At 46.8% G+C, this 118,427-nt stretch overlaps 2 protein-coding genes across 2 annotated transcripts; one reads left to right on the top strand and one right to left on the bottom strand.

Annotated features, from left to right (window-relative positions):
- Positions 1 to 31,048: 31,048 nt before the first annotated feature.
- Positions 31,049 to 70,942, bottom strand: Srd5a1 (steroid 5 alpha-reductase 1). The gene is made up of 5 exons (XM_075975722.1): positions 70,305 to 70,942; positions 51,955 to 52,121; positions 45,319 to 45,420; positions 37,275 to 37,425; positions 31,049 to 31,580 (listed from the first exon to the last, which is right to left on the bottom strand). The coding sequence occupies exons 1-5, from the start codon at positions 70,583 to 70,585 to the stop codon at positions 31,514 to 31,516; spliced, it is 768 nt and encodes a 255-aa protein (XP_075831837.1). The 5' UTR covers positions 70,586 to 70,942; the 3' UTR covers positions 31,049 to 31,513.
- A 347-nt stretch (positions 70,943 to 71,289) lies between these two features.
- Nsun2 (NOP2/Sun RNA methyltransferase 2) lies at positions 71,290 to 94,298 on the top strand. The gene is made up of 19 exons (XM_075975721.1): positions 71,290 to 71,469; positions 71,577 to 71,734; positions 73,324 to 73,428; positions 77,136 to 77,241; positions 77,997 to 78,068; positions 78,731 to 78,815; positions 79,954 to 80,146; positions 81,776 to 81,850; positions 83,155 to 83,285; positions 86,528 to 86,601; positions 87,133 to 87,263; positions 87,629 to 87,725; positions 89,680 to 89,840; positions 90,072 to 90,164; positions 90,650 to 90,785; positions 91,239 to 91,319; positions 91,635 to 91,773; positions 93,160 to 93,199; positions 93,485 to 94,298. Exons 1-19 carry the CDS (start codon positions 71,380 to 71,382, stop codon positions 93,765 to 93,767), a joined length of 2,250 nt encoding a protein of 749 aa, XP_075831836.1. The 5' UTR covers positions 71,290 to 71,379; the 3' UTR covers positions 93,768 to 94,298.
- Positions 94,299 to 118,427: the final 24,129 nt, after the last annotated feature.

Genomic DNA, 118,427 nt, shown 5'->3' with positions numbered 1-118,427 from the left:
ACTCCAGGGCAAGAATTGTCAGCAGGACTAACTGTGTCTCCACAAGAGGGCACTTTGTTGTAACTGAAAGGTCCCTGCAGTTGTTCAGTACAGACACACGACCTGCACAGGCTCTGTGTGAGCGAGAGCCCAGAGATTCTCAGTGGAGAAAGTGGAGATGCGACCTGAATTCACAGAGGAGGGTGGTGGGCAGAAGGGGGAGTCAAGAAGAGCTTCCGGACCAGTAACAGGGCAGATGCCTTCCAGGCGGAGGTCTGGGGAAGGGCAATGACCCAAATGCTGAAGCCCGCACATGCTAACAGGCCTGGGACGGCGAGGTGTCGTGCTCTGACCCTGAGGAGGCCCCTTTAAAGGTTTATTCCTAGGACAATGCAGTCTGACCATGTTAGAAGAGCTCACTCTGTCTGACTGGCTGAGGTGACAGCAGGAAATCAGTGACAGGCACAGTTTTTAGTGTGGAGATCATTCAGAAGGACAGAGTGAGGGTCAGCAACCATGGCCACTATAGGAAGCAATCTCAAGCTGGAGGGAATAATGTGTTGAGAGCTTGTTTCTTTTCTTATTTTTTTTCCCAAGGCAGGGTTTCTCTGTGTATCTTTGACTATCCTGGAACTCACTCTGTAGACCAGGCTGTCTTTGAACTCACAGAGATCTGCCTCCTGAGTGCTGGAATTAATGACGTGTGCCCAGCGAGAGCTTGTTTCTGACACAACCCTGTCAGCGTGGGCCCAAGGTGGACAGGGAGTATAGGCAGGAGGACTCAGCCCCTCCCAGCCTTCCGGGGTTTGGATATCCAGAGATGTGGGTGACAGAGAAGGGACTTCAACTCTACCTTCTTATCTGGGGATCAAGGGTGTGGGAAGGGAGGGGGTTCAGCTCTACCCAGTCAGATAAGTTTTTGAGGGCCGTGTCCAGGGCTCAGCTGAAACAGAACAGGTGGGCTCTCTCTGGGCACTGGGCGGGGCTAAGCATTGGTAAAGCCTGTTAGTGCTAATAGCGAGTCCTTTAAGTTTGTAAGCCTTCCTTCTAGTGGGCATTTTCTGTAAATAAGCCAAGACACCAGGATGGGCAACTCGACTACCTAATTAGATACAGGACTCTCTCTTGTTACCCTAGCTTCCTTGAGCAAAAGACCTGTCGCTGGCAGGATAATGCTTGTGCCGGCATCAGCCATTCTGAATACACCGTGGACACTTAGAGATAACTGTGAAACACTGCAGATGGTTGCCCTGGCTCTCGGAGGCACAGACCCAGAAAGGGCTTGTCAATCTGTACCAGGATTGCAATCACAAGCCTCCTCGAACCATTCCTACCTGGGAGAGAGGAAACACGTTCCCTACTAGAGGGAAGGCTATGATTTGTCGCAAGACCATGATTGGTTGAAAGAACAATTTTTAATAACCATAATTGGTCCAAAAGAAATGGCTGGGATTGGTCCAAACGGCCCCCTTTCAGGCTGTGTAGGGAGACCTCCTCCTACTTCCTGTTTGGTGTAGTGAAGCCTTGTCTTGACTAGTCTGTCCTGCCTCCGGCAGTACGTGCTGAGCTGCAGACAGAATCAGCAGAGGATAGAACCGGTGTGACAGTGGCCACTGAGGCCACCTGGGGGTTCCACTGACCCACTGGGATGCCACCTCTTACAGGAGGTGACTGATCCCAACTGCACCCGATGCCCAATTCCTGTCTGGCCTTCTTGGTGCCACAGCTGCTGTGGCTGCATCCCCGCTTTGTGCTTTCCAGCAGAGATGGTCACTGAAGCTGGGTCCTGAATGCAGTCACTGACACCTGAGGGCTGAACAGCTCGAGGACAGTCAGGACAGGAGGACAGCGGGAAATGGAAAGACAGTGACAGAGTGGGTCACAAACAGCCCCGGCCACCAAAAGACCTCCACACAACCATCAAGTCTTCCAAGTCCAAGGGGCTCAGACCCAAGACTGACAGCTCTAACACCAAACTTGCCCAGGGCCCAAGGGTCCCAGTACCCAAGTCTTGTGTGGAAATGGTATTGCCAGAGGGTGCTACTTGCTTCCTGCCTCTTGCTCCAATTCGCTGCTGTCAAATACCAAAGGAAACTCACATTTGGAAAGCTTCTTTCCTATCTATGGCCCCATCCAGGTGGAATAAAAGACCTCTCAGCTGGCAATAGGGAACTGAGCGTGAGGTGGGGGCTCAGCGCCATCCACTCCCTCAGATTCAGGCGTCTTCCCATCCCCTTGACCCTGAGAGTCCTCTACTTCCTGGTGGAGGGCAAACGGGGCGGGGGAAGGGAGAACTAGGAAGAGGATCCTGAAGGAGGTCGAGTGGCCAAGCCTGGGGTGATCAGTACATCTCTTGCATCCAGAACTCAGATATGTATCCCCAAGAAAGTCTGAAACCAGCAGGTGTGTGGTGCTAACTCTGCTATGAACAGGTGGGTCCCAGGATCCATGACTGGTTTGGTGTGGGAGGCAGGAGAGAGGTATGTTAAGAGCTGTGGGGTTCTGCGGAAGGGACTGTGGCAGGAGGGCTCGGGTGTGAACATGGCAGCCACCGCTGGCACAAGTCAGCATGAGTGATGGCGAAATCTCCATGGAGCCCTTGACTCAAACACTGGTGTCTTCGGCTTGTGTTCGGCTTATAGGATGTTTCTTTTATTTTTTGGAACCGACTAAAATCTATAGTGCAGAAGACAAGTTACTTAAAAGTAAGGCAGGAGCATCCGTGTTTTCCCATTTCTCTTCCACATCCCCTCGCTGTCCTGGTTCTAGTCTGAAAGAACAAGAAGTGATTGCTGAGGGCCGTGTTCACACTGCAGGCCACCCTCGGACACTTCCTGCAGCTGAATCAGCCAAGCTGGCTGTGTTTCCTGGCTGAGGTCACGTCTCAGGACAGCCGGTGCCACACCTCACCACCTCGGGTGCCAGCAGTCAGTAAGTAGAGGCTCCACCCAGGTAGGAAGCCTAGGTAAGTAAACCCAGCTTTTCCACCCCAGGGGAAATGTGCAGAACTCCTATGGGAACCGAGACTGTAATCGGGTCAAACAGGCTCTCATGTTTCCCCGAATACCAGGGCCTGTGGGTCCAGTTTCTCAACTTGGACAATCTGGTAAACCTCTAACCTCGCAAGCCGCATCTTCAGAAAGGGATGGATGATCCTGGCCACTTACACTTAGGATTATGTGAAAACTAATTACGGCTGGATTTCAAGAGTGACCATTCACAGACCCTACAACCGGGCAACTCTTACTGCTCTGAGACTCTGCAAGAAGCTGGGGTTTCCTCTGAGCCTCTGAGGTAGAAAGGCAGTGCACACCCTGCCTCCCACTCGGGCTGGCTCTCTCCCACCAGCTGTAGGGGCTGCTCTCCATCTCTGTTCCTCAGATTGTTCTGTATTCTCTGCCCACCCTTTTGGCTGGCCTGGAATTCACTCTTCAGCCCAAGCTGGCCTCAAACTTGGGGCAGTCTCCTACTTCCGGTTCCTAAGTGTGTTTACAGGTGCGAGCCATCACATCCAGCTTGTATGGTGTTTACCAAGGGGCGACAGGAGTAGCTGGGGAAGCCTCCAGAGGGAATCCGCCGTGAGAGCTTTTGTCGGACGAGGGCTTTCTTACTTGTGCACAGTACCAGAATAGGCCTGGAGAATTCTGAGTCATGCAGCTAGATTGAATCTCTGGGGCCTTCTCTAGAGGGTCATCCAGTGTACTCCATGGACAGGAGCAGGCTGGGGACCATGCCAAGCCCAGGGAAGAACTCTGCAGAGTGGCAGTGGAGACAAATAGCCACAGGTAGAATACATCCTGAAAAAAGCCACCAGAAGAGTTGGGCAGAGAGTGTGGTTCACCTTCTGACGGCCATGGACTCCAGTCCTCTCAGGCAGCTACTTTGTTACCTTTCCTACACAGCAGGTGGTGGCACGGGCCTTTAATCCCAGCATCAGGGGACCAACCATCCACAAAGTGAGTTCCCAGACTGCTAGGGCTACACAGAGAATTAATCCCAGCATCAGGGGACCAACCATCCACAAAGTGAGTTCCCAGACTGCTAGGGCTACACAGAGAAACCCAATCTCAAAAGAAAAAAAAATGTAGAGGCCACCATCTACTACCTCTATTGCTGTACCTAAGCCAGGATCTCCTTATCCAGCCCAGTCCAGTCAAGATTCTCCTGCCCCAGCCTCTTTCATGCTGGGGTTACAGTCTCTGTTATCCAGACTGTCCTGAAATCCATGGCAATCCTTCTGCCTCAGCTTCCCAACAGTTGGAATTAGAGGCATGAGCTACTGTGTCCAGCCACTTGTGTTTAGACACACTCACAGAGCTGGAGAGGTGGTTCAGCAGTAAAGAGCACTCACTGGATGCTCTCTCAGAGGACCTGGGTTCGATTCCAAGCACCCACAGGATGGCTCACAGCTGTAGCCACTCTAACTCCAGTGTCAGGGGATATGACACCTCACAGGCATACATGTAGGTAAAACACCAATATACATAAAATAAAAATAATAAGTTATTTTTAAAGTGTCAAAAAAAAGAGTTGGACAGAGTGTAGTTTCTGGGACACAGATTTAGAATGGCTGGAGGTCCTGGTTTCCTGATTTAGGGCACAACAGAGGGAGCGAGAAATGCCCCCCGTGTGAGAGGCACCTTGAGCTAGTTGACATGGTGGCTGGCACTGAGCATAGCCGCCTGGCCAGGCCTAACCAGGAGCTTGTGCAGAAAGGCTCACAGTTCGTGGTGGCACGGGTGAGCAGCACGCTGAAGTGGGTGTGGACTCGGGGAGCAAGCAGAGAGAACCAAGGGGGCTGGGAGCTTGCCCTTGGTCTTCACGAGTAAACCACGTGGCATTTCAGCCCCCTGAAGTTTCTCGGTAGGGTGGGGGCACGCGCTAGAACATTTCAAGGTCCTATTCAGTAAAATATGTGGGTCTACTACACTGAAGAACTGGCTCAGCCCCACAAAGGCCTAAAAATAGCCAGTTTACAGACCTGCAGATTCTTTCCTCATGACAGCAAGGCCTGGCGGGCCTGCTGGCTGCCCGGGAGGCCCCCCCCCCCCAGCTCCAGACACAGACAGACCAAGGCTGGGCTCAAAGCCTTGCCTGCGGGCGTTCCAGGGGACAACGCCTACCGCAAAAGCTTGGCCATAACCAGCTCTCTCTCTGGTCCAGGCATGGGCCGCCTGTTGCCAGCAGGGCTCCTTCCTTCTGGATTGTTCTTGGGAATGTAACCCACTTTTTTAACCCCAGTCATTGGAACAATGGTGAACAGAGCCCATGCTCCGCCAAGGACGGCAGGTGAGAGGGTGGGGAGCAGACAGACTGAACACGCATGGTGCCCCATCCCACAGGATCCAAGTTTTCAGGAGGAGTCAGTTCTGTTCATTTTTGTCGTCTTTCTCCCAGCAGAGAAATGACAAAGGGATGGTGCCTAAGCAAACATCTGAGAGAGGACATGGGATCTGCTGCTGCCACTCTGAAGCTTTGAACTGTCAGCACTCACTCTGAGAGGTGTCAGCACGCTTAGGAGTGTGGCGACCCCACAGAGGAGCTCTGGGCCTCACCGGGTGTGGGCGCTGCTCTGCAGTAGTATTCTAATCTCTCGGTAATCCAGGTGGGTGGCCAGGAAGGTGAAGCCTCCAAAAAAGGGTGGGAGTGGTTGTAGCTACCAGGGACTCTCTAAAGCTACATGCACACGCGCGTGCACACACAGAGAGAGAGAGAGAGGGAGACAGACAGACACACACACGTGCACGCGCGCGCACACATACAATATGGGCTGGGGTCTGAGGGAGCATCTGTCGTAGGAGTTTGCTCTTTTCCTCTCTGGAGGGTGGTCAGAAGTCCGATGGGGCACAACCGGCTCAAGAAATGAGACGAAATCCCTGTTCTGTGTAACCACGGTTCTCTAAGTGACTTTTGCTCATTTCTTCTATCAAGAGCAACAGCCCCCAGGTGTTGATGGCTGGTCAGAACACCATGACACAGAATGCTGGGTCTTCCCTCTGGTTCCACTCCACACCCTTCCATTCAGGATCAGAGGCTGGATTAGCATCCTTCCTCAGTCCCATGGCTACGGCGGTCAGGTAAAGACCCTGCCGAAGCCACAGGGATGTGGATCGGTCACCTCAAATCACATCTCATGGGTGGCAACAACCTCAGGGAAGCACAGTGAACTTCATGATGTGGGGTGGGGTGCGCGATTCTCTGGCAGAGATTAAGGGGGAGTGGCAGGACACTCTCTCCCTGATATAAAAAAGTTCTGTGTCCCTGTAGCTGTCTGTCTGTCCACTGACCTAATCCACAAATAGTGCTCCAAGTTGGCGCTTGTCTGATTTTTCTTGCCTCAATCTGAGTAACTTTAAAAATAGCCATTAACAAGTCTGTGACTTCTTATCATAAAAGCATTTAAAATTAATGGATGTTCTGCCTCCAAGTTGTTTGGAAACAGGGGAGGGGAAGAATAAGACTCAAAATCTCAGCTTTTGTGTGTTATTATCTGATCTTAGATAAATTCATCCACCCATGACTTGCTAATCAGGCAACAAATCCACATGTTGTTTCTGCCCTGTGGTAAGTAATGGGTGTCCAGCAAGGAAGGGCAGGAATCCATGCCCATGGCACTTTCCATCAGAAGGTCAGATGAGGACTCAAGCCTGATACCCCTCTTCCGTGGTCTTTAACACCGAGCCCACGTCTGAGCTCACACACCCTCCTCCGTGGTCTCTAACACCGAGCCTGTATCTATGATACCTGATACCCTTCCCCCGTGGTCTCTAACACCGAGCCCACATCTCTGAGCTCACACAAGGTAAATCCTTCAGGCTGCAGGTGTTCAAGGCTGTACTGAGTTCCCGTGCTGCCTACAGTGTGGGCAGTGAAGAGGCTGTGAGCCAGCTCAGGTTCTTATTAAATTCTCTGTCACAAGAGTTTCTAAAGACTAGAAGCAGGGAAGTCCCCTGATGGCCCAGATTGTCACCAGCACCATGGAAGGACACTGCATTCTTTCGAAGTGGGTAGAGCTTGCACAGCCCCCTCCTCACTGTCCATGGCCCAGCATCTGACTGCAGCCCTTTGTAGAATGTCTTTGTTCAGAATCCACCCTCTGTTCTCTGATGGACCCCTCTCCAGCGTGTGGACTTGCTGTCACCTCCCTGGTACACTGCCGTGCTCACCTGAACACCTTCAGCCCTGTGGCTGCATCCTCCTTCCACTCTGCCGGGCGTGAGTGCTGTCCTCCCTGACTGTGAGCTACCCCTCTCCTTTGGTTCCACTCGGACTAATATCTGGCCTAGCTATCCATTGGGAAGCCATCTTTCCTGTCCTTGTTGCTGACCCATGGCTATTTCTCTTTGAGGTTACTCACTTCCATTCCTACATCTGAGGATTCTGCTGTCCCAAACCTGTACCTGGGTTCAGCAGCAAGAACACTGCCAACACCGTCCCTGCATATTCAAACAAGAGCCTGGAGGAGGCTACCCAAGCGTCGCTGTTGGCTATGAAGTTCCCTGAGAAAGCCTAGGATCAATCCTGCAGACTGATTCACTGATTAGAACATCCCAGTTATGGGAAGACGGAGGATTACGGTCAAGATTAGTTCCCTTCTTAGCCACCTAGGCATGTTTTACCTTGGCAGATCACGCCCTTCCACCAACTCAAATCAAATAAGAATGAACATCACAAGATAACATCTGAATTGCATGAGTGAAATGTCCTGAGATTGCTGCAGTCTGCAGTCTTGAATGTGCTAATTACGGTTTTCTCTTGTTCTATGATGACAGACGTTCACGTAAACTCTCCCACGAAATGACATGCCATTCAGAGCAACCAGAAGCCACCTTCCTAGGCTGGGGTTTTTCATGTTTGACCCAGAACAGCCTCCTTTGGAGCAGGAGCTATGTTCTGTGTCACCTGAATGAATGAACTACCATCTGAGATCTCCCCTACCTGGCTCATAAGCTCCAGACCAACTCGTTAGAGCCATCAGATGCTCATGACTGGTCCACCATGCAGGCTATGAATGCCCCTTCCCCTATGTTTTTGCCCTCCTCAGTACAACCCAAGCCTTCTGGACCCAGGTCCATCTGCAAAACCTTCATAAGGAGCTCCCAGTCACACACCCCTAAAGCAATGGAGACAGAGATCTGTGGTCACCATGACAGCGACTAACAGATACGAAAATGGGAGCTAGAACTCTAGTTGCTGCCTTAATTAGCTTATTCTTTTATTGCCTAAAACAAATGGCTAAATTATACATGAGATATTTAACATCTCATTTTCTTCCTGAGTATCTCACATGCACTACCAGGCTTTGTCACAGCAAGAGCCTTGCCTCTGGGGTCTGACCCCTTCCTCAGCCCACCTCTGCGGCCTGCACTCAATTGACACATGTTCCTGGGATTTGGATTTGCTCACCTGCTTCTCTGTCTTTGTCATTCATGTGGAGACAGGAGGAGTCCTCCACCCAGCCCCGGACTGTAACCCGCCTTCCAAGGAGCTGTCCCACAGAGGAAAGTTCCCTAGCAGTGATTAGGTTCTAGGAGAAAGCCGTAAAGTAGAGCAAGAAGCAACATTCATTTAAAGAGACGGAGACTGCAGGACCAGAAAACACTCCAAAGCCTTAGCTATTGAATGCATACCCACTGGAGGCAACGCTGGCAGACCCTGAGACAATCCACCATGAGATGGAGGCCAGCCTGGAAGAGGAGCGGGCATTTGCACACATCTGAAATGCCGATCAGTAGGCAGAAACCGTTTGCTTACAAAGAAACCAAATCTGTGTGTTTCAAAAGATGTGTTTCGTTTATGTTGTTTCAGGCTCCATCTGCAAAACCATTTAAAAGTCTCTTACTTCTTTCACAGTGGGCCGTGGGCATTGCAACGGCCCACGACGACACCTTTGTTGATTGGCTGTTCCTAACATCAAGTTAGAGAGTAACTTTGTCTGAGTTGTTTTTCTTCTTTTTGTCTCCATAGAAGCTATTTCTTTTCAGGAAATGCTCTTAGCATATTTCCGAGCTGCAGGCCCTGGCGCATGCCTTCCAGCAGGCACAGGCTGTGGCAGAGAACAGAGAGCCACCCTGGCCGCCTGCCCTAATTTCTAAAGCGGAGCTTGTGAGTCTGGAGAGCTGGAGCAATGTATGCACAAATGTGACAAGCTAGCAGCTAATGAAGGCGTGATGAGTGACAGTCTAAACAATGAAGGGCACATCCCGGGTGGCTCCCAGATTATCTCAGAAGAGAGAGAAAGCCCGTTCTGAAAGCATGGGCTCTACCAAGCCCCCAGAGGACTCAGCAGGCTGCCCTGGAGAAGGGCTTCCAGAGTGCGAGATTTGAAAATAACTTCACATGAGTGTTGCCCACTGGTTAAGATTTTTACAAGCCACAAAGGATTAAATTTGAGTTGCAACGGCTTAGGAGCTAAACTCTTCTGATGTCTAAAATCCAGCATAATTCCATGGGAGAAAAAGGAAACATATGATCAACTTGAGCCTATTTCTGGGGGGAAATAATCTTTTAACTTTCTATGGTCATCTTTTGTTTGATGGTTTTGCTTGGCTTTGCTAGAGAATTTGGGTCGGAAACATAAAGGTTTCATGGATTAAGATTGTCAAATCAGATGCTAGGAAAGACACATGCTCCAAAGGAAAGTTTGGTCTGTTGGTGAGGTCTGCGTCAGTATGACTAGGCTTCCTGAGTGACTTGTATATTCAGAAGTCAAGTCAAGAGGAAGCTTTTTGAGGAAAGAAATGAGAATTCTACAAGACACTGACGCTGAAACAGTCCTCAATTGCAAGGATCAGTCACAAAGGAAGTACAGCTCCAAGGAGGAGCAGCCAGTTTGTGGGTGGACATCTGCCCAGAAGTGTTTTCTGGGTAAGGCGCAGGGTGTCTGCAAGGCTCTGCTTGTGACTGGGTGGTGGAGCTGTCAGTCACCCAAGAGAGCCGGTCTCTCACTAGCGTGCAGCTCTGTTTGTTTTCTGTGCAGATCGACACAGTAACACTCCAGCATGGTGATTGTTTTGGAAACTGACAAGCTGCTTCTAAAATGTACGTGGAAATGCAGAAACGCCAGCCTGATGAAGAGAACCTTAGGCGATGAAAACAAAATCCGGAAGCTTCGATCTCTTACATCGTTAGCCTCCTAGCGTCAGCTTTCGGGGTTATTTACCTTGTAGGTGGCAGGCGTGGCTTTGTGCACCACGGGGGTCACACCTCTTAAAACCCCACTTAATACAGTGATGCTTACTTAAATTCTGCTCCTTGAATTTTCCTCTGTTCTTTCCTCTTCCTCTATCATTTCTCTTCTTGCTGGCACAGTAAAAACATCTTAAGTCCTCTGTCCTTTGGAAGTTAGTGACTTGGATTTTGATTCAAGAAATGATTGTAGTGGTATTTTAATTGATTAATAATGAGCTTATTTGTGGTTATGAATACTGCATGCAGTACCTGATGAGACCAGAAGAGGGCAGAAGATCCTTTGTAGTGGGTGCTGGGTATGGAAATCCAGTCCTCTGGAAGACCAAGATGTACTCTTAACCCATGACCATCTCTTCAGTCACTATATTGATATTTTGTTACAAGCTTAGGAGCTTGACTTGTCAAGGTTGTTGGCTTCTTTTGGTATCACCAATGGCCCATCTCACCCAGCCTTGACAATGATATGTACCCACTGATTTGAATCAATCCCCTCTCTCTCTGCTCATGTCTCCGTGTTTCTGGTTCACATGGCATCTCAGACATTCCAACTTAAGTTTACTGGGTCTTAATCACAGAGCTGAGGATCGCTAATTTTTGTAAGTTACATATCTTTTCCAGAATAAATCAATCCTTTGTGTTTTGTGAGCATGTGCCTCTGTGGTTTGTGTATAGATGTGGGCGTGGGTGCGAAACGGTTCTCAGAGAGGCCACTGGTGTTTTTCTCCATCACTCCACGCCTTATTGTGTACCAACCAACTCCCAAGTCACGACACAGACACTTGTGCGTTTGGAATGGTCGGCCTTAGCTTGGGTTTTTTCTAGCTAGCTATTTTAACTTAATTAACCTGTTTCTCTGTATCTACCTCTTGCCTTGGGGCTTTACCACCTGTCTTACCCCTGTGTATCTTACTTTATCACCTGTCATACCCCTGTGTATCTTACTTTATCACCTGTCGTACCCTTGTGTGTCTTACTTTATCACCTGTCTTACCCCTGTGTGTCTTACTTTATCACCTGTTGTACCCCTGTGTATCTTACTTTACCACCTGTCTTACCCCAGTGTGTCTTACTTTACCACCTGTCTTACCCCTGTGTGTCTTACTTTATCAGCTGTCTTACCCCTGTGTGTCTTACTTTATCACCTGTCTTACCCCTGTGTATCTTACTTTATCACCTGTCGTACCCCTGTGTATCTTACTTTACCACCTGTCTTACCCCTGTGTGTCTTACTTTATCAGCTGTCTTACCCCTGTGTATCTTACTTTATCACCTGTCTTACCCCTGTGTATCTTACTTTATCACCTGTCGTACCCCTGTGTATCTTACTTTATCACCTGTCTTACCCCTGTGTATCTTACTTTATCACCTGTCGTACCCCTGTGTATCTTACTTTACCACCTGTCTTACCCCTGTGTGTCTTACTTTATCAGCTGTCTTACCCCTGTGTATCTTACTTTATCACCTGTCTTACCCCTGTGTATCTTACTTTATCACCTGTCGTACCCCTGTGTATCTTACTTTATCACCTGTCTTACCCCTGTGTATCTTATTTTATCACCTGTCGTACCCCTGTGTATCTTACTTTATCAGCTGTCTTACCCCTGTGTGTCTTACTTTATCACCTGTCTTACCCCTGTGTGTCTTACTTTATCACCTGTCGTACCCTTGTGTGTCTTACTTTATCACCTGTCTTACCCCTGTGTGTCTTACTTTATCACCTGTCTTACCCCTGTGTGTCTTACTTTCACTGCTCCTCTGTATCTATCTGGCTGGCGTCCTTGCTTCCTGCTCTAGGTGTGCCCATCATTTTTGCCTTCTCTAAAGCCTATATTTCGCCTCCTATTTATTCTCTCTGCCTGGGAGTCCTGCCTATCCTGTCTCCTACCTAACTACTGGCTGTGCAGCTCTTTATTAGGCCAGACCAGTCAGGTGCCTTAGGTAGGCAAGGCGAAACAGATGCAACACATCTTTACATAATTAAACACACACCCTTACAAACATAAGCAAACGTAACACGCCTTACAAGGTTGAAGTCATATTCTGCAGCATAAACAGATGTAACACATCTTAAAATCACATTCGCAACATCATTTCTTTAAGACAAAGTCTCTCGCTTAAGCGGGAAATAGGCTGGCGGCCACTCCTGTCTGTGTTCCCATGGCGCTGGGATCACAAACATGCATAGCCGTGGCTGGCTTTTTACAGGGGTGCTGAGGATTTGAACTCTGGTCCTCAGGCTTGCTCGGGAAGTTATTTCCCCACCCCTATCCTTGGGTTTTCAATGCTCTTCTGCCCACTACTCTTGTTTATGACTTTAGCATTCACGTGCAACAGCTCTTGATTTCTGTCGGTGCTGTTCAGAGCCCATCTCTACCCCATTCATGCCAGTGTTTTAAATTTAAAAACCCTGAGTATTTACTACACATGGACAAAGTGGGTGATGACCAGTCTGGCCACTTCGGTGGGCTGAAAGTTAAATAACGTAATGGAACAAACGTGTAATGACAGAGCAAATAGTAAACCAAGCGAAATAGAAAGTGCTATGGAACCTTTTGGAATAAAACCACATATATGTTGAATCAAAAGGATGAGAATCATGACCTTTCTCAGCGGGGAAATGACAGAGGACAAAGCTCCCTGTGTTTGTAATCACAGGGAAGGGCTCACCCGTTCTGGAATGAGAAGGGGTGGCAGCTGCCAGTCTTCAGTCCACCCTGCAGAAACTGCACACTGCTGATGTCATAGAGGGATGGCATCCCTTCCGCTAGTGAAAGGCCCCATCACTGGTTGCAGCTCCATCAGCAGTTGAGAGCTGCCAGGAGTGATGGGTCTTTGGGGCTATGGCCCCTGCTAGGCTACCCAGGACCCGAGGATGACCCCACACCCATTTACATGCAGGCAGCACCAATTCAACTCAGTGGGTTATTAAAACTAATTAAAGAGATTATGGAGCTGAGAGGGGAAACTTAAGAGGACTTGGGGTGCATTCTAATGGGGAGCAAAAGGTGGATATTATCAAAATATATTGTACACATGTATGAAATTTTCCAAGAATAAATGAAAATATTTTTAAGTGTTGTTATGCTAGGGATTGATTCTAACAATTTCCAAACAGCACAAAACCACCAACTCTTCATGATTCCATTTGGCCAAAGAAAAAAAACCACACACACAGGCATGTACATCTGCTGTAAGACAATGGTCATTTTGATTTACTGTGGCAGCCACTAGAAGCTGCCACGAATTTAGTAATTTGAAATCTTGTGAATTTGACAGTTCTGGAGGACAGAAGTTCAAAATCACTTTCATTGGCTCATGTATAGAGGTCTGTGGGGGCTCTGGAGAGAAACCCATTCCTTGTTCCTCAGCTTCTAGTGGGTGACCATCCCAAGCAAGTGTTCTTGGCTCATGCCTGCTCCTCTTCAGGGCATCCCTTCATCATCTGCTGCCTCATGTCAGCATCTCAGATGCTGTTCCCACTGCCTCTACTTTGAAAAGGTCTCTGCGATGTCATTGAGTCACCTAAATGCATCAGGATAATAGGCCTTGCTATGATCCTTGCTCATGTGTGCTGAGTCCCTTTTGCCATGTAAGGAACTCATATGATTTCCAGGTCTTAGGACAAGGACATTATTCACTTGAGCACAGTTGGGAAAACACAGTGTTGTGGCTGCAGGCACAAAGCTGTCCCCTGGGCTCTCCCAGCATCAACACAGACAGTTCTCATTGGCTTCTCAAAAGCAGGAGAATGAAGACGAGGAATTGAATTCACTGAGTCCATGGTGAGTGTGAGTGAATACTTGTGCAGCTCTCTGTGTGTATGTACCTGTGGGAAGCAGTGTGCAGACATGGGGAATGCTTGAATATGAGTATATGACCATGGAAGCACAGGTATGTGTTTGCATGTGTGTTGGACATTGGAGTCAGAAACAGCCGGGGTTTTGAAAATCTAAACAGGAAGTAATGATGGAAACATTCTTGGACAGGTAGTCTTAACATAACCAGTGTTCTGCTGAGACCCCCCCCCTTCCAGTTCATGTCCCTCATCCTTGACTCTGGACAGAAGCACCCCATTCACAGGTACCCAGAGTGAGGACCAGGGCTTGAGGACTCTCCCCATGACAGTCTGCAAAGCCAGTCTCTTACCCCTTGGCAGCCCTGGCTCTGTGCTGGTTGTCTGCCGTTTCTCAGCTCTGGGTCCAGCCTTGTCCCTGCTACAAAAGCCATCCCCAGGGTTGGCTATGCAGCTGGATAGTGTTCAGATGCATTTCCCTCTAAGGTGATGGCCATTTAAATTTTAACAGAAACGTGCGTAGCCCATCTCTGATTTCAGGCATTGGGTTTTACAATCTACTTTAACACAAACTCACACCCAGTATCAATTCTCTTGAACTGAATTCACTGAGTCCATGGTATGTATGAGTAACAGGCTTACTAATATTCTTGGTGGAATTGGGAGCGCTGTTGTATTGTTCTTTTAAACTTTCTATTTTTGAGATTACAATATAGTTACAACATTTCTCGCTTCCCTCGCCTCACTCCGAACTGTCCCAAATACCCCTCCTGCTCGCCTTCAAATTCATGGCCTTTTTTACACGCTAATTGTTATATTGCATGTATATTTGTATACACACACATTCCTAAATATAGCCATTCCAGTTCCTATAATATTACTTACTCATATGTATGTTTTCGGGGCCACTTTGCTCAGCTGCCTGCAGCTCTTGGCATTTGTCCTTTGACCCAGCTCTGATGGTGCTGTCCAAGGTGTTGAAACCCTTCTCACAGACTGGAGAAAGCCCTGCTTTTCTGAATGACTCTGGGCAACAAACTGAATGGGATAATTTATAGCTTTTAATATGGATTCTTAAAAAGGAAGAGGAGGAGGAGGGGAAGAAGAGAAGGAGAGGGAGGAGAAATGGGAGAGGGTCGGCAGCTACTGTTTTAGAAGGAATATGAATCTCTGCTAGCACAAGGGCTTTGGCTGATCTTAACTCATCTTTTTAGGTGCCCAAGAGCCTGACCAGGGCTATCAGGACTGGGACATCCTGGGAAGGTTGGGTATTCCCGGCTCTATACAGAAAGGTTTTAGTGCCTAAACAGGGTGGTTTGGCTGCTTTTTTTCAAGTTGTCATCACTATCTTCTTTCACATTCAAACTGAGGCTGCCCTGTTGCTTTGCATACTGATATGTAAAACTCAGCGTCTGCTCTACCCTCTATGGTATGCAAGCTGGGAACTAGGCTGGAGACTTAAAAACTTACACACAGAGACAGAGACACGGGGACACGGGTCATCCTTGATACAAGAATGCCAACTTTATTGTGTTCAGGTGCAGCTTATATAGGGCTCTGGCCACGCCCCAGCTCTCAGGATCTTTCAGCTGCAGACCCTTCAGAACCCACTCCCCTGCCATCAGGGTCTCGTGCTCAGAGCAGCTGCAAACACAGGAAAACAAGTTGTTTTGCTCAGAACAAAGTCATTTACAAGAAATTCAGGGTCTCGGGGTCCACATCCCCTATACTAAAGCACTTAACTGTCTTTAAAATAACCCTAAATTGCAATCCCAGGAAAGGGAAGAACAGTGGACAACTGGGTTTGCAGCTTGGTGATCTTCCTGGGTTATCCCTGCTTGATCTTAATGCAGCAGACCGTCGAGCAGGCTCCTCTGTGTCAGGAGCCATCTACAGAGCAGGCATGGGGGCAGCTCTTCCCTGGGGGCTAGGAAGACAAATCCTCACAGAGAAAAACAGACCCACACAGTACTGGTCATGCACTTCTGCGGCTCACTCGTGTGCAGCACCCTCCTGGTACTTAAATGCTCATGCAATGGAGTGGGCAGCACCAGATCCACCAACAGAAGTTTGGGGGTACACAGGACCCTAAATAGCACACTCAGATGTCAAGTGTCACTCTAAGTCCTGAGCACCCCTGATGGAGAGCATCATCCCAGTTGTAAATGTAATGGCACTCAGTAGCGTTTCCGTTCCCTAGGAAACATCACATCCCAGTGTACTTCAGACTTAGTACCCAAGACCTTATTCAGAGGGTGAGCCTGTTAGAGTTCCTGGCATGCCTATACCCTGCATCTGTCATGAACTCGAGACGCCTGTTGTGAATGAAATCGTGGTCCCCTCCAGTGCACAAGTGAAAGCCTTAATGCTCAATGGGTCCTTGATTAGAGTTGGGCCTTCTAGGGGTAGTTAGGTTAAGTGAGGCCACGGTGTTGCTTGAGAGCTTACAGGACAAGGCCAGGTTTGCCTTGTAACCAGAGGAACCCCAGAGGTCCGTCTGTGGGCACAGAGAGACTGTGTAATTGCACAGTGAGAAGAAACCTTTTTGTAAGGCAGACAGAGCAGCCTGAGCTGCTCTTCCAAAATCCAGCCCTTCTGGTGCCTAATCAGAAGCTTCTAGAACTGTGAGCAAATAAGCCGCCATTGTTTAAACCACCTGGGGTGTGGTACTTCATAACAGCAACTGAGCAACCTGGCACCAAAGATTCAGATTACTTCCTGATCACCAAATCCAACCTGCATGGTTCTGGCAATGAGAGCGATCAGTGTGGTGTTTCACAGGATACCAAAACAGCCAGGTTCTCATAGTTCTTATAGAGAGATTAGGGCAGAGAGAAAGAAAGAGCATAACTCTGAGGCAAGACAGCACAGGGGCACTGTTGGTCCTGAGTGATAAGAAGAAACCCAAGTTCTCACAGAGAGATTAGGGCAGAGAGAAGAAAAGGGAGCATAACCCTGAGGCAAGACTGCACAGGGGCATTGTTGGGCCTGAGCGGTAAGAAGAAACCTCTGGTGTTTGCATATCAGAAGAGAAAATTAACGCACTTGTTGGAGAGCTTGCTGCACAGAAACCACCAGGAGCGTGGCTGATGCCGTGTGGGCAGGATGACAAGCGAGGTGAATAGCTACTTCTGGACATACAATCTGAGTTTATGGAAATCCATAAATACCCAGATAACATCTGAGAAGACCCCCGGGTAGTTCAGCATGAATGTAAGCCTCGTTCAGATTACAGAAAGAGAACGAGCCAGTCAAAGTGACTAGAAACGCCGCCAGGGTCACCACCCCTATGTCAGAGTCTCTGAAGACCTCGTGAATCACCGCAGACCACCCGGCGCTGCATTACCGGTTTTGTTTTCTCAACTCAGATGGAAATAAACACTCAAAGATACCCACTCGCCCTTTCTGTTGTACCAGCACATGCACCAGCACCAAGAGCGATACGTGCTGTCTTCCAGTTGCTGGCTGTGTGTATTCCAATTACTGTTGTGAGGCACTGGGCAAGAACACTGACCAGAGTGGCATGGCCAACGGGATCCATTGTGGGATGTAGGCCAATCCCCATTTTCCATTTCCACAACACAAGCCTCTCTCTGACCAGTCAGACAGTAGCAGTATTATTTCCAGAGATTCGCGTCACTTCAAAGCCGTTGTCTAGTTCTCAGAAGCCTGAACATTGTCCCTGCTCTCTGCACATCTGTCCTGCTAACCACACACTGGCCCTGTGGGAGAAAGCCTCGTGAGTTGTATGGATGGCCACTTCGCAGGATCCTTATCTGTGTAAACTATTCAAAGGCAACGTCCTGTCTAGGACTCTGCATGCACAGGGCATGCCTGCCCAGCTCATTCTCACACTCTCAGATCCTAGCCAGATTCCTGGCACAGAGGGGCACATGAGGACTTTCTGAATGAACAAACTAGGGTAGGGAAAGGAAAGAAATCCATTCAGCACGAAGCCTATTTCTATTTGAAAACAGTGTCCAGTGCCCAAGTTTTGCTTTCTTTCTTGGGCTCCCCAGGGGCTGACATCGTGTGACATTGTGATAGGACAACTGCCAGGTCTTCAGAGCTGTGTCCTGGCCATCTCACAGTCTTTGTCGCCAACTTTATCTTTCTTTCCTTCCCTGCTAATCTTTGCTTTTAAGCTAAACTGTATCTCAGCTCCAATGATGAGCTGGGTCCAGCAGTCATAGGCTTTCAGAGCATCAGTGTGATACCAAGGGCCAGTGCACTTGACACGCCCTGAGTGCAAAGCGGCAAGTGGATCTCTGTGAGTTCGAGGCCAGCCTTGTCTACCTAGAGAGTTCCAGTCTAGTCGAGAGCTACACAGTGAGACACTGCCTCAAAATAAAAGTTAAATTTAAAAAGCGTTTTTCTGGGCTCAGAGGGTCAAGCACGTGCCATGCACACCTGATAATGACAGCTCAACCCTCAGGTCCATGATGGAAGGAGAGAAAGTTCTCCAGCAGTCGCCATCTGACTGTGACACAGATATTCTGTGGTACACGCGTGTGCGTGCACACACACATGTATATAATTCATTCAAAGTGCTTTCCTTAGCTGAGCATCGTGGCATGTGCTTATTATCCTCACTGCTTTGGGAACTGAAGTAGAAAACTGTACATTCCAGACCTGTCTGGACTATATAGCAAGACCCAAGACCCAGGCTTGAAAGACACACAAAAACAAAGCTTTCTGTTATTCTCCTGTATTTTTATCTCCCCCCCCTCCCCTTTACTGCACTCACTTATTTGTTGTATTTGGGTGAGGGTAAGGGTGTGAACTCACCTGCCACTTCATACCCGGGGAAGTCAGAGGAAATCTTGTAGGAACTGGTTTCCTCCTTCTGCCAGGAGGGTCCGGGGGCTGGAACTCAGGTTGTCGGGCTTGAAGGCACGCACCGTCACCTGCTGAGCCGTCTCACTGGCCCTGTGACTGATTCTGAGTAAAGTTACTCTAGAGTCTAGATATTTAAGTACTGGTTTACCTGTGCTTGTGAGTTCTGAAGTCCTGTGGGTAAGTAGAAGCTTGTCTGAATTAAGTTTATGTTTTTTAATATTCACTTTGTGTGCATATGGTGTTTACCCTGCATGTGTCTATAAACCGTATGCATGCAGTGCCCGAGGAGGTCAGAAGAGGGCATCAGACCCCCAGGACCTGGCTTTCTGGATGGTTGTGAGCCAGCTTGTGAATGCTGGGAGTTGACCCTCTGGGGCCTCTGCTAGAGCAGCAGGTGTTCTTAACACTTTCTCCAGCTCCTTAGTGAAGCATTAATCTATGTTTAGTTTCTTTGGAAATTGTCAGGTTGTCTTTCAAAGCCTTCATACCTTTTGACAACCTAGGACATTCATTCAGGCCTGTGTTCTAACAGTGTTTGGTTTGTTAGTGTCATGGAGTTGGGCCATTCAAATAGATGTGTCATGCTATCCTGATGTTCTGGTTTGCAGTTCCCTGATGGGGTAGCATGTAGAGCTTTTCATATGCGTGGTCCTCAATTTTGTTTATTTCTCCCATGGGCCTTATGGAGATATTTCTGATCCAAAACAGAAAAACATCACTTACAGGAGAAATATGTTTCTGGACTGTTTGGGCCAGACATTCCTCTAACTCATCTTTCAAAGCTGATAGTGAGAGAAACTCATGCCAAATATTTTCTTTTTAGATGCTTTCAAATCTGGCAGTAGAGCTGGTACTAAAACTGATAAGGAGTGACTGTGCTCTTCCAGAGTCGTGAGTGGGGAAGCATCACCCAGTCATGGGGAGCCGCTGAGAACAGAGTGTGGATTTTTTTTTTCAGTCCTTCCTCCCCTGTGTATATTTTAGGCTGGATTGCCTAGATTTTAAGAAAAGAAATAAAGCATATGTCACTAGTTGGTTTTTCATTCTATCAACCCTAAGTATAGAAACACTGTATTTACTAAGATGGAAGGATTCATATACATCTTAAGGTCCACACCTTCTGTAAGAGTTGAAAGGAGCAAAGCTCAGAACCAACCTCCGGGAAGGCAAGTCTCCATGGCAAGGCAAGATTGAAATAAGCACTATAGCAGGGATGGCCACAGATGCCAACAGCATGCAGTAGCCAAGAGCTGCGGTGCCCAGACTGACCATGGTGTGAGCTGTCCCAGTCCCTAGATGGACGTGGGTGATTGGCATTGTCTGCCTGAAGGAGAAGGAAGCAGTCCTAGAAAGCCTGTGTGTGGTGGGTGGGGCTAGAGCACATTCCTGATGAGGGGCCTGCAATTGCTCACCCCAGCTATGGGCTCTGCTTCTCTTTGTGCTCGTCTGGCCAAGCTGTAAGAAATGACATGGAAAGCCGGGCAGTAGTGGTTCACGCCTTTAATCCCAGCACTGGGGAGGCAGAAGCAGGTAAATCTTCGAGTTCAAGGCCAGCCTGGTCTACAGAGTGAGTTTCGGGACAGCCAGGGTTACATGGAGAAACCCTGCTTAGAAGAATGAACGAAAGAAAGAAAGAAAGAAAGAAAGAAAGAAAGAAAGAAAGAAAGGAAGGAAGGAAGGAAGGAAGGAAGGAAGGAAGGAAGGAAGGAAGGAAGAGTAACACAATGTTTGCTCTGCATGTTACATGCTACAGTTCAGTTCATGAGTTGGACAAGGGGCTGGAGATTGAAACACACAGAGACACGGTCATTCTTTAAACAAGAATGCCTACTTTATTGTGTTCCAGGCAGCTTATATAGGGTCTCCTTGACTAATGACCACACCCTAACTAACTCTCAGTCACAAGCCCACCAGAAAACACTTCCCTGCCCTCAAAGACTCCTGAGGGTCTTCGTGCTCAGAGTAGCTGCAAAACAAGTGTTTACATGAAATTCAGGGTCTGGAGGTCCACAGCCCCCACAAGAAAGAAAAAAAGAAAGGAAGGAAGGAAGGAAGGAAGGAAGGAAGGAAGGAAGGAAGGAAGGAAGGAAGACAGGCAGAGGGACATGGAAGTGAGATGTCTTATCACTTCTGGGCTTGTCTTGCCCAAAGACCTTTGACCTTCCCTTGCGACTTTGCCTTCATCCCAACATTACTGACCTCTTCCCTCCAAGTACAAGTGTAACAGTCTCTACCACTCTTTCTCAAGCAGTTTATTTGTAGATACTGAAGACTCTATTTCTCCCCAAAAATCTATAAAGTAATATTGTTTCCACCATCTATGGAGAAGGAACAGAGAGGAGCATGCTGAGAAAGGGGCATCTATGGGCAGGTTGCTTCTCTCACGTGAGCTGCATTGACCCGGCCTCCAAGAGACAGAACACGAGCCCAGCACCTGACGGATGTAGAATATATCCCCCACCTCTGCTCCGATTTCTATTTGGAGCAGCAGCAATGCCTTCCAAAGGGCCAAGCTGCATGAAAGAATGAAATCCTCATTTCTCTGTCCACTGCCTCCTCCTGCTCCCCTGTCAGCCCATCTAGATTAGACTGTGGAAGCTCCTCCCAGAATTCAGGACAGTGGGTTCCCGGACATGTGGTTCCTGTGTTCAAGTTGTGAACAAAAATTCCTGGAAAGAAGCCACGCCCGGAAACACTGACTGACTGAGTACAGCTACAGAGCTGTGGAGAGGGCGGGATGTTGTAGGTGCACAGGCTAATGACCTCGTGTCGGGCTGGTCTAATCCCCAGTATAGCCATTCTTTGGCCGCCTCTGTGTGAGAACTAACATCCTGTGACCAATGGATAGAACCCTTTGGAAATCTATCAACTTAGCAAACCACTAGCCTCCACCAACTCAAAAAGTAAGACTATCCTCAGCATCTTGGGCCTGCAACAAAGCTTCCCCCGTCTTGCTGGAACCACCTCTCTGAAGTGTTTTAAATTTTAAACCAACTTAAAACCAATACGTTTTTAAATTGCCTTGATTTATGATGTTCTTTGTTCTGCAAAGCTATAAACCTTCACGAAACCGTTTCTACATTAAAGCATGGAATTTGGGGTCATTTGATAGATACCTTTTCGGTCTGCCTCCAAAGTATTTGGTTTAAAGTATCTAGTCTGTCTGGAAAGCATTTCCGTCTAGACGTTCTGTTTTGCTTGCTCACCTGCTTTGAGAGCTTTAAAGGCATTCTGGATTCTGCTTGCTCTCAGAACTCTGAAGGCACTTTGGTTTCTGTTTTGTTTGTCTTTGAAATGCTTTGATTTGCTATCATGTGACCTTTGTATCCTGGCCCTCCTCCACGAATTCATAACCCTGTATTTCTCCACTGCTTCTTCTCCTGTGACCCTGCTGAAATCAGAACTTCTACCAACACCTGGTGATAAAGGTCGAAGACAAGATACATTCGTTTTCACCCACCCAAATGTGGAACACCCTGCAAAGTAGAGTGGCCTTGTAGGGAAACCCAATAAATATATCCTGTTCCTAGGTCAGAAGGAACTGCACTGGCTCACCTGGGAAGACACATATGAGGGCTTGGTGATTCTGTCTCATGAGTCCCCTCAGGCTTGCATAAATATGCAGACTAACCCAGGGGAGAAGATGGTCTCAGGGCAGAAGCTGAGAAAATCGAACTAAAGCGAGAGGTCATGCAAGAGAGGTCATGTCTTTCTTATGGGGATCAAAAGGAAACACAGACTCACAGAATACCGAACAAGGTGGAAGTCACTGTGTCCCGCTGCTCCACCCTGGGGAGAGGTTGAACAGCTGCACAAGCTTGCTTCTGCTCCTACCTGCCAAGAGAGCAAGCGAGCTCCTTCCTCTCCCTTATAAGAGATCACACCTGCACACAGAAGCCACTCCCTAAGGCGGTACCCAAAAAAGCTATGGCAGAAAGGAGTTCCCACAATGTCGACCCCAAAGACAGTACAGAAAACTGACCTGACACACATCCCCTAGCTAGACAGGCAAGTATTCAGAAAGAGAAAGCAGGGTAGGTGTGGGCGACAAGGTTTCCGAAAAGGAGAAAGTGCTTGGAGATAAACGGCCATCTGGTACACCAGCCGGCTTTGTGTGTTGAAAAGAACTTTTAAGTATGGTAATTAAAATTCTAAATTAGTTACAGTCTTCACAACGGATAGAGAAAACCAGATGATTTCTTCAACTAAAAGAAAGGAAAGACATCATATCAAAGACTCCATTCTGATGAAAAGATTAGGTGTATATTGAGGTACTTGTAACTCACGCCTAGACGAGGAAGCTCACATTACCTGACAGTCTGTTCATGGGGACTTCAAACATGCTGGATGATACCTCCAGATATCATCAGATGATGCCACTGATGGTAGAGGACACTGAGTAGTTAAGAATTTCTCTCACTTTTTTTCACTCTTTTTGTTCGCTTGTTTGTTTTTGAGACAGGGTTTCTCTACATTTCCCTGGCTGTCCTGAAACTAGCTCTGTAGGCTGGGTGGTGTCAGATTCAGAGATCTGCCTACTTCTGTATCCTAAGTGCTGGGATTCAGGGCATGTGCCACAATGCCAGACACTTTTATGTTTCTTTCTTTTATGATTAGATTTATCAAAATTGTTTAAGATATTTAATATTCTACTCAGTATATTTCTAAGTGATGAAATAATAATCTTTGTTTTAATGAACTTATAATTGAAAATATTGTCCTTTCTTTTTATTCTTATTTTTATAACTATTTGCTTACCCCAACATCCACACTATTTAAAGCTAATTTTCATGTTAAAGGATTCAAGTGTTTTTACTGTCTCTCTTTGTATAAACTATGTATATAACAATATATTATATAATTTCTCATTACTCAGCATAATTTGGATAAAACAAAAAAGTCTTTAAATTAAACTTCATTTACTCTAGTTAGTTATAATCAAATATTAGAGTTAACTCATATCCAAATTGTGCAAAAACTTTAACCTCTAAAAACAACATTTATATTTTATATATTAAGTACTAATGTTTCTTCATTAAATTAGTGTCTATGATGTTCTATAATGCTTTCAGATAGGATTAAAACAAGATAGGATTTAAACAATATTCATGTTTTGCTAATAAAGAAGGTGACTTCTTCCAGAGTTCCATATTTAACACTTAGAAATCATGGAGCACATGCTATCATGGGTATAGAGATATCACGGAGTACATGCTATTATGAATATATAGTTCATGGAGTACATGCAATTATGGATATATAGTTCATGAGGTACATGCTCTCATGGGTATAGAGGTAGTTCATGTAGTACATGCTATCGTGGGTATGGAGATAGTTCATGGAGTACATGCTATCGTGGGTATGGAGATAGTTCATGGAGTACATGCTCTCATGGGTATATAGTTCATGGAGTACATGCTATCATGGGTATGGAGATAGTTCATGGAGTACATGCTATCGTGGGTATGGAGATAGTTCATGGAGTACATGCTATCATGGATATGGAGATAGTTCATGGAGTACATGCTATCATGGGTATGGAGATAGTTCATGTAGTACATGCTATCGTGGGTATATAGTTCATGGAGTACATGCTAGCATGAGTATGGAGATAGTTCATGGAGTACATGCTATCATGGGTATGGAGATAGTTCATGGAGTACATGCTATCCTGTGTATGGAGATAGTTCATGGAGTACATGCTATCACGGGTATATAGTTCATGGAGTACATGCTATCATGGGTATGGAGATAGTTCATGTAGTACATGCTATCGTGGGTATGGAGATAGTTCATGGAGTACATTCTATCACGGGTATGGAGATAGTTCATGGAGTACATGCTATCACGGGTATGGAGATAGTTCATGGAGTACATGCTATCACGGGTATGGAGATAGTTCATGGAGTACATGCTATCACGGGTATGGAGATAGTTCATGGAGTACATGCTATCATGGGTATGGAGATAGTTCATGGAGTACATGCTATCGTGGGTATGGAGATAGTTCATGGAGTACATGCTATCGTGGGTATGGAGATAGTTCATGGAGTACATGCTATCGTGTGTATGGAGATAGTTCATGGAGTACATGCTATCATGAGTATGGAGATAGTTCATGGAGTACATGCTATCATGGGTATAGAGATAGTTCATGGAGTACGTGCTATCATGGGTATGGAGATAGTTCATGGAGTACGTGCTATCATGGGTATGGCAATAGTTCATAGAGTACGTGCTATCATGGGTATGGCAATAGTTCATAGAGTACATGCTATCATGGGTATAGAGATAGTTCATGGAGTACATGCTATCATGGGTATAGAGATAGTTCATGGAGTACATGCTATCACGGGTATGGAGATAGTTCATGGAGTACATGCTATCATGGGTATGGAGATAGTTCATGGAGTACATGCTATCATGGGTATAGAGATAGTTCATGTAGTACATGCTATCACGGGTATATAGTTCATGGAGTACATGCTATCATGGGTATGGAGATAGTTTATGGAGTACATGCTATCGTGGGTATGGAGATAGTTCATAGAATACATGCTATCATGGATATATAGTTCATGCAGTACACATGGCTGTAAATATAGGGAGAGTATACCTAGAGTCAATCTAAGTTTTAAATGTAAAATCGGTTATTTAAAATACATATTTCCTTCATCTGTTACCTTCATTCCAATAGGCTAAACTGTGTTCTTGATTACTTAATTTTAGGTCTAATAGTTCTATTGTCTGTTACATGTAAATCTTATTTCTGTCAGACACAGAGAATAAAATAAGAAAAAGTCAGATACCAGTCATGATGGCTAATAGCTTTAATATGATTCATTTTTTCCTTTCCTTTCCTCCCTCCCTCCTTCCCAGCCTCCCTTCCTTTCTTTCGTTTTTCTTTTTGAAAGAGGCTCTCTCAATGTAGCCCTAGTTAGCTGAACTGTACTGCTGTAAGACAATGGTCTTTTATCCTGTCACTTGTATTATTTTTAATAAAATGCTGATTGGCCAGTAGTCAGGCAAAAAGTATAGGCAGGGCAACCAGGCAGGAAGTAGATGTGGGGAGATGAGAACAGGAGAATTTAGGGAAAAGAAAGATGCTGTCTGCAGTCGTCACCCAGACACAGAGTAAGCAAGATGAGAATGCCTTGCTGATGAAAGGTACCAAGCCACATGGCTAACACAGACAAGAGTTATGGGCTAATATAAGATTAATGTAGACCTCTGTTTTTCTTTGGGACTGAATGACTATGGGTCCAGGTGGGACAGAAACCTCAGCCAACACTGATGCCCTCTATGTAGACCAGGCTGGCCTCAAACTCAGAGATCCAGCTGTCTCTACCTCCCAAGTTTCTTTCTTAATGGCCCTTGCCAGCTATTCCTCTCTCCTGAAGACTGCTGTCTTATCAACCAGCCAACCTAATCTATACTAGATCTTAACAATGAGCTTCCTGGATATGAAGGACCTTACAATATTTAATTAATATCACATGGCCTTTGTATGCTGATTGGCCAACAACAGGGGGACCATGTTGTGAATGAGAGGTTCTAGAAATAGGCTGGATTTGTTTATTGAGACTGATGGACTGATTAGAACCACAACAGTGTGGAAAGGTTCGAATATTGCAGGTAAAAATGCTAATTATGTAATCTCCAGGTTGCCTTAGCCTCCTGAACAACCAGTTCTTGCCCACCTCTAACATCAGGACTAACATCTCGTGAAGACAGATAAACCCCTTTTGAAATCTATTAACTAAGCAGATGACTAGCTGCCACCAACTCAGAGGCTTGACAGTGTCATCGGATAACATCTTAGGCCTGCAGCAAGGCTTCCGCCACCTTGCGGTACCCACCTCTCTGATAGACCCACCCATGTGTTTTAAACTTGTCTTCTTATGACTCTCTTTGTTCTACAAAACTATGAACCTTCAGGAAGCTGCTTTCACACGGAGACGTGGAATTTGGGGTAACCTAAATCTATGTAGCTGGACCACAACCACTGAAAATGGTTCCAGAACAAACTATGTCTTATTCCCTTTAGGAAAACAGCTGTTTGCTGTGTGGACAGAACAAGAGGTCTGTGCTGTCTGTGAAGTGCAGGAACCAGTCCACGAGGGCCTGAGCTGGGCACAGCAGCTGAAGCTTTGTTACATGGCATCTCAGGCTGGTGCCACAGCTAGGTTCTCCCGGAAACACCTAGACTCTTCGGAACAGTCCCAAGCATCTCCAGCAGCCCAGCAAATGTGAGTTTATTTTAGGAGCTCACCTTCTACTGCATTAGCATCTTATCTGATGCCAGCTCTTCCCTGGCCATTTCGTATCATACTGAAACCTCTGCTGAGGATGATGCTGGTTTAAAATTTTGCTATGTAGCATAGCACGGGATGTCTTGGAGCTCCATGGGTAGCCCAGGCTAGCTTGAACTTATAAAGACTTAAAATTAAGCTCATAGAGACTGGCACTGCTGGAAACTGTGGCTTTGTTAAAGTAGGTGTAGCCTTGTTGGAGGAAGTATGTCACTATGGGGGGCGGGCTTTGAGGTCTCTTTTGCTCAGATTCCCTCATTGTTGACTTTCAGACCATTTCTTGTTGCCTCCAAGATGCAGGGCTCTCAGCTACCTCTCCAGCACCATGTCTGTCTGCATGCTGCCATGTCCACCATGATGATAATGGACTGAACCTCTGAAGTGTAAGTGAGCCACCCCAATGAAATGTTTTTCCTTTATAAGACTTGCCATGGTCATGGTGTCTCCTTGCAGCAATAGAAACCCTAACAAAGACAGAAGTTGGTACCTGGATTTGAGTATTGCTGGCATAGGCTGCACCATGTTTTTATTTGGAGTACTATGGACTTTGGGAGTGGGTTAGGAAAGCAGTAGAAAGCTTTAAGCACTGCCATAATGGCAGGCATACGGGAGAGAGTGGTGCTGAGTTATTTGAACTGTGCGGGGCTCTCAAGAGGTTTCAGAGGAGCAGAATTTTATTATGTTGCCTAGAGATCATTGTTGTGATATTTTGGTGAAGAAAATAGCTGTCTTTGCCTTTGCCCTTGCCCAAACAGTCTGCCTGAGGCTAAAACAAAGAAATTGGATTAATTCTGTTGGCAGAGGAAATCTCAAAACAGCCTAGTAGAGACTCTGTCAAGTTGTTATTTGTGGTGACTCTAATGAAGATTTGTAATGAAAACGAACAAATTAATCAGGGTAAGTCACAAATGTGACGCTGAGAAGTGGGCACCAGGATGCAGAATGGAATTAACGCTTGGCCAGTGTTTAAGGAGATAAATGGATTAAGAAATGGAATAAAGGGAGTGGTGACCTCTGGATAAGATCCCCACCCCCAGCTAAGTGTCCAGTTTGTGAAAAGGAATTTATTTGTTTTTGTTTTTGTTTTTTGAGACAGGGTTTCTCTGTGGTTTTGGAGCCTGTCCTGGAACTAGCTCTTGTAGACTAGGCTGGTCTCGAACTCACAGAGATCGGCCTGCCTCTGCCTCCCAAGTGCTGAGATTAAAGGCGTGCGCCACCACCCCCCGGCCGTGAAAAGGGATTTAAGAACAGTTTAGTGCCCAGTGTGGTGGCACACACCTTTAATCCCAGCATTGGGGAGAAAGAGGTTGGTGGATCTCTGAGTCTGAGGCCAGCCTGGTCTACAGAGTGAGTCTTAGGGCACCCATGCTCAGGCAGTGAGGGAGGAAAATAGAAAGCTGGTGAAGATGTAATTGAACAAGGGGGCCGTGTTCCAGCCCCAGCAAGCAGAACTTGGCAGCTTTAGCCACATGGTTCTGGCTTTAGAGTCAACAATAGATGTAGTAATATGGGCAGTGGGCTGCGTTCCCGGCACCCGGCCGCCCCCACGCCTAGCTTTACCTGAAATAATTACACGGACACTGTATTCTTTTAATCACTGCTTGGCCCTTTATCTCTAGCCCTCACTGGCTAATTCTGATATCCCGATCAACCCATCTCTAATAATCTGTGAGCACCGGTCTTACCGGGAAGATTCTAGGTCAGAGTTTCATCGCGTGTGTCTGCCCGGGAGCAGGGCATGGCGTCTCTGCTGAGGCGTCTGCTCCCGCGAGGAGAGCTGTCGAGTATGCGCTCACTTCCTCTTCCTCTCAGCGTTTTGTTCTGTTTACTCCTCCCACCTATCTTCTAACCAATGAAATGGGCCAAGGCAGTTCCTTTATTAGCCAATGACCTTCCTCCATCAAATAGAAGAAAGCGGTTATGGAATTTGCCTCTGTGCCTAAGGACAGCTGCTGAGGCCAGGCATGTGTCAGACATGTCCCTAAAGAGACCATTTCATGAAGCTGTGAACAAGCCTGGATTGCCTTGGAGACCCCAAGATGCTAAAGCTGGCAGAGTCGAGGGATAGCCACTGAGGAGAGCTGCTAGCGGAGTGGAGGCAGCCAAGAGGAAGAAGTGTGTTGTGCTTAACAAAGCTGAATGAATGGAGTTGGAGATCTGAAGAATGCTTTGACATCAGACATGGAGATGCAGAGTTTGAAGTTTGCCTTGGTCCAGTATTTCCTCACTGTGTGTCCTTCCCTGTACTTTGGAATGGTAATGTATACCCTGCACCACTGTATGTTCAAAGTATGTGATCTGCTTTCTGATTTTAAGTTTACAGGGCATTACAATAAAGACATTGCATAAATCTCAGAAGACAATTTGGACTTTTAAACATTGTTGAGAGTGTGATAGACTATGGGAACTTTTGAAGTTGGACTGAATGTATTTTGCATTGACTGATACTGTTATACACTTTTGGGGCCAGGGAGAGGAAGGTGGTAGTTTGAATGTGACTGACTCCCATAAGATCATAGGGAGCGGCACTATTAGGAGGTGGCTTTATTGGAATGGGTGTGGCTTTGTTAGAGGAAGTATGTCACTCTAGTGCATGGGTTTTGAGGTTTCCTATGCTCAGGATACCACCCAGCATCCCAACTGACTTGATGTTGCCTACATGTCTGCAAGACAGAAGACTCTCAGCTACTTCTCCAGCGCCATGTCTGTCTGCATGCCGTCATGCTGCCTGCCCTGATGATGACGAATTTAGTGTCTGAATTTGTTGAAATGAAACAGCCATGCCCTGATGTTTTCTGTGTCAACTCCAGACATTCTGCACACCAGACCCACAGAGATTGGTTTGTGTGTAAGAGGAAGCCCTGGTAGGAAGGCCACAGGGCAGGCAGGTAGGTGGGCACCCGGAGGTGGACCCGAGGAAGGCAGGTAGTGGGGGCAGGGAAAGTAGGTGCTGCATACAGGAAAGGCAGCTGGGGGCTCTGTGCACACCATCAGGTTATGAGGAGGTCCCAATGCAACATGTTCTGTGGATCAGAGGGCACACTATCCCATTGCTTCCCGATGACGACAGGCAGCAGGGAGTACACTGCCCCAGGGGAATGGTCTGTTTAATGGGGATGGCTCTTCACCAGTGGCTCATAGACTTCAAAGAGCCACTGTGGGGTTAGGGTCCCGGCTGGGGACCACTCTCCCAAGCTGGTGTTTGGGTGGACGGTGTCTTTTATTAACTGCAGCTACTTCCTTGGAGGGGTAGTCAATTGGTGTTGGTATTGGCAATTATTTATTTATTTGTTTATTTATTTTTCAGGCACGCATCCCGAGTGCTGGCGTTTCTGGCATGGGCCATGATTGGTCTTTGGGCGCATTCAAAATAAGGAATTCTGTTTTGAGGTTTTGTTTTATAATAATAAAGATTTTTTTTTAAGTACCTTAAGGACTTCTAGTTCCGCCTAGACCAAAGGAAGACCCAAGCAGGGCTAGTGAGTGAGTGGTGATACTGTAGAATGTTTATAGGAGCATGTCACCGGGAGAGCTGAGTGAAAAAGGCCTTTTCCCAGTCTCGGGGTCTACCAGAGAAGCTGCAGTGAAGGCCAGCCAGTGGACTGGGATCTCTCCCTGGCCACAACTACTCCCGCAGCCCCAGGCCTCTCCGGCCTGGACTGAACAGGCAGAACACACATCCACGGAGGAGGCAGGAGACTCCCGCTGACCTGTGTGCATTCCTTGCAGGGTTGGTTGGTTGTAAGAGGTGGTGTAATCAGTGGTTTCTTCTTCCACTTCTGCCGCACAAAACCCAGAGGCACTGCCAGGTTTGGTGGCAATGGGGTGGTGGAGGCGAACGCCTTTACGCAAGAGGCTTCTCATCACTCTGTGAGTGTAGGGACAGCCTGGTCTACACAGTGAGACTTGGCCTCAAAAATGCACAAACAATGGGTGATGGGGGCGCACGTCTTTAATCCCAGCACTCAGGAGGCAGGGGCAGGAGGATCTCTGTGAGTTGGAGGCCAGACTGGTCTACAGAGCAAGTTCCAGGACAGTCAGGGTTACACAGTGAAATCCTGTCTTGAAAAAAAAAAAAAACCTAAACCAAAACAAACAAAAATCTAGAAATAAACAAAGAAACAAAACCAGAACGGCAAAGAGGCACATTTGAAGGCAGAGACAGCTGCAATGGCCCAGTGCTCCCCAATCCTGGTCTGGCAGGCAGCACCGTCCCTAACAGCACACAGTGGGATTACTTTATGATTGGCTTACTCCTTTACCAGGGGATGGAAACCCCCATAGCCCTTCCTGAAAACAGTGGTGCTGCAGAATTAAGGAAAACAGTTCATTGATAATTGCCCAGAGAGACGTCGCCGCCAGGAAGGAGCTCTTCAAGGACAATGTCGTTGACATCACATTAATACACAAATGGAATTAGAATTTTTCTCGATTTGGGGTAATCTTCAAACTTCTCATGGTACCACCTAAAATGAGAGAAAAAAGCATTTAGAAAACCAATTCATCTTGTCATTTAAGCATTTTCAAAGATGGTAATGAAAGTGATTATGCAACAAATACCTAGGTGGTTTTTTACATTTTAAAAGTTTGTGTCTGTTATGTATACACACAGTGGTCAGAAGACAACTTTCTGAGTTATCAGTTCTGTCTTTCTATCACATAGGTGCCAGGGATTGAACTCACATTCTCAGGGTTGATGGCAAACACCTTAGCCTACTAGGGGCCATCTTGTCAGCCCTAAGTTGTTGTTTTCTGTTTTTGCTTTTTTTTTTTTAAGCAATAAGGACTTGCCATTTATCCACACCATGAATAATTTTAAGTGTCAAATGTGTCTCAGAAGTGCCCTGCATAATTCACCTTTCTGGGAAGGGACGGTGACGTGAACTAAACATACAATGGGTGATGTCGGCAATTCGGCTCTTCACTTGAAGCAAGTATTTTCAGTGCACGAGTACAGGCAGCCAGCTGGGGAGGCTGACGACGAAACAGGCAGAATCAGAACGGACACGAAGGCGCCTAGCTATGCCGCATGCCTACAGTGGCAGCGCCTTGAGAGGCTGGGCTGGAGGGTGGCCTGGGCATCAGCACATGAGACCTCATCTCCAAAAAGTCGTTTTATTTTCTTTACAGGATTTAGGAATAGTCAGTGAAAAGAAGCTTCCCTAGGCACGGACGATGTTAAGGGAAGCAATCATTTACTCGTGCAGCAGAAAGACACTGAGCAGAAGGCGAGGCCGTGAAGGACGCTGTCTGTGTGCGTCTAACTGCAGTCCAGAGCTACAGAAATGACAACCCGTGGGGCCGACTGCCACTTGCTGTCATCTGCTGTGTACGCAAGAGCAACGAGGACGAGAAGCTTGCCAGGGCCTCTGCATCCCCTGTCACCTCTCTGCATGGGACCCCGTGACAGGAGTCTTTCCCAGAATTTGTCAATAGTCACCAGCGCAGAAAAGGTACCCACTCAGCACAGCTCCTTCTTAAGACGCCCTGGGGATACCGTACAGGACGCCCCACGTTGATAGAGGTTGATTCTTCTGCCTACCGAAGATGACAGTGGTCTCAGGAGGGCAAGGGCAGAGCAACCGGGAAAGCACAAGTCAGTGAAGATGAGCGTAAACACTGGCTATATGATTCGGGATACTGCTGGAGGACACTTCTTACGTATATACACATATACATATGCTAAGGACTCTTATGTATATACACATATACATATACTAAGGACTCTTACGTATATACATATATTAAGCTAGCCCTATGACAACATGCCTATACTCTTGGCTACGTGAGAGGCTGAGGCAATAGGATTTTTAATTTCAAACCAGCCAAGGTAACATGACAAGATTGTGCAAAGGAATAATTATTTTGTCCCTCAGCTTTTAAGGCCAACAAATATATGAACATACTGTCACAAAACTGAGTTACTCCTTAGGACTCAAAATCACCCCACACTGACATCAATTTCAACAAAAGCATCTTCAGCTCAGAAGTCATATAGCACAGGAGAAGACAGAGGCCTGGGACTTGGTCTGTGGTCGCCCAGCCTTGGCAGAGTAAGACTTCTCTAGCGGCTGGCTGTTTTGCTTTTCTGATCCTCAGTTTGAGCTCCATATTTGTCTCTGGGTTTTTATTATTCGTCCTACACTCCACAAATGATGAGGACCTGGATAGGAACTGGCTAAGCAGTTTAGGGGTGGGGACTGCAAAGGCCATTCTTCAAGGTCAGAAGCAAGAAATGGCTTCAGTTCTCTGGCCAGCAGGGGGCGCTCTGGTTTCCTGGCTACTCCTAGATGAGCACCCTGCCTGGAGTCTGTAAGTGAGGCAGGACGGAAACTCTAGCTCAGATGCTAACCCGTTCATGGTGGGCGTGGTTATATGCATCCCCCGCCCCCAACGCTGGCCCATTTTCTAAGTGATTTTAAGCTCCTTATTCTTAAGGGGGAAAATACTACAGAAGCTCTGGAGGCCCCTGAGGTTATCGGGGCTCTGCTGAGAGGGCCTTTGAGAAAGTGACTGCTAGTCAAGGGATCGGAATCTGCGGCTGGCCTTGGGTGGGGCCTTACATTCTGATCTACTCTGCCGCGTGGAACAGTTCATACTATTGACGCAGTTTATCCAGTCAGGCCTGTGAGTCACCTGGTCAACGACCCTCAGGAAGTCACATTTGCCTAAAGCCATGTTAAAGGGACAGGAGAAATGATTGACCCTTCCTGAGACAATACACTCTCCGCTCCGAGAAGCCAGCCCTCAGTGCGGTTGATCGTGCCACCAGCGCACGGTTTTGCCAAGTGTGCCAGCTTCCAGAGCTTAAAAGGGTAACTCTCTTTCTCTTCCTTTTCGATGCTGGTCAAAGCCTACGCCTGTGTTCTCGGGCACCCTGTGCTTTCCATGTAAGCTGCTCGCCGCCTCCCATTGCATCCTGGTCTCTCTTCCTCTCCTCCGTGTCCTCCTCACCCCCTAGTCGGCTGCCACGATGCACAGTTTGCCTGCCCTAATAAAACTGTCTTCCAGCCTCCTCCCAATGCCACTTGACAATTTTTATTGATGAGATTGAGAAGGGACCCTGATGTCCCTGGCAACACAAAGAATTCCTTGAAAACACTAGTAAGGCTTTCATTTGGAAATCTGAATTATTTATTTCCCATTTCTGTGTATTTCATATTCAAATGTTGGGAGGGACTTTCTTGGTCCCTGTTTTGTTCGAGAAAAGTGCTGGCACAGAATCCAAGTGTCATTGAGGTCCATCACCTGTGAGTGCGTCAGCACACAGAGACTGTGGTCCCAAGGAGGTCAAAGCTGAAAGTCACGCTGGTAGCCCCACACTGGTCATGTGCAGGGTCTCCCACATGGTCCTGCTGTGGTGGCAGAACACTGCAGAAAGCTGCAGAAAGCATCAGGACTGTGGATGGCCACCAGGACAGCAGCAGCTGTGTTAGCAAAGTTGGCCAGAGTCAAAGAGAAGAGCCATGTGTGCTGTGCAGGGCAGAGTTGGGCTGTATTAGCAAAGCTGTGTGCACCCTTTAGAGCCCAGGAGACTCTGAGTGAATCCCAGTTATCGGGTAATGAGCTATTTATTCTAGTGGACATTTTGTTTGGCTGTGATTGATTTTAACTGAGCCCTGGTTCTTCCCTCTTAGAATTAGAATGACGAGAAATGTTTCTGAGTTGGCAGGTGGAGACAGCTAAATCTTGGTTCCCTGGCTCTCCTAGTATGTTTCTGCGCTAATGAGTGGGCGCCTCTCTTCCTCCTCCTGACCCTGGCTCTGTCTCTGTGAACACAGGTGAATGAAGCCGGTCTAGAGCAGCTGCTGAATAGACGCAGCAAATGCGGCTCCTGGCTGACCTCAGGCTGGTGTGGCTTACTAAAGGAGGAAGCTGGGTAGACAGAGCACCCAGGCACGCATGGGTAAGGTGTGGAAATCCTGTTATGTAGCCTGACTTCTCCTGGGGACAAATGAGACTGTTCGAGTAGCTCCCTGCTGACAGACTGGACGTCCCCATTCCTATGGACAAGGGAATTCAAGTAGGCAAAAGCTGACCCAAGATCTCGTGATCTCCCCTCCCCCAGCTTGCTTTCGATGGACAAACTGGTTTCAAGAATTCCTGGCCAGATTGCTTTGCTCGTGTGTTTCATCATACCAATAGTAACCCTAGTAGGATAATGAGCTATGCAAAGGTCAAAGTTCGATATGCAGATGGCAGGGTGTTCAGTAAGCATGCTTGGAGGCTACGGTAATGTAGCCAGAGAGACTTTAGGCCCTGGGGAACCATGGCTTCTCTCAGAAAGTCCCATCACTGTGGGGAGTGACCTGGTGACCCCACCCAGAAAGCTCTAGCCAGTGTCTGGTCTACAAAGAGGAGGGACATTCAGAGGAGCCTTCTCCTGCATGCTTCCGAGGGAAGCCACAGTGAAGGAAGGCCTTTTGTTTCAACTCTGCAGTCAGTGATTAAGGAAAGGGGCAGGGGCTCTGCTGAAATCAGACTCTTAAGTAGCCTTGGTACTAAAAGATAGGAGTGGCCAGTTCTGGCTACAGGTTTGGTCCTAAACACCCAGCAGGAAGGGACAGCTTGGGGTGACTGTAACTGGCATGCATTCCTTGGGGTTTTAGGGAAAAATACTCCCTGGACATTGGGCTCAATTCAACATTGCAGCACCTATGTGAAGCCAAGAGCGATAGGTCCACTATTATTTTAACCTAATAATCAAGTAGTAGATGTCTCTGGGAGACATCGCTCACTGTGGTTCTAGCCACACCAATAGCTACCAACGTGCCTGAAAGGAGATGTGGTTCATCACTCTCAAGACCAGCCTTGGCTGTGGGACATCTTGGGCAATGGCCGGCCTAGTCTGGGTTACACTAAGGTGGCCTCTAGCATTATTCTCTCTGTGCCATCTGGCCCTTTGCTTCTACAGACAGCTCAGCAGAAAGAGCTCGAGATACACTGCCTGCCAAAATTCCACCAAAGCCACCAGGACCAGCCCAGGAGTCGCCTCCTCAGAGTTCTTTCTCTTCTAGAGCTGCACAGCTGGTAGACTCTGCCCCTTCTTAGCGGGTGCTGATCCCTGAGATGGGGAGGTCAGGAGGGTTAGAGGGACTTAAGTAGACTAGGAAAGTGAATGCCACTTGTCTGCAGAATGCAGTGTGAGGTGAAAGAACAGGAAGGCATGGGGTAGGTTCATAAACTAGCACGAGGAGAAAGGGGAAGCCCCATAAAATACCTAAGCTAGAATCTATTTTTTTTTTCCAACACAGGGTTTCTCTGTAGCTTTGGAGCCTGTCTAGGAACTAGCTCTTGTAGAGCAGGCTGGCCTCGAACTCACAGAGATCTGCCTGCCTCTGCCTCCCGAGCGCTGGGATTAAAGGCCTGCACTACCACCGCCTGGCTGCTAGAATCTTTTAAACAGACGCCCAGCCTAGGTTTCTCTCATCCCAATAGGACAAAGGATAAATGTTGTTCTTCTCTCTGTAGTCAGATCAATGGACTTGGCAATCCATCAACAACGAGCAGTCTCCTCTTTGGTTTTTGGTCATTTGACAATGTAATTCCTTTTTATAAACCTTTGCTGGGTACTTTTATACCTCTGCCTTTCTCGGCAGCTCTGGGGGTTTTCAGGGTATGGGGGTTTGCATAAGAATTGTCCCCCACCGGCTCAGATACTTGAATGCTTAGTCACCAGGGAGTAGCAGTATTTGAAAGGATTACAAGGTGTGGCTTTGAGGTTTCCAAAGCCCTTGTCAAGTCCAGTCATCCTTCCCAAGTCAACAGAGCAGGAAGTGGCTCTCAGCCACTCCTCCAGTGCCTGCCTGCACACCGACCAGGGCAATAACGGATCGAACCTCTGAAACTGTAAGCAAGTTCCCAGTTAAATGCTTTCTTTCCTAAGTGTCGCCTTGATAGTGATGTTGCTTCTCAGCAACAGAACGGCAACAAAGGCACGGTGGCCTCTGACTCTCTGACTTCTGTCACTCCCTCTTCATGGGAAGACACTGGCTTGCTGGCACAAGGGAGGACCCCAAAGCCGCAGGTCTGCTCCCTTAGCTCTCTCCTTCAAGCAGCGGGGCTAGCGGCTCACTATTACCATGGAAGTCAGGTCTGGAAATGGCTACGCTCAAGTCCAAGAACAAACTGGGATCGCGAAGACATGGTGTCAAACTTACTGGTGATGCTGCCTTGCCCTGGTGAGCAGCGTACTGATCGTGAACAGAGCAAACGCTCCGCCCGGGGGGGACCAGCTGGCCAGTGCAAAGCCACACCACTCCACAATCTCCCCAAGGTAGTTGGCTGCAGTGACATATTCGAACAGGCCTCCTAGGAGAAAAGAGAGAAAAGGTGGTGACAAACAGCACCTAGCAGGACACTGGGTGATCCTGGGGGCCATCCGTAGAGCACACGTTCAGTTGCTGGAGAAAGCTCTGGAAGAACGTTAACCGAAAGGTTAATGGGATGGAATGACAGACAGAGGGACAAAGGCCTAAAGACAGTACAGGCCTTTTTTTGCGGGGAGGCGGATCAGCGAAAGGTTACCTCCTACACAGGGTATGTGAAGAGGGGGCGGGGGGGGGAGTGGTTAGCTTTCCACATGACATTGCTGGAGTCAGGGTCTGAGCTAGAGAACCCTGTGGAAGGGAATGGCGGCTCCAGGGTTAGGCTGGCCAGGGGGGAAGGAGTGGGAAGAGGAAAGAAGAAAGAAATGGGAAGGTTAGGCAGGGAAGCTGCCAAGGCACAGGGAGGCAGGGGTCACTAAAAGCCTTCTGATCTGATCACAGCGGGAGTCTGGTTGAGAAACAGGTTTTGCTAAGAAGGTCACTCAAGGCTGCTGTCCTTCGCCAGCAGGATTTGGAAACAGCCTTTTTCTGTAGTAAATCTTAGAAGCAGATTTGGCAAGCAGCAGACATTAGGGAGATGGCGGTTTTCGGAGGGGGTCAGGTCTGGGAGACCGACAGGAGACTCTGAGAGGCAGAGGAGGATGAACAGAGAGCCTGGCAGAGGCAGAGAGAGAGATAGAGGCCTGAATGAAGGAAACGTCAGGTGATATTCTGGTGTGCAAATGTAAGGCCAGGAAATGTAAGGTCCCTTTAAACATGCAGAATTACCCCTCTGGCCAGAGTTAGTCCAGACACCTCAGCCAGGCTGCACTTCAGTAGAGAGATTCTGTCTAGGCAGTCAGAGGACTGCGGGGCAATGGCCACAAGGAAGGGTGCGAAAGAGTCTTCCCAATAGAAAAGGAAGACAAGTCTCCAACCATTGGCTCAGACACCAGAGGCTGCTCCACTGGGGAGACTAACGGTTCTGTTTGGGGAAACTCTCCATGGAACACTATGGTTTCTGGGGAGTCCACCTGCAGGCTGGTTAGAAAAGAAGATTCTGGAGAAAGGAAAGAAATTCAAACTCAGCAGATGAGTAACTCAGGCAAAGAGGAGAACCTTCCACTCAGGAGAACAGAGTTGAGGGGTTGGAGACAGGAACTGGAGAGGAAGAAGCAGGGTAAGTCAGCAAGGAGAGACAAGAGATGAAAGACGCAGGACAATACAGGCCTTTACTGTGGGGAGTGGGGTGGGGGGCTACGGGGTGGGGACATCGAGAAAGGTCTGTAAGAATCTGAGAGCTCACCATTTACTAACAAACAGGGGTTTGTACTTCTCAAGTCTCAAACTGGGTAAAATGAATGAGGTACCTATTTACCACACCAAAGTGAACCTGGATTCCAGGTTCTCCCAGCATCCCTCAGCCCCTGCTGTTCCAGGCTCCTTCTGTATAGCTCCCTACCCTGAACTCTCCAACCCAGGAGCTGTGGGCTGTCCTTTCTATATAATCTAACCATTTGGTTACCAGCCCCTTTTGTACCCTTGGCCTCCAGACTGCTGTACCTGGTTCCCCCTCTCTCTTCCTCCCCCCTCCCTCCCCACAAGGCCTAGCTCAGCCTAGTCAGGTCCCTGCCTCTGGTTATGGTCTCCCACGTACATACTGAGGAGCAATCATGTCCCTGCCTTTCCATTTCATTTCTTTCTTTCTTTTGTCATTTAGTAATACAGTGATGGAGGTGGGTCTTGTATCTTATCTGTTGCTTTCATTGGTTAACTAATAAAGAAAACTGCTTGGCCTGATAGGACAGAAAATTAGGTAGGCGGAGTAGACAGAACAGAATGCTAGGAGAAAGAAGTCAAGTCAGGCAGTCACCATAATTCTCCCACCCGACACAGCCACAGGTTAAGATCTTCCCTGGTAAGCCACCTCGTGGGCTACACAGATTATTAGAAATGGTTTAGATCAATATGTAAGAGCTAGCCAATAAGAGGCTGGAACTAATAGGCCAGGCAGTATTTAAAAGAATACAGTTTCTGTGTAATTATTTCAGGGCATAAGCTAGCCGTGGCCAGGAGCTGGGGCAGCAGGAACACAGCCTGCCGCTCCTACAACAATACAGTATAAATGTGGAAGGCAGGGGAGAAAGTGGGAAGTCTCCCCTTTCGGCCCGTGGTTGGCCACAGCTAGGTGTCACCAGCGAGTGGCAAGTTAAAGCAAGGTGATGATAAACCAACTCTCCTGGTTGGCCATTACTGCATACTGGGAAGTTCAAGGCGCAGGTCAGCCACGAAATCTAAAGACAAAGTTAATTTACTTCGAGAAACCAAATCTCTGTAGTTACTGGAACCATTGCAGCTCAACCAAAATGGAGAAGCTTATGAAATTAAGAGACTCCAGTTAGCAGTTATCTGTTCAGACAGGCTCCTCGCTTTAAGTCCGGACTCTTTCAACCACAGCTGCAGCTGCAGAAGGCGCAGGACCCCTGTCCTCTGTCTCTCTCTCCCTCTCTCTCTCTCTCTCTCTCTCTCTCTCTCTCTCTCTCTCTCTCTGTGTGTGTGTGTGTGTGTGTGTGATGGGTGTGGTAGGGTGGGGGGCTGATAGGGAGCCTATGGCCAAGTAAGGGGAATTCAGTCTCAAGCACAGACTCACTCCTGCAAACCACACAGAGCCCCTGCCCCAGGCCAGGCTCTGTTCCAGGCACTCAGTCAAGCCCCTTCTCACATCTGGTCATGAACTCCAATGTAACAAAGAAGGGCAGTCACACAGAAGAAGAGACTAATTTGATTGAGGAGCCCAGAGAGGCAGGGCAGGGCATGGGAACACTGGGATGAGGTAGATAGGACTCATGACAAAATTGTAGGAAGTAGGTCTTGCTAAGGAGGTGACCGTCTGGTCAGAAGTTACTGTGTATGTTCTGGGCAAGACAAGGCCACAGCAAAGACCCCACGTAGGAGAGCAATAGCCAGCACATTCCTGCACCTGAGCAAGGCAGGATGAAGGCAGGCCAGAGACTCTGTACCCGTAATAAGTGGGGTAAGAAGCTGCTGTGGACCTTGTTTTGAAAAGGTGACTTAATCCCAGCACTTGGGAGGCAGAGGCAGGCAGATCTCTTTTGAGTTCGAGGCCAGCCTGGTCTACAAAGAGAGTTACAGGACAGGCTCCAAAGCTACAGAGAAACCTTGTCTTGAAAAACCAAACCAAACCAACCAAACAACCAAATAGGTGGTCACCTCTCAAGTCATAAAACCAATGCCAGAAACCAGCTCTGGTCAGGCCACCAAAGCACACCAGGGCCCCAGGAGAGCTGAGGTGGCCTAGTTCTCAGAAAAGACAAGAGAGACCATAAGAGAAACTGCTGTGCAGCACAGGAAAGGCCCGAAGGCAAAGACTTCTAATCCCCAAATCTCTGACTTCTGGTTTTCAGGCCTTGAGAGGAAGTTCCTATCACCGAGTGTTAAATCTGGCCTATGCCTAGAAGCAAGGTACTGGGCAGGACTCTTCAATTACCTTGTAGGTACAAGGCCACACAGCACAGCAGGGCTTCTTAACTCTTTGTCCAAGGTGCAGGGAGCTGAGGAAGCCCGAGTGTGTGACACCTTGAGACAATGTGTATTGACACGGGCGTGGTCAAGTCAAGGAACTGGATCTCAGTGTTATGGGAGTGGCAAAGCCCTCCTCTGGTCTGTGTGTGGTTGCTGACAGTATATGAAGAAAATTACCACCACAGCTTTCTCCCCACAGATATTTAAGGCCTAAAGACCTCTCCCTTAGAGAGACCTCCCAACATGATCAGTCAAACCTCGCTCTCTGATCCAGCTGTAAACCATACACCTCGGGTCCTTATCAGCCTATGCAATAACTTCGGCTCTCAATTCTACCCTATATAATAAACACGATGCCCTTCCGGAAAACTGCATTTTCACCACCAGAGAGCCCAGTCCACAGGATCCCAGGTTTTCTGTATGACTGTGTCTGTCTTTTTTCTTCACTCCCTCACTGACTCTGTCAGGTTCAAAGCCCTGGGACCGTGCAAGGACATGTCACTGACGGAGAGGGGGAAGCGAAGAGGGCAAGTGACCTAACGTAACACAAGTCAGTTTCCAATTCTAGGGGTCCTAGTGTAAGGTGTGTGTTTGTGTGTGTGTGCGCATGTGCACACGTTTCTCAGGTTCTGTACTTCTAAGAATTCCTGTCCGCATGCATCTGTGGCCAGAGTCTCGATAATTAGTCCTTCAGACACTTCCTTGGGATGACACTGTCTCGCTTACTCCCACAGGAAAAGAAGTTAGATGTGGTGGTACATGACCATCACCTCAGCATAGGATACATGAGATCCTGTCTTGAAAAAGACAGTTTTAGGGATACGACGAGGGACTCGGGGTATAGGTAGTGTCTAGGGGAGACTGGGACTAGTGTGTAAGGAAAGGCCAGAGTCTGGAAGTGTGGCCCAGAGCAGGTGAGGGAGCCTGCTGCCAAGCTTGATGACCCGAGTTGAATCCCCAGAGCCCACAGGGTGGCAGGAGAGAACTGACTCCATTGAGTTGTCCTCTGACCTCCACATGTGGTGTAGCACGAGTGTGACGCACACACATATACACACACCCACATTAATAATAATAATAACAAAAATTGCCTGAATCCTCAAAGTGGGCACATCTGCAGCCCCCCTTCAAATGCCACACCACTCCAACCTGGGGTAGACACTGCAACAGGTCACTAACTGACCGTCCTCTTGAGTGTCCACTGTGGAGTGCTCACTATTTGGCAGAAGCACCTAGGTGTGGGGGCAGAGGCTGGTGAGCATGTGGCTAGCTAAGAATCCCAGACACCACTCTGGGATTAAAGGCGTTGTCCCTTTAATACGGGCAGTGCAAGAATGCCATGTCACAAGACAGTGCATGTCAAGTGTGTTTAACTGTCACAAATGAATGCACTGCCCATTACATTAATACAGGCCAGTTTCTAAAGCTTAAGGGTGGGTCACATGGCACAGTCCCTTGTCTTGTAAGCACAAGGACTTAGTTTCAATCCCCACCTCCCACACAAAAAGCCCAGCATGGCAGCACCTGCTTGTCATCTGGGTTTTGGAGAGTTGGAGACAGGAGGATCCCTGGGGCCTGCTAACCAGCCCATCAGGTGTTTACGTACTTTAAAAAATATCTTAACTGAATGACAACCACAGAAAGGCCGTGGATAGTCACTGTCACCTACAGCCCACAGCGCCTGCCCTTTGTCCCGATCTGGGTGGTGTGGTCTGGGCGGGCGCCTTCTCTGCAGGGGCGTGTGCAGACAAGCAGGGATCATACTTCCCCATCTAAGCCTGCTTCTGCAGGGACCTGCGAAGTAATATCACGTGGCCCTGGCTGGTGACATCAGAGTAGCTATTCCCTCTGGTAAACAACTCTGTGAAGTATGGCTCAATCTTTAAGCACAGACACCATCATGCATGAGAAAACACAGCCATGTCAACTGTCACATGTTGAAAAAGCCCCTTGAAAGTCAGAACGTGCAAGAAGTTGGTCGGTTTAAAACAGAGCTGTCACAGAACCTTGGCGGCCACATCCCCGGTGCCCTGGGCCCTCAAAACCCCTGAGAGACTATATGCAAGGAATGCGAAGGCCAAAGCCCGTGTTTCCTCCTCAGGCACTCAAGGATCTGAGCAGCCACAAGCCAAGGATTCTCCAGGTGCAGCTGGGGGCTGTCTGCTTCCCCTGGCATATGGTGAGCTCTTCTGAAAGGCAGGCTGGAGGCTTGGACTTCTCCGCCAGGGCCTTCTTATCTTAGTTTTCAGGGTGTGTTCTGTGTCCTCCATCAGGACCACCTAGCCCACCATCCCCCTTACTTTGTGCAGCTATCATGAATCCGAGTCTCTTAGACTTCATTTCCATATTTTATGTCCCTCTGAGGGAGCTGTTGGTTGTTTTTTGTTGTCCTTGGTGTGCACCTTAACTTAAAGGATTAGAACAATGAACTTGAGAGGAGATGCCTGCCTAGTCTCATGGTTCCCACCATGCCTTTTCCAGGCTGCTGGCATCTGCTGTTGTCTGGGGAGACACTAGCCTTTGCTGCTCTGCTTAGATTGTTCTAAGACCAGCGCGAAGTGTTGTTGGACATTTGTACATTGTGGGAAAATGTATTTGCTGTGAGTGGTGGAATAAAAAGCTGAACAGTCAATAGCTAGGCAAGACGTATAGGTGGGATTTCCAGGGAGAGAAAGGAAGAGGAGGAGGATCTAGTGCACAGGAGACAGCAGGAGACACCAAGAGGAAACAGGGGATACAAGATGGAAGAGAGGTGACATCACGTGACAGAACATAGATTGGTGTGGTAGGTACTTCTGTCTATGTGTTGCTTTTATTGGTTAATGAATAAAGAAACTGTATTGGCCTGTGATAGGGCAAAAAAACAGAACTAGGTAGGGAAAACTAACGGGAAGGCTGGGAGAAAGGAAGCAGGGGTCAGAGAGAAGCCATGTAGTCCCGCCAGAGCCAGATGGAACTTTACCTGGTAAGCCTTAGCCACGTGGTGATACACAGATTAACAGAAATGGGTTAAATTAATATGTAAGAGTTAGCCAATAAGAACTAGAGCTAATGGGCCACGCAGTGATTTAAATGATATGGTTTCTGTGTGATTATTCCAGGGCTAAGACGCCAGGAAAAAACAAGTGGCCTCCTACAACAGATTAAAATAAATGGGTTAATTTAAGCCATAAGAGGTAATTAGGTATAAGTCTAAGCTATAGGCTGAGCTTTCATAATTAATAAGAAGTCTCTGTGTCATTCTTTGGGAGCTGGCTGTCTACTCCTTCACCGTGAGCGTCACCTCCACTTTCTGTGAGCTCAGCTGTCTACTCCTTCACTGTGAGCATCACCTCCACTTTCTGTGAGCTCAGCTGTCTACTCCTTCACTGTGAGCATCACCTCCACTTTCTGTGAGCTCAGCTGTCTACTCTTTCACTGTGAGCGTCACCTCCACTTTCTGTGAGCTCAGCAGTCTACTCCTTCACCGTGAGCGTCACCTCCACTTTCTGTGAGCTCAGTTAGCGACTCCCCGCTTCCCTGTGAGCATCACCTCCACCTTCTGTGAGCTCAGCTAGTGACTCCCCGCTTCCCTGTGAGCATCACCTCCACTTCTGTGAGCTCAGCTGTCTACTCCTTCACCGTGAGCATCAACTCCACTTTCTGTGAGCTCCTTGTGAGACCCACGAGTTTTGCACACCTCTTCCCCTGGGCATGGTGCTACACATTGTGGGTGAAAGAGGTGCCTCTGGGACTTGGCTGCAACATACCAAAACAACATGAAACAGAACCTACAGCTTCAAGGTTTTCAGATTGACCACGGGCCATGAGTCGGGGTGAGTCTGAGGGGTACCAGTCACACACTGTTACACAGTGCCTCCGAGGTCTAGCTTGCACTCAAGACTGTCTGCTACTGACAGCTTTTCCTGGAAGCTCCTGGATTAGGGTTTCTACTGCTTTGACAGACACCATGAGCACAGCAGCCCTTACAAAAAGACATTTCATTGAGGGGCTCACTTACAGTTTCAGAGGTTAAGTCCACTATCATCATGGCGGCGTGCAGGAATACATGGTGCTGAAGAAGGGGGTGAAAAGTCCTACATCTTCCAGACATGTTGGCAACAGGAAGTCGACTGGGACACTGGTGGTATTCTGAGCACAGGAAACCTCAAAGCCTGCCCCCTCCAGCAAGGTCAGACCCACTCCAGCAAGGGCACCCCTCCTAATAGTGCCACTCCCTATGAGATTATGGGGGCTGATTACATTTAAACTACCAAAGCACACTAATGTATTTTAAGTGTATTTCTAATCTCATACAGTATTTTATATGGTTTTAAAGAGGGAGATTCCATGAAAAACGCATCTCAGTACATACCCCTGGGAATTTTGTATCCAGTGTCCCCTGGTTTTCTCAGATTCCTCAGGATGTGGTCGGAATGGATATTTACCACCATGCCTATTAACCACAAGGCAAAACCTAAAGAACAAACAAGGTTATTACGGTTAATCACTGGCCGGAGTGAAGAAAGCCATGCTCAACTGAACAGAAAACACTGCCTTCCTTGTATTGGGGGAGCCTGAGCAGGAGCCATGGCCGGCAGCAAACACCACAAGCGCCCGTGCTGGCCATGTGCTAGCCACGGCGATAGGCTGCCTCCTTGACTGTGGTTACAGACATCTATTCTACGCAAAACACGTGTGGTTCCAGTCTGTGTTTTTACCATGACAGGAACAGAAAACAGGACATATGGCCCGGGCACACGGAAACTAGGCTACAGGGATGTTTACCTCCCCTTTTGCTTAAGGAAAAGCAAGAGTCTTCCCTTCATATAGGAAGAGGCAAATATTTGCTGGCCTCACACCCCATCCCTGAAGAACAGAGCCTCGGATCCCAGCTGTGGTCCTTTTCTGTCCCTCCCTCCCGGCTCTGCAGAGCATATCCCCAGCTCTCACCCCACCAGTCTGCCACCAGCTCCCCAGTCAGGTTTCCTGTGCCGCTTGGCCACTCTTTCCCTTCCCTCCTATCCCCAGGGCCTGGAAATTACAAGGTTCTGGCTAGCACCCCAGCACCTAGCTAAAAGCTTCCTCTCCCTGGGATGATCCTTCAAATCCTCGGGAGTTTTTTTGGTTTTATGAAGCAGAGTGTGAGATTTTATTAAAGATAGGTTTGCATCTGCTTCAGCAAGATGTTAGAAGAGACAGAGGTTCTCAGAAGTCCCGGTCACAGAGAGCATCAGCATGACCCCAGTTAACTTCAGTCAGAGAAGGCAAAACACCAAGATTCAGTTTTACCGAAAAATAAAAGACTCTGATACAAAAAGGAAAAATCGGATTTTTCTGAGATATTAAAAACGTGAAGGCCACCACTACCAGCAACAGAGGAAGCTAAAATGGCTGTAAGACACTTAATGAAATGTTCAACATCCTTAGTCATCAGAGAAATGCAAATCAAAACAACTCTGAGATTCCATCTTACACCTGTAAGAATGGTCAAGATCAAAAACACTGATGACAACTTATTCTGGAGAGGCTGTAGGGTAAAGGGAACACTTCTGCATTGCTGGTGGGAGTGCAAGCTGGTACAGCCCCTTTGAATGTCAATGTGGCGATTTCTCAGAAAATTGGGAAACAACCTTCCTCAAGACCTAGTAATACCACTTTTGGGTATATATCCAAAGGATGCTCAATCGTGTCACAAGGACATATGCTCAACCATATTCATAGTAGCTTTGTTTGTTAGAGCCAGAATTTGGAAACAACCTAAATGCCCCTCAACTGAAGAATGGATAAGGAAAATGTGGTACATTTACACAACGGAGTACTACACAGCAGAAAAAATAACAACATCTTGAATTTTGCAGGAAAATGGATGGAGCTAGAAAACATTATTTTGAGTGAGGTAACCCAGAAACAGAAAGACAATTATCCCATGTACTCACTCATAGGTGGTTTTCAAACATAAAGCAAAGAAAACCAGCCCACAAATCACAATCCCAGAGAACTTAGACAACAATGAGGACACTAAGAGAGACTTACATAGATCTAATCTACGTGAGAAGTAGAAAAAGTCAAGATCTCTGTTGTAATAGGAGCGGAGGGGCTGCGTCCCCAGCACCCTGGCCTCCTGGCTAGCTTATGCCCCGAAATAATTACACGGACACTGTATTCTTTTAAACACTGCTTGGCCCATTAACTCTAGCCCTTACAGGCTAATTCTCATATCCCGATCTACCCATCTCTAATAATCTGTGTAGCATCAGTCTTACCGGGAAAGATTCTAGCCTATGTCCATCCTGGGTCTGAGCTTCATGCGTCTGCCTCAGAGAGCAGAGCTATCATGTCTGCCCGGGAGAGGGGAACATGGCGTCTCTGAGCTCACTTCCTCTTCCTCCCAGCATTCTGTTCTGTTTACTCCACCCGCCTATGTTCTAACCTATCAGGGCAAACAGTTTCTTTATTTAATTAACCAATGGCCTTCCTCCATCAGATTTCCTGAGTAAATTGGGACCATGGGGATGTTTGGAGAGGACTGGAGGAGGGAGGGGAAAGGCAGGAAGGGGAGCAGAGAAAAATGTAGAACTCAATAAATATCAATAAAAAATGTATAAAAAAGCAAAAACAAACAAACAAATCTGAAGGCCAAACAGTGTTGCAATTATTACCAGTCCACGTGCAGTTGGCAGAGTGTCGACCCTTGGACCTGCTGCCAGGTCACAGGACCCCCTCTGAAAGTAGGCAGACCCGTCAGAGCAGGTTCCTGGATTCCCACCCTGACTCTGCCACCAGAAATGTCCTTTTTCCCCTAAATACATCAAATGCCATGGTAAGATCTATTGGATCCTGGTGATTATAATGGACTCAGTAGTTCTTTTTATTTTGGGGTTTTAGATGTTTACATGATTTCCGTGATTTAGCTTTTAAATAAAGTCACAAAGAAAATCAGATTGTCCGGATCCCTTATTTATGCACCCCATTTCCCGTGTGAGAGACTAGCTGTACTCTGTGTGGGGACTGAGGAAAACTAAGATACACAGTGAGTTTAATTTGTGGGATTTAAAAATCATAGAAAGTCTTTACAAATGTATCTGTGACAGTTACAACCACAGGACCCAGAGGCACCCAGGGGACAGACTGCTAGACATGTGTGAGTGATGGAGTGAGATCCACTCTGAATGTGGCCTGGGGTCCTGGATTAAATAAAGAGAGAAAGTCAGTGGAATCAGCACATTCATCTCTCTGCCTCTGACGGCTGACACCTCACCTCGTGCCTCCAGGCCTTCCTTCACACAAGGGACTGTCCTCTCAAATCGTAATTCTTGTTACAGCAAGGAGAACGATAACCAACTGGAACAGGAACCAGGGTTGTCTAAGGGGGAACCGGTTTACAGGGAGTGTGCAGCAGGAACTGGGCTAGAGGCCACTCGCTACATCTTGACCAAGACTGGCAGCATTCTACCATGTCCTGGGAACTAGGAGGAAGCTGAGTTGGAAGGATCCAGGAACAGAAATAAAGAGATGTAGGGCCGGGCGGTGGTGGCGCACGCCTTTAATCCCAGCACTCGGGAGGCAGAGGCAGGCGGATCTCTGTGAGTTCGAGGCCAGCCTGGTCTACAAGAGCTAGTTCCAAGACAGGAACCAAAAGCTACAGAGAAACCCTGTCTCGAAAAAAAAAAAGAGAGAGATATAGGTTCCAGAAATAGGAATGTAGAAATGCAGAAATACAAATTTGTAAGTCTGAAGGAGATGGCAGCTGATGGTCACCAGCTCTGTCCGCAAATAGGGATTAACTGTCATCAATGGGTTTCTTTGCTTTGGTCGGTCTGCGACCAAAGGTTAGTTTTTTTTGTTTCTACAATGGCTCTCTGCAGCCTTAACAACAGTTTGGACTTTCTGTTCCCTGCTATGGAAAGCTCAGCAAAGTGAAGTTTCTGTAATACCATTTGGGTGCACAGAAGAAGCCGCAGACCAATAAGCACTAATGTAGTCGAAAATCATGTTAGTGGGTATTGTAAAAAGCAATTTGTATCTAACTTTTACCTTGAGGCTGTAAGAATTTGTTTGCCCATGCCTAAAGCTTACTTCTTATTATAAAAGCGGAGCTCAGAAACCACCCATAATCTCAGAACCCCAAACTCTGACTATGGTTCCAACTGAAAGCTTTTGTGCCGCATGGTGATTTTCTTTTGATTTAATTTTGGATTAAAGTTTGTTTATGGTTTAATAGGCTGGAGTGGTCTGTCCCCATTTCTAAGCACTCTAGGGCAGTGGGCTAATTTGTTTGGCCGAAGGAATCTGAAGACAGGAAAGCATCTAGGCTGCAGCTTGGCTTGTTAGCTCCGAAAGTGGGCTAACAAGTGCAGCATGAACAGGAAAACCATGCCATTTGCTGAAAGGAGGAGGTTTAAATAACCTCTGGCCACATCTGTAAGAGGGTTCCTGAGTGCACAAGGCCTCTAGAGGGCAAAGGGTAGATCCTAGGAGCCCAGCTCTGGCCTTTTCCTTTCAGGTCTAACAGAGGTGGGGAGATGCACCATGAATACAGGTGACACTGTCCATGGGCTAAAGGTCATGAGCTGAACAAACAGAAAGCCTGCTGAGCTTCAACATCCACCTCTCTCCACGTCCTGACTGTGGATGTCATGTGACCAGCTACCTCGTGCTCCTGCCACCGTGAACCGGCATAAACCCTTCCTTCCTTCCTTCAGCTGCTTCCGTTTTGCATTTTGTCACGTTAAGGAGATTAGTAACTGACACATTACCAGAGTTGAAATGGAGCCACTTCTGCCAAGCTTTGTCAATAACAATAAACAATAGAGCTGGGGAGGGGATGCACATGTACACATATGAACAAAAGAGTGGTGGGAGGCATGTATACATACATGTAGGAACAAGAGAGTGGGGGAGGCATGCATGCATACACATAGGAATAATAGAGTTGGGAGGACATGCATGCACACATGTAGGGACAAGAGAGCAGAGGAGGCATGCATGCATACATGTAGGAACAAGAGAGTGGGGGAGGCAAGCATGTACACATGTAGGAACAAGAGAGTGGGGAAGACATGCACATATACACGTAGGAAGGAGGACACTGGCTCTTCCAGAGTCACTGAAACATCTAGGGGATGTGTCTGTGCGGGGACCACCTCAGAAAGAGTTAATGCTGACTAGATATCTTTGTTATCTTTGTAAATGCCTGGCACACTTTCCTTCACTCTGCTCTCAAAGCTTCCCCCCTTTGCCTCAGCCTCCTTGAGTGCACTGGCAGTCTGTGGCAGGCTGTGCACTTCCACAGTCCTCTGATTGTTGCTTGGGGCAGCAAATCTTTCAAACTAACCAGGGACAGATGAGCTGGAACGTTGCTGGTAAGCCACACCCACATGGTGATATACAGACTAACAGAAATGGGTTAATGGAGATGGGTTAGTTTAGGATATGAGAGTTAGTCAGAAATACACTTAAGCTATTGGCCAAACAATATTGCAAATAATATGGTTTCTGTGTGGATTATTTTGGAGCTGAGCAGCTGAGAACTAACTAGCAGCCTCCAGCAACAACTGTTAGGGGAATTTTTTTGTTAGAGTTTTGCTCCTAGTGGTAACTAGCTTAAGGACAACTACCTACCCACATAGCTTCCTGTCTCCTCGCAAAGCAACACTGAATGATACCCACATATAAATGAGACCATCTGGCCTGCTTCCTGCTGGGCATGTTGCTTGTGCTTTCTGTCTCTCCACTTAGTGGTGGAGAAGTCAAAGGCTTGCGAACAGCCAATAGGCAGCTGCAAAGGTGAGGGAAGGAGATGTGTCCAATGGGCTGCTTCAGACAGTGAGCACACTGGCAAATGAATGGCTGTTATCACAGAAGCGACTCAACATGCAGCCTGTGCAGCAGCCCAGTGTGCTGACTTCTCTAGGACTACCCCCCCTCATGCTGTCCTCACACGGGGTCACGCAGCCTGTACAGCAGCTCAGCCTGGTGAATAAAGCTTTTCATCCCTCATCAAAGATGCTTCTTTTTGCACCAGACAGAGACCACTACAGAAATCTACAGCTCTCAAAATGCAGAGAACAAGTGACTATGGAGGGCCCAGCTCCAGCTGATACATCCGAAACAAACACGACATTTAAGGTTCAGGGAACACCAAGAAAGGTGGGGTGTAAAGACTGTGAGATCCAGAGAACCAGGACATCAGGTGTGACATAGTATCTTCTAGTCCTGACACAGAAGGTGCACCCATGGAATCTCAACATATGGTCACCTAAACAAGACTTGCATAATGAATGGCAGTAGCAGGTGGCATGCCAATGTGGTTGGGGGAAATGTCATAAGATGAAGAGCTCCAGACAACCAATGGCTGCTGAAGAGGAAGAGCGAGTTTTCTCCAGGGATTACCTCCATCATAGGTTATCCGACCCCAAGTGGTCGGTCCTATACACATACCCATATATGACAGTAAATGGATTCTGTAGGTTTCCTGTGTGTGCGTGTGCATGTGTGTGCATGTGTGTCACAATAACTAAAGAAAAGGAGGTTGAGAAGAAGTTGGGAAGGCATCAGAGGAGTTGGAGGAGGAAGAGGGAGGGGTGGAAAGTCTATAACATTCATGTATGAAATTCTCAAAAGATAAATTCAAAAATAAGCATTTGAAACTCATCCCCCCCCCCAAAAAAAATAAAGAGAGAGACAGAAAAGCAATTCCATCTCTTATTCTTGATAGCCAGATTTTGGTGGCACAGACAAACAGAGTCGGAAGCAGCCATTGTATCATCAAGTACCCTTACCGGGATGCAGCTTGCAGCTGTTTCTAAGTTCTCAAAGTTACAGTATGCGTTTCAGTGCCATTGGGATCAAAGTACCTGGGTTGGGCCTTCCCTCCCTGCTTGAGCAGAGACAGTCTCCTCCTCCCTGCTTTGAGCCTACTGAGGCTCCTTGTGATTCCTTCTCTAGTTTGAGCTTTCTGATAGAAACCTCTGGGCCTGAGTGGAAGGGCTGATCTCTGTGAACTCACCGGTCAGGAAACAGGGCTGGGCCACCCAGTCGTCCGCATACTCTGCAAACTGGCTCAAGTACCTGCTCTGCAGGTAGCCGTTGAAGGTGCAGAACAGCACTGCTCCAATAAAGGAAATCAGGGGCGTGGGTTTCCCTCCTCGGATCAGGACCGAGAAAACCAGAGTCCTTAGGAAACACAAGCGAGAAACAAACTTAAGAATGAGAGGGTCTGTTTCCGCGTCGTTTGCTTTCTTGTAAAGACGCCATCCTTGGTTCAGAGGCTTTTAGATAAAGGAGTAACTGCATTGCTCAGGATTCTAATTATACAGACCATGAAACAGATGTGCCTACTTAAGAGAAAAACGGAGAAAGGCCCCCTATCCTGAAACCACCTCCAAAGCAATCTGACACTTCGGCCTCAGTGGGCACTTGCACATCTACACACACACATCATTTAAAATAATAGTTAAAAATTTAAAAGAAAATATGCCCGTTAAAATACAGTTTACTGGTGGCTAAAGGGATAACTGGTTGGTAAAGAACTGGTCTTACAAACACAAAAATTTGAGTTTAACCCCCAGTACTCATCTGTTAAAAAAAAAAAAAAGTGGGCACTTACAACCCCAGCACTGGGGAAGCCACGGCAGGGAGATCCTGGGTCACCTTAGCCTAATCAGAGCTCAGGGATGCTCTGGTCCTCACCTCAGTAGTGACGGTGACAGCATACACTCTATGTCCAGTTTTTAATGTGGGTTCTAGGATCAACTCAAGGCCTTGTGTTTACAAAACAAGTGCTTATCGCTTTACCAAATGAGCTAGCTCCCAGTGTGTTAGTATTTAAAACCACAGGCCAGAGACCCTAACACACACACACACACACACACACACACACACACACACACACACACACACACACAGTGTTTATATTTGTCCCTCTGTCCTGGAGAGACTGGTTTCAGGAACCCTGCAAACACTAAATTATTGGTTGTTCAACTCATACACAATTGCATAATAAAATGTGTGTCCCATTTTCAGTATATTTTCTAGATTACTCACAATTTAACCAAATGTAAACAGATGTTATGTTGTTTTATTCGGGGAATGTTAACATAATAAAAACTCCATGCTCATTCAATGCAGATGTAATTTTTCTACAATATCTCAGTACATGAGTTGGTTGAATCTTGACAATGAACCAACAGCAATAAAGTACCAACTATCCTTGGCTCATAGGAGATGCACACGGCTGAGCTGAACAAAACCCATTTTGTGTTCCAGTCTTGATGCAAAAGAAAGGCTCAAAAAGAGGAAAGAAAATCAAGAAGCTAAAATTACACAGAATATTTCCAAGGGGTGAACGACACGCTGAGGTGGGTAGCTCTGTGGGTGGCCACTTCTCCAGGATACCGGAATCACAGACAGCAAGCGTTCATCAGTTTTCCCCAGTTCAGTCCTAAGTGCAGTGCTGAATTCAGTGGCAAAGGTGGATTGGGACGTTTTGAGTGTGAAGTGTGACTCTGTTGACCTGCTTCTCTGGCTTGCTGCATCTGATATTCCTAATCCGTCAGTCTGGGAAGGGCATCACTTGTTTCAGGATATTTGATTGTACTGTTATACTCCAAGACGTTTAATAAAGTTAACCTTGAATCAACAGAGCAGTGGAGAAACAATGAGCTGACCCCCTCTCTCTGAGACCAAAAACACCTGTGATCTTTCTAAGCCCCTTCTTACTCTTTCCTGTGGCTTGTTAAACACAGATTAACAGCCCTCCAATCTCAGAAACCAACCATAAAATAAAGAATGCTTCTGAGAGAAATACTGAGAGAATTAAAGTATTATCAAGATCAGTCACTGACCACTCAGGTTGTACATGAGAAGGGGACAACAGTTGTCGATCTTTCCAAGGTACCAACAGGCCGACCTTTAAAATGGTTTACGGATAAACCTGTCTGAGTGAAATAATGGCCTTTGAAAAATTACAGGCACCAGAAAAGCTGGTACTGGAGCAGCTAAATGTTCAACGTATTGACAAATCGACCAGTCATTGGAATTCTCCTATATCTGTGATTAAAATGAAATCTGGAAAAAAAAGAATGGCAACAGACTTGAGAACTGTTAATAAGGTGATTCAGCTAACAGGCTCTCTACAGTCTGGAATTCCCTTGCCTTCTTTACTACCTAAAGGACAGTCTATTATACTGATGGATTTAAAAGACTGCATTTTTACTATACCTTTACAAGAACAGGATAGAGAAAAGTCTGCCCTCACAGCGCCTTCTCATAATAATTCCAAGCCTATTAAAGGGTATCAGTGGAAAATTCTTCCACAAGAAATGTTAAACAGTCTCACCTTGTCTCAATATTTTGAATTATCATTAGAAATAATTCATAAATAATTTCCTCAATCTACAATTTAGCACTATATGAATGACATATTACTAGCTGATTCAGACACAGATAATATTTCAAATATTACAAGGTGACAAAGACTTAAATAGGCCAAGAAAATTATCAGCTGAGGCTAAGAGAGCATGGCTCTGGGAGAAAGAAAGTTCCAGGATGCCTATGTGGATGGCGTGGATCCAGAGCTGGAATGTATCCTGGTCCTTCAACCTTCTGCTCATTCTCCCACAGGAATTCTTATGCAGAGAAAAGATAATACTTTAGAGTGGATATTTTACCACACAGAGAAAAAAATTAAAGACCTATATAGAAATGGTTTCTGAACTAATTCTGAAAGGAAAATTGAGGCTTCATCAATTAGCAGGAATAGATCCACCATAAATTGTGGTACCTTTTACTAAAATGTATCATTGTGGGTACAGAAATGAACACCGACAAAGAACTTGCAGTGATTTTGGGTAAGAGATTAGCAACAAAGATTCCAAAAGCAAAAGACTTCAGTTTATAAAAACAACTAATTGGATCCTTTTTCACATGGTATGAGGAAAATAAATTTCTGGAGGCCATACATTTTATACTGATGTAAACAAATCAGGAAAGGCAGGTTATAAGTCGGGGGAAAAAGTAAAGTGGATCAAAACCCTTATTTGGATACCATTCAAAAGTCAAAATTATATATCACAACATTAATTAGATTTTCTAGAACCTCTTAATATAGTTGGAATCATAAGAAAATGTCTTACCTGTTCCTTGTATAACCAAACTCTATTACCTGCAAGAAGTAACCCCAAATGCACTCAAAGAAATGAAATTTGGCAAATGGATGTGCTTTGTTTTGTGGCGTTTGGGAAATTAAAGTATGTGCACCATACCACAGATTATATTCAGGATTTCAATGGGCAGCTGCTTTGAGTTCTAAAAAGGCTGATTCTGTAATTACACATTTACTACAAGTTATGGACACTATCAGAATACCCATACAAATTAAGACTGATAATGCTCCAGCATATTTCTCTAGTGAAATGAAACAATTTTTTTTTTACATATTACAACATAAGGCATATTACAGGTATACCATTCAATTCTACAGGGCAAACAGTTATAGAAATATTTAATGACACTTTAAAAGATTTGCTTAATAAACAGAAAAGGGTAATAAAGACTTCTGGAGATAGATTACACAATGCTTTACTAACTTTAAAAATTTTAAATGCTAATGAGACAGGAATGACAGTTGTGGAGAGACAATGAAGAGTATAAAAAACTGTTGCATTAAATCACACTTCAAAGATGCGTTGACCTCAGAATGGAAACCAGGATGCGTTACATTGAGGAAGAAGTTTTGCTTTTGTTTCCACAGGAGAAGAAAAGCTATGGATACCATCAAGATTGATAAATATTGGATTTGAACAAGAGAGACCTCTTGATTAGGAGAGGCAATAGTTCATCATCAAACAGGGTCGCCATTCAATCTAAACTAACTTAAAAGACTAATATGCCTTTCATTTAATCAGATATAACCTGCCAAGAAAGGGAAGCTCCCAAAATTAGGGTTAAGGCATAATTTTGGTTTTATCTTTCTAGAACAAAAGTATTCTACTAAGTAATTTGAAGACCACTAAACAGACAAATGAGATATCAGATATCAGATGAATCAAGATAAAATGTCCCAGGGAAAAGAATAAATTGGCCTAGTGGTATAGCACATTTCCAACAGAATAGAATTTCATAAATCGTCCTAAATATTTGTTTCTGTTTCTCTACAGACATATAAAGTAAATTGTCTTTTGGTAGTCTCAATACACTTAAAAATTAAATCTGGCTTTGGAGTTGATGTGTCTCCTTCTCTAAACCCAAGTATGCTTGTTAAAAGAAAATCCAAAATCTCTCTCTCATGTCAGAAGAGCCACCTGGTATGGGACAGAAGAAAAACCAAAATTAAGGGACTACTGTATTGTCACTAATCTCATAATCCTTTCATTTTATTTTGACTCTTTAAAATTTTTTCTTAAGGTATAAATATTACCTCAAAATTTGAGATTATCTATCTATCTATCTATCTATCTATCTATCTATCTATCCATCCATTCATCTACTTTCTGTCATGATATTAATGACCATTTAGGGTACTAACTAATTCTAGAAGCTTCATCTATCTTCTGGTATGTAATTTCAGGCTGAAGTCTGAAGCAGGTAACTAGAGGCTAAGTTTGTATAACACAGAGTATTTAACGGAGTGCAGTCCTTTAATCTCCCAGTGATCTTCTGAATATGACTTTTCAAATGTTTAAGGGTTCTTTTGCAGTGAAGTGTGTCCATTCTTGGCAGTGACCTTTGAGGTCTCAAAGATGATGGGACTTTGCAATGATAATGCCACCAGGATTGTGGGAATGCCACTCAGCTGACAAACAACATCCTAAGATCGGCTTTGGACCACAAACTGCTCAAGATAACTTTCAAAGCAGTCAGCTAAGATGGTCCAGCCTCATAGATTACTCCAGTCAGGACTTCAGATAAGTCCTGCACTCTCCGATCACACAGAGACTTGTCAACAGCTCGCTCTCTCAGGACTTGATCATTATCTCAATGTTCTCAGGGTCCCCTAAAGATGTTGTTGCCCCCAGACAACAGGAAGCAATTTTGAGAACTTGATGCCCACATTTCCAAGAGGTAGGGTGGGCGGTTCTTGGTCATTCAATGGGTTATGAATATTTATCATTGTTTAGGTGGGTTGGTTGCACATTGTTACTGGTCATGATCAAGGAGGAAACTAAGCAAAGGAGGTTAGATTCAAAGATCTCTTGATGAAAAGATATAAAAGGGGAATATAGGAATGATAGGATAAAATGGTAGATAATTGAATCTATTTTTAAACTAAAAAGCAACCACTAGTCTGAAATACTTTACGCTGATATGGATTTTTGTACATTGATACAAATTTAAGGTTATTTTTGTTATAAAGTACTGTATACATGTTTCTACTCTTGTTTAAGGTTCTGTACCTATGCAGCTCATTTAAAAATGTAATGTAAAGTTCTAGTCCTTGAAAGCTATTTTTACAAGTTATTTAGGATAATTAGGAAGTGCAGGTTAGTGGTTAGTCATCTATAACAATCAAACTTGTAGGCATGTTAGTATGTTTTCAAGGTCAAACAGAGATCTATTTTAGATAGATAGGTGGACTCCAAACATTTAGGAGACCCACAGAATATGGCATTTAAGATGTTTTAGTAACATATGGCTTTTCACGACAGTGAGATATGTCTGCTCCTAGCTGCAGCACCAATCTACTTCATAGAACACGATGGGAATCAAAAAAACCTTTGTTTGCTTACATTTGTGACAAAGTTAGGCACTGAGCAAGAAACTGCCCTTGCCTCAATTGCTGACAATATGTTGTCCAAATTGGAAAAACAGAATATAAAAGAAGGCAACTGCCAAACTTTACCAAAACAAGGTGGACAGTCCTTTAAAATCTCTGCTTCACAGAATCGTCATTTAGACATTCTGGGCATGTAGACCAAAGACATATGCCCCAGTGTTACAGAGTAACCTTGAATGACTGTCCAGAGCAGAGATCTGTCTTTGTCATTTCTATAGTATAATTGCACTTTCTTGTGGGACTTTTGGTTGGAAGTGCCAGCTTTAATGACATAGAAACTTATTATGAAAGCTCAGTCTTTAGCTTAGGCTTCTTCCCAACTAGCTCTTAAAACTTGACCTGTTTCAGCACTTAGGAGGCAGAGGCAAGTAGATCTCTGTGAGTTCAAGGCCAGCCTAGTCTACAAGAGCTAGTGCCAAGACAGGCACACAGAGAAACGCTGTCTCAAAAAACAAAACAAACAAACAAAACCTTAACCTATTTCTATTAATCTACATTCTGCCCTGTGGTTCTTTACCTCCTCCATTATGTACACTTGACTTCCTCATTGTCTTGCTGGAGTCTCCAGGGTGTCTATATTCTAACCCTGAGTTCCTCTCTCCCTGGAAGTCCCATGTACTCTCTCCTGCCTAGCTATGGGCCATTCAGGTCTTTATTAAAGCAATCTGAAGGCACCTTAGACAGAGACACATCTTCACAGGGTACAAAGATTATCCCATAACACTACAGTTTTGGAAGTTGCTTGTTCTGCACTTCCTGTTTACTCAGGTAACATTTTATCCTTCTCAGGTCTCTGATGGAACTGAAGACTTGATAGTTATACAGTTTTCTTTGTTATCCAATTCAGAAAAGAAACTTACGAAAGAGATATAAAGTTTATAAGGATGAGAGACATAAAAACTTAAGGTGTTTATCTAAGAAAACTTTTTTTTTTTGATTTTTTGAGACAGGGATTCTCCGTAGCTTTTGATTCCTGTCCTGGAACTAGCTCTTGTAGACCAGGCTGGCCTCAAACTCACAGAGATCCACCTGCCTCTGCCTCCCGAGTGCTGGGATTAAAGGCATGCGCCACCACCGCCCAACTAAGAAAACGTTTTAAGGACTAAAAAGATATTTTATGATGGTAAGGTAATAGAAGTTATGATAGAAAGTGGTTTAGGTGGGAGACTTTGAACTCATCAAGATAGGATAGTTAATATGTTGTCTGAGATATTCTGTCCCGCTAGGTTCCCACAATCGTTAAGTCCCAAAGAAAATCACAGAGGTCTACATTAATCATAAACTGGTTGAACCATTAGATCAGGCTTCTTATTAACTTTTATAACTTATATCAACCTATTATTCTTATCTATGTTAGCCACAAGGCTTGGTACCTTTTTCAGTGAGGCAGTCACATCTTCCTTCTTCTGTGTCTGGGCAAGGACTGTGGAGGAATGGGCTTCCTTCTTTCCAGAATTCTTCTGTTCTCCTTGACTTGCCTCTACTTCCTGTCTGGTTGTTCCATCTATACTTCTTGCCTGGCTACTGTGGCCAATCAGCATTTATTTAAAATATAACTGACAGAATATACACATTTGTTCCACACCATTAATAGAGTAATTTTTCTTAGTTTGACAAATACAAATTGGACATTTTAAATGTAACTCTTACCTGATAATTGTTATTATTGTACATAGTTTCATTATGTTATATTTAGAATCTTTCCTTTTTATTTAGACAAAAGAGGGAAATGTTGCCATATGTTTGATTGCTCTGTGACACTCTGAAACTTTTAATAAAGTCAACCTTGAATCAGGGGGCAGAGTCCATGACTAGCTGACCAAAATTAACAGAGAATTTGGAGGACCCAAAATATGATACAACAGAAAGGTACAGAAAAGAACAGGGAGGAGCTTTAAAGATTCACACATCTTTTTGATCTGGGAAGGTGGAGAGAGAGGGTCAGCTGGTCATTCCCTGCTCCATTCTTGATCAATAAGATTTTTATCTCACTATCTGACTCCCGAGTTTTTATTAATAGGCAATTTTGATAAATGCACCAGTCACCCATGGGCAGATCCAGTACACCATGAACTTGACCACCCCCCTTTGCTCTACCCAGAGGAAATAGGCTGTACTTGCAGCTATGTTCTGGCACAGCAGTCTGGCCATCTAGACAGGTGTCTGTGCACTGTTCTGAACTCAGGCACACATGTCCTGAAGGACGACCCTCAAGCTCCTGGTGAGCTCTGCAGGGCTTCTGGAAGGAGCTTCTCTGCAGACCCGATAAACTATCTTCTTGATTCATCTGAAGGCAAACAGCATTAATGTGCAAAGTATACCACAGTTTGATATCAAGGCTGTTGGAATCTAAAGTTATGTCAAGTGCTTTATAGACTTTTCCATGGCACCCAAATTCAACATGAGATCCGAAATATCATGTTAATTTGCAACAGATGTAATTTGCGCACATGGGCTGTGGCTCTGTCAATGTCTTATGAGCCAGATCTTCATGCTTTAAAAATCTCTCTGGGTAACTGGGAGCTGCCATGTATTACATGTGAAGAAATTAATCTGCCAGGTGCCAAAGGATGGACCAAACAGAACGAGGCGAGCTTTTCAAGTGTCCCACTGAAACTGCAGATGGGGAGCTGCTATTAGTAGGCTTCTGCTCGCCTCAAAAGAGCCTCATAGTATCTAACAAAGCCCTCAGGGCCAAGCGTGGAACCCTCTCTTTGAGCTGTTGCTTGAGGGAGAACTAGAGACTCCCCAAAGAGTATAGACTTGTGGAAAAAAAGTCTTGCCATGGCCCTTGGCTACCTCCCTCCCTTTCTGTACTCAGCAACACAGAGGTTCCTATTCCCAAGGTCAAGATCTGGCTTCCCACTGGTACAGTCACACAGGAGCCAGGACAGACTCTATTAGTGCCACTATTGGGCTTTGCCCATGTCATTTTGTTCTCTACTGCTCCCTCAATTGGCTTCTATCATCCACAACACCCTGTGCCAACAAGGGCTAGAGAGAGTTTGCCAGGACTGGCTGTACTAAATGCTGTTTCCACCCTGTTTTTTTTTCCAGGACTTGCCGATAGAGCTCGAATGACCGTTTAATAAGTAAGATTCTTGGGGGGAATGGAAACCGCTTATCTTTTCTAGTGGGAAAACTTAAATGTCACTGAGTTACATGGACTTTTGTGTATAACGACGTGTATCTCTCCCTCTCCCTCCACCACCACCCCTAACTCTCACACAAGTATATCCCAGAAGTTTTAAATACCACATCTGGCAAAATAAGTGCTTTTGGAACAGTTTTCTACTCAGCCACAAGGAAACTGAGTCATGGCACCATGCAGGTATTGGCTGGAGGAGCAGAAGGACCTCCCGCAACATGCAGGAAAGTGGACAGAACTAGAGATCCCTGTATTCAGCAACAGTAAGCAAGACTCGGTGAGATAACAATGCATATTCTTTCTCATGGGTGAAGAATCCTAGATTTCTTGGGAGAGAGGGAGTTTGAGACAAGGTTTCTCTGTGTAGCCTTGGCTGTCCTAAAACCAGGTTGGCCTAAAACTCACAGACATCCACCTGCCTCTGTCTTCCCAGTGCCAGGATTAAAGGTGTCTGCTACCATCACCTGGCGGGATTCTAGATTTTAGCTTTAACACACGTGCAGATGTAAATGTTTATACTGGTGCAGGTCACAGAACTGGAATGGGAACCATGAAAGGGGGCAAAGCTGTGTGGGGGCAGAGGAGATAAAAAAATGGCAACAGAACAAATGAGGCATAAAAGTAGAAGGAGAAACTGGGAAGAAAAAAAGGGGCCAGCAGGTGAGAGTAGAGGGACGGGGAGGGGCGTGGAGAAGGATGACTATGGCTAGCATAGACAAGAATAATGGGTTCATATAAGTTATAAGAGTTAACAAGAAGTCTGAGCTAATGGGCCAATCAGTTTATAACTAATGTAGACCTCTGTGTGATTTTCTTTGGGACTTAACGATTGCGGGAACCTAGCAGGACAGAAAAATCTCAGACAACATATTAACTATCCTATCTTGATGAGTCCAAAGTCTTCTACCTAAACCACTTTCTATCATAACTTCTATTACCTTATCATCATAAAATATCTTTTTAGTCCTTAAAATGTTTTCTTAGATAAACACCTTAAGATTTTATGTCTCTCATCCTTATAAACTTTATATCTCTTTCGTAAGTTTCTTTTCTGAATTTGGTAAGAAAAAACTATATAACTATCCAACAAATGGTGCCTAATGTGTGGATGACTGCATCCACATAAAGCCTGATAGAGCTTGGGAAGTAATTCTAGACAGAAAAGAATAGAGTTAAGCCTGGCTTATTGATATCAGCATTTCTCAGGCAGGCTCTGCTTGCTAGAGGCAAGTGCTCTCATTTAAGAGGGGCTTCCTCACTCAGCTTTAGCTGCAAAATCTTGCAGCTCTTTAAAGAGGTCCTGCCACAAAATAAATGGTGTTGATGAAAAGCTGACTGCCTGCTTTCTGTTGGTGGCAGGGACCTTGAAACACCACAGAGTTGGGCAATAAACGTGGCTATAGATGGTACCTCCTTCATGAGGCTGGAATCTCAGAAAGCTAAGGAATGGGCTGGATCCTGCTGTCAAAGCCACAGCTTTAATTCTAGCCATATTGCTTAGCAAATTAAAGACTCATGTAGTAGGGAAAAGAGAGATATAGAGTAATGATAGATTCAAAGTAAAAAAAAACCCTCTAAGTGTTTTACAATGTGTTAATAATATATGCAGGCTTGGGAGAGAAAAAAAAGATTAAAAACTCTTTTTTTTTTTTCAAGAGAGTAGTTGGGTGTGGTGGCACACACCTTTAATCCCAACACTGGAAGATAGAGACAGGCAGACCTCCGTGAGTTCAAGGCATGGTGGCACACGCCTTTAATCTCAGTGCCTGTGAGGCAGAGGTAGACAGATCTCTGTGAGTTCAAGTGTGGTGGCACACACCTTTAAACCCAGCACTTGGGGGGGCAGAAGCAGGTGGATCTCTGTGAGTTCAAGGATAGCCTGGTCTACAAAGGGAATTCCAGGACAGCCAAAGATACACAGAGAACCTGCCTCAAAAAGCCAAAAAGTAAAAGTAAAAATAAAAAAATAGGGGGTAAAATAAAGCCACATAAAGATGAAAAATACACAGAGAATCTGGATACTGTATGTTTTGTGCTCTCTTTGAATTGTTTGAATGCCGAAAAAAGAGCAACAGCTGCTAAAAGATATTTGTTTGTAAATGCTGCTAAATTAATCTAAGATAGGTATTTAAAAAATACCTTGACTTCAAAATTGAAGTTAAAAAAATGTTACTTTGGAGAAGAGGTTTTGCTTTTGTTTCCACAGGAAATGAGAGGCTGTGGATTCATTCTGAGTTAAGAAAATCAGGTTTGATCAAGGAAGACCCCCTGAGATGGCCCAGATGTCTGAGTTCTACATCCAGAACAGATTCAAGACTGCTGCCTGAGTTGTGAGTCCACCACTGAAGAAGCAAGATGTGACTGCCTCGCTGAAAAAAGGTACCGAGCCAGGTAGCTAGCATTGACAAAAATAATGGGTTAATATGTTAAAAGAGTTAATAAGAAGCCCAAGCTAATGGGCCAATCAGTTGATAACTAATGTAGACCTCTGTGTGATTTCTTTGGTACTTAATGATTGTGGGAACCAGGCAGGACAGAAATCTCAGACAACAGATGACCATCACAAAGTACTCAAGCAACTGCTCATTACTTTGAAGTTAATATTATAAAACTAATAAAAGCAAATAAATGAATGAAGCCACTGATAATCAAAGCTCTAGTGGCACCAGTCTCCCAGATCAGCAGCCCAACATCAACTCCGGTTGCTGTGCTCAGGGCTCTTCTCCCTACAGAAGCATCTGCTCAGCCTCTGCCACTCTAGAATAACTTTGCGTTTGCATGGCTGTCTCCATTCTCCCCCTTGCCTAAATTAATTATGGCATTGCACATCCAAAGGCTTTGACTTAAACCACTAAACAAAATTTTAGGAAGCACTGTGTTTTCAGAAGTTTCTCTCTGGCACTGAGCCTAGCAGAATACACACAGAGATAAGCCTGTACACATGTCAAGGTAAAATGAGGCATGTCATCATTATCAAACCCTTGGATGTGCCAGTACTATTTGGACTGTTCAGACAACAGACTAATCCTCCATGGTTAGACATCAGGAGGGAACAGCTCATGTCATCAGTGGAAAACCCTGCACAGTGTAGGGACTTACCCCAAGAAGCGTGATGTTGGGAGAGCCCTGTGATAGCAGGAAGACTCAAAACGTGCTCACTTTGTCAAACTCTATTAAAAAAAAAAAACAAAACAAACCAGGTGGTGGTGGTGGTGCAGGCCTTTAATCCCAGCATGCAGACTGCAGAGGTAGGCAGGTGTCTGTGAGTTCAAGGCCAGCCTGGTCTGTGAGAGCTAGTTCCAGGACAGCTATGACCCTTACACAGAGAAACCCTGTTTTGAAAAACAAACAAACGAAAACAAAAAACCCAAAACAGATAAAGTCAAATGTAGAGGCACATGCTTTTAATCCCAGCTCTCTGGAGGCAGAAGCAGGAAGATTCTTCGAGTTCCAGTTGGCCAGTTGATCCTGTTGTACATGTCAAGTTCCAGGCCAGCCAGGGCAAAGCAGTCAGAATTTGTCTCTAAAAAACAAATAATCCCACTGGCAAGTACAAACAACAGTGAAAACATAGATAAATAAATTAGGAAGACAATGAAGGGAGACGGGATCTGTTGCGTGTAGGCCTGAAAACAAGTACTTGGAAAGGCTTTCCTAACAAGCACGGCTTGCACAACGGCCAGTCTACCTTACAAAACAAACAAACAAATGAACAACAGCAACAAACCGATTTCTACAAGACATTTTCACGAGGCTGTGGGGGCTTGAATGACAAGACCTCTCCATTAGTCCACCATTTGAAGGTTTGCTCCTCGGCTTTTGACTGGAAATGTCTCACTGGCGACAGCTTTGAGGGGTTAAGATTTTAAGTTCATTCTCTTTCCTGCTTTTGATTTTAGATGTGAGCTCTCAGCTGTTACTGCCACCATGCCTGGGGATGGACTCTTACCCCTCTAGAACCATGAGCACCAAATAACACTTCACCTCTAAGTTTCTTTGGCCACTTGTTTTATCAAAGCAACAGAAAGTAATTATATGTTAAGTGCTTTGTCTTGGGCAGATTCCACCTTCACCCCCAGTTGTGGGTGTCAAGAACTGCTGTTTCAAAATCCTTTGTGTAATTCTCTCCTTATTTACCTTGGCAAGGTCCAACTCACCTCATCTCTCTTAAACATGTAAAATGTGCAACGGCCCTGGTGTTTGTTTCTCTTGTTGTCCTCTCCTACTCCCAAAGGTGTGTGTCATACCCTCTGGGGGAATCCCTCTCTGCTTGGTACCTCTCTCTGAAAGGGGAAATAAGAGTGCCATTTCACTCAGCCACCTTCTTTCCTGGGTCAAATCCCTGTGCTCAGAGCAATAATAAAAGATCCCTTAGTCTGGTGAGAACCAAACTTGGTCTGCCAAAAGGGCCATGGAAACTCAAACATTTGCAAACAGCCTTTTAAGATGTCTCCCACCTGCACTGCCTACTTCCTATTGGAAATTAAGAAATTCTGTTATTAAATTCCAAAGGCTTGTGTGGCATTTTTTTTCCAACAGGCCTACCTGAAATATATAAACAATTAAGTGTTAATTCCTAAACCGACAGAGTAATGAAAGAGGGCGAAAGGTAATTTAAGGGGGTAAAAAAAAAAAAAACAACCAAAGATGGGTATGAAGGAGCAGGCCTGCTCCCCAGCACTCGGGAGTCTGAAACAGAAGGGTCAAAGGTGGAAGGCCAGCCTTGGCTCCACACCGAGATCCTGTGTCATAGAAACTAAACAAAATGCACTGCCATACAACCTGCTCTCCCTCAGATGGTTTCTTCTGGGTGATGATCACTCATCAAGGAAAATGAAAATCTCAAAACTTAAACTTGTCCCATCTCAGCAGAAACACAGTCTGGATTCAGTCTTTTTCACCGATATGTTGACATCTCTGCTTTTCTGACACACGACGGACATTCTAAAGGGGGAACTCTGGTTTGTGTGTGTTCCCCCGGGCACACCTATTGTGAATCGTGGGGCAAGGGAAAATGCCTTGTGAGGCTGCGCAGAGGCTGACTTGGGAAAATGCCTTGTGAGGCTGCGCAGAGGCTGACTTGGGAAAATGCCTTGTGAGGCTGCGCAGAGGCTGACTTACAAACCGCAGTCTGATTAAACCAACAGTGTTAGCAGCAGTCCTGAAGGGGCTTGACGGAGGGCTCAGAGGTTAAGAGCACCCGGCACCCTTCCAGAGGATCAGGTTCAGTTCCCAGCATCCACCTGGCGGTTCACAATCATCTGTCACTCGTTTCAGGGGAGCTGGCGCCTTACCTTCTGCCCAGCTTGGGTTCTGCACCCATGTGGTACTCACATACATGCAGGCAAAACTCCAAAGTGCATAGTATTTTTTTAAAAGTAATTAACCCCAAAATTCTCTTGGTCCACGTTTTAAATGAATCTGATGAGAGAATGTCTTTGAAATTTGTTGGCAAAATGAAAGCAATGGCCTCAGGGCTGTCAGCTGATTGGCAGGCCAGGGAGACCTACAGGGTTCTCTGTCACAGGTTTAAGATCACATGAGCGGCTCCTAAAGCAGACGTGTAGTTGAGAGCGCAAGGCGGTAGGGACCCTCAGGGTCTTTCTCTTTTCTTTCCGTTTGTTTTTTAAAGAAAACATTTAGGAAGTGTTTATTTATAAAAGTTTAAGAACAAACAATTGTTAGAATCCCAGACCAGACAGCTTAAGTTAAGCCTAAATGTTGCCCTCTGTCCATCCTCATAGTTGATTCTGGGCTCCTCACTTTTTACACAAAGGCAGACATGTCTCCGAAGGCCTCCTAGTGTGTCTGGATTCCAGGCAAATGGCAGGCGCCACTCTCCCTTCTCCAAGGAAGCTCAAACTGCAGGTTTCAGATTCTAAGGCATCAGCGAGCAAAGATGACGCATCTCCCTCCAGCTGTATGACAGCGACACTTCAGCCAGATGTGCACCCCTCCTCACCTCACCCACATTCTCAGTCTCCGTTTCCTTCCTCTCTCTGTTTCAGGGGTGGAGTCTGGACTGAGACCACTCCCAGGGGAGGGGGCTTGGGATGGAGCCTCCACCTGGAACATTCCCGACTCTTTGGGTATATGGATGCCAGAAGCTGTGGTGTTGCTTCCAACCAAACACTGTGCACGACCATACTCCCTAAAGTTTTGGAGAGAAAAGTAACTCCAAATGATGGCCGCTCTCCTGATAGCTCACCTTTCACAGTGACCTAGGTATAACACTTAATCAACTTAGGTCATTGTAAATGGGGTATTTATACAAGAATTTTTCATGTCAGTTGAAAAAAAAATTAGCACCTCTGGCTTGGAATTCGTTGTGCTGGGATTAAAGGAGTGTGCCAGCACATGCCTGTAAGTTGAAATTTAAAGTTATATCAAATTACATAACGCCAGACTAAAGTCTGAGAGAGGCCGACTCACTTCTTCTCTCCACCATTTTCCTTCTCATCTTCATTCTCTCTCCATTTGCCTCTCCTGGGGGTCAAACTCAGTTCTGTATGCAGGGAAGACACTGAGCATTTGAGTCATTTCTAAGTCAAGTGAAAGTTCTGAGATACCAACAGCTAAATGTGAATTCAGGTCCCTGGGCTTGCTAAATTCTACACAAAGGACACACATAGCAATATGCACGACCAGTTTAAACAATTCTCTATGATCAAATATGTATTTACAGAAAACATTAGTGTATGTTTTAACATTGACGACTTTTATTTCCGCAAGCTTTGTCTCATCATATGCAGGGTGTGAGAAGAATCAAAATGGTTATTCTTTGGTTATGCACACTAGACAAACGGCGTAAGATGTGTCCCTTGGGTGAGAAGTAGACCAACATTGTCTACCTTGGAGGGTTTAAAGATAAGATTATTTACAAGCTATAAACGTGAGGAGGGAACAATAAGCAAGATGGAAAGACAGCCCCTGAAGAAGACCACAGCTGTGAGAGTGGATTTTAGGTCTGAAAAGTTAAACAGATCAATGGGGACATTTTTGGATGAGAAAGAATTCTGTGCGGCAGGATGATTTGTTTTTCTTTTTTACTGATTTATGGTCTGAGTTGAATAGCTGGATTGCCCCAGAAAGGGAGGAAAGAAACGGAGTAAAACTAAAGATGAAGCAGCATGCGGCGGGGCTGAGCAGGTGGCAGGTTTGGGAAGCGTGAACGACATGAGAACAACCCGTACTGGACACGCGTGTAGGATACATGTACTCTCACTGATCACGTCAGTACTGACACTCGTGCTCCATGCTGAACCTGCATGAATCTCTGGGGGAACTGAGCCCCCATTCCATGACTTGGCAGGTGAGGTCTGAAAGTTGCAGCAGGTTTCCGCTTGTTCCCACTTATCCCTGGACTTACCCCATTGCTCATCTCTAAGACCTGGTTCCTGCTACCAACCTGTATTCGCCGCTGCTCCTTACTGAATTTTGTACCCATTTTATGACAAGCTTCCACAGATGTATGGATTCCCACAGGATCTTGCCAGACCCAGGACTTTGGAACGAGAGTCTTCACACACAGTCAGAGGAGCCGCACAATGGGCTCGGGAGAACCACTCCCTCTAAACTTCCTTGTTCACAGGTGCCTGAGATGTGGGCACAGTGAACACTGATTTCCTTGTTCATAGGACCAAATTACGCCCAAATCCAGCCCTTCAGAGAAAGGGCTCCACCAACGGGGAAAAGGTGACAGCCGCTCAAATAACAACCACTTCTGCCAAGTATTAACGACACAGCGAAGGACAAGAAGGCACTGGGGAGGGGCTTGCATGAGTGTGTTCTTGCAAGACTGATCTCACAAAAAAGACTCTGCCAACACAGCCTTGGGCAGTGGTCACCACAACCTCACACCAAAAATAACTTCTGGAAGGATGCCTGTTTAACCTTAGATTATTGATGCCCCCAACCCCAGTTGGAACTCTAGCCAAACATTAGTTTCAAAATACTGTATGTGATCCTGAGGCTGCTCCCGATCACCCTTTTGCCTGTACGATGTAATATGGCACATTCTCATTCCAATAGTCTGTGACCTCTTCCCTCTTTTCTTGGGGCTGTGCTCTCTCCCCTAACTCAGCCCTCCTTGCACAGCCAGAGCAAATGCCCTGCGGCCCGAGCTACTCTAGCAGTCCAAAGGGAATCTCTGGGATTTGCTATTAGGTGGCAAAACCTCTAGCAGTCTGCCTCCCGGAAACAACTCTTATCTTTTTACCGAGGCACTTGCCTGAACAAGAGTCCGGTGGATATTATTACAACAGCAGCAATGCCCACCCCTTTATAAAAATAGAGCAAACAAATTGATAACAACTTCGTTGGATAGAATATAACTTCTTTGTGATTTTATTTGTGTGTGTGTGTGTGGTGTGCATACGTGTGAGTGGGTGTGGGTGCGTGTACAGAGAACATGTGGAGGTCAAAGACTTCTTTGCCTTCTTGTTCCCTGCTCTGTAGACCAGTCTAACTAGCCCCGTCTCCTATCTCTGCTGTCCATCTCCCCACAGTGGCGCTGGTATTACAGAAGCTTGTGTGGGATGCAAACTCGGGTCGCAGGACTTGCACAGCTACCCACAGAGTCATCTCCCCAGCCTCTGGACTACTACTCTATCAACAGTTTGAAGCACACAGAATTCAGTCTTTGTTGAACGCTGATTGTGTCCCCATACACCAGGGACTTGTGGGCACAGGATCCGAGAAGCCGTTCTCCCGCCTCACTGGAATATAAGAAAGAACAGACTACCAACAGAACACTAAATTCTCCCAGCCTCTCCAGGAAAAGGGTGTTTTAGGACAGGTCCCCAAAATCAGAGGATGAGAGACTTGTAAACGTCACTGAACTCAACTCCCTCAGATACAGAGGCGTCCTTCTTACCGGGCAGTTTGCAGACTCTAGATGAACACATTTAAATATTGAGTCAGTTAAAACTAGAGAGTCCAGTCCAGTTAATTAGAAATCCTGAAAACTTGAGGCAGGCACTGAATCATTCAACTTCTCCCGAGAAAGATTCATAAGCCAACTGTGTGCCTAGAAAGCCAGTCCCTCTCAAACAAAGAAGGCACCACTTCTCTGAAATTGCTAAAGTCCACATTCAGGGTCCAGAGCAGCTCCGAGAGACTTAGATGTTAGCAAGCTGAAGCCAGGTCAAGAGAGGCTGCAGCAGAGATGAAGATTTCCCAAGAGGGAAACAGTAGAAATGCTGTAACATCATCCCGCTGGGGTGACATCGCTGATAGTCTGCAGACAGCCAGAGAAGAAATCGGGACCATTGTACCACTAACCCTGGCCTGGCACGTACTTCCACCGCTTTCATGCGGTCCTTTCTCCCTCCCTTTCGAGACAACCCTATGAGTTTCTGAATTAAATGTCTGAGCGCGGGTCCCCCAGGAAACATCAAGTGTGGGGAGGAGCAAGAGCAGGAGGGAAGATCATTACCTTTGCATGTAGTGGATCAGAAACATGGCCAGCAGGACCCGGTTGGGCAGGCTGCTCAGGCGCGCGGCTGCAGGGCGGACGCACTCATACAGCGGCCAAACCATTGAGGGCAGCTCCTGCAGGAACCAGGCCGGTCGCGCCGGCACCTGGATGCCGGGATGCTGCCACGAGTAGCGGCCATAGGGAGAGCCCACATAACTGAGCAATATGAAGAACACAAAAGCCAAGACACCCTCTAGGTAGGCGAAGCAGTCCAGCAGGAGCAACTCGTCCAAGTCCATCGTTGAGGTCGAGCAGCGTGCTCCATGCCCGAGCGTCCAAATGGGGCCACATATAAGCACAGGAGGAGGGCGCAGAGCGGCCCACTCGAGACCGCTCCGCAGCGGTGCGTACCTGCCCAGGGGAGGGGCGAGCTACCTGTCCGGGCGGGGACTGGACCACGAGCTAGCACCACTAGACAGTGCCCTCCCGCAGAGGTTGCAGGGGAGAGCCCGACGGCGCAGGGCCCCGCCTGCGCAGAGAGCTCCGCCTCTTCCCGCCTGCGACCCGGGAGAGAGCTCCTCTGGCAGGCAGCCCGGGGAGCTGGAAAGACGGGATCCCCGAGCGCCCTGCAGCCGGAGCTCCGCCCACTCCGGGCCACAGCCCCACCCCGAAGTCTGGCTGTCCCAGCCATGGTCCCACCCCTAGGCTCTGAGCCTCCAGCACCGCGGGGTTCTGCAACCCGAGCCACTCCCCTCACGATCTCCTTGACAGCGGCGGGGCTGCCCGCCTCTCTGCGCACGCACCTTGCTGTGGGTCGTCCACGCAGGTGCCTGAGGCTCCGTGTCAGACGCGGTGATGCGTGCTCAGCGGCGTTGAGGGTTCTGTGCGGAAGCATCTTCCCTGTAGGGTGGTCATGCTTTCTTCGCGTGCGTTTTCGGCACGATCGTGTTGTTTCTTACACGGCATATATCTTGGCTTCCCCAGCTAGGACCCCCGCCGCTGGGGTCCTCGGGAATCAGCCGGAAGTACCGCGTGCGAGCTGGCTGTCCTGCTTGGTCGCGGTGTACGCTCCGCGTGTGCAGCAGCGTGGGCCATGGGGCGGCGGGCGAGGGGCCGGCGGCTGCAGCCGCAGGCTGAAGGCGCGGAGGACGACGCCGAGGGCGGCAGGAAGCGCGACCATGCTGTAGGCACGGGGAAGGAGGGGTGCCCCGTGGGCTCGGGCTTGGTGGCTTGCTGGTGGGCCGGGTTAGCAGGGATGGGGGATTCGCTCAGCCCTTGCTGTCCTGCCAGGGCTGGGAAGGTGGCTATCCCGAGATCATCAAGGAGAACAAGCTCTTCGAGCACTACTATCAGGAACTCAAGATCGTGCCCGAGGGAGAGTGGGACCAATTCATGGACGCACTCCGCGAGCCCCTCCCGGCCACGCTGAGAATCACTGGTTACAAAAGGTAAGTCTGATGTGTTTTTGCTGGGGTTGTGGACTTGGAAGCTCTGGGACGGGAGATCGGGTGGGTGCAGGGGAGCAGCCTGGGTTGCTTAGGTGTTGCGGGTGGAAGGTCAGACTATGGCGAGAAAACTCAACCCGCGAACGTTCCTGTGGGGGGTGGGTGGACTGATGGGTTCAACTGAGGAGCATGGAAAATTTGTGGCATCCAGTTTGCCTCTTTCTCTCCGCCCGTCATTGTACATCATTCCTGAGACTTGTCACAAATAGAATTGAAGCTGGGCAAGAGTGCAGCATTGCATTGGACTTATTTTTAAGGTGTATCCAACCTGTGTTCCAACGCGACACAGTAGAACCAGAGGGGTTCTGGATTTAGTAAATTGGTTTTGTTGCTTTGCAAGGTGAATTCTTTTTAAAGTGGTAAAAATTTAATTGGTTAAAAACAAGTGTGGGGGTAGGGTGGGGTTAGGGTCAGCATCACTTCTAGGAGCCAAGAACTGAACCCGTGGGAGAGGTACCCCAGATGCCCCCTGTACGTATTCCACCATGCCTTCAAGATGCTGAGCAGAGTCCTCTGCCTGGCACCAGGTCAGCTCCTAGCCAGTGCTGGCAGCTCAGAGATCTGCAGGGCATGGAGTCTCCATCTGTACCTGCTCCAGAGGCACCTCCAGATGAGAGCCACCTGAGGGGCATGCTGCCTTGGTAACCCAGGAGAGGGGTTCAGAGAAGGGGTCTTTAGAAGGACCATCCATGGAGTCAGCATCGGAGGCACAATGGGACAAGAAAGCCGCAGCTCTACGCAGCCAGGGAGAAGGCTCAGGATACAGGCCCGGCTTGCAGAAGCAATTCCCTGAAGTTCAGCTCTGAGCAGGGCAGGAGGGATAGCTAAACTGGAGATTGTCAGACTGGAGACCATCGTAGCCGTCCAGTCTTAGGACCAGTTGCTCTATGGAGCCAGTCCAGAAATGCTGTACTAATTTCCATAGCATTAAATCTGTCCCACAGTAAAACATTACAGAACATTTCCGCCACATCGTAGGAAGACAGGTCAAACTCAAGGGAAAAGGGGGGAACCCTGAGAGAATTCTATCTGCTACAAGTTGATGGTCATAGAGGTGCCAAGCCTGAGTTGATTGAAATGGAAACAGGCCAGGAGTGGATGGCAGGCTTGGGACCATCCCACATTTTTGGTTCTCATCCTCATAGAAACCAGGTCTTACACAGAAGAGATGCTGTGGGGGTGGGCCCAGAGGAGGAGCAGCCATAGTGAGGACAAAGTGAATTCTTAAAAATTAACAACGTCGGGCTGGAGAGATGGCTCAGTGGTTAAGAGCCAGGTTCATTTCCCAGCACCCTCATGATGGCTCACAACTGTCTATAACTCCAGTCCCAGGGAATCTTGACACCTTCCTACCAAATGCACATAAAATACAGTTAAATAAATATTTGTAAAAAAATTAACAGCCCTGGATGATTAAGGAACGCTTCAGAGTTGGTTTCAGTTGAAAGGTATTTTTAGTCTTAAAGTTATTGCATTTTTATCAACTCACTTTTTGTAGTCACTGTGAAAATTGCCTACTTTTTTTTTAATAGCCATGCAAAAGAGATTCTCCATTGCTTGAAGAACAGGTATTTTAAGGAGTTGGAGGATCTAGAGGTGGATGGGCAGAAAGTTGAAGTTCCACAGCCACTAAGCTGGTAGGTACAGAATCCTCCCTCATGTTGGGCGTTTCTTAGATTTCTATTCTATTTATTGTATTTATTTTATGTTTTTGTCCCTCATGTTGGGCGTTTCTTAGATCTCTATTCTATTTATTGTATTTATTTTATGTTTTGTCCCTTGGATGCATTTCTCAGCTCTGTCACCGCTGTTGGCATAAAGAGCCTGGGTGAACTTTTCCAGCATCTCACGTTGTTTTCCCTGATGCTTTTTCCAGCCTCAGACTGGTGTGCACATGTTCATAAAGGACTTGCCATTCGTGTTTCGCACACGGTTCAGTCCTTTGGTCTTTGATGATCCTGAGTGGCTTTTCTCACTTCTGTTCTCAACCCCGAGTTTCCCACACCAGAATTTCAGCGTAGTTGCTTTCCCTTCAGAAAGGGAGACCAGACTCGGCCTGGCAAAGCCTCACCCCTGACTGGTGTGGCTTATGGCCCAATGTTTTCCAGCACAGCTTCCTGGCAGAATCAGTCTTCCACTGTGTCAGGCAGCCAAGCACTTCCGTGGTGGGGCTTTCATGACCTGTGATCCCCAAAGCCTAAGGCATAGGGTGCCTCCTGCCATACCTCAAGTGCTGCAGCCCAGCCCAGAGGCTCCATACCTGCGTGAACAGACTCAACAGATGTTTTCAACTGTGGTTTCAGGTTTCAGATTTGGGGATCGAATTTTCACAAAAGAAAAGTATTTTTTAAGTCATTGCTAGATGAATTTAGTTAAGTCTTTTCTGGTAACTTTGTAGGTTTTGGCTATTTTGTGCTTTTTATTTTGAAATGGAGTCTCATTGTGTAGCCCTGGCTGGTCTGGGAGTTGCTATGTAGACCAGTCTAGCCTCGGAATCACAGCGGTTGAACGCCCTGACTCCCTTCTGTTGGAATTAAAACCCTGTGCCTCCGTGTCTGGCGTTTGATTATTTATAAATTGGTGTTGTTATCTTTTATTTTTAGGCAATCAACACAAAAGATTAGGGTTTTGTTAATCATGACAGATAGCTGGCCTCTCCTCACTGGTTATTTGGATTTGTGGTCGGTCTCCTTAGCATAGTTAGGCACAACATGCTCATTGAAATGAGTACTGGGTATCAGACACTAGAATCAGTGTTCAGCGATGAGCCAAGGCTATCATCACTGCTGCAGAGTACAGAGACCTGAAGCCTGTGTCGCTGCCCACCCCCAGCTATGCATTTCTCTTAGATTTTAGTAGTTTAGAAGGTACGTACAGGAGAATGACTCGCATGTGTGTTGCTGTTGTGAGTCCTTGAGAAAGGAAGACGCTGTCAGTTGTTCTGGTCGTTGACTGGTTAACGGGTGGCGGCTTCTCGGCGTGTAACCACCCTGGTAACTCCCCAGCGGGCTGACCTCTCCTTGAGCCTTGGTTGGAGACTGGTGGTCATGGTGCCTGTGCATTGCCTGATGGGGAGACCCTGGTACAGTGATTAAGCAGGAAGGCCTTGCCGATGAGCACACGTCTATGAGACATGCTGCTGTTGTCGTTCTGGTCTCCGTTCCCCACAAACTCCATGGAACAGACTCTTGCTTTGAATAGCCCTTGAACACCTAACTCCAGCTAATGCCATAGCTGCTTTCCCGTGTCCTTCTCTAGAGTTGGGCGTCCCGCAGAGCCTTCCAAAGCCTTTGGAGAAGGGAGAGGAAGGAAAGTGACTCTTTCTCTGTCAACGGCTGGCAAGGCTGTGCTGTGCTTAGTTTTCAGAACACAGCCGGAGTATGATAAAAGATTAACTGCATAATCAATAGCTTTTCCCATTATCAGTGACAGTTACTTAATCAGGTGTGCATGTCAGTGCTGGACACTGGGAAGACTCAGCAGTCAGACAGCAGCTTTTTGGGACTTGTGGTTTTCTCTGCTCAAAATGCAGCCAGCCATAGGGTCTTCTCTCGCCTTTGGCCACAGTGGGGCATAGTGTAAAAAGATAGCAGTGCTGCTTCTGTCTTCCAAGAAACCTCAGATGGGCTTTAAAATTCTTTAAGACATTCATTAAACAAAAAAAACCCCAAACATGTCAATAGATTTTTCTTTGGGCTGCCAGCTCACAAAAATGACATGGAGACTTATTAATCATGAAAGCTTGGCTCACTGCTTAGTCCTGTTCCACCAGCTCTTATACTGTAGCCCATTTCTGGTCATCTTCATGTTGTAAGTGACTTGTGGCTTTTATCTCTCCTCCTGCACTTCTGCTGGCGACTCCACCTTACTTCTCCCCAGAAATCCTGCCTAACCTCTTTTTCTTCCTAGCTATTGGCCATTCAACTCTTTATTGAGCTGTTCAGAAGGCATTTTGGCAAAGACACGTCTTCAGAGTGTACAAAAAGATTATTTCACCTCAAATACACATGACTTAAAATATTCGTTCTTAAAAGCACATGACTTAAAATATTTGCCATTGCTGATGAGGTGGCCTAGCCTTTGGACCTGCACTTGGAATGCAGGGGTAGGCATAAAAATTATTATGTATATATGTATTTGCTGGCCGTTCTAAAGATGTGTGATCAATTTGGTTTTTTATTCATTTTCACTTAAGCATTTAGCCATTTGGAAGTTGTAAAATATTTTAATTGTGAGTTCACTAGCTGTCATGCTCACTACAGGAGAACTTGAAGCTTATCTTAGTAAATGTCTACCTTAGCTGTCGGTACTAGAAACTGACCCATTAAGAACATAGAGGCTATTTATTGTTCAGACTATGTGTAGGTTGCTCCCCATGCTTGAAATGAAAATTCAGTTCTTTCTAGTAAGTCCCAGCAGTATATGGTGTTCACACTGATGCTCTGGTGACTTGGTAATTTGTACAGTTTTACTGTCATTGGTCACAGACAAGTTTGCCAGAAGTTATATCAAATTTGTCATTTTGCTACTCTGTTTCAGGTGACAGAATGGCCCAACAGATTCCTCAGATACAGCACTAGGAGCCAAAACTGGGAGTGTCTGTGTTGCTGTCTTCAGTAAACCAGAATGAATGCCTTATTTATTTTTTTTAACTGCCTGATAAATCGAACACAACTTCAAAGTGTACTGTCTTGAATGGAGGATACTGTGTGTAAAGTCCAGTCAGTTCCATTTCCGTAATTCAGTAGACAGAATTATCACACGTATCTTAAAACATGGCTGTTGAGTAGGGTCTTAAGATGCTCAATGCTTGTTGGCTCTCTGTACCACTCCCAAGTTTCAAATTCGTCAGCTGTGTCTGTTTTCCAGTCAGCCTGAACTCATTGTCCTGGCTGCTGCCGTGGCTACAGATGGACACACAGAACCTTTGTGAGCATTGTTGTTAACGGAGCTCATTGTCTGCTCCCGGCGAACAGTCCACAGTGACACTCACATTGATCACTGTCTCACCTGCCGAGTGTGACGTTGGGCTAATGAGGCGTGACGAGCCTTGTGCTGTGGGTCACGTCAGAGACCTCAGACCAGGTGTGGACACCTTTCCCAGTCCTGACCTCATGAGGATAGAATGTGCATAGGTGACACGGGCAAGAGGCTGCGTTGGTGACCCTGGTCCAGGAGGTAAAGATGAGCACAGTGGTGGTTTCCTTGTGGAGCTCTTTGTGTAGAAATAGAAAATAGTTGAAGACAATCATGATCAGATATTTTCAAGTATTTGCATATCTGCTACACGTGCCTTATTATGTGCAAACGGTGAGTTTCTTATCTTCCATCTCCTCTCATGTAGGTACCCTGAGGAACTTGCCTGGCACACAAATTTAAGTCGGAAAATCTTGAGAAAGTCCCCACTGTTGGCAAAGTTTCATCAGTTCCTGGTTAGCGAGACCGAGTGTGTAAGTTGGTTCTGTGGGTGAGCTTGGCCCGAAAGCACCTAGTGCTGCATCACCGAGCATCCACTGCAGAGGGGTGTGGTCCGGTCACTCTAGTCGTACTTTTGTTGGTATTTATGAGTCTGCCTTACCATCTCCTCGCTGACATGGCTTAGAGTTGGATGGGTGCAGGCCGAGGCAGTCACTCATGGTGTTCTGTTTAGTGTAACTCCTTTTTCTTCCATTTGCCTACTTAGTGGACTATGGAATTTATCTCGTTTACTTTTAATGGCATCGTTAATTGACACTTTATCCTATTGTATCTTCCCATGTATTTTTCCCTTTATTTGACATTTACCAATGAAAACAAATGCTTGTAGCAGGTATAGCTGTGGGTCTCACAGGTGCTGTCCTCCTGGGTTGTAGCAGGTGTAGCTCTGGATTATTGCCTGATGGCCACTTTCTTTCCTACACTTCCAGCTGCTTGCTGCTCTGTAGATAGGAGGTTGCCCTTGAGGACGCTCACCCAAACAAACCTAAGCTCAAGAGATGTAATACCAGCCTCCAGGACTGTACTCACATTCCAGCCTTGGTGCTACTGGGACATTCGTACATCTTTAAATAGCAAGCGACTATCCATTAATTTGGAAATACCTCCTCACTGAATAGTTTGTGTGATACTAGAGGTTTTCTTTTTCTGGGAGGGTTACGGGACCTTTTCCTTTATACATGCCTGATTTGAAGTACTGTTTTCTTATTGTTCTGGTTTTCTCCCCAAGGGAAACATCAGCCGGCAGGAGGCTGTCAGCATGATCCCCCCACTGCTGCTCAATGTTGAGCCCCATCATAAGGTAGTGTACCAGACAGAAGAGGGGAGGGGAGGAGAGGTATGGACAGTGTGTCCACTCTGCTGAAGCCTCTCAGTACTGCTAGCCTTTTCCTCCTGCGTTTGTTTGATAATGCTATGTATTTTAAGGTTTTGTTTTGTAGTTTTGTCTTCTTTCTTAGAGTACACATAGCTACACAGAAATTGCTTCACTCTTAAAGGTTTTTTTTTGTTTTTAACTTAGCAAATTAACTATACAGGTATAACCTGTGGTCTTTTTGGCTAAGTCACGTTGACTCCATGGAGCTCATTAGTTCTGAGCATCATCGCATAGTTTTTAAGTAAATTGTAGTCTTGACTTTGTCTCCACAGCCCTCTGGGAACAATGAGGAAAAGGCAGAAGGGAAGGGAGTGGGTCCTGCTGTGGAGTTGATATTCGGTGTCTTGCCGGGGCGACTCCTGTTCCTGGTTTCTGAGTCTATGGCTCCCAGCGTCATTCTGTCCTGTCCTTCTGCAGCCCGTGTCTCTGTCGCTGTGTGACTTCTGCTTTTATGAGCAGAGAACATTGTCTCCGACTTGTTGAATGAAATGAAGTCAGCATATTAGAATGACTCACAAGATGGCTTAAGATCAGATGTAGAGTCTTTCAGCTTTTAAAAAGTTGTATGTTCTTGTTTGTTTTTGTAGATCTTAGACATGTGTGCGGCCCCTGGATCGAAGACCACACAGTTAATCGAAATGTTGCATGCAGACATGAGTGTCCCCTTTCCAGGTAATCACTGGGGCCAGGGAAGCTGTTTAGTGAGTTGAGGGTGACTAAAGTCCTCCCCTTCCCTGCTTCCTGGGCAGTGGAGTGGCCTGTGACTATAGTGAAGGTAGCGCTGTGTTGGTGTGTTCTCAAACAAGCACGCTCAACTCTGAGAGCCTTTCTGTATGAGCTGCCTGTACTAGGACATGGCATGTATGCAGATGCGTGAGCTTGGGTAGCAGCTTCCCTGCTCTGTTCAGTTTCTGCCTTAGGTAAGGAGCGTGGCAGGTTATTCTGGGTAGTTGCTGTTAGCCCCTCCATTCAGATCCCTTCGCCTTTCAGCAGTGGCTGTGGCAGCACTGGGTGCCATATTTGAAGTGGGGGGGGGGGATAGGCAGTGGTGCGGGGAGGTGGCAGCCATTTTTGCAGTGAGCCAGTGTCTCCTGAGCAAGGGCGCAGCATGCCTAGTGTTGGCCAGGCCAGCTTCCGTCTCCTGCTCGGTGGCTTTCAGCGCTGCCCAGCCCTAGTTCTGTTTCAGTTGCATACCTAACTAACAGTGTAGGCGGTTTCTCTCCCTTTGCTTGTCTTCTTTTTAACCCTCATCTTATTGATAGCTGTCTGTTTTTAGCTCCTTCCGTGCCATCAGTGAAGGGCCTTACTTGGCAGGAGCAGTTTCTCTCTGTTCAGATGTTTTGTCCTTGCGTTGGGAAGAATGGTCCTGGCTGTAAATGGTGTTAAGCTTCTTTTGTCTTTTGCTGAAGTGTGGGAGGAACCAGAAATGAGCAGGGGTACCACTTGGGAAACTTCCCAGGAGTGGTTCTGAGCTTGGGACGTCAGCACCATGTAGCAGGGCCAGCTGATGGGCTCAGGTGACAGGACCCTGCCTCTCCAGAGCAGAGCTTGCATGTGCAGGGCCTTGTGTGCTTTTCTCTCTCCGTCGCCCTCGTAATTCGTAATCCTAGAGAAGACCCGAGCACAACAGCTGTAAACAGCTGCTAACAAATGAGACGTTCGGGTGCAGCTCTTTCTCCTTTTTCTAGAAAGCCTGGGTCTTATGTTTCGCAGAATGTTCCTTCTCACCTGCCGACCAGAGGTTGTGGTTGTGTGTTTCAGGGAATGCTTCTCCTGCGCATCTCATCTGACTACAATTTTATGTTCCTAGAGGGATTTGTTATCGCAAATGACGTGGACAACAAGCGCTGCTATCTGCTCGTTCACCAGGCCAAAAGGCTGAGCAGTCCCTGCATCATGGTGGTAAACCATGATGCCTCCAGCATTCCTAGACTCACGGTAGATGTGGACGGAAGGAAAGAGATTCTCTTCTATGATCGAATTTTATGTGATGTTCCTTGCAGGTATTTATATTATTACGAGGCCAGAAAGCCCACAGTCTGTCAGGAAGTCCAATCACATGTGGATTAGGTGAACTGAAGTAGCATGTAGACGGTGGTGCACATGGTCACTGTGGCCAGGAGTCTGGGAAGGGCGTTAGGTTGCTGGGGTGGAGCAGCGTGATGAACAGCGCCAGACGAGAGAGGACATCCTTGAAGAATTGGAGTTTGACATGCATGCACACACACACACACACCAGGATGAATTCCAAGATATCACTGGATCCATTTGCATCCCAAGTATTCTCTTGGAGTGTGTATATAAAAAAATGTTGGGGTCTTTTATTGAAGTTTGTTACTTAGTTAAGTGAAAGAAATTGAAACCTTTGTGAAACTCATTTTCTCTGTATGTTGATAATTCAAAATTAATGTCAGAAGTGACTTATCAGAGTCTTAGGAAACCTCTTTGGGGAAACGTCATTTTCTTAAACATTTACTGCTCGTAGTAGCACTTAGTAGAAACTGTAGCTGGTAATGCCAAGTGTGGCTGAGTTAAAACGCATGGTGAGTGAGTGTGAAAGCATGGACGGTGAGCAAAACCAGCCTTCTGTGTGCAGCACCCTAAGTCAAATACATGGATTTTCTTGTCTCCTTGGTCACAGTATTTAACTTTGAAGGACCTCTGTTCTACCCATGTGGATTTATATATGGTCTTAAAATCAAAAGAAAAACCATTTTTTTTATATTCTGAAAATAAGTTAGTCTTACAAACACTTGGTTATAGGCTGACGAAATTCCTGAAATTATGGTAGGGTTTCTACCATAGGAGCCCTTGCATCCAACCAGGATGAGGATGTGTTCCAGGTCTTTCCTCCTGAAGCACAGAGGAATGAAGCTGTGCAAAGTTGTAAGCTAGGGCAGAAACGGACCCTGGTAGATGAACTAGGGTGACGGGACCTGTCCCGTAAAATACACATGCAGTTAATAGCAAATCAATGCAGAAAGTTGGTAATTGTATTCAGTCGGCTTGATTGAATTCACTGTGGCACAGCCTTTGCAAGTGTAATTCTAGTTTTAAAATATCATTCTTTATTAATCAGTTTTCTGAGGAGCATTTTTGTAAGGGCCTGTGTTACAGGTTAGTGTGGCTGGTACAGACTAAGCATGCCCTAGTTTGAATATTTAGAGAGCTTCAGAAGCCGAAGCACTTTGAGTCCTTGTCAGATCTGCAAGTGAGCAGCTGCACTTGAACTCACAGCCAGAGCAGTGCATGCTCAGGTGACCCATAATCATCCTCAGGCTGTGTGTGTAAGGTGTGTGCAAAACCAGTGCATTCGTGTTTAGGATTGGTTCTCCTCATGCACTTCCAAAGACATCCAGAATTTATTTTCTCCAGAGCACTGGGAATAAGGAATCCTTCTCCCGTGGAGGGAGTCTCTTCAGAGTCGAATGAGGGTCTCTGCTCCTGTGCTTCCATTTGGAACTGAGTGTTGGTGTCGTGCTCTGAGAACTGCAGTAGGCAGGCACTGTCTCTGTGAGCATGGAGGTGCTTTAGTCGGTTTTTATACCTACTTTGCGGTCCAGCCTGGGTCTGATGTGCTTGTTAAACATCTGCCCAGGCAGTGGCTCAGTTCTTAAATGTCTTCTTTCCAGTGGGGACGGCACGATGAGAAAAAACATTGATGTCTGGAAGAAGTGGACCACCTTAAACAGCCTGCAGCTCCACGGGTGAGTGAGCTGGTTAGACCCGAAGACGGGCAGACTACCAGTGTGCTGTTTCCCAACTGACTGTCTGCAGGTCGTTACTAGCTGCCTCATGAGCGTATTTGCACACTACAGCTTGCTTTAAGGCAGTGGTTCTCAACCCTTTGGAGGTCAGCTATCAGTATCATGCATATCAGATATTTACATTACAATTTTTTTTTTTTTTGATTTTCGAGACAGGGTTTCTCTGTAGCTTTTTGGTTCCTGTCCTGGAACTAGCTCTTGTAGACCAGGCTGGCCTTGAACTCACAGAGATGCTCCTGCCTCTGCCTCCTGAGTGCTGGGATTAAAGGCGTGCGCCACCACCGCCCGGCTACATTACGATTCTTAACAGCATAATTATAAAGTAGCAATAAAATAATTTTATGATTGAGGTCACCACATGAGAAACTATACTAAAAGGTTCAGCATTAAGAAGGTTGAGAACTTTAAGTCCTTTAAGAGTAGTAACTGCTATTTTATTCTGCCAAGTTGTGTATATACTTACTGCTTTTATGACCACCTCACCTCAGATCTGAAGCACGCGTTTCCTCCCCTGTAACTGACCTTGGATCTCTCACAGTAGCATCTGCTAGTGCTTAGTGTATTGCCTTGTTTGTGTGTGGCATTCTTCCGTAGTTTTAATTTTATGTGTATGAACATTTTGCCTGCATGTACATCTGTACACATTGTGCACGCCTGGTGCCAGTGGAGGTCAGAGAAGGCAGTAGATCTTGAGACTGGAGTTTCGGATGGTCGGTCGTGAGCCACCATGTGGATGCAGGAAGCAATCCCAGGTCCTTCACAGCTCTTAACTGCTGAGCCATCTCTTCAGCGTACACATGGCATTTTCAGTGGCCTTTCTGTAGAGCTTGCTGTGATTTTTTTCTTTTGACATGAAGCACATGCCCGTCAGTGTGCACTAGCAAAAACCGACTGACTGCAAAGATTTAATTGTTTACTAAATGCTACTGGTTTTGTAAATGGAGGAAAGGGTTTATGTTCTCTGTAGAAAAACCACATATCTGAATAAATTTGGAGGTTTTACGAAAAGGTTCTCCAAATACGTTGTACTTTTCTTGTTAAACTGTTGAGAAATGTGACAGCAGAACAAACTGTGCAAGTCGATTTCTTCTTTAGGAATGCACACTGGCCCCTGGAAGATCACACCGACTTCATTTGCAGTCTTGGAAAGTGTCTTGTTTTTATCCTGAAGTCTGTGTGTGGTGAGGTGGGTAGGTACTCTCTGTGCCTCTGCCGTCTTGTGCTAACCTGCTGCTCTCCCTTAGCCTGCAGCTCCGGATAGCAACTCGGGGTGCTGAGCAGCTGGCAGAAGGCGGCAGGATGGTGTACTCCACGTGTTCCCTGAATCCTGTCGAGGATGAAGCCGTAATAGCGGCTCTGCTGGAAAAGAGTGATGGTGAGCACGTGTGCTGGTCTTTCGGGGACAGTGAGTGCACTGCTGGTGAATGGGTGCTAATGCCACGAACTGCAGCGCGTGTGTTAGGGCGGACGTTACTGTGATGGGCTAATCCCATGAACTGCACGTGTGTTAGGGCGGACGTTACTGTGATGGGCTAATCCCATGAACTGCACGTGTGTTAGGGCGGACGTTACTGTGATGGGCTAATCCCATGAACTGCACGTGTGTTAGGGCGGACGTTACTGTGATGGGCTAATCCCATGAACTGCACGTGTGTTAGGGCGGACGTTACTGTGATGGGCTGATCCCACGAACTGCACGTGTGTTAGGGCGGACGTTACTGTGATGGGCTAATCCCACGAACTGCGCGTGTGTTAGGGCGGACGTTACTGTGATGGGCTGATCCCACGAACTGCACGTGTGTTAGGGCGGACGTTACTGTGATGGGCTAATCCCACGAACTGCACGTGTGTTAGGGCGGACGTTACTGTGATGGGCTAATCCCACGAACTGCACGTGTGTTAGGGCGGACGTTACTGTGATGGGCTAATCCCACGAACTGCACGTGTGTTAGGGCGGACGTTACTGTGATGGGCTAATCCCACGAACTGCACGTGTGTTAGGGCGGACGTTACTGTGATGGGCTAATCCCATGAACTGCACGTGTGTTAGGGCGGACGTTACTGTGATGGGCTAATCCCATGAACTGCAGCGCGTGTGTTAGGGTGGATGTTTATGTACAGCTCTTAGCGTTCATTTTACTTCCTCAACCTGCAAAACCAAGTAAGCCGCTGTGTCCTCTTGCCACCATTCGGGGTTTTTTTCCCTCTGGACTTCTGGTTTTAGGGTTCGCATGTAGGTGGGTAGTCTAGCTGTCCTCTCATGACGGCCTTGTTTGCCTCATATAGGGTTTCATCCCATGTGCAAGCTGAGCAGTACCCAGCTGTCTGTGTGACTCCCTCCTCGTTCACTGCCTCATCAGTGGGTGGGGCCTGGTCTTCTGCTGTGAACTGCTGTGAGCCTGAGGCTGTGAACGTGGTGTGTCAAGAGTTCCTGGACAGCCTGCTCTCCATGCTTTGGGATATGCATCTGCAGGGCATTGCTGAGCCCTTTGATAACTCTTGTGATGAGGACTCACAGGGCTGCTCTTTGTACTGACAGCCAGCATCTTTGTCCTCCCTGCACACAGGGTTCCAGTTGCGTCAAATCCTTGCCAGGCCTGGGATTGTTTTGTTAGTGCCCGTCCCACTGATTTAAGGTCTTAGCACACTGAATTGCCCTGAGGCATCAGATAGGCAGTATTTTCAAACAGTATTCCAAAACAGCATTTTTCACAAGGCTTTTTCAGGTGCTTCAGTTTTAGCATTTTGCTGAAGTGTTAGCGTCCTCCATTAACTTAACCTGTATTGGAGTTTTCTAAAAGTAGAGAGTAGGTTTTCTCCGCGTTTCAATATCCTCACAAACACGGAGGAAGTGTACTCACGTCCTGAGGCGTGGCACCCACACCTGTCATCCCTTGCCTTGGGTGTGTTGTAGCCCAGGCTGGTCTGGACTGTGCAGTTGGCCCTCAGCTGAGTCTTCAGATGAGATTTAATACATTGCATTTGTATTCTTACACATCAACCTTAGTAAAGATAGGATTTTGGAATAATTGTTTTAATAGTATTTAACTTCTAAAAGCGCTTGTGGAGAAGGAAATGAGGAATGACATATTCTCCGACCCTCTCCAACGTGTGCCGAGTGATGGTGGCATGTGCACTCAGGAGGCAGAGGCAGGCAGATCACTGTGAGTTGGAGCCTCATCTGCAAAGCTAGCTTCAGGACATCCAGCTGTTACACAGAGAAATCCTGTCTCAACCCTGCCCTGCCCCCCACCCCCCAAAAAATTGAACCTGCTAAGATTTATGTATGTGTTAGCTGGGCTTTTAGGAACAACGGGGTTCTCGTAACTAGAACAATAGACTCTGTCTTTTGTTGCAGCCTAGCCTCTGATTGCTGAGAAGCTCTCATCCTCACTGTTGGGAGCTGTTTCTGTCACTGCTTAGTCACCAGGCTAAGCCAGAAATGGGGCCTGTGCTCACAACGTCAGGAAGAGGGAACAGAGGAACTGGGTTCGAGAGCAGTCTGAGTTGCACAGACATAAGCCCAGGGTGGGGATGTGACTCCGTGACAGCACACACAGCCCTGGGCTTTGATAGCAGTGCAGAAACAGTGTGCTCTGGAGGTGTGTGTAGGACTGAGGGATTCATCCTCTTTGGGGTGCCCTTTTATTGATGTAAAAGCTGACTGGTTTCTTGGTGATGAGTTGTCTGACTAGAGTGGGTACTGAATGCAGCTGAGCTCACCCCAGACACAGGTGATGGAACTAACAGCCTCGCTTCTGTCCTCATGCTTGGCATTTGGTCCTAGTCACAGCTTTGAACAGGAAATGGAGCAACAGAAAGTGCTTGGGTTCTGGGAACGCAGGGAGTGTCAAGCATCAGAGTTGGTACAGTCCTTCGTTAAGCTCTGGCGGTGGCTCACAGGCATGGAGACTGCAAACGGGGTGGGCTGACTGCAGCTTATGGGGCCAGCTCCGCTTCTCTGCTCCTGGATGCGGCCTACTGACCCTGCTGGATGGAGAACCAGTGTCTGTGTTGTGTTTGCTTTGAAGGAGGGAGGCTCGTAGAGCAGACTGCTTCTGTGAAAGCTCTGCTCCCTGCAAGGGTCCCTTTGGGTGGGGTCTTTGCTTCCCCAAGGAGCTCAGGTGTTGCTTTCACGAGTCCATGTGATAGCAGGTTAGATGGGGACGGATGCACCCACTGTCCAGCCTCCTGTGGCGCCACTGTTGGAGACTGAGGAGCAGTGTGTGTTTACACTTGCCCTGCTCTAAAGTGGGAAACTTTAGAGAATTTCCTGGGATAGAAAGCTTTGAAACATTCAACTCTGGGGTGTTAGACAAAAAAGCATGAAGACTCAGATCACCTGACCAGTGTGTGTATTGAGTTTTAATTTGCATTTTAAGAATATAATGAAATGTCTTTTAGTGGAGTTACTGCACTGAGTCTGTCACCAACCACCCCAGAGGGTTCTTTGTGGCCATTAGCATTCACTCCGTCGTACCCCAAGCCACTTTCTGCCAATGGACTTGCCTTCCCTGGACATTGTTAGAATGAAGCCACATTGTGTGGACTTTCCCCTGTTTCTTTGAATGGGCACAGTGTGGCAGCCTTTGGGGCTTTCCTTGGGTGTGTTTCTAGGTGCTCTCGAGCTTGCTGACGTATCTGCCGAGTTGCCAGGACTGAAGTGGATGCCTGGAGTCTCCGAGTGGAAGGTAATTCTGCAACGAGGGCTTTAGTCAAAGATTTAAGAGCCATAAACATTGGAAAACATTCGTGTTTGGGTATTGTGAATCAATGCATCACCTGGTTGTATAGTATAGAATCCATTCACAGATTCTATTTAAAGACAAATACTGTATTACGTGTGTTTTCCTGTTTTGTTCCTCACATAGAACCCATCTTTGCTCTCATGCCCATAGATTAAAACCTTGTGCCTTTATAATTGTGTGTGGGGGGTGGCAATTTAATCTTGCTTTTATAAAAAAACAAAACAGAACGGTTCTTTGACCTTCCTGCTATGTCTGAGATTTTTTTCTGTTTAATAAATAAATAACCTGGTCTGGGGCTTTGATGCTGTTTGTCCTGGCCTTTGAGGTGAAGGAATTTTGGTATTTTTAAAAGATGCTATGTAAGTTATTTGCTGTGCGTGTTTTAGCTTTACCTTTGGAAATAGTCTTTCTGTGCTATGTGCTCTCACAACTCCCCTGTGTACTTCACTGTAGTAATGCTGCTGGTCTCTGCAGGTCATGACTAGAGATGGGCAGTGGTTTGCAGGCTGGGATGAGGTTCCCCAGGGCAGGCACACACAAATTCGACCTACTATGTTCCCACCAAAAGACCTGGAGAAACTGCAAGCAATGCACCTAGAGCGATGGTAAGTTGGTGGCACTGGGCTTTGGAATGGGGAGATGATAAGCTCGGTTCCCATTGGATGAAACTGGCAATGCTTACAATGTTAGAACTGGTTAGAATCTCAGAGTTAATGCATGAGCTTTTCATTGTTAATCCATTAGTGTGGAGGAATTGTCCAGAGCAATGGCTTCATTATGATAACTTCATAAATGCATGCCGTGTTCCTTGATCATCACGGCCATCCCTTCATTCTTGTGTCTTCCCCTGTTCCCCTACACGAACTTTTCAAAGACAGTGTAAGTGAGCTCTTCTGTAAGTGGGGCTGAGAGTTTGCGGTTAGGGAAGATCCGGTCATTTGCCTGACATTTTATATATACTATTTTTTAGCCTTCGAATACTTCCGCATCATCAGAATACTGGAGGGTTCTTTGTGGCAGTATTGGTCAAAAAAGCATCAATGCCATGGAATAAGCGTCAGCCAAAGGTAAGGGCTTTTAAATCCAAAACCAGCCAACAGGGCATTGGACTTCACCTCTGTTCCTGTAAGACAGGACCTGGAAGAGTTAGTTCATTTGAAATGCAGAGCAAAGTGGAGATTCAAGGGGTGAGGATGCTTGGAGAAGCTAAGCCTAAAGGAAGGATTCATCTGAATTTCAGATTTTTCCAGAAAGCAGGTACTTCTCACAAAGAGATGGTGAGAAAGGCCATTTGGGTAGCACATTCTGTCTCCATCTTAAAGTTGAGCTACTCAGCAGCAGTTGAAAGGATGTGAGATTGAGGGTGGGCAGGACGAGGGGCTGTGAGTCCAGAGTCCTGACATTCATTCACAGGAGTCCGACACCATGGGGCTTCTTTCTGCCCCCCTGTATGTGCTGGCCACGAGTGAGGAAATGTTATTCCCTCATGTTTGTTAGCCCAACCACTGTTTATAGCTCATAAACCAGACTTGTGTGGTTAGAGACTGTGGCCTGGAGTTGTGCAAACCTCTGTTTCTTCACATCATCTTGAATTAGGACTAACACTGCTCAGCTTTGCAAAAACAAAAGGAACTGTTTTCTCAAGGATTGCAGTGTGCTCTGGCCACAGTTAAAGGTGGCCCAGGGTAACTGTTTGAGATCCAGCTGTGAATGCGGAGACACTGCTTCTGGGTGTAGGCCAGGAAGGTCCTTACTTTGAGACTCTGGGCCTAACTCGGTGGGGGGGATCCACAACCCCGTGGGAGTAAAGCTTCTGAGCTGTACTCTTTCCTGTTAGAGGTAGGATGCCAACCATGTCAGTCTTCTTTCTCCAGTGCTGTGCTTATCAAGAAGTAGAATTTCCTTGGCTGTTGCATTTTACTCATGCCAGTGTGTTTAAAGGGTTGTTTCCAGGTAGTCAATTGAGGTTTGGTGTCAGGATGCCTCGTGTTTGCCTACAGTGTTTTAATAGTGGCATGCATTTAGTTAGCTATTTGAAGCTGGTGTTGAGACTGGAGTCCTCTCCTGGTCTGTCCTGTGTGCTCTGTACCTATAGTGCTCTGAGCTGTAAGTGTGCTGTCGATTACCTGCACTGAGGAGCCTGCCGGCCCCTTGCTACTTGTGCAGTATAAAGGGGGCTCCCCTTTGATGGGTTCTTGCCTTTCAGTCTTGTTTTATTGCAGGGTTCCGTGTTAGCGTGTCTCTGCTACTTTTCTGTGTGTAGCCTGCCCTCTGTGAGTGAGCAGTGTGCACTGCGGGGGTGCACTCCTCATGGGGTAGTTAGTGTCTTACTAGTCAGTCATGGGGAGCAGACACTCTGCTATGTCTTTAAAGAGAAGTTGTGGACAGTGGGCTATTTGAGACTGTTACTCTGACTTGGATTTGGTGACCTGGGGAAAATCCGGAACTTGCCTTCACTGAAGCATCCTAACTTGTAATCTGACTGTGGAACTGAAAGATTGACTCTCACAAATCTTCTAACTGTAGGAAGGACACAGCGCTTCATAGATTGTGTGGTGTTGTTAGTGGTTGCGCCCCGGGCAGCGTGCACGTTGGACAAGTGTGCTAGAATCCCAAGAGCTTCCACATGTGACTGAAACCTTTAGTTTTACCCAGCCAGCTGTGTGTCGTGGTTGCCGCAGTTCCTGGAAGAGTGCAGTCCCCACAGTCCTCTTGGTTAAGTTTCATCAGTTATGTGCCTGTGCCTTACCCAGAGCAGACACAAGAACAGCCTGGCTGTGCTGGCCTCTACCGAGGCCAGCCTGTGGGGCCACCAGAGAGTTGGCTCTAAGTGGACGGTGCCAGCACATTCCATTCGTAAGAGCAAGTTCTAAAAGGGATATGGTTTTAGAAGAAAATTCTGCTGTCTTCCAATGCCATAGAAAAATACAACTGGTTGATGTGAATTTGATAGTTTTAATTTTCTTGCAGTAGTGAAGTGTTACTGCTTTATTATGAAAATGAACTTGTTTCCTACAACAGGTACAGAGTAAATCTTCAGAGCCCAGGAAGACCACAGTATCCAGTTCTGTGGGTGCCACAGAGAGGAATCCTGGAGACCGCTCTGAGCTGGACGGTGACTCAGAAGTAACCCAGTGCACTGAGAACACAGAGAGTAATGAAAAGAAAGATGGCGTGTGTGGGTGAGGAGAACTACGCTGGGCGTGTAAGCCAAATGGGATCCCAGAGCCTTAGCTGTGTCCATTTCCAGGGAGTCGGGACAGCACAGCGTCTCTGTTAGGCTCTGTAGCTTGGAGAGCACCCACAGCTTGACAGACGGTTGAGGCCCAAGTGCTGGCTAGGGCCAGTGGGTGCTCTGGAGTAGGCTCCTGCCATGCTTGCTGATTGCCTTCCCGCCCCTCATTCCCTACTAGGCCTCCTCCTTCAAAGAAAATGAAATTGTTTGGATTTAAAGAAGATCCATTTGTCTTCATTCCTGAAGATGACCCTTTGTTCCCGCCTATTGAGTAAGGATCTTGATATTTGAATCCTGCTTTAGAAAGTTCGTTGTAGCAAAGCAAATACATTACCAGTCACATCCACCTGGTGTTTTGTAGTTAGATCCTCCCTCCTTACCAGCTGGGGGTGTCAGCTGGGACCCCGTGTAGGTTCTTCTCACCCAGTTGAGGAGCAGTGGCCAAGGTTTCCAGTCTGCTCTTACTTAGGAAATTGAGGAGAGTAGGTCCAGGTAGCAGTGGAATTACCCTGCATAGGGAACACAGAAAAGCGTGCATTGTAAAAATGTTAGTGTTTGGCCCAGTGTGGGAGTTTGGGTTCCAGCTTGTAAGTGCTGCTCTTGGAACAGCCGCTGGCCTGGCTGTCCTGCAGGCACATCCTGCTTGTGCTTTGAGACTAGAGGCACAGTCTGGAAGTTAGGTTCTCTTGGGTGCTGTGAGGTTCGTAGACGGTCGGCCGTGGGCTGTCCGTGTAAGCAGCTCCACTGTGTTGACAGGAAGTTTTATGCCTTGGACCCTTCATTCCCGAGGATGAATTTGTTGACCCGAACTACAGAAGGGAAGAAGCGGCAGCTTTACATGGTCTCCAAGGAGCTGCGGAACGTGCTGCTGAACAACAGTGAGAAGATGAAGGTGGGGCTGGCGGAACTGAGCAGGGCCTTGCATACCCACACTGCTTTCACTTGGGAAGAGTAGGTTCCACTGCCCACATTTTGTTTTCTCCCGAAACAGTTGTCCTTTGGTTTTCCAGCCTGGTGGCTGTGCCTCCTACAAAGTGAACGAACTGCCTTGTTCAGTCTGCTGGACTATCAAGGCAGTGACATAAAGAGCCTCTGTCTTGATGCATACTGAGATGTGTGCAACTTATTCTTGTGCTTAATTGTTGAACTTTAGGTGTTGTCATGAGCTGTGGACATAGAAGTGGTTGGAACTATGAGTTGATTCTTGTATACCAATTTCAGAAAGAGCTGCTTCTCTTTCTATCCCTTTCCAAAACTGCTCTCAGGCAGCCCTTACCCCACAGTGGAAGGGGCTGCAGTAAACAATTGTCCTTAGTTCCTGTTTCTTGTCATTTTTAAATTGCAGGTCATTAACACTGGTATAAAAGTCTGGTGTCGAAATAACAGTGGTGAAGAGTTTGACTGTGCGTTCCGTTTGGCACAGGAGGTAATTTAGAAATGGAAAGTCCTAGCCATGGTGCTGAGACAGCCGAGAGAGGCCTTACGTCATGCATGCTGCTGGACTTGAGTGCTTGAAGGCTTGCTAGAGCTCACCAGGCCACCTGAGCCATCCTTGAGTTCTTCCAGGGCCTTGACCCAGGGGAAGAACTTAGTCAAGCCCTGAGTCCTACAGGAAAGCCCTTCAGTAAACGTACCCATGGGATCCCAGTGCCCTTTCTCTACTCTTTCAGGGGATATATACATTGTATCCATTTATTTCCAGTACCCATGGGATCCCAGTGCCCTTTCTCTACTCTTTCAGGGGATATATACATTGTATCCATTTATTAATTCAAGAATCATCACTGTGTCTATGGAAGATGTGAAGACACTGTTGACCCAGGAGAACCCATTCTTCAGAAAACTCAGCAGTGAGGCCTACAGTCAAGTGAAGGACTTGGGTGAGTACAGGGATCTAGAGGCTGTCTAGTGTTAACTTCATGAGGCCTGTAACAGGCGTTTCTACTTCTAGGGAACCTTTCTCAGTCACATGTACTAGTGTAGGCACTCCTCTGTATGGGTTCCACATCCTCAAATTCAACCAGTCATGAATTGAAAATATTTGAGAGAGAAAAAAGTCATGTCTGGCTGGGATGTGCTCAGTTGACAGGGGTCTTCCATTAGCAAGCTCAGAGCCCCATAAACTGAGCCTGCCTATTGTCCCAGCACTCAGGACATGAGTCAGGGAGATCAGATATTCAAGGTCATCCTGGGCTGCACAGCAAGTTATGAGTAAGAGTTGTGGTAGGACATTCACTCCGGAGGGAATTTGTGACTTACAGATAACATTGCAGAGGCTGTCAGTGGGCGGTGTGCAAACCCTTGCCATTTCATATGAAAGACTTGATCCTTTCTTGAGGGTTTTTTCCTTGGTCCCTGTGGAACCCGTACTGCTACTAGGCAGCACCCCGAGTTTATAAAGCACTTGGCCTGGCTTCTTGAGCCCCGTTTGGCTGCACCTTGCAGGATTATTGCCTGGGGTCCTGGTCATGAGGCCCACGTCTGACTCTTCTACCAATCTTGTAGGCCTCTGGAGTTGAGGCTCCCCTGTTTTAGTTCCATGAGACCCGTGGTCGTGGTTGCACTGTCCCCTTACATCTCCTAAGCGTCCACGTTAGGTTACTAGGTCACGGTGGTGACGTCTTCACCAGGTCCTTCTTTCCTTTGTTTGCATTCTTGTGACAAGTGTGTGTTGGTGTGTACAGACAGCTCACTCTGCAGCTGCATGGTCCTGGGTTTGTTTGACCTTGTCCTGTCCTGTGTGAGCCCACAGGCATGCAGAGTTCTGTAAGCTCTTATCTCCTACTCCATCTCCTCAGCAGAATCACAGTTCAAAGGAGAGATTATTTAAAACGAAGCAGGAACTTGATTTTTTTGTAATTCCATGAAGGTTTATTTTCTGTCTTTGGTTGGTGTGTGGACATGCCTGTGCCATGCTCTGCATGGAGAGGTCAGAAGACAACCTGTAGGAACAGCTTTCTTCCTCACGGGGTCTGGGAGCAGACTCTAGTCTTCAGGTTTAGACAGCAAGCTCTTTCTCCAGCTGAGCCATCTTGCTGGCCCTCATTCTTTGAGGTGATGAGAGATAGGACATGGTAACAGATTATTTTGGGCTTGGTGTAGGAGTTGGAGCTTTATTATATTTAACCTTGAGTGTTGAGAATTGGCCAGTAGTTAGCTCTCAGTCTCCTGCCCCTGAAAGTTGTCATCCTCTTGAAAACAACACTGAGCTTTGTGGCCAGGAGTGAAAACCTTGGCACGTGTGTCTGTTTTCTCTTTTCCTACAGCAAAGGGAAGTGTTGTGCTGAAGTACGAACCGGATTCTATGTAAGTGTGTATGCCTCACTATTGGATAAGTAGCCTGACATGGTAGCTCGTGGTATAACCCCACCACTTGAAAGCTAGGGCAGGAGGGTACCAGAGTACAGCACTGGGGCCTGGCCTTTGGGGAGTTCCAGGCAGCAAAGCAGCAGAGGTAGGAAGATGCAGCTACCGGGTGGCAGGAGGTTGGGCAGTGGGTAAGGCTTTTTTTTTTTTTAAGGTTGCATGCCAGTATCACTAATGTAGCTAACAGGATGCTCAATGCTTACATGTAGCCTTCTTTGTTGACAGGAATCCGGATGCCCTCCAGTGCCCCATTGTGCTGTGTGGGTGGCGGGGAAAGGCTTCTATTCGAACTTTTGTGCCTAAGAATGAGCGGCTTCATTATCTCAGGATGATGGGCCTGGAGGTATTGGGAGAAAAGAAAAAAGATGGGGTCATTCTTAACAGTGAGAGTTTAGACAGCCCAGAGCAGCCCGAAAATGATGAGGGTACCGAGCAGACAGCACAAGAGGCCTGCATCTCAGATGGCATCACTGGCTGTGACCCAGCTGCAGCTGAACCATCCCGGTGAACACATCTCCACATGCTGAACTGGCTGTTCTAGACGAAATCCAGAACATCCTTAGCTGCGGAGTACATTGATAGGGCCTGTACGTGGGTGGGTGGTGGCAGTCTGGGGAGCTGTATTTTCTAGCATTTAGGAGTCGCTTTGGCAGATTGGATCCATGTTTCTGCTACTAAAGGCTAAAGCAAAATAGCCTTTGCAGAAGTTCAGGTCTCTTGTTGGGCCAATGTTGGCCTAGTCTTTTTAAAATTATTTATAGTAAAAACTACAACTCTTTGGGAAACAGCTCTTTGCTTTAATAATGTTTGGACTGCACATTGGTGCGCCGTGCGGTGATGCTGACACCTGATGCCTCAGGTGACTTCTGTGCCTTTGCATTGAAGGGTGAAGTAAGCGATCCCAGAGTGAAGACTAGAGAATCATGGCGGCAGCTTTGGGGACAGTTCTGTGCTCACCCAGCAGGTGCTTTAAGTGGGGTTGCAATTACTTGGGTCATGAAATATGAGCTATTATGATAATAAAGAGCTATTAAGATTAAAAAAAACAACCGTATGACTTTGATTTGCTCTTAGTTGGCTAATTGAGGAAAGTCGGCCCCTGTGTCCTGAGCAGCTTCCCCTTCAGTGAGATACTACAGACTGGACTAGGGACTGCCAGGTCCTTGGCCTGGTTCTGGCACAGAACCAACCTCATGTTGGTTGAGCCACTGCCGGTTTCAGCGTTTAAGAATGGCGAGGTAGAGCAGGGTAGAACTGTACTATGTCCCCTTCCCCGGTAGTGCTCCGTCTGACTTCCTGGAGCAGCCTTCCCTGCCAGCCTCACGTTTAGAAGTGACTGCTAACCCCTTATTGCACACACATGCAGGGCAGACATGGCACCTGCTTATGTCTCTGTCTCCTCGGCCTTCTTGACACTGCCCTGTCCGCAGCGTTTGCTCTCGCGAAGATTGTCCGGGCAGTGTTCTTGGAGTAGCGTTTTCTTTCCTGTAGATGTAATGTACTTGATCTGTACTGGTGAGCATCAGTTATAGTTTGGGGTCTTGCCTGCTGAACTGCCTCTGAGCCAAAGAACACCTCTGGGAGTTGAGCTGCACCTGCTCACAGAAGGTCATCCCAGCTGTGGCTGTTGACATCTCCTGAAGTCCAGCTACACCATACCACATGTTGTGACTCCACCTTGGAGAGGGGCTAGAAAATACAGGCTGAAGACAACTAGGGTGGAGGCTCCATCGAAGTGGCTGTGGGAAAGCCATCTGCTGGTCAAAGAATTGACACTGTCCTTTAGGGAGAGGGGCGCCCATGGCACTGTTAACAGCCCTCCCTCACCTGCTCTATAAGTAAGCCCTGTAAACTCACTGGTTCCCCAGAATGAGCCTTGGTAGCATCATGGAGTTTTGGTGAAGCTTGTTGGATTCTTAGGAGGGGTAGACTTTGCTTATATTCTTTGCCCGGCAAGAGGAATTTTAGCAACAGTGGGGCTCCTTAGGTCTTATTTTTGAGTATAACCTTGAGAAGACTACTAAGCCGAAACCATTGGAAAAACCTGACTGCTAAATGGCACGGTGACCTTCTCAACCAGTGCCACCCAGGCTGCCTCCTACAGCTGTGGGTTAGTGGGATTGTGGGATGTTCAGACAGGCGGTGCAGCTGGGGCTCCTGTCCCTGTTGGTTTTATGTCTCCTTATGTGGTCTCAGCTTTGCTCATCCAAGTTCCCTGCCTGCTGTGCTTCCTCACTCAGATGTGGTTTTAAGGGGGGGTCTTTCAAGACTGTTTTTGAGTCTTTTCCTATCCCGCCAGCCAGCTCCCAAATGACACAAGATTATTTATTTGTTACTAATTATGAAAGCTTGGCCTTAGCTTAGGCTTGGGCCACTAGCTCTTATAACTTTAACCCATTTATTTCTAATCTACGTTTCGTCGTGTGGTTCAGTGACCTCTGATGGGTACTGCATGTCTGACTAGAGTCCTGCTGGTGTCGCCTGTGTGCCTAGATTCAAACTTTCTGCCCTGTAGCGCCTGCACTACAGGACTGGACATGAGCCAGGAACTAGGCTGGGGATTTAAAAACACAGAGGTACAGGAACACGGGTCATCCTTGATACAAGAATGCCAACTTGATTGTGCTCCAGGGAAGCTTATATAGGGATCCTTAACTGATAGCCACAACCCACCAGAAACCACTCCCCTGCCATCAGGAACTCATGAGGGCCTCATGCTCAGAGCAGCTGCAGGCATGCGAAAACAAGTTGTTTTGCTCCATTCACTCCAGCTGGCCAAGGGTCTGAGGCAGGCAAAGAAAGTCAAGGGGCCAGGGGTTTGCAGCCCCCAACACTGCCTGGGAGTCCCGCCTGTTCCTCCTGCCTATTGGCTGTTCAGCTTTTTACTACACCAACCCATGGCAATACATTTTCACACAGTGCACAAATATCCCATAACACGATTTGGTTTTGTTCTGTAGTTCAGGCATTCTGCACTTGAGAACCTCCTGCTTCAGCTTCCCAAGTTCTGGCTTATGCGCATCAATGGGTGCCTTCATCGAGAGAGCCTCTTAGAAGAAACTGCTCAAACCCTTCCCCCAAGTGCAGGCCAGCTGGCAATCCTGGGTGCCACACAGGTGTGGAGCCACTCGGGTTCATGCTTTTCCCTTGTGTCTCCGCGTACTTAAAGTGGTTCCTGCCAATGCTTATGGCGAAGAGTGCTTTCCTCTTAAAGTCAGCAAAGTGAGGGGTGTGATTCCCAAAAAGTGAATTACGGAAGTAAAGACGTCTTTCTGAGGGGTCTCCTGGCCTTGCACAGAGCAGTTGTGTGTTCTGTTTCCTGAGTGGTCTCTGAGACAGTGGAGCTGCTTCATATGCTAAGTGGAGCATGTGTAAAGGAGCAATTGTCTCTGTGGGGAGAGTCAAAGAAAGACTGAACTAAACACTGACTTCTGGGGCTGGAGAGATGGCTCAGGAGCTCAGAGCACTTGCTGATCTTGCAAAGGACCTCAGTTCCCAGCACCTGTGTTGGATAGCTCAAAACTGCATGTAACTCTGGCTCCAAGTCCTGTACCACCTTCTTCTGGCTTCTGCATGTTCTTGCTCATACATACACATGCACATAAATAAAAATAAAAGCAAAATCTAGGGAAAACCCCAGAACCTTTGTTTTCTTTGAACTTTGGAAATTATGGAACATAGGGGATGAGTATAAATAATGTTACCTCTGACAATGTATCAGAGCAGGGGTGTTAAACATGTGCCTGCAAAGGCATTGACACATTGTGACAGCAGAAGGTCCTGTGTCAGTGTGTGACCTGAGCAGGAAAGTGAGAAGCTGCCATTTGTACAGATGTGGCCATGCGTTGTGAGCGTGTGTCTTGACTTCACAATACTGGAAGAATACAGAAACCGACAATACTGGCTGGACTCAGGAGGGAGCTACACGGAACCATGGAGATTTAAGGTGAAGAGGAGCATAGGAGAGTCGAGGGCAGAATGCTCACTGCCTTCCATCAGCCTTGGAACGTCTGCACAGCTGCACACTGGTGGGTGAGGACCCCTCGGCACTCGGAGTAAATGGAGCATTGCCCATCTTGTCAGCCCTCTTGGTGGAAGGCTTTGTCACATGAGGTCTGTGGCCATCACCACGCCTTGATGGTGACTTCCCACTTGAGAATCCGTGCCCTTGTGGATTCTTGTGTCTTGCTTGGGGAGATTCCACACATAGTGACTTGTCTGTAGTTTCTGGAATGATGGCAACTAAGCTGTAGAAGGCTCGCTACAATCTTCCTGATTATACTGTAGCTCTGTCAGGCCCCCCAGGATTCCCGGGATTCAGAATGGCCATTCTCACAGTTTTTCTCTGTTACTGTGGGAAACGTAGGAATGCATCGGTGAGGACTAGTGAGGGTACTATTGTGATCAGGAAAGAGTTTATTTCAGTTTACAGCCCAGGAAACAACAGTCCATCAATGAGCAAAGACAGGATGGGAACTCAAACAGGAGAGGAACCTAGAGGCAGGAGTTGATGTAGAGACCATGGAAGGGTGCTACTTGGTTGGTGTGGGACCATGGTCTGTATTCTGTTGATTATATTTTAAATAAATGCTGATTGGCCAGTATCCATGCAGGAAGTATAGGTGGGACAACCAGGCAGGAAATAGAGGCAGGTCAAGGAGAACAGGAGAATTCTGGGAAGGAGGAAGCCCATTCCTCCGCAGTCCTTGCCCAGACACAGAAGAAGGAAGATGTGACTGACTCACTGAAAAAGGTACCAAGCCATGTGGCTAACATAGACAAGAATAATGGGTTAATATAAGTTATAAGAGTTAATAAGAAGCCTGAGCTAATGGGTCAATCAGTTTATAACTAATGTGGACCTCTGTGTGACTTCTTTGGGACTTAACGACTGTTGGAACTGGGTAGGACAGAAAACCTCAGTCAACAAATGGTGCTCAATGTGTGGACAACTGTATCCACATAAAGCCTGACAGAGCTTGGGAAGTTATTCCAGACCAAAAAAAATAGAGTTGCCGGGCAGTGGTGGCGCACACTTTTAATCCCAGCACTCAGGAGGCAGAGGCAGGCGGATCTCTGTGAGTTCAAGGCCAGCCTGATCTACAAGAGCTAGTTCCAGTACAGGAACCAAAAGCTACGGAGAAACCCTGTCTTGAAAATCCAAAAAAAAAAAAAAAAAAATAGAGTTGAGCACAGCTTATTGACAGCAGCATTTCTCAGGTGGACTCTGTTTGCTAGAGGCAAATGAGTCTCATTTAAGATAGGCTTCCTGACTCAGTTTTAGCTGTAAAACCTTGCAGCTCGGGCTGGGTGGTGGTGGTGCATGCCTTTAATCCCAGCACTTGGGAGGCAGAGGCAGGTGGATCTCTGTGAGTTCGAGACCAGCCTGGTCTACAAGAGCTAGTTCCAGGACAGGCTCCGAAACCACAAAGAAACCCTGTCTCGAAAAAACAAAACAAAACAAACAAACAAAAAACCTTGCAGCTCTTTTAAGAGGTCCTGCTACGAAATACTTGAATGGTGTTGATGAAAAGCTGATCGCATGCTTTCTGGTGGTGGCAGGGGCCTTGAAATGCCACAGAGTTGTGGTAAAAACATGGCTCTGGCCGGTACCTCCTCCATGAGGCTGGAATCTCAGAAAGCTAAGAAATGGGCTGGATCCAGCCATCAAAGTCACGACTTTAATCCTACCCATGTTGCTTAGCAAATTAAAGACTCATGTGGTCAAAAAAAAAAAAAGAGAGAGAGAGAGAGATATACAGTAAAGAGAGATTCAAAGGCAAAACTTCTAAATGTTTTATAGTGTGTTAAATATATATGCAGGCTTGGGAAAATAAAGAAAAAGGTTAAAGTCCTTATAATAAAAAAAAGAGAGTAGTATATAAGTTAAAGAGTCAATAAGAAGCCTGAGCTAATGGGTCAATCAGTTTATAATTAATGTACACCTTTGTGTGATTTCTTTGGGACTTAACAAATATGGGAACAGGGCAGAACAAGGACTGGGCAGGACAGAAAACCTCATTCAACACTCGCTGGCTTGCTCAGCCTGCTTTCTTCTCAAACCCAGGACCGGCAGCCCAGGGGTGTCCCCACCCACCATGGGCTGGGCTCCCCACCATCTGTCATAAATAAGAAAGTGCACAGGGTTGCCTACGGCCCCACCTCACAGAAGAGGCATTGTCTCAGTTGAGGTTCCTTTCTTTCAGATGACTCTAGCTTATGCAAAGTTGACATAAAACTAGCAGGACACAGTCCACATATAGAAACATCTAGAAGAAACCTGATTCCAAGCATCCCTCAGAGGAGTCAGCACAGGCTTGATCTCATCCAGGTAAGCAGCATGGTCTTCCAGGGAGGTTCAGCTAATCTCAACCCAGGTTTTTCTTGGGGTCACAGAGGTGCCTTCTGTCTGGCACATCTCAAACTCTAGATTCCCATGGGGGAAGGAGAGAAGCACTGTGAATCCAAGTGGCCAAAAGCCAGCTAAGGGCTAGCCTGTGCCTGGCCTTTCTTCCCTAAGAACAGAGACTCAGGCTCACCACATGGGGAACCAGATCCTGCCACCAAACCTGTGAGCAGAAGGTTTATGGAGCGTTTGGGCTCTCTGGATCCCCTGAGGTGGAAGTGATACTTCAGATCACTGAATTCTGGGGTCATGTAGTGAAACTCGTAGCTCGCTGACTGTTTTGACACCCCTAAATGGTCATGTTGCCATCCCAGCAGACAGCACAGCCCCACATGGCTGTCTCCAGCTGGACACTGATTTGGGCTTGACTGGTGATCACTGCTCCCGTTTTAGCTAGTGAACAACCCCTGAAGAGGAGGAACTAAGGAGGAGGGGGGTAAAAGCATGTGTTGTGTGGAGCCTTTGGTACCTAGCCACTAACTTAGCCAAAGTACTGGGTCAAAGCCACAGTCTCAGCCACACCGTGTTGTGTGTCTCTCATCACAGCTGCCATTTCTCTGTGGCTCCGAGTAGGGATATCTGAGGACACATCTGGGCTCCTGGAAAATCTGTGGTGGCTGTTTGCTCATTCCACACACCAGTTCTGACACTTATCCTTCCCATTCTCAGAACTTCTCAGAACTAAAGATTCTGGCACCCATTGGCCTATATGAGAAGTAGTCAGGTACCAAGAATTGACGTAGGTTTGTGTTCTCTTTGGGTAATTTTTAAACCTTGTATCAGAATGATGGCTTTTTTTCCAAGTCAAATGATCTGTCACTGTTTATCCAGATTCTGGTAAAAACGGATATTTCCCAATAACAAGATCTCTGAATACTTGAGCCAGTTCTAAACCGTGGAAGTCCATAGTGCGCTAATCCGCCACCTGACCTGACACAATTCGCTCCCTATCACTGAACATACCGCCTTCGGCTCTGTGTTGCCTACTCTTCCTAATTTTCACACTTGTTTGTGGGAGGGGGACCTCCTAATCTCCTTATGTTTGTTTATGTCTCTGTGTGGGCGCAGGTACGCTGTGGCTTGTGTGTGGAGAGTCCAAGGGCTTGGGAGGGGCCAGTTCTCTATCTTGTGGGTTCCAAGGATCAAACTCAGGTCGTCAGTCCTGTTGGCAATATGAACTTCATTTAATAATTCATCTGATAAACCATTTGGTGACTCCAAGCCAGGGCCCCCAAGGATCAGTGCTGAGATTTGCAGCCAGGGAGGCGGCTGGATGGGAAGCTGGGAGAGTGCAGGACGCTCAGATGGGCTGTCACGGTTCAACAGAGCCCTGGACTCAGTTAACCTGAGAGAATCCCCCCTCAGGCACGCCCAGAGGACCATATTCCAGGCAATTCCTGGGTCTCGCGAAGCTGATGGTTGAGATCAGCTGTCAGGTACAAAGCAGGTGAGCTGCAGTAGTTGGGTTTCCCACACCACATCTCAGGAGGAGCGCGAATTCGCTGCTGATTTCCACAGCACTGGAGGTGAGCTGCAATGGGTTTCCTACACCGCGTCTTGGGGTTGTGAATTAGCCTGCTGTTTTTACAGTGTTGGAGTGGGGAAGATCTTTTAAAATATGACCCAAGTCCCAGAAACATGAAAGGAAAGATATACACAAGTTCAATTACATAAAAAATCCCACAAGCAAAGCAGCATAAGATAATGACAAATTACAAAGCATGATGAATCAAAGGGCTAATTTTTTTTAATAAATACAGAATGCCTCCAAATCAAACAAGAAAAGGTCACCAAAGAAAGAAATTGGCAAAATAGATAAATACTAGCAGCCAATAAACATGTGAAAATATGCCCGACCTCATTAGGAAATGCAAATCCAAGCAATTAGTTTTCGTTCCTGTCATATTGTATGGGCCAAGTGCATGTTAATTAAACATGTATAAAAAGTGCTCAAACCCTTTGATTTAGGAAATGGACTTGAAGGAATTTCGACTGCATAGCTTGGTAAGAGAGGGGACAAACTCTCCCGGTGAGCCGCTATAGTGTTAATGTGAAGGCAGCGACAGCACTGGTCATTCAGAACAATTGGGTCAACTGTGGGATGTCCACAGGAACAAAACTCTGCAGGCACGAGAGTAGGCGGCCGTGTTTGCTGGCGTGTGTCTAGTATGCGTCAGCGTGTGCAAAGAAAGCAGGTGTGGAAGGGCACAGAGCCACGAGCCTGGCTCTCACCCCGTGTCCGCTCAGGACACATACTGGCTGTAAGGAGAAGACTGCGTGTGTGGGGTGCCGAGTCCAAGAAGAAAGTGTCTCATACACGTTCTCATTCTGTCCCATGTCAGTGTAGTTGAAACGATGCAAACACTTGGAAAGTAAGAGAAATTAATTGATAGTAAGGTGGTGAGAGACTCGGCAGGTAAAATGTTCTGGCCTGAGTTCCATGCCTGGAGCCCGCAGTGGGAGGCGAGAGCAGTCCTTTGACCTCCACACACAGACATCGGGATAGTGACAGACCTGGCAGAGAAGTTGTCCTATTGAAGAGAATCCCATGGCCCTGAACCTGACTATTAGACCATTTAAACATTGGGCCCCAAGGTGCTGGCTTTCTCCCAGGTTCTCACACAAAAGGCCCTGCTGTTTTTCCTGGTCAGGTACTGAGACCTGGCTCACATCTCTCCTGCGCCATCTCAAGTACACTATGCTCCACCAGCATCCAGAGCCTTTGGGGCTCCCAGAACCCTCAGGCCGGTCCATGGGAGTGAAAAGAGATGGCCTCCTGCTTGACCCTCCTGAGGCCCACAGTGTGGTCTGGCTCCATCCTTCCCTAGTTTACAATAGGCTCAGTCATTCATGGTCTCTAATCCACCAAGGTGATGGATAAACTAGCTTCCTGTTGGCCGATACCTGCTGTTACTAGGGAGGGGTCCTGACAAGTTGTCTTAGTTAGATTTTCTATTGCTATGAAGACACACCATGACCATGGCAACTCTTACAAAGAAAATAATTGGGGTGGCTCACCAACAGTTTCAGAGGTTCAGTCCATTATCATCATGACAGGGAGCATGGCAGTGTGCAGGCAGATGTGGTGTTGGAGCTGAGAGTCCTACATCTTGCAGTCAACAGGAAGTCAACTGTGACACTGGGCGGTATCCTGAGCATAGGAAACCTTAAAGCCCACCTCCACAGTGACACACTTCCTCCAACAAGGTCACACCCACTCCAACAAAGCCACACCTCCTATTAATGTCCTTCCCTGTGAGACCATGGGAGTCAATTACATTCAGACTCCACACAAGTCCATAAAGGAGTGCAGCAGAACCTAGCCAACACCTACTCAGTCCCTAATTCAATGTGCTCAGGAGAGAAATCATTCCATGCCAGGATGCAGGTCGCTAAGGTGAACAGAAGCAGGCAGCTCTCACTAATCTGGAGCCTGAGGTCAGCAGGGCCACACCCATGTTTTTGGCAAGAGCACGGGGGATAAGTCCTGGGGTGCTGAGGTCATCTTTCAGGAGGGACCCTGTGAGCAGTGGGAGGCTAGACAAGAACACAGGCATCACAAGGGCTAGCCTGCCGGGAGACCCTTGTGGACGTGGAGGTGAGGGGCACAGGTGGGTAAGGCTAAGCGGAGACCAAGCGCAGCAGGCCGCATCTGCCCGTGAACTTCTTGAGAAATGAGGAGGGCCTCGCTGGGGCATGCAGTGTGCTAAGGAGCCTAAGCCAGAGTCAGGTTGGAGGACAACCTGTGGGAGCCGAAGCCCTATGCATCAAGACTGGGCTGCGGCGATCTCACTAACTAAAGCAACCTGTAAATCGTAGAGCAAGACGACCTAGGGAGCGCAGGTGCTGCTCAAAAGAGGACGCGCCTCACCACCCACGTTACCCGAACACATGGGAAAGGGGCCCCTGGGAAATGTAGTTCAGCCCCTCCAAGCTAACCAGCACTAGGCCACCATCCCAGTCCCATCTCAGGACCACGCTCGGACTGTCCGTGTGATATGTGGGCTCTGGTGCCCCCTTGTGGAGAGGTGTGAGACTTGCCTTGGGAAGTCAGGAAGCTTGACTGCACGACACACCCTTAGAGTCTGGAAAAGCCACATGGGACTTCAGGGTCCGTATGCTATGCTATGTCTCTTCAACCTTCTGGTCTGCGTTCTCCAAAACTGCTCTGAGCCTCGTGTCTCCAGGACTGCAGCTCATTAGTCCGAATCTCAGGCGTTTCCAGTCCTCTTCTGAAGGTCTGCGGAGAAGTCGCTGCAACTTCCTGTCAATGGCACGCCTCCCACTTGAAAGAAGAGACTACTTAGCTGGAGCCACACATGAGTGACCATGGCCCAGGAACATAGATTCAGACTAACTTCATGTTCCAACATGGTACATATCATGAAGTTTTATTATTATTTTTTAACTTTAAGTGTGTATATGCACGTGTGTCCGAGTGTAGGTTTGTGCCCGAGATGTCAGTGCTGGCAAGGACAAAGTGTCAGATCCCGGACACTTTGTGGAGTAGGGCAGTTGTGAGCCTCCTGACACAGGTAAGTGTAGAGCGAGGTTCCAGGACTTTTCCACACCTCCTTACTATCCTTCCCCCTCTGTCCTTTCCCGTCCTTTCTCCCTCTGATACACACGCCTGTGTGCTGGCGTCCTGTCGTCTGCTCAGGAAGACTGGGAAAGCAGGCTCCTTCTCCACGTGTGCAGATCCCACTCTGGACCTCTCAGTGTCTGGCACGGCCCACCCCTTGCTGCCACGGTAGAAAGCCATTGTTTCCAACCACCACTGCCTGGGATCCCTGCCGCCTGCTCCTTCTGATGTTAGGGTGCTCTTTTCACCTTTTCAATATGCTCTTGCTTCCTCGAGTCTGGAATGCTTCCACAGGAGCCTGACTGGGTGTAATGGGGGAGAGGAGAGCGCTCCTATTGGTCCATTTCAGTTCTCTAAATGTGCACTGATTTCCCACACTCTATGTGACAGGTTCTACTGAGCACTGCACATGGGTCCTGGCTTAGCCCTGGTGGCACTGCTCCCCATGAGCACCCCATCTGCAGGGAGTGGGACCTGGATTTCACAATGGTCTGTGCTCACAGATACATTGGCTGATGTTAATGGTGTAACGTGAAGCCTCAATACACACACACACTACAAACACCCACCCACACACACACACACACACACACACACACACACACACAGAGCATTCTATCATTCGATAAGATATCATAAGTTTCCAGGAGCAAAGGAGGTAAAGGAACTCTGTCTTAGCACAGCCATGATCTTCTTACTTAAAAGGAGTACAAAATGGTAGTTAGGCTCCATGTAAAAATTCCAGGCCCTTAGCACTTGACGGGCCTGTCACCCAGTGTAGTACATCTCCAGACTGCAGCCTTCTGGAGTTAGGATCCCTGTCCATCTCGTGTGCAGCTGGCTGTGCCTCCAGCATCTGGTACTTGAGGGCACACTCTGTAAGTGCTCATCAGCTGAGCCCGGGCGTCCTGAAATGAGCGGTTTCTGCCCTAGCTGTGCCCAGCTAGTTTCTTTCCCTCCCTGAACGGCTGTACTTCTTGCTCTAATGAGCTGGCTGCTCCTCCAGGGAAACCACCTTAGATGGTTTCTATCTGAGTAGAAGTTAGTCCTCAAATGGTTATCTGGTTCTCCACCTTGACCGTCCCCCAGGATCACGCAAGTGGCTTTGAGAAGACCTGGCCCACTCTGGAGAGCCTGCTGCGACAGGGCCAGGTGCATGGGTCTCAGGTCCCTCCCAGGGAGCTGCTGTGCACCGCGCCCCCGTGTCTGCGCTCTGTGCGCAGGCACCCAGTTCGCGAGCTTCGGGCAAGGGAGCTGGAGGTTAAATACACAGACACACACAGACAGAGAGACAGCGACACGGGTCATCCTTGAGTTCCCCAAGAATGCCCCCTTTATTGTGTTCAGGGGCAGATTATATAGATATAGCCACGCCCCAGCCAAACCCACCAGAAACCACTCTCCTGCCATCAGGAACTCCTGAAGGTCTCGTGCTCAAAGCAGCTGTAGGCACTCAGATCAGGGGATCAGAAGAAATTCAGAATTGGGGTCTCACTGCTCCCAACAGGGAGCCATGGTGGGGAACGGTCGCTTGGTCCCATCCTCAAAGCACTGGCAGCTTCTAGATCAACTGATTAGCAGGAGCTCCTGTCTGGAGGTCTGAAATCATTTGCTTGACCCAGTTTTATGGCTTTCAGGTCCAGGCAACAGCTGGAGCCAGACTATGAAGCTGGGAAGAGTTGCTTAACTGAGAGCCACAAGGGGTTCCTTTACCAGAGAGATGAAAGAAATAGCGCTGGCCTTTCCATTGTCTGTGGCTTCTCAAGGAGGCTCCCCAGGTCTTTAAAGCAGGCTGCGCCTCCAGAACAGACCCGTTCTCCCTTTACATCTGGCTGAGAATCTTCTTTCTCACAGGGTCCTATCAGCCAACCGAAGGGCGGCAGTCAGCCTGCCTGTCATCACCCACTTGTTTCTGGGTTAAACTGGACTCCTTGGGGCTGTTCCTATAGAGGCAAAGGCTGGACACACAGGTAAAATTCTGACATGGTTCCCATGACTCCCAACCAGGCACACCCTACCGCACTGTTCCTGGGATATCAGGCAGAACCAGGAGGGATTTCATGCCTGTGCTTATTTTATGAACAGCTGACCTCACAGGCAAGTGATCTTGCGGTCCCTGGGTCCTCCTGCAAAGAGGCATTGGTCAGGGGCGTGGCTGTAGGACTAAGGCTTGCTGGGCTCCTGAAAGCTTAGAGTGTCCTAGATGAGAGCTAACAAGACAGTCAGACTTTCAGTCCTAGTGAATTCCACCGAACAACCTGGAGGATAGGAGTGGATATTGCCTTTGTGAAACATTCAGGAGACAGGTTTCTGACACCATCACTTGAGCCTGCTGAAGCCATGTCCCAGAACCCATGAAACTGGGAGATGACAGATTACGGGGTCTGGGGTTTATTGTGCAGTAAATTATGCATACTATGAATATTATTAATTGCATTAACATAAAACTGACTTTAATTTCCAGCATCCCAGACTGAAACTGTAAGCTTATTAAGCAGCGATTTCCTATTCGCCCCGGGCCTTGGTCTCCACATTCTCATTTCCCGACTGCACGGCACCTTCCGAAGCTCTCCCTCCGCTCTGCCCAAGGCCCTCCTCTTGGCTCCTTCCCAAGCCCTCTCCATTTCCCTGCTCCCCTGGCCCTCATTCCTATTCTCCACCAGCTTTTCTCTATGCTCTTGTCCCGAGGACGTTGTCTCCCCTAAGGGGCATCATGTAGCAGCATTTAGTTTCTGAGTGACCCCCCCTTTGGTGTGTGGCTTCCCCCACACACTTTGGTGTGGAATTGCTTCCTTCTGGTATCTGTCCATCCCGTCTCTGCGCATCATACTGTGGACACTCACGGACATGCTCCTGTTTGCTGCTATTGTCTTTGGCATTTGTATGGTAGTGGTGAACAACACAGGAGGACACTTGGCTCCCAGAGGAAACGGTCATTAACAGTGTGCGCGGATCCCAGCAAGTACCATCGGCTTCCCACCCACAGCAGCTGTGGCTGAGTAAGGGATGAAATGGACAACTCTGTGTTGCACACACTAGACTTCAAAATAAGACCCTGTTTGGAACGCTCGACTCCTCTTCCTCCAGATGTCTCCTTTCTGCCCTGCCCTGTTACCTGGGGTCCTGGGCTGGGGACGGCCAGGCTCAGAGTTTCCTCCTGTCCCTGATCGGAACTGGCCATAAAAGGGCTTTTTAGGTGTTCCCTTGGGGGCAGTTCTGTGGCCTGTGGGGTGGCTGGTGGGATCTCTGAGTGGAGAGTCGCTCTCAGAAACATGAACGAGAAAGCAGACGCTGTAATTTCCTAGAGAGAGGAGCGTAATTGTTTTGAAATCATTTCTCTTGAGCACTTGGAAACATCCCAGAAGTAAAACAGCATGTTTTAAATTAAATGAGAGCTTACTCTGGAGAGAGTTTCTGCACTGCTGGCCATGCTCAAGAAGGGGGGGGGGGGGTCTGAGAGCAATGGAATGAACGAGGAAGGCCAAGGTGGGGGGCCGTCGGGAACCTGTGTGCTCGCACGGTCTGCCGTGAGATCTGAGAGTATGGCGCACTTTTACTGTGATGGTTTTGTTTATGGAGTTGCTGCCCAGCTCCAGGAGAGGGAGGCCAATGAGCATTGTTTTCCATACCTATAGGAAGCTGATGATGGGGGGCTACCCTGGCTCAGCCCTGGACACGCTGCAGAAAGTGCCATGTGTCTAGTGATGCCTAAGAATGGCCTGGGTACAAAGCAGGAAAGCGAAAGGGACAAAGGCAGGTCCCAGATGTCACCAGCGTTAGTCTTTTTCTGCGGCTGTAATGACTCACCTGGACAACCAAAGCTTCAGGGAGAAAGGCTTTCCTTTAGTTCGCAGCTTTCTGCTCTGGCCTCTCAGTGGGGAAATCAGGGCGGCAGGAAGGTGAGGTGGCTGATCCTGTGTTCTCAGAAGCACTGAAGGGTGAAGGCTGGCACTCAGCTGGCTTCCTCTGCCCCAGGAGGAGCTAGCGACAGGGAGGTTGGCTTAGAGCTAAAGCCTGGACGGAGGGGCTGCATCATGCATGCCCTGCTGAAAACAGATAACAAGCATATTACAGGAAATGGCTTCAGTGGGAACCCGTTGGCTAAGGGCATTGGCTAAGGGCCTCTGGCCCTAGGATAAAGCCTGGCTGCTCTCAGCCGGCATCTCAGGCCTGTTCCAGGTGATGGACTAATGACACAAGGCGGGGCTCACTAAGCCTGTTGTTGTCTCCCAGGCCCTTGGGGGACATGGTCTTTCTGCATCCTGCAACCCATCTAGCCTTTTCCATCAGGAGCCCAGGCCCCTACTCTGCTGACTACTTAGATTTGCTCAGACATCTACAACAATCAATGGTGTGTTTTATAGTAAATGTGTGTGTGCGTGTATGTATGTGTGTGTGTGTGTGCGTGTGCACACGTGTGCATTCATGCATTTGCTAGGAATTAAACCACTGACCTATGTCCCAGTTCCAAGCTTTTCTTTTTTCCCTCTCTCCTTCCTTCTTTCCTTTTTTCCTTTCTACCTTCCCTCCCTTCCTTTCTCCCACTCTCCCTCTTTCCCCCTCTCTCTCCCTCTCTCCCTCTGTATGCCTTCTCTCTCTTCCTCCTTCTCTTTCATATTCTTTCCATCCAAGCTGAGCTTAAACCTGAGCTCTTCTTTCTCACCTCAGCCCCCTGAACAGCTGTGGCTACAATTCTGCATATTGCAAGCCCTGTCTGTTGAGTGTGGATTTGTTTTGTTTGAGACAGGGTCTTCTGTAGCCCAGGCTGGCCCTGGAAGCTCACTACGTAAGCAAAGCTGGCCTCCCATGCGTGCGCTACACATGAGCATCACCACACGCAACCTGTTGAATAGTTTTTACAATGCGTACTCTGCTAGGAATTTCATTCTTAAGTATGTGTTACAGGTTATTCCATTTTGCCTGTTAGTTCAAGGGATACCTGGCAAGCTCAAAAAGTCAGGTTGTCATTGCTGGAGCCTGAGTCATCACACAAGAACACAGTCCTCATGAGCCAACAGCTTCCGGGGAGCCTGGAAAAGGAAAGGGGTCTTGGAGAGAGTTTCCAGAGGAAAAAAACCACACTATTTTTTTTTCTGACTCTACGCTTTGGCCTTATTTATTCTGTTGTTATTATGGGTGGGGGGACAAACTAAGCGAGCTCTTGGCCACTGAGCTGTCTATCACTTTTCACTTTTTATTTTGAAGCAAGGTTTCGTTCATTTCCCCAGGCTATCTTTGGCCTCACTCACAGCCCAGGTAAGCCTTGAAGTTGAATCCTCCTTCCTCACTCTCCAGAGCAGCTGGGATTACAGACCTGTCCACTAGACCTGCGTTAAGTTCAGAGCGCTGTACAAAAATCCTTGCTTCCCATCCTGGAGTTAAAATTTATAACTTAGTTCTTGCAAAAAAAGTCCTTTAACTAAAGGAAGCCATCACCCACTGTCATTATATTATTATGAGTTTATTTTTTCCTTATCGTGTGAGAAATGCCAGCACATTACAAAGAGGGTAAGATAAAACCTTACAAGCAAGTCAAAATAGATCTTATTCTATTTTTAATTGACAAATTAAATTGTATATATTTGTAGAGTGCCATGTGATGTTAGGACATCACCATACACTGTGAACTGCTGAAATGATGATAATTAACCCATCTGTAATTCCAGATTTATTGTTCCTTTAAAGTCTCCGCTGGTTTTGAAACACACAGTGGATTATCATTAACTACCACTGTCATGTCTTGTAACAAATCTTACAATCTATTCCTCCCATCTGACATTTGGTACAAATCATCACCATCTATTTCTCCTGCCTGGCATTTGGTTCTCTCTAACAAGTCTTTTCCTCACAAAGCAATTAGCATAGTTATTTGTTGCCTATCCCTTCAACTTTTCCTCCTGTGTAACAATGTTACAAGTGCCATTGTCAGCATCAGAGTCCTGGAATCTGCAAGGACATCAGGTCATCAGCGTCTCTGCGCCACTTTCCTTTGGTGCTAGGTAGATTTTTCGTTAACAACATGAACCCTAATTCATCCTCGTTTGCTGCAGCCTGCGTGTGCAGATGCTGGACTCAGCACCATTGTCACCACACAGGCCTCAACTCATTGTTCTCGAACCAGGAGCCACACCCCATCCATCCCATCAGGCCAGCTGTGTTCCCGTAATAAGCCAAGCAGGGAGCAAAGACTGTCTAATAAACCGGACTGGTTCATTACGAGATGAGAGTGTATGAAATTTCTGTATGGAAATAATTGGATTATTGGAAAGAAAAATTGGCTTCTTCTGAGGCAGCATTGTTAATCCAGGCTGCAGAAAACACTCATTCTGGACACTTTACTAACAACAGCGACTGGGCTTAACCTTGACGTTCAAACTCAGCCGGTCGTGGTAATTCCTCCAGCAGCATGTTTTTTTTTTTTTTTTTTTTTTTTTTTGTTCTTTGTGTTCCATGACCCTGAGGACCAAAGCCAGGGTCTCCTGAGCACTAGGTAAAATACTCTTTCTGCACTGCATCTCTCACCCTAAGGCATTTTAAAAGAGTGCACCCCAAGAAATTATAACTAAGCCCATGCAATCAGGTTTCTACTTATAAATTTATAACATATAAGAACACTTCTTGGCCCTACTTTGGATTTACTCTCATCTTGCTCAGTGGGATGAGCAAGCTAATTTGAAGAAACTGACAAGCTAAGACAGAAAAAAATATTTTTTTTTTTTTTGCATGGCCTTACCCTTGCTCATTTTATGAGCAGTCTTGATCAGGGACCTTAAAGCCAGTACAGAAAAGCCAATTTTATGCCTGTCTTGCTTATGAAAATGACTGCAATGATTTAGCAAGATATGAATAAATGGAGCACCACATTGTATGAGAAAATGATAATATCTGATATGCAGGGATCCAAGGTTTCATATAAGAACACCTAAAATTTGACAATTTTTGGAAAAGAGACTTATCTCCGAAGGGTCTAATAAAATTAGCCGTTCGCTATGAAACTGGAGCCTTCTTACCTGGAAGCACCAGAGGATGTTTCTAATGCCATGGGATGGATTGCGTGGATGCTGACTGTCCCCCAAGGGGCCTTGTGTTGAAGGCTTGACACCATGCCTAAGGAACTGCTGGGAGATGGCGGGACTGTCACCAACAAGCTGAGCTTCTTTTGTTCTGCTTGGGTGGAAAAGCAATTAGGAGGAGTGCAGCCCCTAGCACTAGCTGCTCTGACTGCGGGTGTCGGACCTGCATCAGAGTTTAGGTGCCTGTGGCCCAGCGCCCAGCAGCTGGTGCTATAGCCAGGGCTGAAGACAATGAAGACTTAGTGATTGGTGTTACAGCTCCCCCTCAGGCTGAAGCTGGTAACTGCATGGCTTTCCAGAGCTCTTCCAACAGCCAGGGCTAGCGGCCTCAGCTCTCCATGATCTGTGGTGTTTACTAGCGTTCTTGGCCCTCCGTGAGCGCCACCGTCTGCATTCTGTCCTCCACTGCCTCTCCTCTCCTCAGTTCTCATGCCGTCCTTCATGGGCTCAGCTCTCTGCCGTTTCTGCACCAGGACGCTCTTTGGAGCTCATCTTCTACCTCCTCCTAAGGATGCCCTATCCTGGGAGTTGATTGCTCTTTAGTAAGAAGCACGGCCCACTCGAACGTTGACAAAAGTTCACAGTTCAATACAGAAACCACGTGGAGGAGAATTGTTGGAGCTTAAGCTGCGTGGTGAGGGACAACTGTTTGGAAGAGCACTCTTGGCCTTGGCACTCAGGAACATTGGCTCTGGTGTGCGGGAGAAGTTCTCCTCCTCAGCCAGGCTGAAGACCACTGCATTGCTATCCACGGTGCTTGTGAGCGGGGTAACCTGAAGTGGATCTAGGCAGAGTCATCTCAAGGTCATTGAACTAGTTATGGCCAAAGCAGACCCTCCCGTGGCAAAACACAGGGAGGTGGCCACAAAAATGATTTCCATCACCTAAAACATCTCTTTGGGGAGAAACTGGTTTTAAGTGTTCATTGGGCAACTAGAGGGTTTTCTTTATTTTATTTTATTTTCATTTTACATACTAACAGTTCCCCCTCTCTCCCCTTTTCTCACCCCCTCCACCTCCCCCTTTCCCACTCCACCATCCATTCCTCAGAGATGGTAAGGCCTCCCATGGGGAGTCAACAAACCTTGGCATATCAAGTCAAGGCAGAACCAAGCCCTTTCTCCTTGTATCAAGGCTAAGCAAGGTATCCCACCATCGGGAATGGGCTCCAAAAAGCCAGTTCATGCACCCAAGATAAGTCCAGGTCCCACCCCAGCCCTCCCACCCCCCGAAGAGATCAAGCCACACAACTGTCACCCACATTCACAGGGTCTAGTTTGGTCCCATGCAGGTCCCGAGCTGTCAGCCCAGAGTCCGTGAGCTTCCACTAGCTCAGGTCAGCTGTCTCTGTGGCTTCCTGTCATGAGCTTGATCTCCCTTGCTCAAATGATCCCTTCTTCCTCTCTTCAACTGAACTTCAGGAGCTCAGCCCAGTGTTTGGCTGTGGATCTCTGCATCTGCTTCCATCAGTTACCGGATGTAGGCTCTTTGATGACAGTTAGGGTAGCCACCAATCTGATTATATCCTCTATGCTAGGAGTCTTAGCTGGTGTCATCCTTGTGGATTCCTGGGAATTTCCCTAGCACCAGGCTTCATGGAGCAGGAAGAAGTAAGACAAAAGCACACAGCATGCAGGAGGGAACATTCTGGGTCTCTTTTTCCCAGAGATGTAAAACACACACACAAAAAGGCTCTGTGGACTGGGAACAAAAAAAAAGTAGTTATCTTGGGCGTTTTGTTACTGACAGTGGTGTAAAGGCTGGGTTAGGTGGGACATCTGTTAGGAGTGTGTGCCAGCGTACTAAGAAGGCATTTCTAATCACGGAACGTTTAAGCATCTGCTTTAAAATTAGCAGGAAGATAAGATGACCCATTTTATGACTGCCACGTTCCCAAACCGATATCATCATCTCTGTGTTGTAAACGCTTATCCGTATATCCACAGATAAGTGCAGCTCTTGCTCAGGACTGAAACAGAGACATTGCAGAAAAACCTAAACTGGTCAGACTGCAGAGGAGAACCAAGCATGGGTGCTCATCTCCTGATGATACATCTGCAAGGCAACCCCTGCACACTGACTAAGATGGGGCAGAAAACTCTAAGAGCCAGATGCTCGGGATGCGTGCTGTGAGGTCGTTCCTCCTATACAGGGTGCGACAGCTGCCTCCATAGAATCTGAGTTGCCTCAACAAGGCAATGTAAGCTGGCATGTCGAAGGGAGACCTCACAAGACCCTGCCCCTAATGAAGACCTGCAGATAGGTTATGGCTGCTGAGCAGGAGAGTCAGTGTGCCTCAGGGATGAGCCCCCTAATGAGTTACTTGATTCCAAGTGGCCAGTCCTGGAGATGCGTACATAAGAAGAACACTAACTGGATTCAGCAAGATGTGTGTGTATGTGTGTGTGTGCACTCGAGTAGGTGTGTATTGTGTGTGTGTGTCTAAAACAATGGTAAGGAAGAAGAGAGTATGGGTTTGAGATGAAGTGGGGGATACAGGAGGCTTTGGAGGAGAAAGAGGGGGTGAAATTTGATGTAAACACAGAACTCATGTATGCAATTTTTTTTTTTTTTGGTTTTTTGAGACAGGGTTTCACTGTAGCTATCAAGCCTGTCCTGAAACTGGCTCTTGTAGACCAGGCTGGCCTCGAACTCACAGGGATCTGCCTGCCTCTGCCTCCTGAGTGCTGGGATTAAAGGTGTGCGCCCCCACCGCCCGGCTAATGTATACAATTCTTTATGAATTTTTAAAGGGGAAATAAATCATCAGCATATAATTTAAAAGAGAGAATTAATTTGTATATAATTATCAGGGAAACATTAAAGCATATAAATTATTGGAAAGGAACATGTTTAGTAAGATGGCTATATATAAAGTTAAATATAACATTAATGACAAACCTGATAATATAATAAATTCCATGTAAATTACCTTATAGTACGTCTAAAAGATATTTTTGAAACCCATACATACAAAACCTATACACATAAGGAAATTTTAATAAAAACAAACATAGATGTCAAGGTGGGTAGAGCATCACACAGGGAGAAATTCTCCCTGGTGCACTTTAGAGTTAATGCCGCTCCAGACAGAAGAACTTCTAAGTGACTTGTGCCCTGAGCATTAATGGAATTGTTTTGACAACCCTAACAGTTTGTATATGCGTGAATTTTTTAAAAGTAAAAGAAATGATTTCTTTCTGATTTGGAAGTCCTTGTTCTTTTGTCTTGCTAAGTGCTTTGGCTAGGCTATAAATGGCTTAAATGCACACACGACTTTGCTTAGACTCACATGTCGTAAGATTTTTAAAAGAACATACAAATTTGTTGTAATTTTATCTTTAATATATAAAAAACAAGCTATAAATTGTACAGTAGTTTTTATACAAAGTATATATATTTCCATTTTATTCATGTAAAGTTAAATGACAGTAAAAGCAAGCAATACTTGATGCATATGGAAATAGTCTTATTTTGTTTCTAGCCTAAGTTACATAAAATCCGAAATATGAATTCCAAGAGCAAGGGAGACATTGGAACTAGCTGGTATACTCCACTGGCTCCTGAAGGCTGTAATGTAGGCCGGCTCCACTGATTTCATGAGTAGGCAGGCGTTAGCGTGGACTTATGTTACTTTTTCCTGTCACTTATTAACCCACATTTGCAGAGGATTTCCCCATCAGGCGTGTCCCAGGGTCATAACCACAATCCCGCATTAGTTCTGTTCTGTTCTTGCTTTCACACGCTTGTTGGTGAGGAAGGCCATGGCTGGAAAATCCCTGTGTTTCTAGAAAACACGCCCTGTACCGAGGGATTCAGAAAACAAGCATGCTTGAGGAAATGTCCTAGATTTTTGAAGCTTCGGTGGGGAATCTGGTACAGCGTCCTTGGCGTCTCCTGGCAACTCTTCATCAACAAACCCCTGCTGATTCTGAGCTGCTGGAAGTGTTTCCTCTTGGGGGGTTCAGCTGGAACTTCAAGCACCTGTTTGGTATTCTCCTGGTCCAGTGTAGCTGCTTGGTGACCTCTATGGTGAAGTGTCTTTTAATTCTATCGATCACATCCTATCATCCACCTGCTTGTTTTCAGAATCTCCATCTTGCTTTGAACTTAGGTCTTCGTGATCTCTCCAGGATGGAGAGAGTTCAGGTGTCCTGGAGCGGGTTCAAAGCCATCTTTATCTTCTCAGGTGTCAAGACTCTGAGGAAATCAGTCTCATGTTCTTCTGCTTGTAACAGAAAACAGCTGTCTTGGGTGCAGGACTTCTAACAATGGAGTGAGGCTAATATTGAAATATTTTTACAGTTTGCTTCCATGGCAGGCTCCTTTGAATCATCTTAGGTAGACGTTTCTGTTTGGGGACTTGGAGGATTTTTTTTTTAGATATTTATTTATTTATTATGTATACAATGTTTTGTCTGTGTGTATGCCTGAAGGCCAGAAGAGGGCACCAGACCTCATTTCAGATGGTTGCGAGCCACTGTATGGTTGCTGGGAATTGAACTCAGGACCTTTGGAAGAGCAGGCAATGCTCTTAACCACTGAGCCATCTCTCCAGCCCCTTGGAGGATGTTTTTTACAATCAGAACATCCAAGTTCTATGTTCCTCATGTTTGAAAATGGGTTTTCATTGTGTTTTGTTATTTTCCATTTTCACTGATATTGTTAGTTTTTTTGGAGGGGGTGTGTAGTTCTGCTTAGTAATCTTCCTGAGTAAGCACACACAGTGTCCCCTGTCAATGTCACCCCAGCAGTGTACTCCCCGGGCCTCCTCCTCGTTTTTAAACTCCTGCAGCCTCACCAGAGGACCATAGTGGATTTGATACATCTGTTGGCTACACTTTCGCAGCAGGTTGCATTCATAAATGCCAGTAGGTATTAATCTCTGCCTTCTTTTATATCAAGTACATACGCCACTTCTTGACAAGGGGCCTGCTTGCATTCTTTGCTTTCAGTTGGAGACATGCACTTTTTTTTCTTTTATGGCTATGCAGCCCTCAGAACAGTCATATAAACCAGAGAGCAAGCTGGAGAGGTTTAGATAAAGTGCTCTGGGCCGTCTGATCCTTCTATGCTTACACCGTGGAAGTCTCCTACTTTCGCTTTATTTACAGAAAGACATTGGTACTGATTCCACTCCATCACTAACATCCATACCAGAAACAACTTGGTCAAGCTTTGGGCAGTTCCGAGTCAAATGAAGGTAAGTATCAAAGAAAAGCTGCCTGTGAGTGAACAGCTACATTGTCTCAGCAGGGAACAGACTTCTTGCACATGGAGAGCAGAGGACTGAGAGCTGTCATTGTGTGTCATCTTTGAGAGGGACATCTGATTATCAGCCACAGAAGGTTGTCTCTCTTTAAGGTGAGTGGCATTTGTACTAGACAAGCATGGAGCAGAGGTGACAAGAGGTGAGATAATCAAGGGGACTCCTCCTGCCTTAAATCTGCCCTTTTATTTTTCCGAGGGAGCGCTTCTCTTCCCCGCGGATCCTTAGCTGCGGATGAACTGTTGCAGCCGCCTTGTTCACCAGAACCATGGCCACGCTGGGCTCTCTGTCAGTGGTAGACCCGTCTTTTATCTTCTGCTTCAATGGCTGCAGCACATTCTGCTACTTTCCAGACATGATGTCTACTTTACCATCATCTTGTAGATCCACCTAGGACATCTTTGCATTCTTTGCCACCTTTTCTCCCATCTTTTGATGATGTTTATATAAATTTCTTCAAAATTAAGTTCATCAAAAAAAATGTATCAGAAACCACTTAGATTGGATAATATTACCAGAGTACAGCGGGAGGCTTCGAGAAACCTGTAGCCCTCCAACAGATTATGTCAGTGTGCGTCGCTGTTTTAGGGTTCCCTCCAACAGATTACGTCAGTGTGCGTCGCTGTCTTAGAGTTTCCTCCAGCAGATTACGTCAGTGTGCGTCGCTGTCTTAGGGTTTTCTCCAGCAGATTACGTCAGTGTGCGTCGCTGTTTTAGGGTTTTCTCCAGCAGGTTACGTCAGTGTGCGTCTCTGTTTTAGGATTCCCTCCAGCAGATTTCGTCAGTGTGCATCCCCGTCTTAGTTAGGGGTTCATCGCTGTGAAGAGACACCGTGACCACGACAACTCTTATCACGGAAAACATTTAACTGGGGCTGGCTCACAGTGCAGAGGTTTAGTCCATTGCCGTTACTGCAGAAAGCATGGTGGTGTGCAGGCAGACATGGTGCTGGAAAAGGAGCCAAGGGTTCTACATCTGGACCCACAGGCAACAGGAAGAAAGAGTAAGGCACCGGGCATGGCTTGAGCTTCTGAAACTCAAAACCCACCCACCCCCAGTGACACACTTCCTCCAATAAAGCTACAACTACTTCAACAAAGCCACAAATCCTAATCTTTTTGAAAAATGCCACTCCCTATGAGCCTATGGGACCATTTTCTTTCAAAGAACCACAATTGCCTAATATTCTTTGGTATTTATAGAGTTTTCAAACAGAAATCGGTGCTGAGAAGACTTTCAGAATGACTGCTAGTCCAAGTTAAACAGGCACACACATCTTCATCGACACCTATACTGATCGCTGGATCAGGACTACTGAAAATATTAAAAAGTTAATTCGGTGTTTTGGTCTGCAAACACATGAAACATTCCATGAAATGGGCCAGTGGTCAACACTTCAATGTTCTGCTTCAGCACTGTCTGCTGTCCTGCGTGGCTGGGAAATTGGTCAGGTGCTGGGGGATCACCTTCCATGTCCTCTACCACGTCCTACGCCATCCCTTATAACTAGCCTCTCGTTTCCTTCTTCATGTTCTACTGTACCCACACGTGTGTTTGTCTGTATACACATACATTGCTGGCTAGATTCCGCATATGAGAAGGAGCAAGTGGGATCTTCTGAGGCTGTTTTTGTAAGCGTGAGGAGTTGGAATACTCTGAGCTCCTTCGGAGGGTCTTGATTACTCCTCTCCACCGTGGGGTGCCTGTGTTCTCTGCCACTGCTGAACTCGGTCCGCACAGAGCCTTAATGTAGCTGTGAAAACTTCCACAAAACAGACCGTGCCTGTTCAATGTCCTCCTCAGAGCAGGAAAGACGCTAACCTCCCCAAGGTCTAGAG

The sequence above is a fragment of the Microtus pennsylvanicus genome, chromosome 6, assembly GCF_037038515.1.
Source record: "Microtus pennsylvanicus isolate mMicPen1 chromosome 6, mMicPen1.hap1, whole genome shotgun sequence".
Taxonomy (NCBI): Eukaryota; Metazoa; Chordata; class Mammalia; order Rodentia; family Cricetidae; genus Microtus; species Microtus pennsylvanicus.
This window is presented reverse-complemented; position numbering and strand designations above follow the sequence as displayed.

Coding starts and splice junctions, on each gene's coding strand:
- Srd5a1 (XM_075975722.1), bottom strand. CDS start 70,585: ATGGACTTGGACGAGTTGCTCCTGCTGGACTGCTTCGCCTACCTAGAG. Junction 45,421..51,954: donor CCAGCCCTGTTTCCTGACCG/GTGAGTTCACAG, acceptor TTTGTTCTTTAG/GTTTTGCCTTGTGGTTAATA. Junction 37,426..45,318: donor TGGATACAAAATTCCCAGGG/GTATGTACTGAG, acceptor CTTTTCTCCTAG/GAGGCCTGTTCGAATATGTC.
- Nsun2 (XM_075975721.1), top strand. CDS start 71,380: ATGGGGCGGCGGGCGAGGGGCCGGCGGCTGCAGCCGCAGGCTGAAGGC. Junction 87,726..89,679: donor GGAATAAGCGTCAGCCAAAG/GTAAGGGCTTTT, acceptor TTCCTACAACAG/GTACAGAGTAAATCTTCAGA. Junction 91,774..93,159: donor CAGTCAAGTGAAGGACTTGG/GTGAGTACAGGG, acceptor CTTTTCCTACAG/CAAAGGGAAGTGTTGTGCTG.